The following is a 130,215-nucleotide window of genomic DNA, read 5'->3' as shown; positions in this document are numbered from 1 at the left end:
CAGAAAGCTGGAAGAGAAGTGACTTGCCTGAAGTCACAGGACAAGAAAATGAGGCTGAGTCATACACATGACTTAATCTGCCATTTTAGATGGATGGGAAAGGTGCTTTTAGCAAGACTACTTGCTTTTTCTGCAAGACTTCTGCAGGCTTGTTGGAGGCAGTGTTTGGGAAGCATCCTTTTTAGCACTCCCCAGTGGGTACAGGACTGCATGTGAAGGAGGTGCCAGAGGACTCCAGTGAGCAGGAGGAGTTGCTGACAGCCCCTCAGGGTCACTGCCTGGGTAGGTGAGAGGGTTTCACGTGGCAGAAGGGATAGGAACAGCATCCCAGCCTCTTTCAAACTGCATGTGGAAAACTTCCCATCCTCTGCCTGTGAGAGGTTAAGAGCATTCACAGGTGTCATCAGTGCTGGCCAAGTGGGGAAACCAACCAACAAAACCCGTGGCTCCTAGCCACCATCAGCACACCACAGGAGTGCTCTCAGGGTCCCCATTTGAGATATCAAGTCATTTATCAAAGTACCTAGTCTCATCCTGGGTGCCCAAGGCTTTGTCTTTGTTCCCAGAGGAACTGGCTGGCACTGCTTTTGCAAACTGCATTATTCCGCAAGAGTTATTCCAGACGTGCACTTAGGCAGACAGCCCTTTAAAGATGAATTCCTTCACAAAGCATGCTTTCGTTTCAGAACAGAATGCACACACAGAGAGTGATCCTCCTGGTGCTGCTGCACGGCTCTGCACCGGCTAATGCCTCTGTAAACAACATACCCTTCATCATCCTTCAAGTTCGTAAAATAGTTCTCAGCAGGGTCAGTGAATGCAGAGAAGCTGAAGATCATTGCCCACTCCAAAATGCTACTTTGGGCAATAAATTACATTCTGTACCTTCAAAATTTTCTGTGATCATTAATTCTTCATTTGGCTTCCAGCTGGTGTTGTGCCATCTCCCCATATACCCATATCACATCATACACCAGTCAAGTGATTCAAGGCATCCCCAAGACTGCTCCTTCCCTCTTACAGGTTCTGCTGCTGGCAAGTGCACCTCCAGCTGCAGGCAATGAGATGCACCACTGTGATCTTCCTCTCGCTTGAAACCTTATACCAGTTCAGAAAAGACCCAAGCCAAACCATTGCCATAAAACTACTTTTTTTTATTCCTCACAAATCATTTTAATCCATGGTTGCAGTAGGGAAATCATATGGGGTTTTTTTGGGGTTGCCTGGTTTTAATTCAGATTTATGTGTCTTAAATGGACTAGAGTAAAATATACATGCCTTCTCTGAACTTTCAAATTGGCCATTTGCCTGTTCTGGACCAGGACAGAATAATCTGACATTTGACCTTCCAGAATATAACCAATGAAGATTCCGCCTGGGACATGAGTGTACATTGATGTCTGAATTGTTTTAGAAGAACTGTGCCTATTAGTTTCCACAGGAATGCATGTCACTTACAGTTGGTCCCAGACTAAAACTGTGACACACCTGAAATCTCCCCAGAACTGCGGAATGCTTCTGGGCAAAGATGCATCAGGTTTTTCATATTCTTCAACTCTCCCTTCTCCAGCAGCAATTGTTTATTTGTTTGGTTTCCCTGTGAAGTTAAAAATAGATTTGGGGGAGAAGGGGGGGGGGGGGCATGGAGAGAGAGAGAGAGAAAGAATATGGAGTATTTCCAAGGCATTAACAAGTATTAACATGGTAAAACCTTTCATATCTCTCCTGTGGCAAAGGAATATACAGAGTAAATGTCCAGCACCACTTTGAATGTTAGCTATTATATTCCCAAAATTACCAAAATCCACATATCATGATAGCCTTGGCTTATCTACTCCCTCAGAATTAGCTACTCCCTCCGAATTTAGCTACTCAGAATTTAGCTACTCACACCAGAATTAACAATCACTCCTTCCGAAACAAAATCTGCCAAAAACCTTTCTGCGAGGAAGTGCCAGGCAAACACATTCCACCTCAGTCAGTGGCAGGGGCAGATCATGCTGCTTTAATGCACCTCATGGAATTTATTCTAACTTGCTCCGCACATCACAGCTCACTCCTCTTTCTCCATACCTTCTCTGAAGCTCTTCTGAAAATCCCTGATAGCTGATGGGTTATACCTCTATCAAAAGAAAATGTCAGAACCTAATTCAGGTTATCAGAACTCAGTAGGATGAGTCTACACAATTTTTTTTGTACTTAAGGAATTCTTGCTTATCTTTGTGCTGCTTCTGGTCCAAATCCCTTATTTATCTGCCGTGTCTCTGGTACACTTCCTTGAATGCTGTGTCCATGTTGTGAATAGGCGTGAACTCTGCGTATGTTGGGGTAGATTCTTAAATTTTACATAAAGGAAACAACTTTGCCTATTTTTTCCTTCTCTTTGATCAGAACTAAGATGAACTGCAAAAGCTGTATGCATACAGTAGGTCTCAATAGGACTGACAAAATATCATCGCACCCAAGCTTCATCGTTCAGATTAGAGTAACAAGAGGGCTCTGTTGTTAAAATGGGATTTTAATATAATATATATTATATATAATATAATATATATTATATATAAAATATATAATATTTTAATATTATATATTTAATATAATTATATAATATATTAATTTAATATTATATATATAATATTTTAATTTAATATAATAATAGAAATACTATAATGAGACTGAGTGATGTCTCTGACCTGGTCCTAAGATCCTTAGGCAAAGCCTTGACAAAAATACTCGATACTACACTTTTGCAAATGATCCTGCATTAAAAAGACAGATTTGTTTTTTTTTTTACCTTGTGTTAATCTTTAAGAATATGTTACAGGATTGGAGATTTTCCTTCTGGGTATCAAGATGAACTTGCCAGACCATGATTCAGCATTGCAGCTCTAGAGGAAACTATGGATAAGAGTGCTGTGATCATTGGTATTAAAGAGGTGCCAGGTCACAGGTCTCCATTCACATCCGCAAGTTTGGATGTGAGTGGAGAAGATGCCAAAGATACCTTATTAATACCAAAACACTGACTGCCTAGAGAATTCAGGCACGGGTATTTTTTTCTAATTGAAAAACAAAGAATCTGCAACATTAACTATACAAATGCTTTAAGAGATAGCAGGCCCAGCAACATGAGCTTTACTTTCTTTGTGATCATTTTAATAGTTGATTGTGAAATAATTCTTTAGATATAATAAAGGATGGCATGGTTAAAAAAACCAAACAAACAAAAACCAACCAACCAAACAAGCAAAAAAACCCCACAGACTGCAATAAACAAGGCCACTTTTAAGCTTTGCAAAACCCAAATCCAGTCAGAGGCTTTTTGGAAACACACACCAGCATATCACATGAGGAGACTATAAAAAAGACAAAGGAGATAAGAAAAGTGGTCCTGTTTGAGAATGCACAAGGAATATTTTATTTAAGGTAAAAAAGCAAGCTACTGATAGAGAACAATAGGATGGAAAGGGACATGAGATTAGCTAGTGCAAAGCAGAATCAGCTAAACTGGTGCATGTTTGTTTGCCTGGGGAGGCTGTGGATTGTTTTTTATCAAAGGTTTCTGAGAAAGAACCAGCCAGTTTCAGTGCTCGACTGTCATTGCCATTGCCCTCGTTTTCCACCATTCACTAGATAATGCAATTTTGTTTATAAAAAGAGGCAACATGCATTCAGCTAACTTCTAGTTTTGAAAGGTCAGATAACTGAGACTAATTCTTGCATTCTTGTGCTTTCTACTTCAAAAGATAAAAAATTCCAATTCTAAAAAAAATTGCTTAAACCTAATGGGTTATCTGCTAGTGTGTACAGCTTGCTCTTATCTGCTTATGGCTTTTGGGGCTTATGGCTTTCTGGGGCTAAAACACCGTAACCATATAGCCCTGCAGCACGGTATTGCCATTCGTGGTATTTTGCTGTAAGCTTTGTACCAAATTTGCAAAGCCTCAGGACTCAGACTTGTCAGGCTTACTTAGTTTGAACTTCTCTCAACCCTTCTGTACCTTTTACTTTGTTAGCTGTGACAGCAGTTTCCATGATTGACCAGGTTTATGGCTAACGTGTTTTACTTCAGTTTATCTGTGTGTGGTACAGCCATCATTCTGTATAAATAGCAGTAACAAACAGTTATTCTACATAGAACGAGAGATTTACAACTAGCACAAGGGTACAGTGTGGAGATGTACAGGCTTGGTGCAATAGCAGAGGCCTTGAGAAGTGGGAACACAAGATATGCAGAGGAGTACAGACACGTGAAGGTAACAGGCAAGGCACAGGCTTGGCAATGGAGACCTCATGGCTATAAACAATTCACTGGTGATCAGACAAAGAAATGCTGACCTGCAGCTGAATGAAAAACAGGGGTAACAAAGAGAACAAAACCATAGTATCTAATATATGTAATAGTCACCACATACTGTAAAATCAGATGTAGCGTGGCACTGCAGACCAATAGCAAACATATAAACATGACCCCAAGTGGATCCTAGAGCAAGGGAGGAGAAACCATCAACATGGAGATCGTATTCTCCCACCAGAGGACTCCAAATTCTGACAACTCTCCATGTCACACACGCACATGCCAGAATGAAACCACCAACATTATGACCCACAGGAGCAGTGGAAGGGTGAGTGGAATACAAGGAAAAGGGGTAGAAGCCAAGAAGCGTTTGTGTTACCATTCTACAGAAGTACTCTAACTGCATTATTAATCTTTCTGTAAGATACATCTGGATCAATAATCAATAAGCTCTGAAGATCTCAATTATACCAGCAATACATTCTTGGCTTTAATTATACACAAGCTGCACTTCCTCTGTCCATAAACAAGCTTTTGAGTGTAGCAGCATGCCACTAACTAGTGGCTGACTTACCTTCTTAAATTTATTGGCAGCTGATAAATTAGAATAAACTCAAGGATTGCCTGAGCTAACATACAGACCAGTAGCAAAATGGACAGACATGAATTAAATGCATATCCTGGTTGTAGCTAAAATTCAGTCCTTTGAAAACCTATCACCGAGCACATTTCTAACCTATGCTAACTGATATTAAAAAAAAAAAAAAAGAAAAAAAGAAAAAATCTGGTTTAAAGCAGCTTTTCAATTTTTAATAAAATGATTCTTCCTACTTGGGAGGCTGGTGCTGTGACCTTCCACAATTTATAAATCTCTGCACAAAAATCTCTATTGCAAGAAATGAAGTGCAGTTGGATAAATACATTACTCTGAATCATGAAATATATACTTTGGGAAATACAGGTCTTTTTAAACTGGGAGAGCTTTCTAAATAGCTGTTGCAAATACCAAAATAAATGCTCTTGACTAACTCCACATATATAGATTTTTGTTCTGGAATACATGCACCGTGTTCTACTTTAGCTTTATTAACTTTTCATAAACAGGAATAACAGACTACTGATGAAATAAGACTGCCCCACACATGTGGCAAAGTGGGGGTAGTAACTGCAGTTACATATATCTTTATCCATTTGAATTGACCTCCAAGGTCAGATAAAAGTAAGATAAAGAAAGCAATAATAAAATTTATTTGCTATGAAACAAAAGTCCTCAAAGTCCGTGACGGTAGCACTGCCAAGCTTGTATTTGAATTAAAGCTCAGTCACAGGCCTGGTTAAAGTCCATGGGTGAATTATCTTCATTTCACTAAGCAAACCAGAAGAATTTACTAAATATTCCTCTGATCATGGATGAAATAGGAAGCCATCACCCAAGGGAATGAAGTGCTTCATACAGCCAGACAGGCGCTACATTACTAGGGCTGAGCCGACTCCAGAGCACTGCCAGGCTCCCATGCTCCCTCTAACTAATGCCTCCTATTGCAGCTTTCAGAGGTAGCCAGAGCTTTGGTTTGAGCCAGCAGGGCATTATGTTCTCCCTTTTCTAAGTGGCTTTGCATTTCCTCTTATTTGTATTCACTCCGGTGCTCATCCTAAGAGTAAAAAAGAAAAGATGGGATCAGACAGCTGTGGGATAGGGAAGAGAGACAGAGAAAGACTGTCTCAGCAAAGTGTTAGATCAGTTTTGCCATTTGGTAGACCCTCAACATTTCTGTAGACAAAAAGACTCCTCTAGGACTGAATGCAAATATAGGAGGTAGAATTTGCTGGGCAGCAGCTCTACACGGTGCACGAGACAGGAAAAGAGACAAGCAACAAAGGGATAATTGCTTCAGGAGGAAGCTGAGGCAGAAAATTTAATTTAACCACAATAACTCATCAGAAAGGAAGTTTCAACAAGAAAATTGCTCATGGATGCATTTGTCGTGCCTCAGAACACAGGACTGTGTGTGTATTCTTCACACCAAAGAAATTCTGACTCCTAATACAAACAAGCTGGAAGTACTGCAAATATTTTCTTAACTGTTATGGCCAAAAGAGGCAATGCTTCTCTAATTTACTCACACGCCAGCCCTGAAAACTAATCTGAAAAAGACAAAGATTAAAGCAGCTTTATCCACAGAACATAGGAGAGCAGAGTTTTCAGAGTTGCAGCTAAAAAAGGCATAATTCATGCAACGTTTTTTCTTTTCTGCCCCTCCAATACATTCCAGCTCCCAGAAGCTGGGTGCTTCTGTTGTCAAGTAGGCTGAATAATGACTCTGAGCACACTGCTCTGTTTTGTGCTCAGGACAGCATTTTCTTTGGCATGCTTCAGAAAGAAGAATGTATTTAAAGTGAAGTTAACAGAAATTTCTTAATTCCCAGCTCACAGCGGAATTCACTGGTCACATCAAAGATGGCATTTTACAAGAAAAACATTTTTAAATTCACACTTGGAAGAGGTTCAGCACTGGGATTTGAAACATTTCTTCATTAAAATAAAAAAAAAACCCACTGCAAACTCTAAAGAGCCTCTGCTTGGAAAAAATAATCCTTTTCACAGTTATGAGTTTGGAAAAGTTAAGACTTTCTAGCTCAGGCTCTTGGTTGGTAGTAGCTTTTCTTTTAAACCAGCCATGCTGCAAAATTAAACATGTTCTTCTTTGGGCCAGTTTTCTGTTCTTGGCTTTCCTGCTGCTTCTGCAAGTGAGTTTGTGTGTAAACCACAGAAAAAAAAAACAGTCTTGCTCCATTTCTAGTCCATATGTTTGCCAGGCTAGTGGCCAGAAGAGACCATAAGCAGTTTGTTTTTCAAACTCTGAAACTTGGATAGGCATTGAGTGCATGGTCACAATTATTTTTAGTTCAGAATAATACTTAGAGCTCTCAGGAGTTGCAGTTAGCTTTAAAATACTTTAATTCCTTCATTTTGCAACACATGGGAGAAATTTACAGTAATGGTCCAGCTAATTTGTATTATTTTCAGCCTTGCACCTTTAAACTTCAGAACTTCAGTAGCCTGATTATTCTTGGTTTATCCCTTGTTGCCCTTTCCTTGGATTATTATGGTTTCTTTACCAGCCTTCCTGGAAGCATGTCTATTTCTTAAACATTTATTTTGTCCCTATCTAAAGAAAGCTTTTAATCTCTTCTCCTCATGTTTTTGCTGAATTGGTGATTATAAATGACATGTAGGTGTCTCTGAGACTCAGTGCAGGTGCACAGCTCACACTCCGTTCAATATACCCTAGTACTTCCTACTGCAGTCTTTCTGTTTCATCTGTCCCCATTGTTATTTTCCAACTGGACTATTGAGGCAGCTCTTCCTGCTTTAATGGCCAGGCAAGCCATGACAGAGGAGGTCAGAGTTTCTGAGATCAAATTTCACACGACCTCTGTTCTTAGGGCAATGAGTAGCACACAACAGGAAATCACATGATTGAAATCTTTGGTTTCAAAATAGTTTTCAGTATTGAACTGCATCCATGAGATGTTCCTAACTATCCAGCCACTATTCCCCTCCCTCAGCTATCACAGTGCTAATGTAGCAAAAGCAAACTACAGATAAGAAACTGATGAGAATAACAAGGATCTTTCATCCCAGGCATTTGTAAGAAACAACTGAGTGGCCTTGAAGGAACTCTCTCTAAAACAAAATCATCTGCCAATTAGCTCAGGAGTCTACCTGGGTGGAGGACTCATCTGGGTGTTGCTTCAGGAGGAATTAAAGTATATTTGATAGGGGAAAAAAGGCAGGGAAGGAAATTCTAGACAGAGCTAGAACAAGTATGCAGTAGATGGGTTGTCTCTAGCGCTATATTAATGTTCCTAAAAGCAACTGCTGAAGGAAGCCTGTGGAGAAGCGCACAATGCCACAGATTTCAGAACTGTCGTCATTACGAGACTAAAAATATATCCAAAGCACTATGGTTTGGAGGCTGTACTTGTCAATAGCTTAACACAACATAAGCTTCAACTCTCTTAGATGACCTGCTTCCAGAGAAAGGAGTAAAGTCTTCTCACTCATTCTTCTTGGAAAGACAGAAAGTTTTAATGGGGCACAGGGAAGGGACATTACTGGCTTAGGGACAGAATCCATACAGAAAAACTGACAAAATAGCAACACTAAGACGTGCAACGCAATCCCCTTTCCATGCTCCCTTTACACGAGCAACTGCCCTTAAGAATCTTTCCTGTCTTGCAGGGCGTATGTGGATGCCAACAAGATCAACGCTGTCAGCAGGAGAGAGAAAAATTCACTCAAGCTATCAAATCATCTCCCATCCTTCTCCAAACACCACACCACCTCTCTAGGATGAGGTGCTATTTTTAGTCTTCTTGTTTTAAGCATATGCTAAGACCGCTTCCAAACACTTCCCTTCTTCTCATTTTCAAGCTTTGCTTTTGGGTGTGGAGGTCTGAAATGTTAACTATTAGCAGTCTGGATTCCCATCAGCCAGCACATGTCAGTGAATCCAATACCTAAGAAAGTATTTGTACTAATTAGGCACGCACAAGAGAAGACACACATAAGAAGCTTTGATGGGTTGCAGCTGCCTAGGATTGGCAAATATATACACATATGTGTATATATGTACACATACTCTCCTGCTTCTTGTATGGGCGTCCTGGTTTCAACTGAGATAGGGTTATTTTTCTTCCTAATGGCTGTACTGTGCTGTGTTTTTGCTTTAGTCTGAGAACAATGTTGATTATACACCAATGTTTAGTTGTTGCTAAGTAGTGCTTACCCTGGTCAAGGACTTTTCAAGGACTCTCATGCTCTGCCAGTGAGGAGGTGCACAAGAAGCTGGGAAGGAGTACAGACAGGACAGCTGACCTGAACTAGACAAAGGGGTATTCCATACCATAGAGCATCATGCTCAGGATAGAAACTGGGGGAGTTGTCCAGGAGGGACCTGTCACTGCTAAGGACTGGCCTGTGTATCCATCAGTGGGTGGTGAGCAGTTGTATTGTGCATTACTTGTGTTTTCTGAGCTTTCATTTCTCTGTTTTTGTTGTTCCCTGTTACAATTATTGCTATTGTTGGCATTATTTTTATTATAATTCTATTTTACTTTATTTCAATTACTAAACTGTTCTTATCTCAACCCACAGGTTTTACCTTCTTCCACTTCTCCTCCCCATCCTGCCCTGGAGGGAGAATGAGTGAGCGGCTGCATGGGACTTAGTTCCTGTCTGGGTTTAAACCATGACAATGGGGTGCACATATTATATCATAGCAAAGGCCTTCAGAATGACAAGCCTGTGATGTCTTAGTAAAATAATATTTTACCTTTTCTTCCCCATTCTGTACCTGGAAAAATCACTGTTGTATATTTTACCTGTTTGGACTTGGAAGACTTTACTTTTTTGATGAGGTCGGTACTTGCTACAAGCTTGTCCATGTCTCAGTTCCTTCAAGAAAAATGAAAGGCAGAAAAACTTTAAGCAATGTACAGTGTTGGTAGGATTAAAGCCTTAATTCTCATGTTTTCTTTTTCAAGAGTCTAGCCCATCCACAAATGAGACATAACTCTTTCTAGGGCAAAATACAGCAGCAGCCACTAGTGCCAGCAGCACCACATTGCAGTCGTGGGAAAAGGAAAAAAAAACATCCTTTCCTACAGAAATGGCAGCAGAAATTTTGGGGTCATAGAAGGCAATTATAGGCTTGCAAAATAGCTGTGACTCCAGGGTAATGCCCTTATCTAGCAAAAAGTAACTGAGGGAACTGTTCCATAAACTGCCCAGCCAAGTCAGCTGTCTCCAACAGAAGCAAGTCTGGAAGATTTCTTCCCTAAAGATTTATTGACTTGATAAATTGCTTTAACAAAATTAATAAAGCACAACATACTTGTGTGTTTCAATGTGCAGTTTCAACTCAGTGAAATACGTTTCCCCCTTGCTGATCCACAGTGACAAAGCAGCACTGGTAAGGGGGATTTTTCTAACACTGTAATGGCAGGACACTGGCTGTGGTGAGAGAAATTGATAGGCTGGCAGCATGGCAGTATCACTTCGATGGTATTTAAATACCATACCAATACAAGCCAGCAGGGAGAGGAATTCCAAAGAATAAAAGTGATCTGGAGCCTGGCAGGATTGCTCTAATAGCATTAAAAGAAAAAAATACACCAAACTCTATTTAGCTCAGTCAAGAGAAACAGAAGTTGTTGCTTCCACTTGTTGACAGACATGTTACAGCACAAACTTTCACTACAAAAATATGTAGAAATCAGCAAGAGGCAAGCTGAGTAAATTGTGTGTTATGCTGAGAGAAGTCCTCTGCAGTGTGAGTAAATACAAAAAATAAAATGCTTGATATACCTAATTTCAGATGTAAGGAGAATAACTTGCTCTCCTGCTAGCTTCTCTTCCAGGCTCTAAGGTTTAGTGGAATGGGCAGACCTTATGACTGATCACCAATTTCTTTTCCCCTCTTCAATGTGTGATACAAGAAAAATCACAAAGTGCGTAATGATACAGACATTGCTCTTCAATTTAAGAGAAATATGATTCAATTTACTCCCAAAGCATTTGCAGGGAAATCACAGAATCATAAAATCATAGAACAGTTAGGGTTGGAAAGGACCTTAAGACCATCCAGTTCCAACCCCCTTCCCCCAGAGGGACACCTCACACTGAACCATGTCACTCAAGGCTCTGTCCAACCTGGCCTTGAACACTGCCAGGGATGGAGCATTTACCACTTCCTTGGGCAGCCTGTTCCAGTGCCTCACCACCCTTACAGTAAAGAACTTCTTCCTTATATCCAATCTAAACTTCCCCTGTTTAAGTTTTAACCCATTACCCCTTGTCCTGTCACTACAGTCCCTAATGAAGAGTCCCTCCCCAGCATCCTTGTAGGTACCCTTCAGATACTGGAAGGCTGCTATGACTGACTCTATCAGTGCTGACTTTGAATGTTCTCACTGGTTTCTCCATCAGTTTCACCGTTGCCAACCTCCAATTCAATACAGCCTCTGTGTACATTTACCATTACCATTCCTTCCAACATTTGTACTTTTTTCCATGCTACTTCGCCCAAATATCTTTTTTTTTTCTTACTTTCTTTGCTGTCTGTGCTAAGAACTTTTCCCTTCTTTGCGTGACAAATAACCATCTTTTCCTTTCTCTTAAACTACTAATGAAAAACATATAGAGAAAAAACAATTTCTATTAGACATTTCAAAGTAATTTGCTACTTTGCATCCAAGTACAGTAGTAATGCTCTCGCCTACATCCATCATCCAGGTCATTCATGTCCCAGGATTTCAAACAGGAATTAAAGCAGAGACTCATAATTAAAACAGCAAATGCTTAAGTGCCAGGCACCTGCAGTTCCCAACTACTGCAAAATAAATGCTTATTCTGGAGCATTTTGGAAAGTGTCAGTATTTGTCTCAGTGACTGAATACAAAATTAGGACATTTGTTTTGGAAACCACAATCCCCATTTTTTACTGGCTTGATTATCATTATTTGCAGCCTGTTGGACACTGCTCACCCTTCTCAATTTCGATTACAAGCTTTCCCGTGTTCTACACAAGGCTCAACATACTGACATGATCTCTGACAACAAGTTATCACTACCAGTTGTTTAATCTTGGAACTGAAGCAGCACATTACTTCAGCAGTAAATGAATGAGTGGATTGTGAGAACAGCCTGTCTGCTGACCCGTGAAAACAATTTAGCTTTCTTTCAGACTGGCAAGATTTAAATCTTCAGAGACTCAGATTTTCATCTGCTTTTACTTCCAAAACGAATTGGATTACATAGATGTGTGAGCTGGGAACCAGTTTCTAAATATGACACGCCTTCCTTCCCGGTAACATTAAAAATACTAGATTCTTCCCAATATTTAAGCACTTGGTGGATAAGTCAAAGTTAAGTATCATTCTCCCTGTGACACATTCTTTGCTGCTTCTTTTCTAAATGAAATACGTGGTGTGTCTTGTCTGGAGAGTACAGTATAGATAGTGAGTGCTGCCTGTGGAACAATGACCTGCAATGAGCGAGCATCTCTAAACAGAAAGGGAAGTGTAAAAGGTGCTCGTGTAAGACCAAACTTAGAAAATATGAAGACTGCTGAGGATTTTCTCTCTGAATGGTTAAGGAACATCTCCTTTTCATATCATCTGACAAACTGATCAAAAGAACCAAATGCAAACCGACAAACACGTCAGTACCAAGAACATGATGGAGAGGTCAGCAATGGATACTTTTAATGAAAGCCTTAGGTTCTGTCACACATCCACTAACTGGCCACACATGCTAGTGAACATAGTTTTATCCTACATTCTTGTACAGAGTGCTTACCAGTCTTCTTTGGACTGCTTGTCATCTCAAAGGAATCTGGGGAAGGGAGGCAGAATGAAAAACACAGCTTCCAAGTTTAGAATCCAAGACTTTGAACCAAGTTTATGCAGAAAGAGCACCTTCCATAGGGCTCATTTTACTTGGGCTTTCAATGAAACCCATTTTTTTTTAATTTTCAGGGCTTTCTTTCCCTTGTGAATCAATGAAGGTACTGCTTTATTGCTGCTGAACACACTGACACTATCCAGCTATTTATATATGACAAGTGTTGTGCTATCAAGACCATCTTCCACCTGGCCTTAGTATGTCTCACATTTCCCTTCCTTGCTAATCCAGGGAAATACACAGAATTAAGTCAGGAACCCAAACCAAAAGGAATCCAAAAAACCAAAACTGCTGTAAATACAGAGTACTACACCTGGCCTTTGCACGTCTCATAGGAGTGGGTTATAAATATCCTGGTGTCCCTGAGTAACTTTTACCGCAGGCTAGTTCAGGATATGGTGAACAGTCACCTGCATTCCACGAAAGCCTGACAAGCTACCTCATCTGTGTATGAGCATGCAGCAGATGACCAAGATTGGAGAGGACTTTCTGGGCCATACAGCCCATTCTCATGCGGCTGCAGACACCACATCATCTAAAGCCCATGTTACTTCCAGTTCTGGCCTTTGATAAAAGCCACCCATAGGCATACCTTTTGAGCACAAAGAATCAGTACAGAGTAAGACAGCTATAGCTCAAGGCACCTGGGGGAGAAAAATTACCGCCTGGTTTGGATACAAAACTCCTATTTAGATGAGCAAGGAGTGGGGAGAACTGCTTACATCGTTGTTCTTACAACTCTCCTCACCCTTTGGGGTCAGCAGATTGTTCATCTCGAATTTTTCTGGTTCCAACTGACAATAGTCCCAGTTAGGGTAACTTGTGTTGGTAGCATGCCTAAGTGGAGAGAAAGAAGGGACAGGGAAAGAAAAGGAAGATAAAAGAATACTTGGCACTTTTCTCCCATCTTTATGGTGTGCTATACACACTGAGCTTCACAGTATCTCATGGTGTGGTTCACTTGTTTGTATGAACAAAGCACAGCTTATGTTTATCTAAAGCATGAGATATAATAACCTTAGAAGGGGATTTAGAATGCAGACTCTGCTTGCTCTCCCTTATAAACAATACAGCAGCTTGGGCCAATGTCCTAACATCTTATATCCAGCAGCTGCCAGCTGTGGAGGGTTATAATAGAGTATAAGAAACTGACCCATACTGAGAGATTCTGTCCCTGGTATTCCCTTTCCCTCCATCTGCTAATCAGGAATCTACAGACTGGGGGTTTAATATTTCATCATTTCCTGAAAAGGACATCTTAAGCGATCCACAGAAACAGATGAATGTGAAAGTAAGAAACAAAGAGAAGACAGGCATGGAAGCAAGCAACAAGTAGCCAGGTATCACAGAATACCAGATTGGAACAGACCTCAAGGATCATCTGGTCCAACCTTTCTAGGCAAGCATGACCAGTACTAGATGGCCCAGCACCCTCTCCAGCTGAACCTTAGAAGTGTTCAGTGTTGGGGAATCCACCACTTCCCTGGAGAGATTATTCCAATGGTTGATTATTCTTACTGTGAAAAATTTTCCTCTTGCATCCAGCTGGAATCTCCCTAGGAGTAACCTCTATCCATTACCCCACATCTTTTCTGTGACTCCTTGTAAAAAGGGAGTCTCTATCTTCTTTGTAGCCACCCTTTAAATACCAGAACATGGCAATAAGGTCTCCCCCAAGCCTTCTTTTCCCAAGGGTGAACAACCCCAGCTCTCTCAGCCTTTTCTCATACTGCTTCCTAGTCCTTTGATTGTGGCCTTTCTCTGGACCCTCTTCAGCCTGAGCACATCTTTTTTGCTTAGCGGAGACCAAAACTGAACACAATATTCCAGGTGTGGCCTCGCAAGCAAGGAGTAGAGTGGGATAATAGTGATGCCCTTGTTGATGTAACCCAGCATCCTTCTGTCTTTCTTTGCTGTAGCAGCACACTTTACCCTTATTGAGCTTGCTGTCCACCAGGACCCCCAGGTCCCATTCCACAGAGCTATTCCCCAGCAAAGTAGATCCCAGACAATAGGAACCTTAGGATGCAATAGAGCTTAACACAAACTTTTACTGTTGCATGGGCTACACATATCCTCTGAACACTTGGTCTCCTGGCCACCAAGGACAGCTTCATGGCAAACTCTGTCAGGAAGTGATAGATGCTATCCAGAGCATGTGAGCAGCTGAATTACCTGCATATTTGTTTAAACTCTAAGGTGAACAGTGATTGGAAAACCTCTTCAGAGGCCTGGGAACTTTGGATACAACACCATGGATTCACACACACCTTTTCTGCTTCTTAGAGCAGAGGATACATGTTTTGCACATTAGTACACATAAGAAAGGCCCAAGTAAACAAATGTAAACGTGTAGAATGTATATATGTGAATTTAGGGAAGAAAGGCAGAAACTGAGTTTGAAAGACAAAGGGTAACTCAGTTTGCAGCTGACAGTTTGCATGAGCCACATTTCCTGACAGGCACAATATTACTCTCACCTATCATCCATTCTGAAATTACATTGCAAAGCTGTGTCTTGGACTCATCAGTACTGAAATGTGATCTTGGAAACCAGAAGTGTACACAGGAGGCTTGACTCAGTAGTGAAAAAAATAGGGTTTAAGGAGAGAAAAATGACACCTTCATACTTTTTAGTTGAGAGATCACAGACACACTGCTCTTTTGAATACATTTCAGACAAAGCAATAACTGCAGCTTTGAAGAGACAGTAACTGAGGAAATAAGTGGACAACTTGGCAATAAAAAGAATGGAAACATTTCTCTTTCCCCCTTTCTTTAAAGCAGGTGATGTTAGCAAAAGACAGCAATCAGACTGTCAGTACAGATATTTAGAATTTTAGGGAGACAATAAAAATCTGCAGTGAAAAGTGAAAGGAAATTAAAAACTTGGGAATAAGGAAATTGCTAGGAGAGAGAATGCAGAGATGAATCAGATGAGGGCATATTCAGTAGGTGAAAGATAGAGGGCAGTCGTGAGTGACTAGAAATCCAAACCGTGCTTTATCCTATTATTTTCATTACATTATTAAAAGCTTTACTATCCAGAAGACAAAGGCAGGAACTTCCCTGGCTATAACTTGGTGATACAATGCAGGAATACCACCTGTGACACCCCCTTATCCTAAAAAGTTACAGTACAATCGATGGTTTGGATATTAGGATTCCTGCAAGAATTGATGCCTGCACAACGCTAGAAAAAAATAAATCTCTATTTATAGGATAAGTATTCGTTTCAGATTACTTCTATGGGAATGGGTTTCTCCATCTCGTTTCTCCGTCCTTGTGTTTTCTTCGCCTAGCTACAAGCACTTTAATGAGGGCCTCCTGGTGGTGGAATCCGCGACAGTCAAGCAGGAGGAGAGCGTAACTCTTCGCAAAGCGGTGAAACTGCTGTTCTTTGATCTCTTGAGTTGGCTGTAATGAAAAAAAGAAACACAGTGAGAAAAAAAGTGTCTGCTTTGTCAATAAAATATAGGCGAGGTATTTACTATCTAGCATACTAAAAGAAGGAGCATCATTAATTGTGTATTGTGCCGCTAGAGGAGGTGAAATTAACTGCAGAGCACTAAGGCAACAGGAATTTTCTCACTCCTGAAGAAATTAATTGGGCGTGGAATTAATTTCAATATACAAAAAAAATTTGATTTTACAGGTTTTTAACTCAGGCTTCTTTAGCCCACCAGTCAATGTAGCAACTTTCAAGCGGCAATAATTACAATAAACATTCTCTTTGACATCAGAGTAAGCCTAGAGTAAGTCTATTGAATTCAACAGTCAGTGTGGTTTCCCTATAATTATTGATGTAACAGGGAAAAATAATAATCCTGCACTGTGTCTGGAAAAAAAAACCAAACAAGGCAAGAGAAACACTACTGAGTTAAAAGCAGCTCTGACACAATCTAAGCTATAGATTCTGTATTGCTTGCGAACCAAAAAAGCTGAAGAAGCAGCTCCAAATTAGGCTACCAAAACCAGCCTGGGTCTATTCCAAAATTTCCACATTGTCATGTGCTACAGCCCTATCTTCATCCTGTCATGCTCTCAGCCTTCCACCAGCACTCCCAAAGACTTTGTTATAAAAAGCTACATGGCCTCCTTACACGATGACTGCAATAGGAATGTTCTTCACTGTTTAATAAGGTTTAGCAGATCTTAAGTGATGTTTCTAGTTTATTGCACTGGGAGAGAGAGAGTGTGCTAGGTGTTCACCTCCCCACCAAGTGACAGGAACAGCGAAAACCAGGCCAATCTCTTAAAATCGTATGTCAAACTACCTGCTGGCAGGGGAACAATGCAATATGTTGAGAGGCAAAGCTAGAAACAATGATGCTCTTGTCTCAGTATCTACCTGATTTAAGTGGAGAAATAACGATGAGAAGCTGCTGCTAGAGTAGCCTGGGAGGTTGGGTGCAGCAAGGAAATTCCACAGCTTTTTTTGAGGAAATGGAGTCTGGCAAGAAATGAAATTTAGTAAAACTATGCAAAAGAAGAAAATTCCTGAAGCAAATCACACCAGAAATCAAGCACCGAAATGTCTTCCTCTTGCTCTCACAACTTTGGGGGAAGCTTTCTGAACTCATTCACAAGCCCTACCACCTCTGAAACTATTCACACGCAGCCATGCACAAGCAACCAGGCAGACAGAAGTTAGCATTCACCTCACATGCCAGGGTGGTGGGGACAGGCTGCCTGGCTTTTTCTGAGCCTCTACCTTGGAGAAAGTGGCTGTCAGAGAATCACTGTGAGAGCATGGGAAAAGCAGACAGTTAGTTTTACAAGAATTATAACGCATTACCACAATACTCATCCCACTTGGAGCAAGGAGAACTCAAGCATACAACTATGCCGAAACAGACGGGTTTCTTCTAGAAAGGTGAACATTACAACCCCTGTGTTACTGGTGGAGCACATCCTGACCAGTGCTTCTTAATATCTAGTTCCCCCCCCCAGCAACAAACTCCAAGTTCATAAAAGAATGGGATGTGACTTTGTCTTTGAGCATCTCAGGGAGATGCTTTTCTCATCTGGAGCTCTGCAGGTCCAAGTACTTGTTTGGAAACTCAACATTTTCCAGTGCATTCAACAATGAAAATGCGAGTGTTAAGAGTTCAGTCCCTCACTATCCTGATTGGGCAGTATGGTCTTTGACTTAGCTACAGGCTTTTTCAGTTCAAAATTGTAATTCTGCATTCTCCCAGCTTTTCTTCCAAGGTTCTTGCCCTCACTTCACTTCCAGCCCTTTGCCTTTGCATAGAATCATGGAATCACAAAATGGTTTGGGTTGGAAAGGATCCTAAAGCTCACCCAGTTCCAACCCCCTGCCATGGGCAGGGACACCTTCCACTAGACCAGGTTGCTCCAAGCCCCGTCCAGCCTGGCCTTGAACACTGCCAGGGATGGGGCAGCCACAGCTTCTCCGGGCAACCTGTGCCAGTGCCTCACCACCCTCACAGGGAAGAATTTCTTCCTTATATCTATTCTAAATCTCCCCTCTTTCAGTTCAAAGCCATCCCCTTGTCCTGTCAGTACAGGCACTTGTAAAACATCCCTCTCCAGATTTCCTGTAGGCCCCTTTAGGTGCTGGAATGCAACTATGAGGTCTCCCCGGAGCCTTCTCTTCTCCAAGCTGAACAAGCCCAACTCTCTCTGCCTGTCTCCACAGGAGAGGTGCTCCACTCCTCTGGGCATCTTCCTGGCCTTCTATGGACTCACTCAAGCGAGTCCATGTCCCTCTTGTGTTGGTGGCCCCAGAGCTGGATGCAGTTCTCCAGATGGAGTCTCATGGGAGTAGAGCGGAAGTTCACTTCCCTCAATCTGCTGGCCAAGCTCCTTTTGATGTAGCCCAGCATATGGCTGGCTTTCGGGGCTGCAAACACACACTGCCAGGTCACACTGAGCTTCTTGTCAACCAACACCCACAAGTCCTTCTCCTCAGAGCTGCTCTTACTCCATTTTCTGCCCAGCCTGTATTTTGTGCTTGGGATTGTCCTGACGCAAGTACAGGACCTTGTAATTGGCCTGGTTGAACTCCAAGAGGTTTGTGCTGGCCCAAAAGATGCGCAGACATACACACGGACGTTAAATACTGACAGAAGGCACAACTGCTTCATGAAGCCCTTTATCAGAACTGCAAGTTTTTGTGCTACTTTTAAGGGTGTCGGTTCTCCCCATCTGACCTGTAATCCCTTATGAAAAAGAAAAAACCCACCTAATTTCCAGTGATTAGGTGTCAGAGGGCCACTGTTCTTGTAGCATGCATCCTACAGGAGTAAGATAATGCTTAACTGAACTATCAGAAGATAATGCAGCACCAGATTGTTCTCTTGTCAATAGTCACCAGGCTGGCACTCTGGTATCTTTCCAGTTCTCATTCCAAGTGAGCAGTTCTCTGGCTCACTTCAGGAAGGGTGCCAGTTAAGCACCCTTCTGCGAATGAAAAACTGTTAAGTAATTTTTTTGTGGAGTGAGGGAAATGAAAAAGGTGGCGATTCCCCTTTTTTCCTCCTTTCTTTCCTGACACTTCTCACTCTCCCCCCATCCTTCCCCCCACCCTTTTCTTTATTGTCCCCTTTTAACTAAAGTCAACACATTAATATGTCATTAAAATTAAGCTTCTTAACAGAAGCTTTCCTAACAATGAAGCAAGTCATTTGAGTTCGCTGAATTCTAACAGGGAATGACTCTAAAATTTAGAAAAGAAGCGGTATTTTGCCTCTGCAACATAAAAAAATATTGGTCATTCAGAATCATAGGATCAACCAGGCTGGAAAAGACCTTTAAGATCATCAAGTCCAACAATTACCCCAGCGCTGCCACGTCCACCACTAACTCATGGCACTGAGGGCCCCATCTCCACAGCAGCAACCCGGCGGGTCCGAGGCGGGTCTCGGGGCCCGGAGGGAGGAACCCCCCGCGGCCGCCATTTTCCTCCTCCTGCGCGCCCCGCACCGTGGGGAGGAGCGGCGGAGCGCCCCGCCGTCGCCATGGCAACGTAACGGCCGCAAACCGCTCCCGAGGCACGCGGCAGCAACGGCGGCTGAGCGCGGCGGCGCGGACGCGGGGCGCCGGGAGCACGCGGCGGAGAGGTGCTTTCCCTCTTCCCCCCCCCTCTTCCCTCGGGCGAAGGTCGACGGAACAGCCCGGCCCGGCCCGGCCGGCCCTGCACCGCGAGGCTGACCCTACCACTGCGGGGCGGGAGGGTGCTGGGGTGATGGGGGTGTTCCTCATCTGCGCTCGCTCAGCCCGCTGGTTTCAACAGTGAGATGCCGGGGGGGGGAAACAGAGCGGGACCATCCCCAACGCTCTGCGCCGTCGTCCGTGTCTCCCCCCCCCCCCCCCCCCCCATTTAACCCCCTCGGAGGGCTGGCGCACAGCGTGAGGACCACGGGTGCGGGGTCTGATTGTAGGTGGGCACCAGGCAACGTTGTTGGAAGTGCTGGGAAAGGGGCCACCAGAGGAAACCCCAACACCGCCGTCTCGTCACATCGACGCTCACAGCCTCCGTCTTCAGAGCACTGTTGACGTCCATCCTGCTCGGGGAGCCGCAGTGGGATGCCTCTCTTCGGGAACACCTTCAGCCCAAAGAAGACCCCCCCAAGGAAGTTTGCCTCTCTCTCCAACCTGAATCTGGTGAGTGCCCCCCAGCCACCATAGCCCATACACCACCATAACCCGTACACGAGCTCCTGGCCCTGCCTCTTTCCTGGCACCACTTATGGTCACTGGTGACTGTATGTGAAGGTAGAAATGGAACAGTGTCCCTGTCATGGCAGGGGTTGGAACTGGATGAGTTTTAAGGTCCCTTCCAACCCAAACCATTCTGTGGTTCTATGAATAGAGCAGGGAAAGATCATCGTCATCCTAGTGCAGAACTGTTTCACCTAAAACTTCTCACCAGTGGTCTCTAAGCGCAGGGAGGTGTGTGTGTGTTTGAGTGGGAGAACGTGCAGATGTGCAGTGAGAGGACTGGCTTGGTCCTGTGCTGCGGCAGAACGTGAGCAAAGTAGGATTTCATGCTTCAGCACCATCAGGTTCTGTTGGAATGCCAGCCACTGAGAAATGGGGGGGGGCTTTGGAGTTCCATAAAATACTGAGTGTGGTCTTCTCCCTGCAGCTGGACAGATCGACCCGTGAGATCGAGCTGGGGCTGGAATACAGCATGCCCACCATGAACCTCGCTGGCCAGAGCCTCAAGTTTGAGAATGGCCAGTGGGTGGCAGGTAGAGTGCAGCTCTGCTGGTTCTGATCTGGAGTAGCCATGGCTGGCTGACACCCTGCATTTTGATGCTCAGAGGGCTGGAGCACATCTCCTGTGAGGACAAGCTGAGAGAGCTGGGCTTGTTCAGCCTGGAGAAGAGAAGGCTACAGGGAGATCTTATAACAGCCTTCCAATACCTAAAAGGGGCCTACAAGAAATCTGGAGAGGGGCTTTTTACAAGGGCCTGTAGTGACAGGACAAGGGGGAATGGATTTGAACTGAAAGAGGGTAAATTTAGATTAGACATAAGGAAGAAATTCTTCCCTGTGATGGTGGTGAGGCACCGGCACAGGTTGCCCAGAGGAGCTGTGGCTGCCCCATCCCTGGCAGTGCTCAAGGCAAGGGTGGACGGGGCTTGGAGCAACCTGCTCTAGTGGAAGGTGTCCCTGCCTGTGGCAGGGGTTTGAAACTGGGTGAGCTTTAATGTCCCTTCCAACCCAAACCAGTCTGGGATTCTATGATTTTAATCTGCATTTTAACCTCCTTCCTTCCTTCCAGAATCAGGAAGCTTCACAGGGGATCGCAGAGAAATGCAGCGCTTGCGCAAGCGAAACCAGCAGCTGGAGGAAGAAAACAACCTCCTTCGGCTGAAAGTGGACATTCTACTGGACATGGTGAGTATGCGCCCAGCTGCCGCTGCAGCAGAGGTGCCCAAGCAGAGGGTGCTGGGGTCTGTGCCCCTCTCTTCCGGCTTTTGTCTACTACACAGGACAGCTGTGATGGTGAAGTGAGGGCAGGATCAAAGTCTGGCGTCTGCTGTGAGCACCATGGCTGATATGAGAGGAGCCCCTACAAGTGCCATGGCTCCGTTGTCCCTTCCTGCACAGTGTTACGGCATTTTTCTTGTTACTCTTGCATGTGCCCTAACAGTGAAACAAAGCAATAGCCACCTTCTCTGGTGGTTAAGGTTAAAGCTTCCAGCTGCTGTGACAAGTGGTGTGACATCATTTCTGTGTGCAAACCATGGGGTGAAATAATCTGCAAGCCCTAAATAAACCAAAATTCAACCTTACCCAGCGATAATGCTCAAAATCTGGAGATGCTGTCGGTGAAATGGAATGCCTGTGCTTAGACCACTAAGTGATTTACCCTTTATGTCACTCTGAGCATATGCCTCCTTATCCCATTCCTCTCTTGCGCTCTTCCTGTGTTTTAAAACTGGCAAGCAGCTTCTGTGGCTGGGGTGCTGAGCCGAAGCCCAGGCTGCTCTCCAGATTTCCCCAGCGATGTCAATGAAGTGTGAAATTTCCTTTCACTTCCCTCTTGCCCAAATGGGAGCAAACTCCCTCGCTCAGGTGCTGCCTCGTGGCTGTTAAATCTTGGTGATGTCTCGGGGGAAGGTGGTGCCACGGAATGGGGAAAAGCTTCTGGCTGTAGCACAGGGTGGGGGGCAGAGGAGTAGCTCACCCTTGTCATTGCAGCTCTCTGAGACCACAGCCGAGTCCCACCTGATGGAGAAGGAGCTGGAGGAACTAAAGAGCCACAGCCAGAGGAGGAAGTGAAGAAGAGGATATGGCCATAGGACAGGGGAGCAAAGAGGCCAGCTCTGAAGCTCAGTGCCTCCTCAGCACCTTGGTACTGTGTGTGTAGGTGCTTCATTCATGGGACTTCAAGTAACGAGGTGCCTCTGGTGCTGTGGGTGCCACGTAACGGCTGGGTGGCACCCCCACAAGTCACACCACGATGCTGTCAACTAACAGAGATTTTCTCAGAGCACTTTACCTCACTACGTTTCCTCAAGAAGAACCATCTCCGGGTACCTTAAAAAACACAGGACATCCCCTGACCTCCCCAAAACCTGCCCCTGCAGGGTGCTCACTGTTGAGGCTCTTGCATCGTTTACATAAACACATTGAAACCCACAGTCTGCGGGTGTTTGCTATGAGCTACGAGATGGGGAGAATCGGGGAGGGGGGGAACAGGGGTGGGCTCCTCCCGGCCGCCAGGTGCCGCTGCCTCCCCCGACGGCCGGGCGGCGGGAGAACCGCCCTTCCGCTTCCGCTGTCTCGCCGCCCCCTCCGTCCGTGCCTGGTGGTGATGGCTGCCGCGGCGTCCCTGTCCCCGGAGGAGCTGCTGCCCAAGGGCGGCTCGAGCAGGGCCGAAGAGCTGGAGGACGAGCTGGAGGAGGAGGACGACGACGAGGAGGTAGCGGGGCAGCGGGCGGCGCGACGGGGCGGGCCGGGGCAGCCGTGACCCCGTCGGTCGCGCAGGGCCGGGTCGGGCCTGACGCGGTTGTTGCCGCCCGCAGCTGGACGAGACGCTGGCGGAGCGGCTGTGGGGGCTCACGGAGATGTTCCCCGAGTGCGTCCGCTCGGCGGCAGGAGCCACCTTCGACCTGTCGCTGTCGGTAGCGCAGAAGATGTACAGGTGAGAGAGCGGGTCCTGCGGTGCGGGGAGCGGCGGGGCCAAGGCCGTTGTTTCTAGGCGGCATTGGGCAAAGCCAGGTGGGGGAAAGGGGGCACCTCGGGTCAGAACCAGGGGGTGGCTTTTGTGTGAGGCACAGAAGCGGGAAAGGGAGGCAGAAGGGGGAAAGGGAGGCACAAGTGGGAAGCCTGGGGCCTGTGGGAAGCAGGGAAAGAACCGGTTCTTATTGCTAATGTGCTTTCTCTTCCGCAGATTCTCCAGGGCAGCTCTGTGGATTGGGACCACCTCCTTCATGATTCTGGTTCTTCCTGTCGTGTTTGAAACTGAAAAGCTGCAGATGGAGCAGCAGCAGCAGCTGCAGCAGCGACAGGTGAGGCGGGAGCACCCCAGCCCTCTACCCTGGCCCTGCAGGTTTGGCTCAGGGCATTGCACCTCCTCCCAGGTACCTCCTGTTGAAGGAGCTTAGGGAGCGGTTTGTGATACGGTGTTCATCCCACTGGGTGCCTTGGTTGGATGCTTCCAATGGGATGATCCGGCCGATTCCTAGTAACAAGTTGATGGCAAACTCCAGCAAACACAGCCTAGCTTTCACCAGGCCAAAATAGGCAGTGAGGGCTGCACATGGGCTGAAGGCAGCAACGTCCAGATCCAACCCACTCGCATTCAGTCTGGCTGAGCTTTGCGCTGGGCTCTCATGGCAGGGGAAGAACTGGTGCCACAGCCTCATGCCTGGCTGGGAGGCTGTGGAAGAGAAGGCAGCACACAGACCCTGTCCTGTGTCCTTGCAGCCCCTCAACTGACCCTTTTCCTTCCAGATCCTCCTGGGACCCAACACGGGGCTCTCAGGGGGGATGCCAGGGGCCCTGCCACCATTGTCTGGGAAGATCTAATTTGTGGAAGCTGCGTTGGATTTGTATCATGTGGGAAGACCTTGAGATTATGATCTATTGAACTGTTGAGTTGTTGGGTCAGGGCATTTTTTTGTTTTTCCCTTTTGTTTTTATTTTTGGTTCTCCTTTGGGACATTGACCTGTTCATAAAGAGGGGGAGAAGCCCGTCCCCCTCTGGACCTGCTGACAGCTCCTGGCTGCATCCTCCCCTTGTACAGAAATCGTGAGTTTTTCCTTTCATTAAATCAATGCACCATAACCAGTCAGACTTGAACTGGGGGAATTCAGTTCCTCTTCCAGGCCCCTCATACTCCCATAAAATGACCCCGGGGCTCAGGCTGGGCTTTGGAAGTCAAGCAAAATGAGTCCTGAATCCTTTGCTGGCTGACATGGAGTTGAAGGACACTGGTGGGAGGAGGAGGAAGAGAAATAACTTCCCCAGCAGACAAAGCAAAGGAAGGTGGGGTGCAGGTGGCTGCACCCTATGGAAAACTCTCTCCAGGAAGATGCATCTGCATAAATACTGTCATGGCGGCTTCATATGTGTATGTATGTGAGAACCGAGGGAGCAGCAGGTTCAAGCCGATCACGCTGATCCTCTGTCTCATCAAGTAGAACTTCAGCAATCAGCTGCGTATTTTTTTGTATTGAATATTAAATAAATCCAACCTGAGCAGTGTGGTTTTAATAAACATCCTTTAGGGAGGTTCAGTTCTTCTGGAGCTATGGGAAGGGATGGACGCTTCATTGGCACCTGAAGATGATGGAGCAACAAGTTTTGCGCCGCTTAAGGGAGTTCTCAGAGGGCAGCGATAGGACAACGGTTAATGGGTTTAAACTTAAACAGGGGAAGTTCAGGTTAGATATAAGGAAATTCTTTACTGTGAGGGTGGTGAGGCACTGGAACAGGCTGCATAAAGAAGTGTTAAATGCTCCATCCCTGGCAGTGTTCAAGGTCAGGCTGGACAGAGCCTTGGGTGACATGGTCTAGTGTGAGGGGTCCCTGCCCATGGCAGGGGGGTTGGAACTGGATGATTTTAAGGTCCTTTCCAACTCAAACCATGCTATAATTCTACTCACAGAAAGGTTCGTGTAGAAAGGTAGCAGTTTTGTAACCAAAGAACAAAAAAATTTATTTTGCCTTTACATCCTTTACAGAACAATTCAATTGAACATACAGAAGTGATAGGACATTTATATGGATTTTTTTTCCCATTTTTAATATTTGGTTAAACAAAATACATCTCTGTAAACAAACCCAAGACAAGAGGCTCTAATGAAACCAAACAAGCAAGAAAATAACCCGGGGCTTCCCCAATCCCAGGTGGGCACTGGGCTGCCTCACCCATCCCCTCGGGCCTGCACATCTCCCTCCCCCCCTGTGGGGTGTGTGATCCCTCTTTCCCTTTACCTGAGCAGCTGGATCTAACTGATTCCCCTTCATGGGAAAGGAAGGGACTAAACAAGGAAAGGAAATTAGCCCCAAAGTAGTTGAAAACGTCTTTGCATATTGTGCACTGAGCCATTGGCTCGCAGCTTCCATGCAAATGGGGTTTCTCCAAAGTGCGACTAGCATAGAAAACATTGCTGCCTAGGTTTATTTAGTTTATGTTTTCCCCCCTCTTGAAGAAATGGCTTCAAGTCATGAGCAGAATGCCGCAGGCTGCACATCCTGCCAGTAGGAAAGTGTTTAAAAACCTCTGCCAGCTGGTATTGGTCATTGGAATGTGTTACGAAATAGGACTTCTCATAGAAATGTCGGGTCTTTAAAACGCACGAGAGCTGTTTTGCTCTCAGCTGTGGAGGCTGTGACTGCAGTACACTGCTTCCAGATGTCCCGAACAGTGGCATCCCCTCACTATGTGGCCTCTGTTCTCCATTAGGAAGGTGCAGGTTTTGGTGGTCTCTCAGCTTTGAGCACCTGCTTGTGAGGTTGCAGAGCTCTTGAGAGAAAAAGAACTTAGACAAGGTAGTTACAACCCCTCCTGCAAACTCCAACAAGAGAAATGAGACTTTCCTGCAGGATGGAATGGCTTCCTTGGAGCTGTGTTGTGTCCCAGCATTTGCTGTTAATCCCATGTGTCAAGGAGGGGAGCGAACAACAGCTGAACCAGGAAGCACTGAATGCAACAGAGTCTGTTCCAAATTTGGTTCCTCCTCCTGCTGTGGAAGGCATGACTGAGCTGCAGCTCACCCAGAATGCTGGGAAACAGCCTGCAGGGATTCTTCTTGCTGTCTCCATGCCTGGTCACTATTCCCCGTGGAAAGGAGGGAAGGAAAAAGCTGTTTGTCTGTTAACGGAATGTTTGTTGGCCGACACTGAAGGAGAGGTTGGTTCAACATTGGGTCAGGGTCTCTCATCTGCCCACAGGTTCTGGTGGGCCCTCTGCATCCCCCCCATTATTGGCTAGGAACTATAACAGGGGCACAACCTGGCTGCTATGAAGGCTCACCTCCTCAGGTGAGCTTTTTCTTTAACTTTACCTCTTTCTAGGACATTCTCAGAACATCTCCATGACTGTGGGTTAGACTTCTGCAAAGAGGAAAATAAAAGGGAATCAGTTCCTCTCAAAACCTTTTCAGTTTTCTTCCTCTCTCCAAGCAGCCCCTAAACTACTGGGTGACCATGCAGAAAAGATGTTAAAAAAAAAAGAGTAAAAACAAAACCCAAACCACTCACCATAGCACAAAGAAACCCCAAGCAGACTATGGCATCTCTGCAATCAAAAAAGACGATGCTCCTCAATGACCCTGCACTTGCTGTTTCCATGTCACCTTCGCCAGCAGCCACATGCTGTGGAACAGCTTCTCGCCACAAATGTCAATCCCTGGAGACACTGGGGAAGGATCCTCCAGCTCCCCAAAGAGTTCATTGAAATATGATGCTGTTTTTATTATTGTTTCCTAATTCCTGGCACAAACGACCCCTCGGAAGCAGAGGGTGGTGCCGAGCACCGTACCATTCCTAGTGTTTGAGCATGTCCTGAGAGACCTGTAGGAATTGCAACGGTCTTCATGACAACTTGTTTTGGAGGGAGAGGCTTGCGAAGAGGTGCAGGTGTGTTCAGTCCATGCTCCTCCCCAGCAAGTCCCACCACACATGGCCTCAAACTGTGTGGGGAAAGGGTGTCCAAAGGCTCCCAGAGCCCTGAAGCCCAGTTTTCAGGAACGAGCGCAGTGCCTGCTATAGCAGCTCACCTGCCTTTGCAATTGAAGAGACTGACTTCCAGTTTCCTCCACTCTGCCCTCAGTTCTCCCGCACCCAGCACCCCCAGTGTCCAGTGCCATTGCCCTATTGCACCAAGGAAGGAAGAGAGGATCTTAAAGAAAATTCCAGATGAGAGGAGTCAGGGCACCCATGATCCAGATTTTGAGGATGTCAGGAGTTCAGCAAGGGGAGGAGCTGTAGTGGGAGGATAGAGTCAGTCCAGATCACACATCAGCTCTCCAGGTCTGATGTGCTTCCACCTCCTCTGGCACCACCAGCAGGAGTTCACAGTTCTTGCCTCTCAGCTGGTGTTTCAAAAATTTCCTGTCATCAAGAGAAACAGAAACAAGCACCATTGTATGTAGAATTCATTGCCTTCTATAACAACTCACTGCAACTAACTGCACAAATATGACAAGAAATGGGAAGTAAGCCCCACACAGTTATTTTCTTATTAAAGATAAATATTAAACTTGCCCCCAGAAAATTATCACAGAATCAGACAGATCTTAACTTCAGCAGAGGTTAAGTCTATATAGATGTCACTTCCCAATTTTCTAAGGTGGCAAAAAAAGAATTAAGTTCAGTTTCTTCAGTCTCCAAGATTAAGAATCCCATTGTACTTGAAAATAATGCCAACAAATCTGGAATACTGGTGAGGAACAGAAAAACCCCAACAAAACAATCACTTCAATGTCCTAAGTCATTGCAGCAGCACACCACCTGCTCATTTCACATGGATCTGCAGCCCCTTTCTGCCCAAAAACTTTTTCTAATACCTAACTTGGATTATCTCTAGTAACTATGAAAGTCAAATCAAGGCTCTCTCTGGTATCTTTTAGCCCATGTTTCCAGCATTCTCTAAGAAGAAAGGCCTTATTTATTGCTGAAGAAGAGCACACCCAGGATAAAATCCACCAGCAGCTCTGCCCTGAAGTTTCACAACTGTGTTATTTAACCTCAAAAGTTCACAAAAGGCTGAGCTTCACTTTACCAAGACTTTAGTGGCAAGGTGGGCTCTGCAAATACTGCTCATGTGCAATCCCTACCTCAGAACAAGTCAAGACAGCAAAGCTGCTAGTATGCTTCAGAACAGGAAGGAATGGAAGTTGAAGAGCAACTAAGAGCAGGTAAGACTTTACAGTCAAACCATTCACACCAACCATCTTGTGTTAGGATTGGAGAGGGGAGTCAAGGCAGAAGTGCAGCATAGGCTTATATAGGGAAATAACACCTAACAGCAGTTTTCCCTTGCTGTCAGGGACAAGGCTGCACTTTGAGTCTGGAAAGCCTTTTATTGGAAACATATGCACAGATTGGTACTAAGGAGGCAAAGGGATGCTGATACTCTCATGTTTGAGGAGAGACAGTACCTTTTGTCACAAGTGTCACCCACTAATACCAGACTTGGCTTCTACCTTCATTAAAGGTGATAGAACCAGTCATGCGAGACATGAAGTTGGGTTCTCCCCAGCACACAGATATCACCCTTGCCCAAAGCATTTTCCTAGCTTCACAGGATGGTTAGGGTTGGAAAGGACCTTAAGGTCACCTAGTTTCAACCTCCTGCCACAGGGAGGGACAGCTCACACTGGACCATGTTGCCCAAGACTCTGTCCAGACTGGCCCTGAACTCTGCCAGGGATGGAGCATTTACCACTTCTTTGCACAGCCTGTTCCAGTGCCTCACTACCCTCACAGTAAAGAGGAATATCATGCAAATGGGGTATCAATCTGAATAGAGGCACAAGAACCTTACTGCTCTCAAATCTTTGCTATGGAAGGTCAACTATAAATGCTTCAGTTGCCAGCTGTTTAAAGGCAGACTGCCCACCTCTAACAAGGAAGGTTTTTGAGGAACAGGATACAAAAACACCTACCTGAGCTCACTTTCACCTCCAATCCACTCGGGCACCTTGAGCTTGGAGTCGAGGTTGTAGTAGGTGCCTCCCACCTCACGGACGCAGATCCAGTGCTGTCGCTTAAGGGGGAGCTTCAAGGGGCCCCAGCAAAGACTGGAGGGCAGGTTCATGATGAAGCCCATCACATTAGACAGGGCAATGACGTTTACATCCCTGAAAGAGTGCAGAAAACAGTGCTAAGACTGTATTCTGGTACTTTAACTTAGTATCTTCCTCGTTACTACAAACGGCAGCCACTTCCCAGAGTTACATGACGTCTTGGTACCTGCGCTTGTCCCACCAAACTGCCTCGTAGCCTTTGGTCTGAAGTGCTGCCATGATCACGTTCACATCATAGTTTCCGTTCCCCAGCATGCTCTTCTTGTGGGGCGTCACCATGGTGTTGGGAGACAGCCTGCAAACACAACAGGAGGCTGCTTGCCAAACCTGCGTTCCACAGTCAGAAGGGGCTCCTTGCTGTGTAACCTGAAGCCCATTTTCAGGGGGTTTGTTTAAAACCAAACTATTCCATTCACCCTTATCATGCAACGAAGGGGCTGAGAGGGCTAAACATTCTATTAAGAATAATTTTGACGCACTAAGCTTCCAAAGGTCCTACCTTTGATGTGAAAGAGACCTCCTTCCCTCCCCCGCTCCCTTGAGCTGGTACTTCTGAAGGATGCTTCAATCATTTTTTACCTCAATTCATGGTCAGAGTAAATGCCAGTTTGCAATTTAGGACGATGGCTACTACAGTTTCAGGAGTTCAACAGTCAACACCAGTCTTGAAGACTGAATGAGAGGATAAAATGCAGGGTGGGCTGGCTACAGAAAAGGGGCTGTTCTCCCCCACCACCCCACTGGGAAATTAAAGAAGCACTTGGACACAAAGCTGTGAAGATATTTGGGTTTAGGAGCTTTCTAAAGCATTGCCGTTGCTATATGATAAAAAAATAGATCGGTTGCTGTAGGTAACTAAGCAGATATCCCTGTTTACATATAAATCTTTTCAGTTTTAATCCATAAGCTTGCCTAGACATCATTTGCATTACTACAGCATCTAGAAATCCAGAATCAGAGTCCACCACATTACATGCAAAATTATGACATCCTTTACACAAATCCATATAATGGATGCAAGACAAAACATGGGAGACACATGGCAAAAAGAACCCCAAACAACAAATCAACAGTTAGTGACTTCTACTGGTTTGGGGAAATGACACGAAGGTGAATTATTACACAGGTGGGAGATTGGCTTCAACAGCTGGAAGAGCAAAGCACAGGGAAACTGGGAGCAGAGAACAGCAAGGTCATGCAAAACCAATGCAAAGCTCTGTTGTGGTGAATTGCTCTTTTGATTGGTAAGGACTCCATTAGTTCTGCCAGCACAAGGTTCAGATGTTTCATATTGTCCTAAAAGCCACGTTTTGCCTGCTACTCATGTTAACTCCGTCCCCCAAAACTGCTGATGTTCCTGCACAGTTTTGACTTGCCCTTTAGCAGAGTGCAAGTTCTTCAGGTGTATTTCATCCAGTGAAAACCCTTCAGCATTACTCCCCTGACAATATAAGGCATTTGAAAAGAAGCAGCAAGCAGTGGATTGAGTAGGGGGTTTAAGATCAACCAAGATTAGAGGTTACAGACATGTAGGTTTTTACATCAGCTGAGTTTTCTTGCAGTGGAGCAGAGTACAGCAGAACAGCCTGAAAGTGAGTTAACTACAGAAGGGAGAAACAACATCATGATTGGAAGAGCTACAACATTTCCAGAGAATGGTGGTTTCCAGTCTCCAAAGCTCTACTGTATTTTACCAATCACGGAAGAGACATGACTGCAGATTGTCACAGCTCTTCCAGCATCTCCATAAAGCAAGATCACTTGGCTGCAACAAATTCCTCAAGATCACTGCTTCAACCTATTAATTCTCCTGACTGCAGCGAGCTAGGAAAACCTTCCAATCAACAGACCCCTCTGGGTTGCACGAGCACCCTCTCATGGCCCTGCTTTCCAGAGACAAACTTATTTGAGAGCAGAAAGAATACATTTATCTTTGTTCCTTCCTGTAACTTTCAGAGCCACAGAAATGAGACGAAGAGACCATCAGAGGTGACACTCTCAAAAACTGGTACTTGTAAGCTAAAATTCACTAAGAATTGCCTCAATGTTTCTACTCACATACACCTAAATCGGGTCCACAAATATCAGCTGAAGGATTTTGATTAGACAAGGAATTAAATTGCTTCCCCAAAGATAACATAAGACAAGGAAAACAGATAAAGTTGGACAGAAAGCTGGGTAATCATCCTCCTGAACTCTCCAAGTCAGAAACTGTCATCAGTGTGCTGTCTCAACACAACAGGATCCAAGATTCCTGTCTGCAGTTGTCTTTCCTAATCAGGTCTCAGTACAGTGAAGTGAAAGTGTTTGTATCTCCACACAGTATTTGGAACATGCAGTCTTACTTCCTGCAACAAAAGCCAGAAAAGCATCAAAATGATGTTTCTTGTCTTCAGGGAAAGAAGACAATCAGAGGGGACCTTGGACATAGTTTTGGGGTACACTTGAGAGGGCAACCATCAGGCTACCCTGTCCTTACATGACAGGATGCAGCATAAGGGAAACTAATGATTAATGAATGTGGTTCAACTGCTGTTCAAGGGATGTGGCAACAGCTACAGAAAGCTTAAGCTTATTTGTGACTTCGTTACCTTGTCAACGCTGGGTTTAAAAAAAATAAAATCACCTCACAACGTTTCTGTAGCTTATTAAAAATATTCATCAGTCCTTTCTCGACACACTGAATATGACTAGACACAAGAAAGACATATGGAACAGTGATGTATTAAGGGCAACTGAATCCACTCTTCTTAAAGGCAAGTCAAAGCTAGACACCCAGAGTTACCCAACAGAGATGCAAAGGTAGTGGCAGTTCTCATGCATAGTTTATAGCTCATCCATTTCTGAGAGGAATTGCCATGTATATTTCCATACTACCATGAGGCTGAATCAATCTGTTTATCCTGATCCAAGTATTAGGATGGAAGAATACCAGGTTGGAATCTAAGACAAATTTTCCCTTCTACAGCAAAAGGTCTGACAAGATAAAACACCCCAGCTCTTTCTGAGAGGTCTCATGCCACACACTAGTTCTGTCTCACCAAACCCAATGAAAGCCAACTAATTAGATCATCATGCTCCTTCTACCACATGAACTGCCTTTGTTTGCTTCAGGCCGATAGCAATCCATCTGTGATCGAGATTCTGACAATTACCACTCTGGAACAAAACCACAGCGTGCTTACATGAGACAAAGAGTGCCTTGAGCCTGCCATGAACCAGCTCCACTTCACCAACAAGAAGTTTATTTATAGGGCTATCACAGCACTTCAAGCCGGTATTTGCTGTTGCCTATCACCACATTTCTATTGCCAAAGACAGGCATGTGTTTGATGAGTCCATACATGCAGTTTTCAGGAGAGCAGCAAGAGGCACATAGCTCCCTGCCCATCAGCAGCACAGGGGACTGGCACTGCCTCCTCTAGGAGTACCTGTGCAAATCCTGCTACAAGGCAGCATTTCCTACCTGTCACAAACACAAGATGCTGTCAACTGCTGGTAACAGATATTCAAGCGCAACTTACATGATGCTCACAACATCTGTGGATCGAATATCAGAGAAGATGCCCTTTTCCTATTTCATGCATGAAAAGTCACCACAGTTTCCAAAAGCACACAGAGAAGAATTTCCACAAAACATCAAAACAGCATAAAATAAACACTAAGCAAAACATGAGCTATTGTAGAGGCCATATGAACAACTTAATTTATCCCAGTAAAACTCAAAAAATGCTTTTATTAATTATCTTAAGCTGCTGGGAAACATTTAGCAATGCCACAGAAAATTTGATCTAGCTACTGAAATTAAATCCAGTTTGACAAAGTATGCAGGGTCTCAACCATAATATTCGAAGAACTTCACTTAACCACTTGAATAAGGAGTCATGCATTAGGCAAAGCTCCAACTTCCCCCAAAACCCAGAAGTGCTGCAGTACCAGATCAAAAAAAATTTTATGACGACATATTTGTCATTCCTGCTGCCTTCACTCTCCCCAGGGAATCCCAAATCTGATATTAAGATCATGACAACATATTACATGAGGCAGGGGCAAAAATACGGAAGATGGGTAGAATGTGTTAAGGTGGGCGGGGGAGAAGACAGCAGAAGATGCATGACAACATCTGCAATAAAGCCCTTGGACCCAAATTTGGCAGCCAGAAGAGTTTAAGAATCAAGTAAAAAGAGAGAGAATTTCTGCATGGAGAGAGGGAAAAAAAAAAAAAAGAGGGGGAGGTGTTTAAAAAAGAACCTACATTCAGTTCAAGGCAGTAACATACTTTGAATCCCAGCTTTGCTGTATTTTCCCCCCCAATAAGATCTCAAAATTCCTCTGAGCAACAGAGGACAAGAGGAAGCTAAAACCAGTACAGAGAGTATCCTACCTCTGAAAAATCTCCTGCAGGGTTTCCCTAGTGAAGGCGTTGCTGTCCTGGAAGACGTTGTTGAGAGCATGGAGGGCACACAGCTCCTTACGCTGCTTCTCATGGTAAATATGCAGTGGTGGTGGCTGAGGTGGCTCTGGTGCTTCCGATTTGGTCTTGTCACCTTTCCATGGCACACAACTCATTTTCTCACAGGGCGGGTGGAGAGTAGGTGATGAGAAACGAAGGAGGCTGAAGTTTCTTCCTCCACAGTCACAACAGCAGCCCACTGCCCCTTTCTTTTGTAGGCTAGCACTGCTTCCAGCTCCCAAAACCTCCTCTTGTGCTTCAGTTTATTTAGTAATTGCCTCTGACGGCTGGTTTTAAAAACCACATAGAGATCTACAACATAGTTTTCCTCCCTCCACCCATACCCCATAAAATGTAATACTTCCCTCCCCCCCCCGCCCCCCACTGAAAAAAGAAGTCAAAAGATATTAATCCCCTTAGTCTCAAGGTACCAGATGGAATTTATCACATCGCTCCTTTTCTTCCATCTCCTTTAGTCTACAGTGCCACTAAAAAAGGTACCCAGAGTAGGTAACAAAGAGAGGCCCACCCCTAAAGTGGCAAAGTGAAGAAGATGAAGCCAGCTTCTGGTGCTGCCTATGGGAGCACACGGTTGTTAAGGACTTATCAGCTGCATTCCTCTATGACTAAATCCAGGCAAGAAGATGCCAACAGCTCGGGAAAGGAAACCGTTTCTTGCTAGGCCACAAAATAAAACAACACCTAGGTCCAGGCTCCGGGGAAGGCAATTCCTCACAAGTCACCCTGCACTCTGACAAAGGGAGGTCTCCGTTAGCAATGAGAAAAGACAGCACAAAGCCCGTGGGGAGCGAGGAGAGGGCAGGTAGCGGGCAGGTAGCAGGCAGGACCAGCCCCGAGGCCTGCCTCGCACCTTCCCACCCCACACTCACACCACCACAACAACCACCACCACCACCACACCACAGCAACCACCATAACCACCACAACAAAAACAACTACCACCCCACCCCCGCGGGCGGCAGCCGCTCCCCACAGCCCAGGCCCAGCCCCACAGCCCCCGCCTAACGCTCCCTTCCTCCCCCCTCCACAGCCTTAGCCGCCTTCCTGCCCCTCAGGGCTCGCTGGCGGCCCGAGCCTCCTGCCCTTCCCCCTCAGGAAGCACCCGAGGGCAGCCGCCGTGGCCCTGGCCCCGCCACCTTACCAGCTCCTCAGCCCCCCGACCGCCCCACACCGACAGCCGTTAACGCATGCGTGCGGGCCGCCGCTCGCTCCGCTCTTACACACACCCCCCGTGACCCCCTTCCCCCGCCCCCTGACGTTAACGGGCGGCCCGAGAGGAAAGGAGCAGGGTGGGCTTGGCTTTCCTGCGGAGCAGAGAACCGGTGTCTGCTCCGCGGGTCGTCCGGGAGCCGCGGAGAGCGGCAGGGTTAGCTGTCCGGGCGGGGAATGCCCCGTCGCGCAGCTCGTTCCCGGCCCCCGTGGCTGCTTTAACCTCAGGCGGGTTAATTTCCCTCCTGAGCTCCACTTCCCCTCTCGGCCGCGGGGTTAACGATAGCGCGGAGACTCACGCGGCGATAAATCAGCCGAGGCGGCTGGAGCGGTTTTACCCCCTGATGAATAAACATCAGTCCTTCCTGCCGAGCTGGAGCCGGAGGGGGGGAAGCGGGCGGGTGGCCCGGTGGAGGCACAAGACACGCCGGTTCCCCGCCGGCCTGCACGCAAAGCCCCTCATCGGCGGGCCTTCTCCCCGGTTGTCCCCTCACGGCCTGAACACAGAGCCTGAGGCTGCGGGGGGGCCTTTACCGACCCCACAACCGGCCGAAGCCCCGACTGCTCGGCGACACCCGTCACCTCAGCGAAGCGCTCGCTGGTTGAGAGGGATTCCCGGCGAGCTCCCTCCTCTCTCCATTGGCTGGCACAGCTGTCTGTCGAAGCTTCCTTCTTTTTCATTGGTTTCTCGTCAGAAAAAGCCCACCCACCAGGGCCGGTCTTTCCCATGTTTCTTAGTCCCACCCAGTTGCTCAAGTCTTCTTATCTGATTGGCCCTTAGTGTTCTCTGTCACACGGGCCAGCTCTCCTATTGGCTAGAACAGCCCGGACACGTCGAGCGGTCTCTGTTGTGCGTGTGTATATATAGAAAACAAGCCGAGCTGGCAGTGGCTCTCCCATTGGCTTCGCGCGCTTCGTAGGGGTGTGGCCCTCCCTCATGAATAACCATTACCTCGCTCACCGTCGTCGTGGCTACAGGCTAATGACCCAGCTCCTCCTCCGCTGATTGGCTAGCACCGCCTCGGCGGGCCTGGGGCGGGGCGGGCGCACCTCCCAGGGTGGAGAGGCGGGGCAGGAGGGCAGGGATAGGGAAGATGGCGGCGGCGGAGCGGAATCGATCCCCGGTGGGGGGCTCCCCGGTGCCGGCCTGTATGTTCGCCCCGGAGCCTGGCTCCCCGGGTGGAGGGCCTCTTGTAGCAGCGGCCGCCTGTCCCCTCCGCGCTGCCTTCGACGCCGAGGACGGTGAGGCACTCAACGGCGAACCCGAGATCGACCTCACCAGTAAGGTAGGCCCGGCGACCGCCATCTCCCCGCCGGGCCCCTCGCTGCCCTCGTCCTGGCGCCCCCCTTTCCTGTGGGACTGCTCCCCCGGGGCGGCCCGGCAGCCGAGGCCAGCCCCTCTCCTCGCTACCCTTCACCTCAGGAGAGCGAGGGGCAGGGGACTCGTCTACCCCTGCAGGAGGTGGGATATCGTGCCGTGGCCCCGTGGGTCTCAACATCACCCGGCCGGGTGGCAGAGCCTGCCGGGCCGTGTGAAGGCGGCCGGTAGAAGTGCTGTAAACTTGGGTTAGGGCCGAGAGCGAGCCGTGCCCTGGCTGGGAAAGGAGGGAGCCAGCAGGCTTGTCAGCCCTGTTCCTTCCTTCCCCTCTCTGGGGAGGTGCCTACGGCGGGTGTTGCGTCCTCTTAGCGAGCGCAGGGGTTGAAGCTGACGGCTGCCTTAGCGTCTAACGTTTTACCTCTGCGCTGGTTCTCTGTAGTTATCTCTGCTGCCAGTCGTACTAGTTCCTGGGGCTTTCTTTACAATCGTAGAAGCAGGTCAGAGTTTGTAACTCGTTGAGCATGAGGGCTCAGAGACAAGGGTGCCTTGCTCTTTCATACCGGGTTAAGTCAGCACAAAAAGAATTGTTCTTGAGCAGCTTTTTCCTAGGAATTGAATGGTGAAACTGTGTGGTGGTCTTATTTCTGTCAGAATCTGTTCTCATTTCCATCTTGCATTTTTGTAATACATGTATGCCAGGGCCTGCCACAGACTACATCTTCCACCCTATCTTCTAATTCCACCACCCCCCCCCCCCCCAATTGGCTGGTTTCTTTAACTGTTAGCTGCTGCTGCCAAGGGTTTGTATCGTGGTACCGTCTCCCACTCCAGAGTGTCCTGAAAACTTGTTTTGGTCTGCTTGTAACTATGTGATCCAGAAGTCAGCGTAGCTGGTGTATTCTCCTGGTTTTCTGACATCCTTCCTCTTCATGCTTCCATTTGGAGTTGTTCCAAAGTCCTGGATTTTCTTGCCCCCATGGAAAAATGGAGAAAGAGAAATTGTGATGTGTGGGTGTGCAAAAGCTTTTGTTTGAGGGAATGACTGGATATTTTACAATGTGGTGCTGTATTAAAACAAGTGTTATGAAAATGTCTGAAAAGATAGTCAAGAACAGAAATCAAGGCTGCAGTATCTATTGAGCCACCTGTTTATGCCTTAATGAGCTGGACAAGATTTTGATACAGGATGCCAATATTGATCTGTGCTTTGTCTTGGATGTGGCTGATGTGGAAGAGGGCACAGGAGGACGCCGAGGGCTGTGTCACTGATTCTTGACAGCCAGGAACCTGACCAAAACTCTTGACGAAGAGAGAGGAATGTGTTTCTCCCACAGTCTCCATTTGTGTTGTCAGCCTGTCTCCCATTCCTAGAAATCTGCAGGCACTATGAAAGCGATAGGTAAGCATGTTTTTGACCTTTATTAAAGTTACTTTTCCATATAACAATGTGCAGCTGCTGTCTTTTCCTTAGACCTTTCATTCACCCCTCTCTTGGATGAGAGCTAAAAGTATGGGCTCTGTCCTACCTCTCCATGTTAGTCTCCTGCTATGTGTTCAAAATGGCAATCCCATATGGTGAGAATGCAGAAGCTAATGTGCCCCTCCCTTCTGATCCCCCATCTTTCCTGTCTTCCCAGTTGAATTGTTGCCCTTCAATTCCTGCTTAAACTGGCGATTCCCACTGCAATCTGTTTGTTTGCTAGTTGCTACCTCTGTCCTGTCTGACCCACCCCCTAGCTGTGTTGCATATGTTTCTCATTGTTCTCCCGCAGGGTGTTCATTGTAGGGTGGGCTTTGTTTAGAGAGAAGCACCTTGGGATTCAGTTATCAAGTGCATCTTGTCAGCTGGTCAAGCAAACACTTTGATTCATCAGCACAAATTCATTATCGTGTTGATCTTAGTGGGTGTTTATTTTCCCTCCACTACTAACACACTGCAGTAGTAATCATCTTTCAGGATAAAACCATATCACACAAGGCTATTAGTGAAGAGATGATGGTTATATTAGATCTACATTGACAACAGAACGTTATTAGCACTCGAACTATATATGTCCACAGAAACGGAAAGCGAAATATATTACAGAAGGTGCCTTTTCCCTGACTTCCAAATGGCTAGTGGTTGCCTTCCAGCCATGGAAAGCATCAGTCCAATAAAGAGCAGCACTACATACCACATAGTATTTCATTTTCCCTTAATCTTTATCGTTTTCACACCTCATGGATATGGAATGCTTCTTTTGTAAGGACTTCCTGCAGTAGTGCTGATGTACCCTGAGCTCAATCTCGCTGGTTTCTTGAAAATGCATCTTTCAACTTGACCCCTGGAGTAAGCTCAGAAGCTGTAGCTGTTACCTATCTCTAGCATATGTTAATCCCAAAGCTGATCAGAGGAAAGGTGAGAAAAGCCACCTCTCCCCAGAGCTTGGGAAGGGACTTTAGAGATGCCATCTCAAACTTGAGAGATATATTTCCTTCTGCTGTCATAAGAATAAAACAATAACTGGTTGTTACTTTCTTTGCCCTATAGGAAATCTGAGGTTTCTAGACCCCACATGGCTCCCACTGTTAACTGCTCAATGCCTCGCAAAGTGGAAAGAACAGAAATGGAAATTTTTGACTTTGTGAAAACCTCTGAAAACCACAGCTATGTAGTGCAAACGTGGAGGGGATTGCTCAAAGCTAAAAAGCAGAGAGGCCAAGATGGAGGGCCTCTCTTTGACCAAAGAGATGGCAAAGAACAGGCTCCCTGTGTCCAAGAAGCTAGCTGAAGAGATCTTCAAACCAGAGAGTAAAGTCTTGCAGTGACCTAGGAAATGGCAGAACTGGCTGTGGGTGCAGAAGCCATTAGAAACACTGAACAACACTGGAAGGTGTGATCAATGAAAGCTGCTATTGGTTCCACACATCCTTCTCTTGACACCCCACTACACTGCATCATCTGTAAGCTTCATCGGTCCTAGGGTAGACTTTGGAGGCTGTCTACCAGTGGAACACCCTTCAACAGCACCTTGTCTGGCAGTGAAAGCAGCAGAGTAGGGGGAATGGTGTTTTGAGCTGATGTGTGTGGGTACCATACTGTTTGAGCCTTGGGCCCTCCTACCTGGCGCCATGAAGAAAGGTGACAGAGAGCTGCTTGTCTGAAATATCCACTCACACTTTAGACAGCACCCTGCCCAGGCACACTGCTGAAGCATTTGAACTTTTAGGAAAATAAAGTTGGTGATGAGACCTGAAGAAACTGAAGTTAGTGTGGCTCTATACTGGTGGCCCGTTATTTTGTTGATCTTTATGACAGCCTGTTTAATAGATCTTCTTAAGTCCCAGTCTGTGCTGGTGCACTAGCCTAATCAGTGAGCCTGTCTGCTGTGCTTCCAGGAATTCCTGAAAGTGCTCGCTGGGCAAAACAAGCTCTACATATCAACACACAGCCTTCCATTTCTGTCCTGATCAAGCCTTTGAACAGTTGCTGGTTTCCATCTAAATATATTTACATCCAGTGATCTCCTTTAAGAAGAAGATGAACCCAAAAGAGCAAATAATAAAGGCAAAACTCAGTTGTTTGCGGCATGAAGTGAAAAGATTATGTGGCCTTCCACATTGGAGTGCTTTGCTACCCTTTGCAGACCATGCCAAGCAGTTAAAAGACTTAGGGCATGTGTCTCAGAGGCACGTGAAGGTCTCTGTTGTAGCTGCCTGGCCCTTGCAGACACATGCATCACATGTGAGACCCTTAACATTTGAGGAGAGTGTTGCTTTGTCTGCCTTAAAGCTTCCAACCATGCTTAATGGCTTGCTGTCTGTGCTTCAGTTTTCCAGATGCATGCATTGCTCTAGTTTTGAAAGCTGCTTAAGTGTTATTTGTGGGGTTTGGGTTCCCTTACACTCTAAATTCCTAATAAAGGTCTTCAGCAACTATGTAGGTAGTAGGGGCAGTTCTTCCTTGAATACACATTGTTTAGCTGTGCTAGCAAGTCACTCTGTGTTAGTAGAGAATGTTGGGCAGGCTTGATGATGTAATCATTATGAACTGCTTCAAAGTATATGTTTTAGGCAAATCTAGCACAGATTTTAGACTTGCCTTCATGTGTAGTAAAGGAAAGTACATTGTTCTGAGCATGGTTTCAGACCATGTATGTAAGAACAGCTAGTGGAAATACAGATTTCATTCAGTGTTGTAGCATGGCACAAGTGCACCTCCCCATAGGGCTCTTGGTAGGTGGTAGACTTTACAGCTTGTACCAAAAGTGCCTTTTTTTTTTAGCAGAAATGCATATTTGAATTGCAACAGCTAGAGAGCCACTGTACCAGGATGCTCAGCCACCAACAGTTTATAGGTAGTCAGGGAGCAGGTGGCCAACTGGCCCTGAGTGGGTAATAGAGGTCTCCTTGGTCTGCCACTGCCGTTCCACCACTGTGGCCGCTCTCTGCAACTGTCCTCAGCTGTTCTAAGAAAAATCCTGAAGCGCTGTTGTCTTGTCCTCATTTTCCACTTTGTTCCTGTCTACTTTTTCCTCCTCTTGCTGCCTCTGTAGGGGAGATCAAAGGAAGTTGTGGTTGTTGCAATAACTGCAGTCAAAGCTTGGTGGTAACACAGCTGCTGGCTTGCTGCTGTTGGTAACACAGCTGCAGCTCTCCACTGGTGAAATGCCCAAAAATGCTCATACAAAGTGCTTTGTTACATCTGCCTCTCAGCACTGTAGCATGAAGTACTTGGAGTTTTGTTAGGAGTTTGAAAATAATGCTTATTTGTGTTCTCTCCTTCCCCTCTGCCCCCTCAGAAAAGTATGGGGGGATCAAGTATGTGAAAGACTCGTGAGATGCTCTAGGTTTTGGTGCCTAGGTGTGCTCTGCAGCAAGGTCTGGCTGATTTCCTCTGGCTGTCCTGTCATGCTCTGGGGGAGCAGCAGCACTGTCTGTAGTGGATTCTGGAATACCCAGCTAAGGAATTTGTTTGGAGGAAATATCTCCTCCCCTTTGTTTTCCTTGCATGGATACATGTATTACACAGAAGAAGGATGTTCACTTAAATGTGGCTTCTAAACACTGGTTACTTCAAAAAGAGGTGCTTGGTATTCTTACGTGCTTTGAAGTATATCTTGCAACATAAATGAATTCTGAGCTCAGACAAATAACCTTGTGCAGTGTCACAAGGAAATAGCTGTCAGTGAAGCTGGTTTAATAAAAACAACTGAAAGCAAACCACCAAAAAGCGGTCCTTGAGAAAGAGCTCTTCTCTTTCAATAAAGTACATGGATTGATGGTCCTTATAACTGAAGCTGGTTTTGAAATTGTTTGCTTGACATCTGAAAATGGATATTTAATCTTCTTTCCAGCTGGTGATGGTGAGTCCAACTTCAGAGCAATATGACAGTTTGCTCCGGCAGATGTCAGAGAGAATTGATGAGGGATGTGGGGAGACCATCTATGTCATCGGTCAAGGATCAGGTGAGTGTATCTTCCTCAGGAAAACAACAAAACCCATCGCAATTACAAGAAAAGCCTACTTCATCTAACTGGACTGCTGCTTGGAACTTGGAAACCTCCACAAAGTACAGGAGAACATGTGGGACAGATTATTTTATTCCTGTCAGCAACTGTCTTATGTAGTGGAGCTAAACATATTTTTTATATAAAATCATGCAAGTGCTTTTTTTTGGAAATAAGGCATAAGTTGTCTGGGCGCTCCAGGAAAAGATGAAGGATCTGAAATTACAGTAACAGTTTTAGTAGAGGCGTCCTCAGTGCCTGATAGAGGTCTTGTTCTGTCTGGTTTTATTCACTTCTCCATTTTAAATAACAATATTTTTAACCCATAGGAATGTGTTTGAGATACTTTGGATAACCAGAATGTATGCTACTGACTTACTTTGTTAATGTATGTCTGTACTATGGAAAGAAAGATTTCACTTTTCTCAGCATGAAGCCTTTATTGTCACATTAACTTGAGTGTGACCGCGTCATTTGTCTTTTCGAATTTTAGCAGTTAGCACACATTGCCTTTTGGTCTTCTCCACAATCTAAATATTTACATCTGATGATGGTATTGAACATGGCCTTGCTAGAAATTGAAATTTGTTTCTCTGAATGCAAAAAGCTTGTCTATGGCTATCATAAGGCTAAAGGCACATTTCAGATAGCTTGGATATCTGCTGGACATCAAGTTGTTATGATCAGAAATTTTACTAGTTATGAAGTTTGAGGAAGAGTACAAAACCTGGACATCACTGCCAGGGTTGGCTGAGATAATGGAGGGAGAGAGCTGTGTTACTTCAGAACTGTGTGCTTTTGGTGATTTCTTGATGTCTTGTGAAAAAGCCAATGTAGAAGAGAAGCCTAGAAAAGGCCAGTGGTCATACAGCCAGTATCACAGGCATAATGTTCTTGTCTCCAAGTGAGTTTCCCTCATTCTTGGTGTTTGGGATAACCACGTTTGCAGCAGAGATCTAGCTAGTCAGGCTAGTAACAGCTTTCTCTTTTAGGATACTTTGTGAGGGTGTTAACTGGTGGTTGTTGCACTGATGTACTTAGAAGTAGTTATTTTTTTACCTTAAAATATGAGCTAAAACGTCTAACTTCATTTTGGGTTGCTTTGTAGTCAAGGAAGATGGGGATCTTTTCTGTAAATTGGAAACAATAGCCAACAGAAAACAAATCTTGGTATCCCTGCCACTGTCACTCCTCATTCACTTTGAGTGTCTATGATTTTGATAATCATGTGTACCCAACTCAGATGACTGAGAAGCAAGTGAAGACTGCCAGGAAGCTCACTGCTTCATCAGTAGTGCCTCTTCCATTTATCCCTTGGCTCTTACCCTCTCTTTCCATTTATACCTTGGCTCTTGCTCTCTTCTGTCCTCTGCTCATTCCCCTTCTACAACCCAAGACCCCAGCCATGGTGCTTTTTGTTGTCTCCACCATCTCAACAGCTTCTCAGCCACCTCATGAGCTAGGTTAGAAAACACCCAGCAACTTTACTTGTTGGAGAGCTGTGCAGTAGTTAAAATGCTGATTAGTTCATGCAAACTGCAGTTACTGCTCATCAGCTGATGAGTCAGCCATGCATATGAATGCGCATACAGCAATAGCTTTGGTCATCCAGGTGCAGTGTAGCTTTCCACCTTTGTTGAAGGTTTTTTTACCTCGGAGGAGATCGTGGTCTGAAATCCATACAGCTTGTCAACACCTGGGTTAGGAGAGGAGCCAAGAGCTATGGTGGCCTTGAAATGGTCTCGATAGTTGCCGCAGGCTTGTTCTCACTGTCAATTCTTTGCCTGGGTGAGCTGTTCAGAGGCAGCAGTGCCTCTGTGCTTTTCTCTGTCAGCAATTCTTTCAAATGCCAGGGCGAAGGCAATGAGACATGCCAAAAAACATTGTTTTAACTGGAGAATGTAGGATTCTAAAGAAATTGCTGTGCAGGGAAGGCTTGCAGAAAATATGTATTTGGGATGTGGTTTCATAAAATAAACTGATTGTTTAAATTGGTCCTACATTCACTGGTTAATTGTGATGATATTTCCTTTTAATGCTTTTCCCTCGATTACAATGTGAGATGTTTTATCTGACTGAAGGAAATGGCATGCAAAGTATCTTCAGCATGTGATTGCAAACAAACTACCTTCAGCATGTGAAGTAAGGGAATCAGACAGAAATGGTTCTTTCTTGCCAATCCCTAAGTATTTGCTTGTAGAAATTGTGTAGAAAACTCATCTAGATGAAAGATGCTGCTTTTCTAGTATTTCTAAAGAGTTAGCATGAAGACAGTCCTTAGTTATTTGGGGCAAAGGATGCTTATTCTTTTTACATGGCTGACATTTCCAGTCCACATATAAATCCCAGTCAGTGCGAAAGTCCCAGGCAGAATGACATAGCTGCTGGCCATTGCAAGGTAATGCTCGCTGATTGTTCTTTGTCTCCCCAACATCACACTAGATGGGACTGAATATGGTCTGAGCGAGGCAGACATGGAAGCATCCTATGCCACGTTGAAGAGCATGGCAGAGCAGATCGAGGCAGACGTGATCCTCCTGCGGGAGCACCAGGAGGCCGGGGGAAAGGTGCGCGACTACCTGGTTCGGAAACGTGTGGGTGACAACGACTTCCTGGAGGTCAGGTGAGGAACCGGGTGGAGACAGGGTTAGTCAGCAGCCTGGCTGCATTTCTACCCTGTGAGCAGTGTGTGATGCTGAGCCAGCAACGCTGATTTGAGTCTGGGTGTTGTAGCTACCCAAGGGAATTGAGCTTGACCACTCCTTGCTAATGAAATTGCCATTTTGTTGTTGTTGCTGTCAGTTTTGTGAACAAACTGTTTGTGAAAGTTTGCCTGTGTTTAGCTAAGGGCTGTTGCTGTCTGAGTGACGGCTTCACAGTTTGGGGATCTTTTGTGTCCTGGAATCCCAGTAGGGAGTCACGTGTGTCTGTATGTATGTATCTATATGCACACTGCCGGAACACAGTGCTTTTGACTAAGGGTTCAGTTCTATTCCAAGACTATGATGATCCAAGTCACCTTTTAATGAACATATAATAGCTTGTGTAACATGACTTGAGATGGTTGGAATGGATTTCCAACATTTACCAACAGCCATAATAACCACCTTTATCAGAGACAAGGAAGGAGATTGTTGTAGGAGAGGCTTTTCCCCACAAATGTTTCATTGTTGTTTGTGCTTTTCCTTTCCTGGGAACAGCAATTTAAATTTTTGTATTTTTGTGCTCTCCCTAGCACCTGGTGCTATTGCAATGTGAAGAGTATGAGAAAGGCAGAGATACTCCAGACCAAGTGGGGATTTAGTCTTTCTTTCAATTTGCCACAGTGGGTATGCTGGATAGAAGAGACTAGGAATTGGAAGAGATACGCTGTATGGCATCAAGCAATGTCTAACTGTGTTCTGGACACTAGTGATTTGTTTCCACAGTCTTTCACATCCCACTCCTCAGAATCTGGGATCTCCACTGTTAGCTAACAACTGTGAAAGAATCTCTGCTTGTGAAGGTGTAACATTTTTGACTCTGTGTTTGAAGTTTAGGGAGACCAAACTCATTATTTACGTGAGCAGTGATGTTTGGGGTTGGTTTTATTTTGATTGTTTGTTTCTTCACGAATTATATTTTACCAGGTTCCTTTTTGCTTTCCCCTCCAGGGTAGCAGTGGTTGGCAATGTGGATGCAGGAAAAAGCACATTGCTAGGTGTCTTGACACATGGTGAACTAGACAATGGCCGAGGCTTTGCTCGGCAAAAACTGTTCCGCCATAAGCATGAGATTGAGTCAGGACGCACCAGCAGTGTGGGCAATGACATTCTGGGCTTCGACAGTGAGGGCAACGTGGTGAACAAGCCTGACAGCCATGGTGGCAGCTTGGAATGGACAAAGATCTGTGAGAAATCCACCAAGGTCATTACTTTCATTGACCTGGCTGGTCATGAAAAGTACCTGAAAACCACCGTCTTTGGCATGACTGGCCATTTACCTGACTTCTGCATGCTTATGGTAGGTAGCAAAAAGAATGTATTGTACCAGCAGGAGTGGGGCTGTTCACAGCTTTGACAGCCTCAATTTCTAATGTACTGCAAAGTCCCTGTGGGGTTGTGGAGGGAGGCAGCATCTCACAGAAGTGGAGAGCAGAAGCCACTGTGGGTATCTCACCAGGACTCTGAGGCAAGTGCCCCAGGACTGTCAGTCCCAGGCAGACATATGATTCTTGAAAACTGAAAGATTTCTAATTTCCAGAAAACCTTGTTAAAACTGAGGAGAAATTAGCCAGTGTCCAGCAGCACTTGAAATTAGATTGGTCTGCTCATACAGTCACAATGACACATCTACAACCTAATCACAGCCTACTGCATGTCTGACACAAGGCTTTCTCTGTAACCCAGCTTACAGGAAGAGGAACATTTACATCCCTGTGTCTTGTATCCCTGGTGTAGGTTGGCAGTAATGCTGGGATTGTTGGAATGACCAAGGAGCACTTGGGCCTGGCACTTGCACTTAATGTTCCCGTCTTTGTTGTAGTGACCAAGATTGACATGTGCCCTGCCAACATCCTGCAAGGTGAGTCCTACACGCTCTCTCCAGGGCTGTTTCTTACCTCTGAATGTTCTGTTGTCCTCTGCATGGGTTGCGGAATTACTGCTGGAGGAAAGCCGCTTTATCTGTTTTGACTGCACCTTAAACACTTCCCAGAGATCTGTCCTTTTCCATGGCCCATTTTGCAGGCATTTCACTCCTAGTCACTGTCTCAAAATTAACCAAGTTGGGGGACTCAGCTGGGCAACATGAAAATGTTTCTACATGGTTTTTCTCAATTGAGCTCTAAGGGGAGAAGCATACAATTAGGGTTGTGGCTTTGCTTTCTTTCTGGGTATTTAAGTCTGCAGGGAATGTCTGGAACTTCTCTTGAAAGCTGCTTTCCTTCTTGCCCACCATTTGAATGTGATCTTAAGCTGTGGTCAAACTTGTTTACCAGCAGCCGTTAACTGAAGGGGCAGCTGCTCGTTACATCCTGCTCACCTGGGTACTTCTCAGATAAGCTGACATAACTACAGCAGCTCCTTCCTCTGTCTGAACAACCAACCAGCACTTAATACATGGTTCAAAGCAGCCACATATATGGGCTATGTTAGCAGGACTGGACTGGACTAGACAAATGGGGAAGGCAGTGAGCAGCAGGGGCTAGTGACTGTTTTGCTCGGCAGCAGTTAAAGCAGCACCTCTAATCCCAGCAGTGTCCCTTTAACCTACGCTTTTTTCAGGTTGTGGCCAACTCTCACCTTTAAAATTCTCTTAGTTTGTTTCCCACAGCTCCAGGAACATGCTGTGGTTAATTGCAGCGATGGTGGGGGTGGTTTTTTTTATAATCAGTCCTAAGAATCAGGAAAGTGAATGCTCCTGGTACTGTCTGTGGTTAGTTCATTATCTGTGGTTAGTTCATTATTGTAAAAATCCCAACTGTGTTTCAGGTAAACAGATGCATGTCATCAGAAGGTAATCTGAATGTCTCTATAACATATGTTTGGCAAATAAATATAAGGCCTAACCATAAGATAATAACTGGGAAAGGAGAACATTTGGCTCAGGGTGAGAAGAGCTGCTTTTGGGAGAAGCCACTCCCATGTCATGTTCTGTTTAAATTAAATAGACACAAGATTTGACTCAAATGTATCTGTGAAGAGCAGATGGCATGATTAGATGTGTGTGTTTCTGTATCCAAAACATTACTTTCCCATAGGCAATTATTTGTTCACAAAAACCGTCTAATTGGATGTCAATTGTAGAATATAAATGATCTGCTCTTTTAAGCCCTTACTCGCCTTTTTTTCCCCCCTCATCTGTTGTAAGGCACTTTGCAGGAGGCTGATGCCAGTGCATCAGGTTAATGCCCCTGCTGGCTGATAAGTGTGAGGCTTAGAAAATATATTTAAAAGAGGCAAAAGATCAAAGTTGGGAGCCCTGAGATTTTTCCCAAAATATTTATTTCTGGATCTGATCCACCTACATTGTCCCAGTCTGTGACGGTGATCTTTGCCCCTTTCATGCTTCTCTAACCTTCTAGGGCAGGTTGATTGTTAGAGAAAGTGTGCCAAGTTTTGTTTGGTCAACATTGATTTCTGATTCACATGTTCTCAAATATTTCAATTCCTGAGTGCTGCTGGGTTTCATTGATTTCAATATGAAAAACCCTTTCTAGGAAGAGGAAATATCTTTTAACTGCTTAAAGATATTTAATAGACAGCCATAAAAAGTCTGCTTCACAGCATTGCACTTGTAGATGCAAACGTGTATGCCTGTTCATGTATGGTGTTGCTTGGCAGCAGGCTAGCAGGCACGAAATGGAAGATGGAATGGCTCCTAAGTCCCACCTGGGCTGTAGCAAACTCATAGTCTCACACACCTTTAGTCATCTTCTCCTGTCTATTTGTGGCAAAAACACCAGTCTCCCTTTGGGGAGAGACCCCACAATAGAAATCTGCAAAGACAGGAGGTGCTTCCCTAACAATATTCATTTCACCCTTTAAGAAACCCTGAAGCTGTTACAGCGACTGCTGAAGTCCCCAGGGTGCAGGAAGATTCCCGTGCTGGTTCAGAGCAAGGATGATGTCATTGTAACAGCCTCCAACTTCAGCTCAGAGAGGTAATGGAAGTAGAGGAGAGTTGTTTCTCTTTTGATCCTATTTGGAGACTGGGTGAGAAGATTCAGAAAGACAGTCTCATTGTTCAGATGTGTGAAGGTTGCATCTGCCATGTGGTGTGTTGATACCATAAGAATGTGTTGATTTTGAGGTTGACCTGCTTGTGTTCCCCTCTCTGAGACAAGTGAGAAGCTGCTTCTGGGCAGTCTGCAGAAGATGGCAGGTTATTCGGCTTCCTTCAGTCTTGGAACCTTACACCTTTTCCTGAATGTCATTAGAAGGCAGAGGCAATGTTACAGGTTTACAAAAGTGGGGTGTTGTGCCTCTGACTGCTTGCCAGGCTCTCCCTTTCTAGCACTGTGTATTGAGTCTCAAGATTTTGGATGTCTCCTACATGTGGAATCCCAGGCAGGGAGGTGAGCTAACTCTGTTTTCATCAATTTTCCTTCACAGGATGTGCCCCATTTTCCAGATTTCTAATGTCACCGGGGAGAACCTAGATTTGCTGAAGATGTTTCTTAATCTCTTGTCTCCACGGACTAGTTACAGGGAAGAAGAGCCAGCAGAATTCCAGATAGATGATACTTACTCTGTCCCGGTAAGGGTCCTGCTATTTGGAAGAATTTTCTGCCTGTTCTAGGTTGAAGAAGGTATCTTCCCTAGAGAGGGGAGTTCTAGAGCTCTTCTGCTAGCATGGTCAAGTAACCCCATTTACTGTTTTTCCTTTTTTTGGTGTAGGGTGTAGGAACAGTGGTGTCTGGGACAACACTGAGAGGCCTCATCAAGCTAAATGACACCCTGCTGCTGGGGCCAGATCCCCTTGGCAACTTCCTACCTATTGCTGTCAAGTCTATCCACCGCAAGAGAATGCCTGTCAAAGAAGTGCGGGGAGGTCAGACTGCCTCCTTTGCTTTGAAAAAGGTGAGATGTTTGGTTCTAAACCCTCAGAGTGCTCTTGGACTTGCTGCAGTAAGACTGCTTCTGCAAACCTCAGCTGCCTCATTTCGCAACTGAATGAAATCCCTAAGAACTTTTCTGGGTCCCACATCCCGATTGTTCCACCTTACAGCTGCCAGGTGGTAGCAGTGGGACCCAAGGTAATCAGGGTTAGTGTTGGAGATGAGATGTCTAACAAAGTGGGGGCATTGGAAGAAAAGTTTCCCTTTGTGCTAGAACTGCATTAGTGTCCTGAACAGTGTATTTGCACTATTCCTCTCAGCTTGTAGGACCAACTGTATGATTTGGGGTTTAACAATTAACAGCATTTGATGTGATTCTTCTTGCAGAAGGTTTCTGTCAATAAATGCTGCACTGATTTTAAGGGGGTATAATTTAGGCTATACCAAACTTCATGTGTTCAGACTTATCGTGTTGTGTTAACAGACATCACACTTTCAGAGAGATCGTTTGCTTGGATAATACACAAGCAGGCTGTGTGTTTTGCTTTTAAAGGATTAGTGAGTTAAAACTTCTGTGTCAGTGTCAAGCATTCCCAGCACTGTAAAGCTTCCTTAGAAAATTCAGCTGAACTTGATTTTTGCAGCCTTTGCATAGCATCATTACACAGTGCTAAACAGTTCTTGCTTTGCCTTTTGGTGAGCATGAGTTGGTGAGCATCTGTGAAATCCCTTAGGATCCTTCTGGATGCAGTCAGCCAGAGAAGCAAATTTCTTCCCTGGAGAATCAGCCAAGTTTTTATGTGTCTCTGCTTTTCAGATCAAGCGTTCTTCCATCCGGAAAGGCATGGTAATGGTGTCACCCCGCCTGAATCCACAAGCATCGTGGGAGTTTGAAGCAGAGATTCTGGTGCTCCATCATCCCACCACCATCAGCCCACGGTATCAAGCCATGGGTACGTGTCTCAGTGTTGTCTCACCTTTGTTTCCCAGTGGTAACAGTTTGTATCAGTTCTAGCCTGAGGTGATTTTGCTCCTGCAGGTCTGTGAACCTGAATATACGCCATAGTTCGTGTTTTTACCTTTGCCAGCAATGTGTTAGAGAGAGGGGAGGGATCTGACAGAGAATGGGGGAGGCTGTAAGTAAAAAGGAGATGTGTGACTCCAAGTGTACTTAGAGCCTGCCTGAGACAGATCTCCACGCTGCAAAGATTGTTCAGCTTCAAATGCCGATGGAAGGACTCATTTTGAGTCCTTTAGTTCCAGCTGCTTGGTGTGTAGGATTCTGTTGAGGGTTTTTCAGGCAAGTCTCTATTTGGAGGCGACTGTTCTAGCTTATGTGTGTTTTCTTTTTGAGGACTGAACAAAGGCAGCTGTGTGACCCCTATAGTTTTTGCTACACAGTAGATTTTTACGTTCCAGACTCATCCTGTTAGCTGTAGGGTAGCAAGAGCTGCCTTAAATGTGTCTTTGGAGTTTATTCCCCTGATGGCGCTGGCTGCTGAAAGCTTTTCTGTGTTCCATTCACAGTGCATTGTGGCAGCATCCGTCAGACAGCCACGATTCTCAGCATGGACAAGGACTGCCTGAGGACAGGGGACAAAGCCACGGTGCACTTCCGCTTCATCAAAACCCCAGAATACCTACACATAGACCAGCGGCTGGTCTTCCGTGAAGGCCGCACCAAAGCTGTGGGTACCATCACTAAGGTAAAGCCTGAAGAGTTGGGGTTTTTTTTTTTGAGTTAGCTACTTTTGGCACTGAGAAGCCAGCAGGATAATCTGGATAGCTCTGGAATATGAGGGAAGAGGCCGTCCTTCAATCGCAAACATCAGCCCATGGGTTACACATGAGCAGTGTGCTTTGTTATATGGTCGGTCTTGAGCTGATGTGAATGAAGGAATGTGAAGGTGAGAGGTGAGCCAGATGCCTCTGGTTCTTAAGGCTCAGTCTCTTTCTGACAGTAGCTGGTCCCTTTGTGGTAGCTCATTCTCTTCCTGGTAGCTGGTCCCTTTGAGTCATGTTGTGGAGGGTTGAGTGTCACCTCAGCTGAGTGGTCCTTTCCATTCTGTAAGGGTACTTGAGGGCAGTTCAGAGACCTAGTTTTCTTTGAATAGCTGCTGCTGCATTCTTCTCCTGATGGCTATTGGGACGAGTTCTCTTGGGCTTTTTTGTTAAAAAGCAGCGTTGAACCTTACCAGATTGGCTCAGGTATTTTAATGCTGATCTTGGCCTCTCCCTTTGCAATTTGCAGTTACTCCAGACCACCAATAACTCCCCAATGAACTCCAAGCCACAGCAGATCAAGATGCAGTCAACCAAGAAGGGAGCCGTTACGAAACGAGAGGATGGTGTTCCTCCAGCTGGGACAGCGTCTGGGGGCCCACCAGCTGGGGACGAGGCCCCCTCAACAGCTGCAGCGCCAATGACACCTCCTGCCCTGCAGCCATTGGTGAGGAAAATGCCCTGTTTGTCCTAGCTGTTTACATCCTGGTTTCTTCTATTGGAGGAAGGGTACTCTAAAGCACAGGCATTGTCCCCTCACCTTGGGTCTCAATGTGCCACAGAAACAGAGAAATATAAGTAGTCTCAGAGCAGAAAGCAAAATCCTGATGGCTGGATGACTGCTCATGGCTGACCTTTCAGCAGGTAGCAGCTTAGGTTGGACCTCAATTCAGGGTGTACTTCAGGAAGTGTCTACTTTAACCTCCTGCTCTAAGAAGGATTAGCTGTGAGGTCAGACCAGGGTTGCTCAGAGTTTTATCCAGTCATGTCTTGAAAATTTCCAAGAAGGAAGACTGCACAGCTTCCCTTGGCAGCCTGTTTTACTACTTGACTGTGCTCACAATGAAAAAGCATGTCCATACACCCAGTAGCTGAACTAGTGGAGCATCTAACAGCCAGTCACAGAATACATTTCTGCTTTCTGAATGAGAGGTAGAGCATCCCTACACTAGGGAAATTATGAGCTAAGTACTACTGTTAGGCACAGGTCACTTGCATTGTCAAGGAGGGAGGATGAAGACATCTGTGAAGGAAAGACATATCTCTTTCTAAAGAAATTCGTCTAGGTTGTTTTGTTGGTTAGTACTTCTCAGCTCAGCTTGTCCAAGAAGGATACCTGGCCTTTCTGGTCTAAAAGGAACTCAGTTCTAACTGCAGGCTTTGGGAGCTATTTATCAGCTTTATTACTGGTAGAAGAAAGGTCTTTTCCTTTTAGTATGCTTTTCTAGTAAGTGAAAAGTTCAGGAACTGACTCTGAGATTTGATCAGTGTTACCCCCCTTAATTTTAGCTATCTTAGTTGCCATTGCTCAAATCAAGCCCTCTTGAGGCAGGCTGGCTGCTGAAAGAGGGCCCTCTGGCAGGGGTTCTGTCATTTGCCTGTGGCTTCTTACTGATCCCCCATCTTCTTCTTGTCCTGATGTAGCATCTCTGTGGTTGTAAATAGTGCTCCCAGCTTGCTGTTTCCCCCCTCCCCCTGAGAGTCTGTGTTGCTTTTGTTCTTGCTTACCTCTGCCTCTCTCTCTTTGCTGCTTCCCCTCAGCCTGCACTGGATGAAGAGCCCCACATCCGTGAGGGCAATAAGGTATTTGGCTGCTTTAAAAAGAGAACGGTGGGTTTGCTGGCCTGAGGCTGGGAACAGACTCAGGTTAAAAAGACAAAGGGGGGCAGGGTCTCTCCTTCCATCCTGCATAAAGCCAAGGGAGCCTGAGGCCTTGATTTCCCAGGTGCTGAGCCCCATGGTACCTGATGACTGTCATGGGAGTGAAGCATTCAGAAAATTAGGAAATCAGGTCCTCTCCAGCTGGTAGGACTGAATTTCACAGGGTATCTGTCTCTCCTCCTTTCTTCATGGTGTGTCTGCCTGCCTTATCTCCTTCCTGCAGTGGTAGGAAGCTGGTCATTCACAACTGCCCTGCTGCTTGTCCGGATGTGTGTGTAATCCATCTGGATTCCGATTCAGAGGTTGCTGTGCATTAAAGTGCATCTTCTTGTTTTTCAGTCTAAAGTTGGAGGAGGAGGACGGCGACGTGGAGGTCAGCGCCATAAAGTGAAGTCTCAGGGAGCCTGTGTGACTCCTGCCAGTGGCTGCTGAAATTTCTTACTCCTCCCTCTGAGGAATTCCTCCCCTTCCCTTCATCTGTTATCCAAAAGATCGAGAGCAGCTTAAACCAAAACCCATCCAGCTGATTGGCTGCAGAAGAATCGTCCCTCCTCTCTGAAGGAAGCGATGGAGAGGAGAATAATTTATAAGCTAATGAAGGTGATGAGACACACAGAACTGAGTAACTGACACCTTCTTCCTCTCCCTATTGACACATTTTTGTACATCATGGGCTTAGTTTTTATTCTTAGTTTTTATTATATTTTGTGTGCATGAAGATGAGAGGAGAGTCTGGATAGAACTGTGAAGAGCCAGTTAGCTGCCTCCCTCCTCCCTCACCCCATTCTGTCCACAGGACTTGCTGCTCTCCTCCTCTTTGCTGTCTCAAATGCAGGGGTTATCAGACGCTGGAAATTCCAGACTTGCAAAGGTTAGAACACATCGCTTAGGATGGCTCCACAGGGCATTGTTTCCTCACCACTGAGGCCCCATACCAAATTTCTGGATTCTGTTTCCAAGTGGGTTTAATATAATGTTGTAGTGACTGAAGTTTGAAGGAGATGGTAAGAAAAAGTTACTTTGGAGATCTGACAGGGAAACAAATTGGAAAGCAGTTTTTGATGTTGAGGAATCCCATACTGAAAAACCTTCTGAAATACATTAATAGCACTTAAGATTTTATTTAGAGACAGAATTAAATGGGCAGGCATTTGCCCATCCTGTTCCCCTTCCCATCATGCTGCTTTTTCCTCATTGTTTGCTCAGTGCACATTGGATTAAATCAAAGCTGCCTCTCAAGGCTGCAGCAGCTCAGTTGACAGTATTAAGAATATATTGGAGGAACATGTGTTCTGTCTCTAGAGCCTGAGAAAGCCACCTCACTTCGATGGACAGAGATCACAGGTGGTTACACACCTTTAGAACAGAGACACCAGGCAAATGTGACCTCCCCTTGGTTTTTTTACTCCAGTATTTCCTAAATCTTTTCTGGAACTCAGTGGCCAAACTTTGCCATGACAGCAGTAGGATTTGTCTTCTCCCCTCTTGGTCGAAGAGGGCAATAATGGCTTGCTACCGAACTTAACAGAAGTGCTTTCAGGTTTGGAAGTACATGGTAATTTTTCTTTCTTTTTTTTTTTAAAGAAAAGATTGTAAGGTGTTTTCCTTTTTTTATGACAAATTCTGGCTTTCCTAGGAAGGCCCTGCAAGGACGGTCTTTGAATTAACTTAATTGTTACGATGTTCATTAACCCTGGGTTGTGCACGTGATCAGTTCCCTGCTGATCTCTCTTCTAACCCTGCCTCTTGGCTCCTGCAAGGACAGAAGTTCTCTGCCAGCTTGTGGTGAGCTGTTGAAGTGTGGGAGCATTTTGAGGGAGGAGGTGGCATCCTCAGCAAATCGGTGCTCTCCCCAGCTGATGCGGTCAGCCTCGGTTTCTTTGAGGGCTTCCTCCTCCAGTGAAGGATTCTGTTCTAATTAGAGGGTGACTGTAAGGTGTCTGCTCCTCCTTAGCGGGTTGTTCCTGTTTCTCACTCTGTGACACCTGCGTGGAGTTCATTCCAGTTCACCTTGTGATTGGGGTAGGCTTTCAAGCTGACTGAGCAACAGCAGGCCTCCCGATGCCAGCACCAGCACTCCAAGAGCATTAAGTGGCATGGGAGAGGTGAGGAACGTGGTTTAGGAGACGAGGGTACTTTGCCTTAGGGACTGCAGTGGCTTGAGCATGGTGGAAGGGGTGGTCAGTCAGTCCTTTCCAAGCTATGTGCCTAAATACCAGCACTCTCCTAGTGAGGGAGGAACTATAGGCAGCTACAACACTCAACAGCACCCGCATTGTGAGAGGGTGTGAAGTGTTGCCAAGCAGGGCACGAGGGCCTGGTTGGGTTGTCTTCTGGCCCTGTAGCAGCATCAAACTGCATCTGATTTCACTGCCCTCTGCGTCTGAGTGGAGCAGGGAACGCAGGGCGGTTTTCTCTTTCTTCATTCCTTGTGCTCCGAATGAAGGAGACTGCCGAGACTGGAAGAGGATTTACTTCAGTTTGTGCAAAGGAGGTGGTGTGATCTCTCTTTTGTGACCAGCATTTAAAGATCACTCAGGCTGGTGTGATCTATAAAATAAATTTTAAAGAAGTTTGTTCCAAGTTAAAGTATGTCTTGTTGCAGTTTGTCCTTCTGGAAAACCAGCGCTTGCTGCTGCAATGCCGAAAGCCAGACCAAGAGGGTTTGCCTGGCACCAGGCTCTCTTGCTGGCTCCATTTGTAGAGAAGGCAGGGGAGGGCATGCCATACCACACCACAGGAAAGTGTTGCTGAGGGACATGTACATGTGTGTGTGAAGAGGTGCTATAGCAAATCACTTGAGGCCAGCTCCATCGGAGACACTTTGCCAGAGGATGCAGTTACAGCACAGCACTTCCATTGCCTGTGTAAGCTTGTGCTCCATGTGGCCTCGCTAGGACTTGCACCTCGCCTGTTTGTGTAAATACAACAGGAGTCTCCAGGGCTTGCAATGGGCCTTTTACTGCCACCTCAGTTGATCTCAGAGGTTCATGAAGGCTGTTCCTGCCCTGCACAGCTCTTTCAAAGGTAAGTGTTGGACTGGGAGCTGGTGGTGGATGGAGGAAAGGCCCATGCATCCCTTCTGTTCCTCGAGAGGGCTGGTCCAGGGCCAGGAGAGAACAACACCCTTCCCTAGGGTGGCCAGTGAAAAACTGCATGGGCACACATCAACACAAGCCTGCCTCCAGCCCATCTTGGTTAAGCAGATACTGGTGTGGCTCTCCTCAAGCTCAAGGCAGTCCAGTTTCCCTTTCTGCAACCAGTTTTCTTTATACTCAGGTTAACTTCCTCATGGTGAGAACAATTAAGTACTTCCTTTCTACTTGCTCTTTAGCTGCCTGCTGAGTAATTTACACCCCATGTTTAAGGAAAGGAGAGCAACCTGCAGCTACCCTTAACTTGGGAGATAGGTCAGGCTTTGTCCTTGCCTTCCCTGCTGCCTCAGTCTCATTTACCACTCCTCAGGGCACAGCCTGGCTCTGCTCCTACGGAAGGATGGAATGAGCATGCAACCATGGACCACCACAGACTACTTACTGGAAGTTACTAATGACTTGAATTCCTTAGGATTTTAAGTCTTGTTTTTATCATTACTCCATGCAGTTTTTGCATCCGAGTCTGTTTGATAACAACATGAAAAAACTTCTTTCCCTAGAGTTAGTATGTCAGGCTAGAAAATAAGGATTTGCCATAAGAATACATAGAAAAGCTACAGGAGTAGCTTGTGCATCATTCCCACCAGCAAATTCACCTACATCACACCCAAAACACAGCAGTTTTTGATATAATTTATTTGTCTTGGTTTGTTTTTTTTCTTGCATAGGCATAAATTACAATCTGTTGATTAAAAAATAAAATGAACAAAACAGTGCAGCATTTGCAACAGGCTACAGTATCAAATACAAACTCATCTCCTGTGCAGGGAAAACTGAGGAGGGAGAACAGAGGATAGAAACAGAGTAAAATAAGGGAAATCTGCTCTGACAGCTGTTTCCCATTTCTCCTGCCTCACCAGGCTCATCTCCAGCAGCACGAGGATGAAATACCTCTGGGCAGAGATGCACGTGCTGAAGCAGCAGTTTGATGTGCCTTCTTTCCCTCTGCAGCTCAGGAAGGTGTTGCAGCAATGGAGAGCAGCTGCCTGAGTGCTCTGACTGCAGCCTGGCACCCATGAGCAGAGCTTGGGTGCTTGACAAACCGTGTGTAGTCTCACCATGCCTTCCTGGGACTCCTCATGCAGTTGGCATGAGGAGACCTCCAAAACCAGCACTAACCCCTGCATAAACCCCAAGGTGACCTCTCACTGATGGCTCCAGGGGTTTTTAACCTCAGAATAGCACACTTTTATCTCCAAAGGACAGGGCAGGCTTGCCCTGTAAAGCCAAATGCGCCCTACCCCACAGCCAGTGGTTAACAGCAGAGACCCAGCTCCAGTTCCATTCTTGGGGAAAGAGGTTCCCTGTTTGCCACCTCTCACCACCATGCCCGATTTACCAGAGAAGCAAGAAGACCCTGTCCATCCTGGCAGCCCAACCCAGGGGGCAGGGAGCTAGAAGGGAAGTAAGATAAAGGGGTTTTCCAGCCTTGTGGTTATGGCATTTGCTCCAGCAGCCAAAGAACCCCTGTGGAAGGGGGAGAGCTTCATCTCTGCTCTCTATCACTCAAATACAGGGGCTGCTCTGCCCAACCCAGGCCAGGCAGGCCTAGGCATTTATAAAAGCACAACGCCATGTGCGCAGGGCACTCATGGACATGACTCCCAGGCAAGCAGGCAGCTGCAGACAAGTTTAAAATAACTCTGGCTGTAGCTGCCAAGAATTAAGACTATGCTCAATATAGGAGAGAATTTATCCTTGCTGGATCTGGCTGCGGATCTCCTTTCCCCCAGCAAAAGGGCCTCCCAGTGCTGCAGAGAGCTCCATGGGGTCACTTTAAGCTGTTGGAGATGGGGCTGCATGCTTCAGGCTCACATTCCTAGCTCGGAGCAAAAAGACCCCTCCAGAAGGGATGTGCTAACATCATCCTCATCCCCTCCATGTGGCATGGAGTGGGTCAGAACTCAGCCCCTCTGCCCAGCGTACACTGGAGCATGCTGAAGGGAGACACTTCTTCAGCCCATTCCCCTCCTCTTTATCCCTCACCCTACAGTGCTTCAAGCAGAAAAGACCATATGAGAATCAATTCATTATGCACCCCTAACTGCTGGTGGTGCCAGGGGGAGGATGATGCCAGCATCAGATAGGGCCAAAATACTAAACATGAGCCCTTTAGCTTTTATTTCAACAAAATATATGACAAATGTGGAGGCTTTAAGTGCCATCCAAGAACGTAAGCCAAACTAGGGGTGATGCAGGCAGCCAGGAAGCAGAGTGGCCAGATGGCCCTGGCACTCCTCAGCTCAGGGAAGGCCCTCATGCAACCTTCCTGCAGTCCCCTGCCACAGGGGAGGACTTCCTGCTGTCCCCTGTCCCCTATCACAACCCTATGGATAGAGGCAGGATTTACATGCCCACTGCAGGCAGAACTCCCCCTTCTGTTCCAGCATGGTCAGGGAACCGAGCCACGCTGGTCAGGAGGAGGCAGCAGGGAAAGGGAGCCCTTCCAAGAGAAAGATCACCCTGTGCCAGCCATCTGCCACTGGGGACCAGGAGGTGACAGAGGCAGCCCTGAGCACCGCAGGTGGGGGAGGCCCCATTGCTCCCCAAGGTGCAGGAGCATAGGAGCATGCTGGCACCTGCAAGCCCTGGGGATTGCCCCATCTCCCACCCATGATGAGAGTGGGGCAGAGCTCCAGCTCACTGCAGACAGTCACCTGTACACAGATGCAGCCATGGACAAGAGGCCACAGCCACACATTGCAGTCTCGGAGGATGTCTCCGGAGCAAGGAGGGCAGGATCTCCAGCACCCTGCCTGGCAGCAGTCCACGGAGGACCTTGGCTCCCAGGTTCAGCTACCAAGCCACAAGCAACTCAAGGCCTGTATTTTAAATAGCTCTGCTCATCTTATTCTAGCTTATCCTACTGTGTGTGCACTATTCCCATACTAAACAAAGCTCTAGCCCTCTTTGCATCTAAGCCACTTGCCCAAGGGGCACCATGTAACATTCTCTGGTTAAGTAGAAACCACATGGAAAAGGTTTTTTAACTTTGTTACTACAAAAAATAAAACCCCTAACACCCCACCTGGAAAATACCTCCTCCCCCCTCAAAAAAACAGAACAAACCCAAAAGGAAAGCAGGTAACAGGAGTCTTCAATAGCATTATCAAGCTTAACACTGGGGAGCAGCCAGCCAGGGAGGCCAACGGCATTGCCAATACCCAGCCGCTGGCAAGCAGGAGGGCTTGAGCAGAGAGAGAGCAGCACCAGGGCAGGCTCTGCCACCACCACATGCCAAATTCCTCTCCTCCTGCCACCCCGAACCATTAGTTTATGTTAGTACTTCACTAATACTGTCTTATTTCCCCTCTGCCAGCCCAGCATCAGAGACGGGGAGATCTCTACCAAAGCCAACACTAAGGCAGGAGAAACGACCCTGTGAGGAGGGGAGAGAGTCCGTGGCTATGACTGCTGGCTCCTACCCACTCCGCCGGCACCGAGCCAGTCACCACGGTCCCATACACCGTATCGCACCCAAGCCTGAGTGAAGCACATGGCAAAATTCCATGCCCCTTTTCCAAGCCCTGGCAACACTAGGCACACTGTTGGAAAGGAGCAGGCAGTGGGGATGAAGAGCTGTGCAGACCTGATAAAAAAGGAGCTTAAAAAAGTTAAAGTGTCCGATACACATTTAAAACAAGCCAGGCTGCACCAGGACCCACGTGGGATGTTCTTGCTTTGCCACCCCAGTCCTTGGAAGAGTGAAAGCCTCACCCCTTAAACCTCAGCTTTCGTGGGAAGCAGCTGCTGGCACATCCCAGGGTTTGTATGTGCGAAGCGGTGACCCAGGCGAACCCCTCCTGCTGTCAGCCCGGCAGTATCCTCATCCCACGCTGGGGTCAGTGCGCCGGCTCCCCGTGCACACGGAAGCGGTAGATGCAGGTGTATTCGAGGTGACCCCAATTGCTCAGCACCCGCAGCTCCACCAGCTGGTACAGGCCAATGGTGTCATCCTTGGGGAGAGGGGGAAGGAAAAACCTGAGCCCTTGAGAGCTCTCTGGGGCTCAAAGAGCCCAGGGGTCCCGTTGTCTTCTTGGGGTCAGGTGCTCCGAGAGCAAAGCACTTACCTCGAAGTAAAATGTTTGGATGGGACTGCCATTGTGGTCGTACTTGAACTGCCCAAGGAGAAGGCCCTCCTCCTCTCCCTCCTCCTTTAAAGCCTACGGAGGGGCAGGGAGGCAGAAAGGGAGAACGGGTGGTGATCAGAGAGGGAAACCAGAGGTGCACCCAGGAAAAAAGAGGGAGATGGAGGCACAAGCACACTTGGTCTCCATTCCTGCTCTTCCAGGCCAAAACAGACAAATGGGGACAGGGGCCAGTGGGGAAGGATGAGGAGGAAGAGACCAAGAGTTATACCTGCTCAATTCCCTCTTCCAGTGCTTCCAAAACCCCCTCCTGAAGCCTGGTGCTCTCCCTCTCCCCCTTACTACTGCTTCTTCCCCCTCTTGAATGTAAGACCAACCACACCAGATCACCCCACAGCCAGGTATAGGGCTCACTAGCCCTCTCCTCCTGCACCCTCTCTCATGGCACCCTCCCACTGTGTCCCCTTGCTCCTCCCTCAGGTCACTCACATAGACAGCAAAGTCCTTGGGGGCACTGGGGATGGTCCCCTTGGGCGAGAGAGCTTTTGGGATGTGCTCCAGTGTCACGGCCGTGGGGCGGATGATGCTGGAGAGACGGATGACGGCAAAGCCCTGGGACCCACGAAATGCCCAGCAGTTCCCAGGGTTGACATCTGGCTATAAGCACAAGAGCAATACACCAGCAATGTTATCACCATCAGTGCCATTTTCTCCCTGACATCAGCCAAGAGAAACAGCCCAGCCGGCCCTTCCCTTCTCACCCTGAGGGTGCCCACCTGCAAGATAACACGGGGGGACTGCGAGTGGTACCACAAGGGGATGCCAAACAAGCTCAGCAGCGCCGTCCGTGTCTCATAGGTCTCTGAGCAGCGGGTGTTGATGACACTGGCCCCTGACATAGAGAGGGGACAGCACCAGGTAAGCTGCACACCAGCAGGTATGTGGTCCCCTCCCCAAGATGGCTGGCTCACCCCACACTTACCTGCCGACTCCAGGGCATAGTCGACCATCCCCACACGGTCCTCGCTGTAGCGCTTCAGGGCCTGGTCCACGATGAGATGCACTTGCTGTGGGAGAGCAGAGAGTGAAAGGTGCCAGGGTGGGCATCCTGCCTCCCACCCACCTCTGCCCCATGGGGACAGAGAGGGCGCAAGGACCTTCCTGCAAGCAGCCGGGGGATGAATCACTGTGGCAGGAATGAGAGGACACGCGTTTGGCTGGGAAGCCTTGTTAGAGGCTGCTAAAAATAGCCCAGAGAGGAGCTGTGCATGAAGGGGCAGTGCCCAGGCACACTGGGCTTGTCTGTCCCTGTCCCAGAAGAAGAGGTAGGCCTAGGAGAGGAGGAGTGTCCCCCAGCAGGTACCAGACACAACCTGACAGCCCATGCAGTCCTCCTCAGTGTCATCAGCTGGCCCCTCCTGCAGCATCCTGCAGGATTGATGGGAGCTCCCCCCATCTGTAAAAGGAGGAGCTGGCCAGACCATCACTCTGGAGCCAAAACCCAGCCCCAGGAGCTGGGACCTTGCAGCACCACTGTGGGTCTAAACTTTGTGTGTGCACAAAGCTCTGCAGGGACTGCAAATCCCAGCTTTTGATCCCTCCCCTTCACTACCTCCATAGGGAATTGCCAACAACAATTTCCAAAGCAAGCAGGCTCATTTTTTCCTTCGGTGTCATTTGGCTGAAATGCTTTGCCCCAAGTGACTCAGCGGTGCTGCTGAAGATAGGGATAAACAAGATGCTCAAACCTTGATGGCATCTGCCCTGCCTTTTGGGTGAAGGATATGCGAGCAGAAGCCTGGATTTTAAGACAGAGAGAGCCCTACAGGCATGCAGATATTGCCAGTGACCCCTTCCAGAGCAGAGTGCAGATACACCTCAGTGGAAGCGAGCAGCAGAGAAGGGATGGAGGACTTTCAGAGATGCATAAGTTTCAAGGATGGAGGAGTCTCAGGGATGCTCTTGCCAGGTGGGATGTGAGCCCATGGTTGATGTTCCAGATATAAGGGCAGTCCCCATGGCTCTGCCATTTACTAGGCACATGTGCTACCCCCCTTCACACACACAATGGGACACAGCCCCTGATGCCACACCTGCAGTCTCCAACACTCACCTCCTCCGTGACCCCCGTGGTCCCCCCTTGCTGCAGGGCCACTCCGATCCGAGCATCCCGTGCTGACAGCCTCCTGTCCTCCACGACTTTGGCCAAGATTTTATGCTCCAGGGCCTGGAGCTCCGCTTGCAAGTCTTCCTGCTGGAGAACAAGCCCAGCAGTGCCATCCCGGTGGGACTGTGACAGGAACTGACGGACCCACGCTGGGAACTGAGCTTCCACCTGAAACAGGGCACAGAGCTCAGACCCACGGCAGGCACCCTTGTGCCCCCCTCTGCCAAACATAGTGGGACCAGGGACTCACGTCAGCCCGCGCTGCCTTCAGCTGCTCCAGCATCCCCTCCATGTGCTTCCCCATCACCTCCTGGTCCGACTTGAGGCTCGCCAGCTCCCTCCTCAGCGCTGCCACCTCCTGCTCCAGCTCGTCCACCTCCCGCTGGAAGCTCCCTCGCAGGCTCTCCTGTGCTGAGCTGTGCCGAGAGAAAGGGGCAACACAACCTGACACCGGCAGCAGTCCAAGCTCCCCTCTGCAAACAGGGGGAGCAGGTTCATCTCCCCCATGGCCTGTGCCCATCTCCAGCCCCAATTGGGTTTAATTCCTGTAGCAATGACCTCTTCTATTGCATCCTGTGGGAAAGCATCCCCAGCTCACTCCTCAGTTGAAGGGCCATGCTCCCCACAGGGATGCAAAACAACGGCCACAAACATTATTTGCTGCAATGACCCTTTGAGCCCGCTGGCAGCCCGGGCACTTCCTTGCCAACACACCCACATGTCCATCCCTCATTCCACACGAGATTGTGTCTCTCAACCTCTCCTTTGCCCCAAGCAAACCAGACTTGTAAACCCCTCCTATGCCTCCCGGGGAGTATTTCACCCTGCTACCTGCCTGCCCCTAACAGAGCAGCAGCTCTGCTTGGACAGCAGCATTACCTCTGCCATTCCGAGTTCAGCTGCAGCAAGCGTGTCTCCATCTCCTGCCAGGAGAAGGGGAAGGGGTGAGACCTCTGATGCCAGTAGCAGGGATGTCCTGCCTGGGTACCACCACATGCTCATTCGCTTACCCGAGAGGCTTGTGCCACCTTCCCTAGGTGTACATCTAGATCCCTCCGCACCTCAGCTCGGAGAGCATCCAGCTCACCCTGCAGGGTGAGGAACAGGGGGGGAACATCAGAGCCCGGCCTCACATGCCCCCAACCTTCCCGCATGCCCCCCAAACCTCACCTGGAGGTGGCTGCTCACGTCAGTGCGGAGACGATCCTTCAGCCCTGCATCCCGGCGGCTCAACAGCCCTTCCAGCAGTGCCAGGACATCCCCTGAAGGTGGCTCCCCTTCTGCTGCCACAGCTGCTGCTCCCTGCCGCAGCTTCCACCGTAACATCTCAGCCTCCAGCACCTCGAAGTGCTTCTCCAGGGCCTGGAAGCGAGCCAGGAGCCGGTGGTGCCCCTGCAGCAGCAAAACCAGGGTGTGATGCAGCCCCTCAGGGGGCTGCCTGCTCCACAGGGACCCCTGTGACAGGGGACCCAGGACACCCAGTCCCTGAAGTCAATGGCATCTTATTCATCTGCTGCTTCCCAGGAGAGGGCAGATGTTCCCCCTAGTCCATCCCTGGGACACCCAAGAGCAAGATGGCCACAAGCTGGGGGAACCATTTCCACCAGCACGGCAGGGCTCTTTCAGCCATGACCACACTGTCCCAGCTCTGGGCAGGCTCCCACGCCACCTGGGTCACTGCCATGCCTTTGCCAAGGCTTACCTGGTCCAGCGTGGTCAGGTCCCCTGTCTCAGGCACATCAGAGGAGGAAAGCTTTCCTGCTCCCCACCATGGGAAGGCTGGGAGGCTGTGTGTGGACAGCCCATAGGGGTAGAAGTACCAAGCTCCTAGGCATGCAGGGGGATGAGATGGTTAAAATGACAGGGGACAGGGTGGATGTGCAGAAGCTCAGCCATCAACAGATGCACCAGGGTACCAGGAGCACTGAGCTCAGGACCATCCTATGCCCCAGTGATATGCTCTGCACTGCCCCTGATCTCAGGGCAGTCAAGTGAACCAGGCCAACTCACCGTAGGCAGCAGCAGCGAGGAGCAGGAGGAGCAGCAGCAGAAGCAGAGACCTCTTCAGCCACGGGTAGCGCCTGGAGCACAGAGAAGAAAGAGGTGCCTGTAGGACTGCAGCCACCTTCTCCCACCACATTTCTCTGCATGGGGGCGAGAGGGAAAGCAAAGCCTACCCAGGCTTTGGCACAAGACATCCACCCCACATGTTGTTTGGTCTATGGGGCACCCCTTCCCTGGGGTCCTCTGGGTTTTCCCCATATCTCCCCCATCCTGGTGTCCCACCACCACGCTCACCTGGAGAAGGGGACACTGTCTGGGTATGGAGCCATGCCGGTGAGGCGGTGCCAGGCAGCTGCCAGCCCCGAGAACAGCCACCCCAGGAACCGAACTGCAGGGAGACAAACCAAGCCTCAGCCAGCATCCTGGCAAAAATGTGCCCTCAGTCCCCCAGGATGCTCCGCAGGGAGGTAAACCCCCTCCACCCAATAACGGAACTGCACATGCGGAGCGGAGACTCCAGCAGGGAGGAAAAGGTGCTGCTGCAAACACCTCTCCACTCACGTGGTGCAGTGAACACCAGCCAGAGAAAGGAGCCCACCCGGGAGGCTGCAGATCTCAGCCCCGACCCAGGGCTACTCTGGCCTGAGTAGAAGTGACCTGGGAAGGAAGAAACAAGGCAGTAAGTCACTAAACAGCGCCTGCACCCCTGTCTTTCACCCAGGGTGAAGGCTTTACACAGGGGGTGGCATGCAGGTGGGGCTGACAGCGTCCTGAGCACAGGCAGGTGCTGGGCTGGGCTGGTCCCCTTGGGGACATTTCCCCCAGCATCCCTGGCACCGCAGAGAGGCCGGAGCATCCCTACCGGCATAGTCATCTTCCGAGGAGTACCCAGACGAAGAGGCATAGGTGTCGTACATCTTGCTCTCCAGCAGCCCATTGATCTTGCTGGACTCTGCGTCCCCAGTGCCTCTTCTCCTCCTGGTAGAGAACTCACCACCTTCCCCCAAAACACAGAGTCCTCCTCAGAAACCACCCACGATCCCCATCCCCAAAGGGGGCAGCCAGCCTGGTGGGGCTGCCCCAACACCCCGCTGGTGCACAAAGGACATCCCCAGCTACCGCGGGAGGGAGAAACATAAGGGAGAGCTCACCCCAATATGCACTGCTGTCTAGGGCATCGTCCAGCACGGAGGTGCCCAGGGCAGCGAGGCCCCGGCTGCCCCCCAGGTAGGACTCGCTCACCAGGGACTCACTGTAGTAGGAGGTTTGGGTGCTGGGGGCAGGAGAGAGGCGCTTGGTGCTGCTCGATTTCCTCCTGACCGTCCTGCCGTGGGCGAGAACGGTCTCATCAGCCATGCACGGATACGGGAGGGGGATGTCACAGTGCACCCACGGGGCAGAAACGGGGACTTCACCCCACGCCCTTGGCCGGCATCGCTTCCCTCTGCCCTGCACCGGATGGGGGCAGGTTTTGGAGGGTGCAACCGCCGCTTTGCGAGAGGCGCTGCCGCTCATCCGCGGGCACCGCTTCCGCTCGCACCGCTGCGGTTTTCCGGCCCGGTACCGGCAGCACACCTCCCTCCCGCCATCGGGCTGCAGGCAGCACCAAACCCCCCCAGCCGCCCACTGCAGCGGGGCCGGGGGAAATGCAGAGGTGCCGCGATTGGGAGCAGCCGAAGGGCACAGCCAGTCCCAGGCAGCCAGCGGCCATGCCGGAACGCAGCGAGCTCGCCGTCATGCTCCCTTCTGCAAGCTGCCAGGGAAGGTGCCCGGTCTATGCTGTGGGATGGAGGGCCCTGACCGCGTTTGGGAGATGGGACCCCCCGTACCCCTCTAACCTGCCAGTACCCTCCTTGAAGGGGAGTTCCTGCCCTCCCAACAGGGAGCTGCTGCTGCTGCTGGTCGTGGCATCGTCATCCCCGGGGTAATAGCGGGTGGTGATGAGGCGCTGGCTGCGGCGGGACATGGCGGCGGCTCGGGACGGGGGGGTTCACGGTTCACCTGGGGAGGGGAGGGGAGACAAGGAAGCATCAGCAGGAAGGGACGCACCGGGAGGAAGGAGCCCACTCGCGGGGGGTGCCCGGGGCGGTGCTGTGGGTGCTGAAAGCCAGCCGAGGGCCACCTGCTGCCGCGGGCCGCCACTGCCGGGGCCGGGATGGAGCCGCCCGCCCGCCCGCCCGCTCCACCGCCACCGCGGCCGCCTTACAAGGTTACAGAGGAATATACATACATATTTAATATATATATAAAAAATATATAAAGATATACATTTATATATATATTTATATATATACACACACAAACTCCCTTCCCTTCTCCACCCCTCCCACGGGCCACCCAAGCGGGCACCCCCAGACCTTCTGCATCACCCTCATCCCATCTCGGCCCCGGCGCATGTCCCCTCACCCGGTGTCCTCGCACCCGGTGTCCCCGCAGCCCAAGACCGCACTCCCCGCTGCTACCGCTCCGCTCCCTTTTGCTTTGTCAGTCGAAAGCAGCCCAGAGCCCCTCCCCCGCCCCGGTTCTCCGCCCTACCCCATTGTTCCCCCCCCCCCCGCCGCCGCCCCGCCCCTATCCAATGCGCGCGCGCCCGCCGCCGCCGACCACCCCCCCCCCCCGCCCCTCCTCGATAGAGCCCTTATTGTTACCGCCGTTGTTATCGTTATCGCTGTTGTTGTCGCAATCGCTGTATTAGCATAGCTTTATTGTTGTGATGGGAATGGCTTTAACCTGACAGGGGCGATATATAGGTTAGATATAAGGAAGAAATTTTTCCCTGTGAGGGTGGTGAGGCCCTGGCACAGGTTGCCCAGAGAAGCTGTGGCTGCCCCATCCCTGGCAGTGTTCAAGGCCAGGTTGGACGGGGCTTGGAGCAACCTGGTCTAGTGGAAGGTGTCCCTGCCCGTGGCAGGGGGTTGGAACCAGATGAGCTTTAAGGTCCCTTCCAACCCAAACCAGTCTTAGATTCTGTGCTTATCATTTGGGGGGTGATGAGGAAGGCCTATCCCTACCCCCTGGCTGCCCACAGGTCACCAAACACCTTAGACCTGGGGGACTTCCAGCCCACACCCACTATGCCCACCGAGGGCTGCAGGCAACCCTTGCTACCAGGCAAGGGCAAGCCCTTGAGTACAAACCATGGGTGATGGCGACCCAAAATGGGGGCTCCTACTTGCTCCCCAGCCCTGTTTGGGTTTTGCTGGGGCAGACTGTTTGCCAGCCCCGGTGAGGTGGCAAACACCCAGCAACCCCACACACCACCCCGACGGCACAGCCAAACCCATCCCTACGGCACAGGCAGCCCCACTCAACACCCCTGTGCCCACGCCGCCTCGACCGGGTGGGCAGGTTCTGCTGCTCCCCAGCCCCATGGCTTCAGACACCCCGTTACCATCTCTCTCCCCCATGGGCAGCGGGGCGGGAGCCAAACCCGGCTGCTCCCGTGGGACCTTGAGCGCGGAGCGGCACAGCCGGGACCTTGTGCCAACGCGCCGGGCTGAGACAGCAGCCGCCTCCTACGCTCCGCGTTCTAAATCCGACAGCTCCCTGTGGGAGCTCGGCGAGGGCGGGAGCCGGCTGCCTGTGGCTGGACACGGTTGGGGGGGGGCCACAGCGTGGGAACGGCCCCGTTGGCTTCCGGTAAGGCGGCAAAAGGGCGTTTATAGAAAGGGTTAAAAATGTGAAACCGGCCCTGTTGTGAAACAGCCCTGAAACCTCACAACCTTTTCCTCCTGGTGCACAGGCTGGGGACCTGCTGCCAGTGTCGGGGGGGGGCGGGGGGCAGGGGGTGCAGACTGCAACAAACCCCAATTCACAGTCCCCGGCCCCGTTGTGTAACACAGACAGACCTTCTTTGTCTCCCTTTTCTTTCCCTTTTTTTCTCCCTTTCAAGCCCATTTTTTGTTGCAGCCTAAATCTCCGCCTGGCTTTTCCAAGGCAGTCTGCCTCCTGCTGCACCAGCCACCCTTTCCCACCCTTTCCTGCGGTTTTCCATCACTGCACGGGTGACCAGCCAGGCCAGAGGACATCTCCCTGTTGGCACCTTTACCTGGGGACACTGGTGGTGGCTGTGAGCGATGGCACCTGCCCCAGCTGACGTAACCCTGCTGTGGATTAACCCCCGCGGGAAGCTCAGGGGATAAGCTGGGTGCCGAGCCGCGAGGCACTAAATAGGGTGCATGGCCCCAGGTCAATCCGTCCCCTCCTGAGAGCCAGTTTCAACTGGGGAGGGAGCTGGTAGCAGTTCCTGGAGGATTTGAGGGAATGCGGGGGGGGGGGGGGGGGGGGAGAGGAATGGGGCTTTTCTCCCCCTTGTTGCACCCCCAGTGCTGCAGCAAAGGTGGTGATGCTGGAGGTGTGGGTTTTTTTGAATGGGTATGGGAAGAACGGCACAGAGGTAAGCAGTGAGTGGCTGGGTGCTCATGCCTCAGTGGAGAGCCTTAGATTACGTTCTGGGGCTCACCAGGGCATCGCTGTGCTGGAAGGGGTCGTGGGGGAGGCAGAAGGAGCTTGCCAACTGCTTGAACTTGGCAGCTTTTTCTGGGAAAAGGCAGGAAAGAAAGACAGAAAATATTCCAACCTTTTCCTAAAAGGCTTTGGAGGGCTGAGGAGACATGTCCAGGCAAGCAAGGACAGGCCAGGGCTGGGAAAGCAGCCCTGGTCGGGGAGATCTCAGCTCATCTTCTCCGCTAAGCCAACCTTTTATTTAAATACCCTCCCTGTCCCAGCTATCCCTACACCCCCTTTCCCTGTGCATCACACTGCCGGCTCCAGCTCTGCCAAAAGCCAGGGCTATGCACACTGCTCTCCATATCACCCTCACCAAAACACCCCAACCCTGTGGGGTATGACCCCCCCGTCACACCTGTGACCCCACATCATCCACCAGCACCTTCTCCGGGTGGGCTGCCCTGGCCAGGCAGTGTCCTACTGCTGCCAGCACCTTCCCCAGGCGCCGGTCCAGTGCGTGCAAGTGGGGCTCGGCCAGGACGGGGGCCAGGGGGTCGGTGGCCATCGCCTCCCGCAGCAGGTCGCTCAGGCGGTAGGACGGGGTGGCCAGCAGCTGCAGCCGCAGGTAGGTCGATTTCTTGATGCTGTCGAAGATGAGGAGGGAGAAGGGTCTCAATCCAGGGAATCCCTTCCCGACAGCAGCTCTGGGGCGCACTGTGGGAGTCCCTTACCTGCAGCATTGCCGGAGCGGGGCCAGGATGGACAGTTCGTCACGGGAGTGAGTGCCAAAGCTGAAGGAAATCCCATCAGTGGGCATCAGGGCAGCATCGTCCCACAACTCAGAGCCCAGTGTGGGGAGCATTTTGGCACAACCCACTGTTTCCCACCACCCCTTTGCTAGGCTTGCTTCCCCCTCCCCGGCTTTACCCACGGCCGTTGTCCAGGTGGAGTAGGAAAGTGTCATTCCCAAATTTCTCGAAGGTCTCGTAGTGGTGCCGATCCATATTGCCTGCAGTGGGGCAAAAAATGGGCCAGAGGGTGGTGGGCCGGAATGTGGGAGCAGGGATATGCACCCCTCCTGGTGTGAGACCAAAACGCAGAGGCTGGGCAAAAAGGCTGGGGGCACCTCTAAGGGGCCTGTCTGGTGGTGGTCATGGCCATGGAGTGGGGGGACCCAAGCAAAGCCCCACCCCCTTCTCATCCCAGCAGCCCCATGGAGGGAGCCAGAGATGAGAAGATGGGAAGCTCTCCAAGTCAGATGATGTTGGGGGACAGCATGGGGAGGAAGGACCATCCCTAGGAACAGGATAGGCAGTGCAAGCCCTGGGGAGCATCACCGCATCCCAGCTCCCCAGGGGCCGCACATGGGAGCTTGCTCGGAGGTGCTTCCTGTGCCCAGGGTGTTCAGCTTGTCCTTCGGTTTCTGCCTGGCATGTGTCCTAATGGCACAGCCTTTGCTCCCGGTTTGGGTAAGAGCCCAGCTCTCTGCAGCCTGAGCAATGGGTTGGCCAGCAAACCTCACAGGGCATGGTACTGTGGGACATGAAGCTCTTTGGGCCTCCCAGATCTCAGCGCCAGCACGGCAGGGCTCACCCATAAGGAAATCAAGAACCGTCATGTCGATGAGGTCGAGGAGGCGATGGCCCCTGTCATAGGGTGGTGTCTCCCGCACCTGAGCACAGTAGTTGGGGTTCAGCTCCCACCTGTGGGCAGAGGCCGAGTGTGGGACAGGGCTATGACAGCAGTCATGGGGCAGCCCCCTCCTGTCCCACTGTTCTGCTGCTCCCTTCTTCACTATGAGGGTGGTGAGGCCCTAGCACAGGTTGCCCAGAGAAGCTGTGGCTGCCCCATCCCTGGCAGTGCTCAAGGCCAGGTTGGATGTGGCTTGGTGCAACCTGCTCTAGTGGAAGGTGTCCTTGCCCATGGCAGGGGGTTGGAACTGAATGAGCTTTAAGGTTCCTTCCAACCCAAACCATTCTGTGGTTCTATGATTCCATGTCCCCATCCCTCCCTGTGACCCAGCTCACTCAGCTTTCTTGCTCTTGTGGTAGGAGCGGCGCCAGGGGCTGCGCCAGGAGCGGCGCTTGGCCAGGGTCTTGTCGGGCAGCAGGGTGGCCATGGAGCCCTCCAGCCGGTCCGGCTTGCCACAGAGGGCATGCTCGGTGGAGCAGTAGTAGGAGCACTCCCCGTAGAAGCAGATGTTGCCCGCTGGCCAAGGGGACAAAGCAAAAGTTGACAAAGAGCAGGAAGGCAGTGAGCCTGCTACCCCCATGTATGGTGGTCCAGCCGACAGCCAGGTGAGGATGCTCCATGCACCACGGGCATGTGCCACCAGCAAAGGAATGGCAGGGAAGGCCTTGAGGAGCACTACCCCATGGCAGGGGAACCAGCAGGAACTGCAGCAGTCCCCAAAGGGACTGTTTGCCCCAGTGCACAGGAGCCTGGGCAGGAGCAGCTGGCTCCAGGTTTGCTCCGTGAGGAGCAGGAGAGGAGGGACAGTATAAAAACTCACCCGGAGAGATGAAGAAAGTCTTGGCCAGTTTCTTGTCCGTGGTAATGTCACGAATCTCCTTCGTTATATTGACCAGACGGCCAGAAACTGGGGGGATTCGCCGGAAATCCAGGATCCTGAAACACAGAACTTGGGACCATTCCTTGCTGATCCCCAGCTGGTTTCACAGTGAGTTATTAAACCCATCATCCCTCGCACAGGGAGGAAGAGGTGGAATGAAGGAGCAGTTTCTGTGCTGCTTTGCTGTCATGGGAGAGCAGAGTTGGATGCAAAGCTTGCACTCACCTGTCCAGGTGGAAGGCTGCAATCTCTGCATTGTGCCGCTCAAAGTCCGAGAAGTAGAAGAAGTCGATGGGGGTCTCCTGGTCCCGGGTTTGCCTGGGAGGAGAAGGGAGGGTGGGGGTGACAGCCATTGGGCAGGCTCTCCCCAAGCATGGCCTTGGCTCCAAACCAGCCATCACCCTGTGTCCCTGGTGCCACTGGAGACACAGCCAGACCCAGTCTCCTCCAGTTGCTCCCTGCGGGGTGGTGCAGCCCCAAACCCCCCATGCACCCCCTGCTCGCAATCTAAGAGCTGGGAAGCCCTCAAGGACTGGAGGGTCCGGGGTGGTCCTCATGGACCATCTTCTCCTTTCCACCACTGGAGGTCACTACCCCATCACAAGCTGCGCGCAGGCTGCCGCAAGCAGCAGCAGGGAAGGCGAGGGGCAGGGGACCATCCCGCTCGCCTCAATTTCGGGGGATGGGGGGTGGTGGGGGGGTGGGGTCTGAAGCGAGGCGAAACACGAAACGTTTCTCCCTTTCTCCCTCCGTTCTCTCCTCCGGCCGCTCCTCACCACCTAATGGGACCGTGCAGGGGGGGTATGGGGTTGTCCCTGGCTCTACTCACTTCATGGGCTTGAAGAGGGCCTGCCCATAATTTGGGAACGTCATGATGAGCTTGAGCTGGGTCCCACCAGACTTCTGGACTGAAAGGGAGCACACAGGGATGAGGGAGGAGGGCAGCAGGCAGTGGGCAGGGGTGTGGGCAGGGGTGCAGGCAGGGAAGTGGTACCCGAGCTGACAATCCTCTGTGTAGCCAAGTCCTGGAGGAGGGTGGGCATCAGGGGGTCCCGGCGGGGGTACAGCTCATAGCGGTTGATGCCAACATGGAATTTGAGCCAGGCAGGGTAGGTGTCGTAGGCCGTCTTCCCTGTCGGGAGGAGCGTCTCGGCTTTACTGCTGCTGACCCTGCAGCCCGACAGCCACCACCACCCCAACAACAACAACAGCATTTAGTTGGGATGGGACAGATTCCCCCATCCCCAGGCCCTTCCTGGGAGCCGGTGCATGGAGGGTGAGGCAGGGGGAAGGCCCTGGATGTTGGTGAAACACCTCACCCTATGTGCCCTCCATGGGGCTCCTGGGCAGATCCCACTCAATGTGGGTGGCCAAGATGTGCTGGGATGGCTGGAGGGGCTTGGTGTCTTCCCTCACATCCCCTGCAGAAAGCCCCTGGGCTAATCCTGCTCCTCTCATCTGTGCCTTTATTTCCCTGCTGCGGCGGCTCATCTAGTAGTTTTTCCCCAAGTGACTAGCTGCCGGGCATGCAACCAGCAACACCCCTATGTGCTTACTGGGGACACACGTGCATCCATAAAACAGGGGTTGAGGAGCAGGGGCTTCCCAGCCATCGCCAGCACTGACCTCAACTCCCACCCTCAGTGTCTAGTTCCCCTTGGGTGGGTTTATTGCACACCCTGGTTTCCCTATCTCTGTGCCTCCAGCAAAGCTGCAGTTTCCTGGCATTCAAGGAGGGCTCCTGGGGGTATCTGCCCCTGCTCTACACCAGCACTGCAATGGGACAGTCTGACCAAGGGCATCTATAACCCAAATCCATGTCTCTCTCTCTAGGAAAATGCAGACTGTGCCCAAATTCTGTAAAACCAGACCCATCTCCTATGGTTATCCATAGGAGAGGTGGCCCTCAGAGACAAGGCAAATACCCATCTGTGGAAATCAGCTCTTAAACCAGCCTATGTTCTCTCCCAGTTTTAGCAGCCACTACGACTGGAAAGTGTGCTTTCTGTAAGGAAGCTGCTATGTGTTATCAACACTAAAGCTTTTAATATCTTCCCTCCTAATTAGAGGTTAGTAGTCCAGTGATAAAAATAGGCAGTCGGCAGCGGTGAGTCACCATACGCCTGAGCCTAAAGGGGTCAGGCGATGCCCTGTGGAATACAGGACAGGAACAGTCTCACGGTTGGAGGTAACCTACATTGCAGGCTTTGCATCTCCAGCGTGCTGGGAGAGGGGATAAAACTGGTTAGAAATCTGAACTGGGGAGTTCCTCATATGTAAAGAGAGAGAGCAAAGGCCAGTCTGCACTGGGGAAGGAAAGGAGATGAGGAGATCACCTGAAAGATACCTTACATAATACTATGAATAATTCAAGAGCCTCCTTTGGCTTTGCTGTGTGCTAAAGGCTTCTGGGTAGCAACCCAGAAACTCAGGGCTGAGACAAGACTTGAGGCATGAGAAGAGTACACTCAGCAGTCAGGGCCCCTCTGGGGTTAAAATGCTGGTCTATGCAGAGAAACGGTGTGTTTGGTCCCTGACACTTGTCCCCTCAACCCCACCTATCCCCCCAAAGCAAGCCAGGGCTGAGCTCACTCCTCACCATTCATCACTCCCGCTGCTGCGCAGGCTGAACTTCTCCATGGGGTTGACGACAAACAGCTTGTCTTTCTCTGTCACCGCCGGGACCGGGATGTTGTAAAGAGGATGCTCGAAGAGCGCCTCCAGCTTTGATCTCTCGGTCTGCCCTGTATTCCCCTCTCCATGCTGGCGCTGTCGCCCCAGCTCTCCAGCCCTTCCCTGCAGCTGGGAGCTCTTCTCCAAGGAGCTGTTGCTGCCGCTAAAATCCTGAAGGATTCTCAGGCTCAGCTTTTTGGGGCCGGCCAGCACAGGGCTGCCTGATGGGACACCCAAGGTTTTCAGTGCTTTCATGTCACAGCCACAGCGCCCGCAGGCTGCAGGGAGAGCCAAATCCATCACCAAGTGCACCAGGAGGGCCAGGAACAGGAGAAAGAGGAGGCTGACTTTACATTTCCTTTGAAAAAGTGTTTGCAGCCGGCGTCGCATCTTTCCTCACCTGAGATGCTCAGCAAGGTCTGGGCACCCACCTGGGGCTAAGAGAACTGTTGTGGCTGCAGCCTCTGTGCAAAAACAGGAGCAAGGTGTCCTGAATTTAAAGCAGCACAGCAGAAGACCCACCAGTGCAATAGAAGAGTCTCAGGAATGATCTGTCACCACGGCACCTCATAGGGTGACAATGCTGGGATGGCAGTGGGATGGGGCGGGAGGTTGAGAGGGGTTTATCAATGCTGATAAGGGGCAAGCTGGCACCACCACGGTCAGTGTGAACAGGGCAAGTTCCAAATCAATAGCCACCAAGCTGGCTCGGGGACAGCAATGGCTGCAGGTAACCCCCGCACCATCCCATCCCTCCATGCTGTCACCCACACTGGGCTGCAGAACCTTCCTTTGTATACAGGGCGTCAAAGTGGTTCTGCCTCTCTGCAGCATCCACCCTGCCCAACACTACACAGCCCCATTCCACATGTTCATCATATCCGCACACTTGTAATCCAGGGGAGTTTTGCTCTTGCTGCTCAGACAGAGCAACTTTATCACGCTTAAATATCTAAGTGATTAAAACCATTTGATCTCAGCCCCCTTTCAAAACCACTCAGATTAGGTAAAATGAAGAGGATGTGAGCATCAGCATCGCCAGGAGGGGAAAAGCTGGGCTTGGCAATGTAAGGAAGAGCTGCCAGGCAGGCAAGGTTCGTGGGCAGGGATGCTCGCAGGGCCTCTGAAGCAGGTAGGGGAGATGGGCAGGCAGGAGTGGGGATGCTGCTTGCTCTCTCAGGCATCGGCACAGAAGGGCAGCAGGACCCATTGAGCACTGGGGAGGACTGGAAGCTTGTGGAGGGGGAAGGCAGCCCATTTTTATCAGGAATTCACTTTTCCAGTGACATCCAGGGACACAGAGCTGGTCTGCATGGGCAAAAAGTGCTGGTGACTTGTAGGGGGGGAGCTTTGGATTTATGAAGGGACAGAGAAGCATGGGAATACCCGCAACAAGCCCGGGGAATTAGAAATCTGGAGCGATGTATTTCCTCTTTCTGATTTCCCAGATGATGCAGAGGGCAGGTGAAATCTCATGCACCAAGTGGTCCTTCATTGCTGCGTGATGTACCAGCAGCCAGCTTGGACATCCTCGCTCCAACCCAGTGAGGGTATGGTGAGCAGCGGGCAGGAGGCTGTACACGGGAGGAGCTTTTCCAGTGCCATCCCTGCACTACCGTTTCTCTCACACTGCCCTCTCTGCACCATCCCATGCGGGCTCCATCCATGCCAGGCTCATTCCCCTCCCAGGCGGTGTGGAGGGAACACGGTGTTCCCAGTGTTCTTGGCTCTCCATGTCCCACAGCGTGACAGTTGCCTGGAAACCATCTGTGGCTGACACCATCAGCCGCCCCAGATTCAGCCAGCTCCGTGTTCCCCTCCCGAGCCTTGCACTGACAAGATGGCCGATGGGAGCCGGAGCAATCCGGGAGGAGGAGAGTTTTCCTGCCTGGCTGGTGAGCTCGAAGCCCTGCAGAAGGAGCTGCGAAGGGGAGCAGATGGCTTCCCCCTCCAGCCAGGGAGGGGAACATGGTGTCTTCCTCCAGAAGGTTTGCTGGATCCAGCCCGGACATAGGGTTTGGAAAGAAGGCACCTAGGAGGGGCTGTAGCTGGAACATGGGATCGTTAGGTCATTGCCTAGCAGAGAAAAAACACCAACAAAAACCATGTGCTAATACCTCGCATCAAAGGGGCTGGGCTCAGCTCCCAGAGCAGGGCCATGGATTTCTTTATTCCATAGCCAGCCCTGGGAGACTGATGGAAGAGGGAGACACACACACCCCTTTCCAGTGCCCCAGACCAGCTCCAAACTGAGACCTCCCTCCCACATTCTGGAGCCAGAAGAGGACAGAGACCCTATGGGCCAAAGCCATCCTACTGACCAGGAGTCCCATCCCTGGGCTAGGGAAGTTTGCAATCCTACCCCTCACCTTGCTTTAGCATCCCATTAGAAAGTGGAAGCAGGGGGGTAGGTGGGGGAACTTGTCACCCTTAGTGCTTCAATGCTGGCATTAAATATTAACCACAGGATTTTTCAGAGAGTCAGACACGAGCCTGCAGCAACAGAGAAGAGCTGGAAAGCTTCAAAGCCTGCCCCCATTGCCTGACAGCGTGTGGACGTACCTCGTTGCCATGACATCATGACAGAGAACTGGTTGAATTCGCACCTCTTTCTTCCCATCTTCCCCTCCCCGCCATCTCTCCTTCCATCTTCCCAGCACCTTCCCTGCTTCTCAGCAGGTTCAAGCCACCCCTGGGGTGGAGGAAGAGCTGTATATCCAGGGACATTTCCACCACTGGCACCGAGTCAGGACACCCCAGCAGCTGATAATGATGTTTCCCATCTCCCCTCAGTGGGGAAGGATGAAGTCATGAAGCACAGCCCCCTGAGCCGCTATCGCAGCTTTCCAGGATGGGCAGATAGAAAGGGTCATTTCGGCTGGCACTGATGCATCACAGTGCGTTTTTCATCTCATTTTCTACATCTGACTCAGCCTGATGCTTTGATGGGTAAGAGCAGCAACACACAGGGGGCAGGAAATGAGAGGAAGATGAGAACATAATAGCAAGGCACCTGTTGCCAACTTCCCAACTTTCTGCTGAAAATTTGTAAGGTAAAATTCTTCAGCAAAAGAGGCTGCAGCTCTATAGTCAAAAGCAGGTAGGTCCTAGAGGCTCCAAAACATCAGTGGCAGGGGTGTCTCTTGCGGGAAAACTCAGGAGACAATCTCTGATCCATGAACCAGCTTTGAGAAACCTGGTCTGGTGAAAGGTGTCCCTACCCATGGCAGGGGTTTTGGAACTGGATAAGCTTTAGGGTCTCTTCCAACCCAAACCATTCTATGCGTCTAGGATACAGACATGCCCAAAAGTGTGCCAGCTCCACAGCCAAATGAATGCAAAAGTCTGTTAATACACAGGGGCAAGCACAGCATGGCTCAACTTGCAGCAGGCAGGAAAATCAATCTGTCTTATTGAACACTTGCCTCAGAGCAGGGGCCTTGACACAGAGCTGTTTTGGGAAGCTGAGGTTCATGCTTTTGTGTACAGGGCATGCAAACCAGATAAGATGGGTTGGCTGCTTCATGGTAACATCTTGTGGGAAAGCTGTTACCCTTGGAAACAAAATAGCCTGCTGCTCTCCTGTGAGCCACCTTGCACTTACCTTGGGAGAGTGACAGGGATGGAGTCACCTGTAGAATTCACACCTAGCTCACCTCAATCTGGTTGCACACTCATGCTTGGAGAAGGCTGGGGAGCAGTCAACGTTTGTTTACCATTGATGCAGGTCATGGAGACATTAGCTTTGGTCAGCTGGTGGCTAAAGAGATAACAAACTGGCAGCAAGGCCAAAAGATTGTGTGCTGAGGTAAGCAGCTCCCTGTGGTCACCTGCAGGTCACCATGACCCTGCAGAGATGCTCATGACCAGAGTGTCTGCATTTGCACACAGCAGTTAATTATTCATTAGTGTGAAGGAGGCATGATTAAAGAGACTGTGGCATGGCTGAAAGTATCACCATGCTCCAATGCAAGGCATTGCAAAGATGCTGGCTTTACCTTTCCCTCAGAACCTAGAAGAGGTAGAAAGCTGTGGAAGAGAAAATAATCTTTTCCATGTGCCAGCTGCAGAAAGTGCCAGGCAACAGTGCTATCTTCATGTAAAGGCAGACAGCTGGAGCAAGGCAGTCACCACACCAAGAGACAGCTCAAGGGATTTGGACTCTTCTATACTGCACAGCCATCCTGCCACTGTGGTCCACCACATGTGGCTGGTGTCATGGTACCAGTTACGTGCCCCCCCCACCTTGCAATTCCCTTCCACCTGATCCATAGGGAATTATGTGAGGAGATGTTGGGCCCAGCCAGCACAGATGGTCTAAATTTGAAATAATTTCTAGGTGTCTTCAAATTACTCTGATTCCTGGCTTATAGAAGAGCTCCTGACATGACAAAATGGAGGAAGGACATCTCTAGCATCACACTGAAGTTCAGAACAGGAGCAAAAGGGATTTCAAGAGCCTCCACCAGTCTGATCCACTGAAGGCACTAATGCAGAAAAATCCTTTGGAATTGAACTATGGATTCAAGCGTGGCCTCTCATAAAACACAAAGTGCCAGCGGTACTGCTGGTGACATTCTGGGAGGAAAACTCAGAAAATCAAGGAAGCCACAAACACAAAGGTCAGAGCAGAGGCCCACTGACTGGGCAGAGGACACCAGCATACTGCCTTGCTCCTACTGCTTAGACAGCTGACTGGACTTTGGCCAGCAGCACTGTGAGCGTGGCAGCCCTCCTCATCATCACTGCTTGCATTGGTGAAAGGTACCCAATAGGGAGGATGAGATGGTACCTAAGAGTCACCCAGGAAACATACAGGATGGAGTCCGTCCTCTGCCTGAGCTACACCATTGCTTGCTTGCTTACTTCCACGTTTCCTGAACTACTTTTCCTCCTCATCCTCCACTTTGGGATTTTCATTTTAGAACAGACACAAAAAGGATATTTTCCTAAATTTTTATTGTAAAAACACAGTTCCCCAGATTTATATAAATAAGCCATGTACGTAACATACACTGACGTTCACTCCATCCTCCAGCACTGACAGCTTTAAAAAATGAACAGGCTAAAAGAACGCAAGTCCAAAAAGACGCGAGGCTTCTGATGCGATATCTCACATGGAGCCTCCTTCTTCCCTCAGCCTCCAAACAAGATGCTGAAAGTACACAGCACTTGCAACACCCCCAAAAACTGACAGGGAGGCATTTGAGCCTTATGAATAGTTCTCACCCACTCCCCAGGCGTTGTCAGCCGCCTGTGTTTTCATGCTATCTCAGTAAGCAGTGGGTGAGAAAGGAGGGGGCAGTTTGCATAGCAACCTCCTACACCCAGACAGCTCAGCTGTTGTACCCTCCCAAAAGAAGTGGGGAAGGGCAAGCCAGGTCTGCTTCCCTGTGGCTCACACCTCCACAGGCAGCCTTGGCACTGCCATTCTGTACTTCACATCTTAGAAGCACGGAAGATGGTATTCGGAGAGAGGAGAGACAGGTGCTGGTCAGAGCTATACCATACGGTACTGGGGAAGGCAGAGAAGGGAGGACACGACATGGAACAAGTGGGAGGGAAAAAAAACCCTTAGGGCTAGATAGCACCCTTCCTCTTTCACTTCCCCCTCCTAGCACTGCTGTACAGCTTTGCAGCATGTCGTGAGATTACCTATTTCTCACCTCCTTCCAGCTTCGGCTCAGGCACCAAGGAAAGAGCTACAGACAGATGAGAAATCCCATGAGCAAGGAAGGACAGCTTTGCAAGTTTATACACACACACACACACACGCACAGCAACTATATGTATCCTATGGAACTGTCACGTCAGTATGGAAAGAAATAATCTTGACATTTAACTATTAAAAATAAAGCCCCACCTCCAGATTGTACAAAACCTGTCAAGAAAAGGAAGAAATCTCTTGTATGCAGCGAGTCTGGGACCCAGACAGATGTCAGGAGCACTTCCAGACGCACACAGCCAGGCTGCCACCAAAGAACATGTACAGCAGATTCTTCACCTCGTGAGTGATCTCAAAGCCAAAACCTTCCCCAATCACCACATGCCAGGAGGACCCAAATTTCTTGTCCATTGTCTCTTTGATCATCTTGGCAGCACTCTGGAGAATGGTAAAGAGAGCATAGGGTGAGACAGAGCAAACTGTGAGATTTTATGCAAACATCCCCCTAGTTGTCTTCTCCTTTCAATAGACTACTCAAGCCATGGGCAACAGGTACAGCCACTGTCCTGCAGGAACTGGGAGCTCCCCATAGCTATGCCCGAGGGTAAACCAGGTCTCTGTGTTTACAGCAGCCTCTCACACAGCAGCGAGGAGAAATTAAAGAACTGCATCTAGCAATCATTTCCCTCATTCACACAGTCGAAGGCAAGAGTTCTGGCTTAGACACTGACAGAGTTACATGGGGTGCAGTAAGCATGAGAGGAGATTCAGGTCACTAAGCTGCGGCTATTTTTATAGGAGACCATTTTTTTCTTCCTCCAGCTAATAACCAAAACACTGAAATTAGGCTGACTTTTAAAAGGCTTTTGCTTCTCCCAGATCACAACCTGTTTGATCTAAAAAAAGGAGAAGATGATTTTGCAGTGACATGAGGTGTCTCAGGCATGATGGGACACAAGGAATATCTGGCTTCATAGCTTTGTCTTCTTGCTCCAACATAAAACTGCTCCAGCAACAAGCAGTCTGTGCCATGCCCACGGAGCAAGATATGCCCTCCTTTATCATTGGTTATCAAAGTTAAGGGCAACCTTTCCAAAAGCCATAACTTCTGCATCACCCCATATTTATATGGTCTCAGTAATTTCCTTCAGGAGGCTAAAAGCCAAGAGAAGACTTAACAGTCTGTAACTAAAGGTTCAAAGACTTTCGTGTACTCATCCCTAAAACAGGAATCTCCACACAGTTCAGAACCAAGCCCTGGGACACAGGGCATTTTATGACCAGAGTGGGATCATGTTACAGGAAAGACAGGATCAGGAAAAGGGTATGGTTTGGCAGGCAGCAATGCTACCGATCTCTGCTTCCTGCAGGAAAACAAAGTGCTATTGTGGACCTTGCTGACAAAGGGAACTGAATCTAAGATCTAGACAAGATCTTTGCCTTCCTCTACTATTGCTCAGTGCAGAAAGGAGTAATAGGATGTCAGGATGTGACTCCACTCTGCCCTGCACCCTCAGCCCTGCTTCTGCAGGTTCCCTGAGCCACAGCAGCCATTTTGGGATGTGGCTAGTACCTCGTTGTTGGTGGCATATTTCTCACATGCTGTGACACACAGCTCCATGGCCTCTACACGCATCTCCTCCGGCATGTCTGTGTGCTGGGAAGAGAAAACCAACAAAAGGAACTAAGCAGAAAAATAACAGCTAGACACAAGACAACAGTCAGTAGCCCTCACTTTTGTACAGAGTATAGCGGGGGCATAGACTGCTGGGCATGGGCAAGAGGCAGCTAGTCCTGCGACCTTTAATGCCTGCTTCAAGGTGGGGGGGGGGCATCACCAGCAACACAGGCTTGTCTGTACACCAAGCATTTCCACTGTTTCAGAGAACAGTAAATATGAAAATGCCTTATTGCATTACAAGTGATCCATTTGTTCCTTTGTCCCAGCCAATGCAGAATTCTTCTCTAACATTAAGACTAGCACTAAGTAAGCACAGCTTAAAGGAGAAAGTAAATACATTTGTGAGCTTTACTGTTACAAGGTGAAGGGAAAGCCTTCCCCCTAATTCAGCTCCAACCACAGTCCTTAATTATTGCTAAGTTACACAGCCTTTTCTTTCTCTTCTGCTGTCTGCCTGGCTAGTGAGAAATTTTACTCCAGCTCCTCTAGTGAAAAAAAAAAAAAAGCAAGCTGCATCCAGAACACAGAAGAGGGCTCCAAAGGCAGCATGTTCAGTCTATCAAATGGATCACTTTGCCCCAGGCTTCCCCTGTCTGAGGGCAGGGAACAATGGCTAATGAATTTCCTTAACAGCCGTCAAGGATAGGGAGAAAGCAGCAGTGATGACCAAGATCCCACCACAGGACCATCAGCACATACGTTCTCACAGCAGCTACTCACTGGGAGAAATTCTAGTTTGGAAGGTTGGTAGAAGGAAGATAGAATTTCATATCTGTAACACTAGTAAATGCATAATCCATCCCTCTTCTTACCCTAATCAGTGGAAACGTGTGCAGTCTCTTATATTCAGCCTCCTCCTTTTTCCCCTCCCCGGTGTCTGCCATGGTCCTTCCACAGTGACCCCAGGAAGGGGTGGAGGGGCTGCCTGGAGCTCAGCAAGGTGCTGCAGCACAGACAGCAGACAGGAACGTGGCTCTGTGAGCACAGGCAGAGCAGCTTCAGCAGGAGGGGAATCTTCTCGGCCCAGAGGATGCTGCTTGAACAAAAACAAACACAGAAAAGAGTAAGAAAGCTCTGAATTAAAATGGAAGGCCAATAAACTCTTACAAGGATATTTTTAAACCCATCTTGGTTACTTGCTGTTGCTTACTACCATCTTCACCCCCCACGCGCTTAAGAGTGTTATCTTACAGACCATTAATGCAAACAAATTGAAAAATCATATCATTTTCCATAAACAAGGCTCCAAGAGCACAGCGTTTCCCAGAAGCACCAGTTGAACTGGAGGGAAGAGCCGAGTCAGGGTACAGCTTCTGACAAGGGACGGGAGAACAATACATCAGCCTATTGATTAATTCCAAAAAGATTTTCCCAGGACACTATTATCTGTGAGGGTTTCAGCCTGTGCATGACAACTGAAGGATAAGAGCATTTCAGGAACAGGATTATTGTACATGTCTGGACAGAAATAACAGGAACATCTTGGTCTGGTTTCAGCACTCACTCCTCACATCCCCAAGCATTTGTCAGCTCCGGAGGACCAGATGGGAAAGCTTGACCATGCCTCTGGGTCCAATTAACCGACCTGCCTCTACCTGGGCAATGCACTGACACAGCACTTTCTGACTGGCAGATTCTGAACACTTCACTGTCATCCTGCCCATGGCAGGGGGGCTTGGACCTAGATGATCATAAGGTCCTTTTCAACCCTAACCATTCTGTGATTCTATTATCTTCCCTCTGGTTCTCTCAAAGCACTTTCCTACTCAGAAAAAACAAGGGTGACCCGGTATCAAAACCAAAACAAACATAGTGTCAAGCCACTACACAGACCAAGCATTTATGCCGAGCATGTAGAGATGCTGGCTAAAGCACCAACTCTTAACAGACTACCAGCTCACATGGGGGACTATAAGACCTATAGACATCCCCACCACAACCTCCACAGGACAGAACAGCCGCCTGGCTGGCACCTGCCTTTCTCAGCAAGGAAGACACCGCGCGCCACTTCAATACCCAGCTTCTCCCTAGGACGACCCCGGGGCCACAGACCGAGGAGGGCCGGGGGCTGCCCCATTGGCCGGCGGCGGTTTCCACGGGGAGAAGCCACTTAAAAGAAAGGACAGGGAGGCAGGCCGTGGGTCGGGAAAGCTACACCACAGCCCCAGCAGCTCCCGGAGCCACCGGACACCGAGGGCGCACGTCAAGGAAGAGCACCCAGAGTGGCATCACCAAAGGGTGGACACACGGTCTGAGAGGGCCGCACACCCGAAGCGGCCCCCTCACGTCGGCCCGCCGACATCAGCCCCACAGGAAGAAAGGAAAGAGGGGCTCGTCAGGCGGCCCTCAGCAGACCACGGGGAAGGGAACGAGCGGACTCCGGGCGCGGCCTCACCTGCGCGGCCAGCGCCACCACCCCAGCGCCGGTTGCTAAGGAAGAGTCGTGCTTGTCGTAGCAACCGGCTCAGGAAGTCCCACCCACCTCGCCGCCCATTGGATGCGAGCTCACCGCCTGCGCATCTGATTGGTGGGGTGCAGTGTCGGGTACCGCGCGGGGCTTTGGGCGGTGTCGGCGGGGTTGGCTGCGGGGTGCCTGTCGTTAACCGGGTCTTCTCGCCGTCTCGGCCCGGCGCCCTCCCCTGGCCTGCGGCTGGAATAGGGGCTTCCAAGAGGTTCCCGGCATTCCCGCCTTTTCCAGGGTTTCTGGCTGGGTTTCGGCTGGGCTGCTACCAGGGATGCGCTCTGAGCAGCACCCGCGGCCGAACTGCTTGGTGGCTTGATCGTTTCCTAAGTTAAACCCCTTTTGGGGCATAGTTATGCTTTTTGTTCTAAACAAGGGTAAATATTGGAGCAGTTTGGGGCAGTTCAGTGGCTTTTAATGTTTTCATTGTATGGGAGAGGCAGCCGCTGTGAGTATGGGTCCTGAGTTTGCTCAGTAAGACAGCTCAGTTTGCTAAATAAGACAGTTATGGTAATCCCCATCCCCACTAACCTCATCACCGCTTTCCCGCCCTCCACAGCCTTTATGTGTGCAGGGTCTGCTTGCTTTGAGGTTTTCCTTGACCTCGGCTCTCTAGGGAACCTGTGCTGTCTCTGCACCCTGCTAGCTGAACACTGACTGCCTCTAAACCAGGGCTTAAGCAGTTTCCTGGGGTCTAGGATTGTATTTGTTTGAAATGCATACAGGTGGAGAAGCAGCAAGCTCCAGCGTAACACTGAGGGGAAAGGTTTCTGCTGTGCAAAGCCCTAGCTGCTGGGCATGATGCTTGAGTCTCTAATGGGGTCCATCCTTGTCTTGTGGGGTGGCTTGTGGCTTGATCATACAATCACAGAGTGGTTTGGGTTGGGAGGGACCTTAAAACTCAACCAGTTTCAACCCCCTGCCATGGGGTCTGATGTTTCTTGCAGTCTTCTGGCTGGTGTATGTTTGAAACGTCCTCGGTGCTGGCTGGCTGCAGAAAGAATAAGCGCTTCCTAGCTGTGTGAGAAGGAAAAGACTGGGGGAGGAACTGTCTGGGCACACTCCTGCCCCTGCCAGCTCATGAAGAACTCCTCTTCCCTCACCTCCACTGCCCTACAACCATAGGGAAGACATCTTGTCTCTTTTGCTAGAGTAGCAGTGGATCAGGCATCCTGGTTGTTTGCCTGACAAAGCAAGTGGTGGAGGCAGCAAGGCTGCCTTTGGGCTTGGAAAGACAACACTGCAGTGATCGTTCATCTTCCCCTTTGCCTTTGCCGCTGGTGGTGACAGAAATAAAGCACTGCCTCCTGTCCCCCCTGTTCTCTTACCGCTCCTACCTCCTGCACCAATTCCTTCTCCTTTTCAGCAAGCATCGACCTCTTGCAATGAGGCAGGCGCAGAGTTGAAATTATTAAGAGACGGATAAAAGCTGGGAGATCTTTTTTTTTTCAGAGGAGATAATTAGGAATAGAATCTCTGTGAGGGAGAAGATCTTTCCATCATCGTTACTTTATCTCCAGGCAGCTACTCTAATCTCTCCAGGGACACAGCGCTTTCAAGCATCGTATTCTTGCTGTGGCTTTTTTCATGCTTTAATCCCTGTGTAGTTCACCCACTTTTGCTCCTAAGCAGCGAGTCAGTGTGAGCCGGTGTGTGTATATGTCCATGTGTGTGGGGAGGGGGAGCTTGCATGTGTATGTGATTCTGGGTTCAATTAAATGTGCTTTGGTTTTGATCAATGTGTCCCCAGGGAGTGCTTCCCTTGGGAAATGCTGGGACTGGTTGTAAGGATTATTCATCAGCAGCTCCTAGGTGAAAAGCTGAGGGAAAATGGCCAAACCCAACACTGCAGAGGGCTGAAGGCCAGGAACACTGTGTCTTTCGTGATGGTGGTGAGGGATACAGCAGGACTGCAAGGTAGAGATGCCTCCTGAGGAAGGAGAGCATCCCGCTGGCCTGTCTCCATCTGCTATGGCTTACCAAGAGCTGAGCAGTTCATTTCTGGACCCCCAAGTGCAGGGTTTCTGCAGTCTGCTTCTCTAAAACCTTGCAAGCCAGTCAAAGCCCTGTTGGACCAACACAGGCACATATGCTGGTCCCTTAGGTGCTAGTGGAAAAGGCAGATACATGGCTAGCTTCATGTCACTCTGTCTTTAGTTTCCACACAAAGACACCAAGTGCTCATCTATAGGTGAAGGTGAGTCCAGAGCAAGTGTCTGATTTGTCCCTCTGCATCTGTAAGGAGCTGTAATTGATGCTCTGCTTTGTCTGGTCCTTTTTATTCACCACTTATCACAGATGGAGACTCCTTCAGCCCTTTGCTTCAGCAGCCCCAGTGAAATGCTTTAAAACAGAGAAGTGCTGTTTGCTGCCTGACATTAGACTGCATTGTACTCCTCAGCTGAGAAACAGAAACGTAACCACCAACTGCAAAATATATGTATATGTAACACATACTGTCTCACACTTTCTCTTACCCATCCCCATTGTTGACAGCAGGAGGAGACCACATGTCAGACTGACTGTTCATCAGGCAGAGGGCTTCTTCTGCCCAGGTTTTGGAACCTTCCCATCACCCTGTGGGCACAGGCCTTGCTGTGCCCCATCTCCTCTCTGTGATAATGCAGAGGGGTAGGGATCACTCTCCTGCCTGTCACCCACAGTCCAGGTGCTGAGCACTGCTCTGCACCACCTTGGGTATAACCAGAGGTCCCTGGTGAGGTGTTGGGACACACCGAGGTCCCCCTTGCAGCTGCCCCGGGGTGGGTAGGATGTTGCAGCTCTCCGGAGGCAGGAGGAGCACTCAGGAGGCCCCATGGAGATGCTGAAGCCCCATTTCACAGGGATCAGAGCCCCACCATGTTGCATTGAGCTGAGGGAAGGCAAATGCGGATGCTGATGTGCAGGAATGGATGGAAACAAAAAGCAGCCCAGCCGTCTACTCTGGAGAGAGCAACCTCCTTTGGGACAGCCAGATCCTTTGGTCTGCTGGGAAAGCAGTGCCCCACACATGATTCCATAGCTGCTACCTCTAGTAACAGCTGCTACCTCTAGTAAGGCCTTCTGCCGCAGCACTAGCAGCCGTGTGGGGGCCGTTGCTGTGCCAGATGCTCTGGAAGCACGGCGCGTTCCTCGTGCAAGCACCACACGAGTCTTAATGAGCTTTCCTGGCTCCGGGAGGGAGTGGAGGAGGCTCCCACCAGGATGGAGAGGCATAAGGAGGCAATAAAGGCACCACCCCCCCCCTTGCTAGGTCAGTGCGGGTAATGGGGACCTTGGAATTGTCACCTCCTGGGGACAAAGCATGGGATGGCTTGACCTCGTTTGAGGGAACCTGCCACAGGCAGCCACAACCTGCAAGGCCAGAGCAGAGGCTGCACATGTTAGAGAGCACAGGAGCTCCCAAAAGCCCACCCCAAGGCAGGGATCCCAGTGCTGCCCATGTTCCTGGGCAGGCAGAGCCTGCACGGCTGATGGTGCCCTCTGGAGAGCTGGGCAGGGGCTGGAGGGGTTCAGGAATTGCGTTTCCTTTTTCAAACCTGATAATTAACAGCCACCAGGCCTGAAGGTTTCCTGTTGCTGTGTTAGACCTGGTCTTCTTTGCTGCAGCACAAAGCCCTTTCGGGGCTGGGGGGTTGAGTCTGGTTAAACTCTTGGCCTCCAGAAAGCCCTGCAGCAGCAAGTCATGCAGATTAGGAAGTAAAAGTGCAGTCCCTTTCCTCTCCTTGAAGCGTGTTAGCAGCCCCTTGGTGGGCAGATAGAGGAGACCATGCAGGTGGTATCTATTGCATCCGCCTATCTGCCCCACCAGCTCCTCCTGGGCCAGCCCTCACTGAGCCACCACAGCCTGACAGTGCCCTTGTCTCTGCTCTGCCCATCTTTTGGGTTTCCTCTATCTCTTTGCCCCCCATCTTAGGTATCCAGACACAATACAGTGTCCCAGATGAGTGCATCATCCCCAACCACAAGATCTTCTCCATGCCATTGTTAAAAGTTTCCTTCATTTCCCCCCACCACAGGTACAGGCTGCTGCTTTATTGTGTCACCACACAAGATAATGTTGTTTTCTAACCGCTGCCCTTAGAGAGACACAGGGCTTCTCCTGAGTGCTCCTGGTTAATTTAGAAGCAAGCAATATGTGGAAGTCATTGTAATTACTCCTTCCAGCCAGCAACACCATTAAGTTGTTGTTTCTTCCACCTTTTAAGCCCTGTCGCAGGCTTGCAGCTCTTGCAAGGCTTGGCTTACCAAAAATAAATGGTCCCGTCTTGCTCTCTTCTTCCCCAGATGGGTGAGGAGCAGCCTCTGCTTCCTGCAGAGAAGGATGGAAATCAAATATTTATTCCTACTCTTAATATTCTGCTCCCAGCCAGTTTCTAATCTTTCCATAATGCCTTTGGTTCCTGATGAGCCTTATACGGAGGCATTTGCTGTAAGCTCTTAAAATGCCTGGATAAATTAGATCAACTTTTCCTGTGTGTCCCCCGGTCTGCTCAACTGGCTGTGAACCTCTAGGGGGGCAAGAGTTCACCCTACAGAAGCTGTGACACTGGGCTTACTCCCTTCCCAGAAGTAACAGATCCACATGTCCTGGGAATGCTGCTGGGGCTGGGATCACTCCAGCACCTTCTGGCGGGGAGGCGGAGGGCAGCACCCAAGTCCCTGCCCGAGCGTCTCCTGGCATCGCCTTTGTTTCTGCTTTTCTGATGGAGGCTTGCACAGATCTCGGCATGGGCTGGGTTTCCGGGTGCCGGAGCAGATGGGGTTTATGCCAGTAGCTTACAGGAGTGGACAGGCTGTTTCCATCCTTGTTCATCCTCCCACATGTCTCCTGCCTTGGCTGGCAGCCCCAGCAGTCCCCTTACAGGGCTCCTGCAGTTTTCATAGGAGAATCTTCTGGACCAGTCCCCCTTCCCCATTTCGCCTCCTCTGAAGTTTGTGACCCAAGCAATGGTTCTGGGAGTTTCCATCTCTAAAAAATGCTGTCCTTCTAATTATGTTCCTGTTACTTTTGTGCATGAGAGAAGGGGTCGCCTACTTGAACCCCCTTCTGTTAGTGATGGGGTTGAGCTTCCAGCTCAGCAAAGCCCTTGAGTGTGTGCTTCAGCTGGAGTGTGTACTCAGAGTTATCTTTTTCCTTCCAAAAAACTCTCAAATTCGAGATGTGCTGAAGGGCTGAAGGCAACAGCTCCAGGCTTTGTTTTAGTGCATTAAATACCCTCCAGAAGGAGAAGTGGGAGATGGGGTGATGGTTTTGTCTCAGCGATGGCAGAGCTTTGGGGAAAACAGTGTCCTCTGGCACTGTGTTCCCTAAATATTAGTGAGGTTGTGCCTTTGAAGGAGGGACAGGACCCCCTGAGGGGCAAAAGAATAGTGCAGACGTGGGCGCAGGTTACTCTAGGATAGGTGGCTTCAAGAGCTGTGCCTAGCTAGGTCAGGAACTCATTACTAGTGCCTGATTAGGTTTATACCTGTCACAAGTTCCTTGCCATCCCAGACTGACCTGTAGATGGTTTTTGCTCTCCTGTTGTTGGGATGGGGGTTCCTCCTCAGTGGAAAGGTGCTTCCCCCACCTCCCCAGCAACAGCCTGTACCCGTGCTGCTCCACAACAGGGTAGGTGAGAGCTGCCCAATGACACCCCCACCCTGGGCAGCAACACCCAGACCCTTGTGATGGTATCTCTGTAATGGCAGCCACACAGCTGCTGGTCTGGCTGTCTCCCTTGAGGGATGCCACCCTAAGCACCCCAGGGGAGGACGCCTCGGCTTGGGCCACTCGGTCCCCCCCGTCCCCACAGTGACCTCGTATCCCTCAGGAGGCTCCAACAGAAAACATCACGTTTATTGTTCACGATCAGCTTTACAAAAAAACATCCCAACACTGCCGCGCATCAGGGGCCCGTCACAAGCGTGCATGAGAAAGCGCACAAGCAGGTGAGGAAGAGGGGGCAGCCCAGTGAAGATCACAGTGTTTCCCACTTGGCACGAGGGCTGTGCCCCATCCCCACCATGTGCCCCCCCCGGCAGGCTGAGTCACCCCACTGGTGGTGGGGATGCTATGGGAGGCGATGCTGGGTGGGTGGGCTGTCCCCTCTCCCTGCTTCACCTCTGCTGGGCACAGGGGAGGCCGTCACCAAAAGCACAAATGGGGCTTGGGGTAATGGGAAGCACTGGAAGCTGGGCAAAGCACTGAGCAACCATGAGACCCCCGAAGTAACCCTCCCACCCTCCCCAGACACTCACACGCACTCACACATCTACACGTTGGTCACCGCACAGCATGGAAACAGCATATTCTCAGGCACTCCACAGGGAAAATACCAGCCTGCCCCATCACCCTCCCAGTCCAAGGCTGGTGGCAGCCCTGTCCCTGGTGAGGAGCAGCTCAAAGCAGGGGACCAAGAAGGCAAGGGCAGCAACACAGTCCAGTGCCCAAAAGGGCGGGAGACAGACAGCAGGGTTCCCCCAGCCACCACCATCCTCCATCTCCTTTTCTTCTTGCTTCTGCTCCCTTCAACGGCAGTTGCTGCACTCCTTCCCCCTTGGCCAGGGCTGGGGAAGATGCTTTGCCCCTTTCCCCCATTCCCTTGGTGGCCAGCTGATCTCCCATCTTGAGGGGGTTGGCCATTCTGCTTCTTCCTGCCTCTAAAGCCTGATGCCCCTCAGACAACCCTGCCTGAACAGGCAGCAGAGGCAGGAGTACTCCTCGTGTACTGGGGGTTGCGTTGCCCTACCGATCCCCCACCATCCTCCCTCGTTCTCCCCAGGGCCACACTTGACAAACCAGGGCAGCAGGAGAAGAGGGATGGGGCCGGAGGGGAAGATCCTCGCAGCCAAGCCTTTGGGCTCATTCAGAGTACAGGCTCACAGTAACGAGAGAGTGCGGCACTATAAATAAATAAGGAAAGGGGATGTGCTCGGCAGGGTGGCCTCACACTTGGCACCCCGCCGAGGCCAGACTATACTCTGGGTGGATGGAAGTCTCCTTCCTACTCCCTTCTGGGGGTGCTGACAAGGCGGGGACCCTCACCATACCAGCGATACCTGTGGGTATGGCAAGGTCCTCCCAAAACAGAAGCGGGGCAAGGTGAGACCCAGAGGCAGGCATGCTAGGAGGGGGGAAAAGCCACACCATCAGTGTGGGGTCAAGAGGGAGGCCGCCAGGAGCCCCTCTCCCTCCCAGGATGCCAGCACAGGGGGCTCGGTGGTCTGGGAGGGGAGAAAGGGGCTCCCTGCATTGGGGCTGCCACAGGGCTCCTTGGCACTGGGGAGGGGGTGAGGGACTGCTCATGCCTTCCTCCCTTCCTCGCAGGCAGCAAAGCTGCCCTTGCTGGCACCCCCGAAGACCTCCACTGCCTGGTCATCCCACTGGATCACGTTGCCCTGGAGGCGGGAGGTGCAGTTGGCCAAGGCCAGGATCTCCGCCGGTGCCAGCATGTGGTCCCACACGCTGAACTGCGCCAGCTCCCCCACGAAGGCCTGCGTGGCATCGAAGCGTCCTCCCAGCGTGTCCTGGGAAAGAGCAGGAGAGGTGGTGGGACAGGAGAAGGGAAACGCATCCAGTGGGCAGACAGTGCAAGGGGGAGAGGGAGAAGTTTCGGGAGCAACAGAGTGAGATGCCCAATGGCAATGAGGGAAGCGGATGGATGCATGAAGGAGATAGAAGACAAGGTGAGGAGCAAATGGAGGACAGAGGGAAGAGAGAAGAGAAGACAGTGTGCTCCTGCAGGCAGCGCAGAGGTCAGCTGAGCAGGCAGGAGAGCTCCTTGCCCAAGCTGCCAACGTGGCATCCTCAGTGCTCCTGCCCATAGCAACCCCTGCCCCCTCCCCATTTGGGGGCTGCCCCCTGGCCAGCTTCACACCAAAGCAAGGTGAACCAGCAGATCTCGGTGTTGGGGTGGCACATACCTGCTCCTGGCCCAGGATGATGACGCCCTGAGGCTTGATGGCATGCCAGGAGGCCAGGTTCTCACCGGCACCCCGTTGCTCACCGTCCTGGTATGCTGACCACTTGCCGTCCCGGGTGGTCCACGCCACACAGACGTGGTGCCAGGCCTTGTCCTTCAGGCTCAGGGGCAGCTGGGCAACCTTTGAGAGAAGAGCAGGAGCCCAGTGCTCGGTGGGACTGCCGGGGGACCCTGGTGTCCTTGCAGAGCAGGTGGTAAACCCCATGGTGATAGCACCCCAAATTCTACAGACACCCCAAAGTACTGCTTCTCCCTCTCAGAACACACCCCAGTGAGCCATCCTCCTCATTGTTCTGCCTCCCCCTCCATTCCAGGCCCCTTCCTCCCAGCTCCCCCACACCAGTATCCCCAGGAGCATCATTTCCCAGAGGGGGTGAAGTAGGGGAAATGAGGGCAGGGGCTTTCCTCCCACCCCTCCTGTGGCTGGGCTGACCTTGTCATTGATGAGCAGCTCCAGGGGGTTGCTGCCCCACTCCAGCAGCACAATCTCATTGGGCTGGCTTGGGACTGAGTAAGAGAAAGGGGTACCGAGCCCCCCCAGGGCTTTGGACTTCAGCCACATGCAGATGGTGAAGGCATAGAGCTCTGGCAGGCTCTTCTTCATGCGGGCATACATGTAGTTGTTCTGCACAGGGATGGTCACCTTGAAGGCATCGGGAGGGCTGTAGCCCTGTGGTCCTGTGTTTCAAGGATGGGGAGGAGGGAGAGAGGAGGGTCAGCAGAACTCGTCGCTGGGATTAGGGTGGCCCCATCCTGGGGCTGTTCTGGAGATGCACATTGGGGTAGGGACCTCCCTGCACTACCTGCATCCCTGCCGGGCAGGACTCACCGTGCTCCAGCTCCGTCACCCTGTTCTGGAGGGAGCTCAGCTCCTTCTCGATGTCGTGCTGGTGCTGGTTGCGGTCGGTGTTGGCGGCCTGGCGCTCCTTCTGCAGGGTCAGGATCTTGGAGAGGAGCTGCTCCTCCAACTGCTCCATCTTGGTGTGGAGGGCATCGCGGGCGAGCGCTGGGACAGTGGGTGCTGAGCCATTGGTGCGGGCTGGCAGCTCCTGCTGCACTTGGCAGCCACCACGACCAGGAGGAAAGGAGGGAGAGAAAACTCAAAATGGTGTCACTGTAAGGGGTTAAATAAGGATGTGCCCAGCCTGCACCACTGCAGGGAGCACTGGGACCACAACCCCACTTCTATACCAGGGTCTTCTCCAGCTGATGTTGCACCTCCCCTCCCAGGGCCCCCATTTAAGTTAATTACTGCAAAATGAAGTTTGGCTGCTCTTAATGACTTTCTGCCAGGCTTTAATGACTTCAGAGCCAGAGTAAGGATGGGCTACATGGGCGCTTGGGTCATCCCTTGGCTCTGCTGCTGCAGGCAGCCTCCCATGAGGAGGAAACAATGCAGGAAAGAGCTCAGACCTCCCCTTCTGCTGCTCGTGAGGCTGCTTCACCAAGGCCAGTGTGTCAATCTCACATAACAGGACTGTAATCCTTTTATCCCAGCTCAGCCGTGCCATGTCAGGCAGGTAGCTCTCTGCAAGCCAGCTGCTCCCAGGCCATCGGGATGTCTCAGAGAAGTGGAGCCAGTGGCCAGGCTATCATGTCTCTGGTCCTCAAGATATGACCTGGGGACATCAAGAGCATCTTGTCCCCAAGTTAAAACCCAGACCAAATCTCTTCCCTTGGCTGATCCAAACCGCTTCCTCTGGCAAAGATGCTCCCAGCTGCTGCTGCACCTGCAAAGATCCCAGATCCCACCCCACCAGGAGACCCCATCCCAGCTGGAAGAAAACCAGGCTGGAAGGGAGAAGATGGCCCTTTGCCATGACTCTGGGGCTTCTCTATAAATAGGAACCCTCTCCCTTCCCCATGTCCTCTGGGTGTTAGTTGCTTTGCCATGGGCTTCGAAAGATGGTGACCATCTTGTCCATGCTGTCAGGTCTCTCCTTAAGTGTTGGAGTGGTTACTGCAACCACGCCAGCACCAAGAGGGGTCTGAATAGCTGCTTCAGCAGGGCTGGTGGGACATGGGGTGATGCCATCTCTGCTGATCTGGACAGACCCATATGGCCCCAGAGCTGGCCTGGAGGAGGTCAACAACTCATCAGTGGTTGTGGCTTCCAGCTTTTTCTTCCCTATATCCTTCTTTACCAGGATGGACAAGATTTGGTGATCATGCACAGAAAGATGAATGGGGGGATGCCTGCCAATGTCACCCCCAGTCTTTGCTATCCATCATGAACAGCAGAGGGGAGTGGAAGGGAGAGGAAAGCCTGGTTTGGCTGGGCAACCTTGGAGGATGGAAGCAGCAGGAAGAAGGTAGCAGGGAGAGAGGAAGTGAGGAGATGGTGTTGATGTGAGCACAAATAGCCACACGCCAGGTAACGATACACAAAGAAGAAGGAGGCTGCGATGCCCTGGGGCTGGAAGAGCCCCCAGCCAGGGCAATCCTACAGGTTTTGTGAGGAAAACCAACGTGGAAAACCAAAACCCAGCAAGAAGAGAGAGGTTGCGCAGGGGACATCGGCCAGCCCTGACCAAATGCTAGTCCTCATGCCAGCTTGCTCTGGCAGCACTGGGGATGTTCTTGCAAATGGGAGGGAAAAACACCCAGCAAAGGGTTTCCTACTTTCAGTCTCTGTAAGACAGGGAGGGATTAGCTGACAGGGAAGGGGCTTTAGCCTTTTTTTTTTTGGGGGGGGGGGGGAGATAGTGGGACACAGGTGTTCTTGGATACCCACTGTTGCAGCGGGCTGAAAGGCAGGGGAGAGATGTCGGGAGGGATGGAAGGGTGAGTGGAAAGGTTAATTCTCTTCCTCCCAACAGGGATAATTCCCACCCAGAGCTGCCTGTGCTCATAACCAAGCAGAGCCGGTGGTGTTGGTAGGGATGAGGTTCGCCTTTGCCTCTATGTTCCCATCCCGCAGGCTCCAACAGCATCTCTCATCCCTTCGGGCCGCCTGGCTGCAGCGGGGGCTGGCACGCTCCCGTCTGCCACACGCTTTGATTGCTCGAGCTGCGGGTTTGGAGCCTACGTCTCTGCTTTCCTGCACGGCTCCATCTGTTAATGACGAAAAAAGAAAAGGCTGGGAGCTTTTGTCGTGCTAGCTAGCCCCCAATAGCCTGCCCTACATTATTCAGTAATGACGGAGAGCTTTTTTCACCCTCCCTTCCTCCTTCTTTTCTCCCCGCTGCTATTTTCTTCCCTCTATAACTTTTCTCCCTATGGCTTTTTCGGTTCTCTGCCTTTGGAGCATCTCGTCCTGATGCTCCCCTCCATGCACACACATGCTGTCTTTCCCCTTTTATTCAATTCTATCCCCCTTTCTGAGTTTTTGTCTCCCCATCCCTCTTCTCCAACTGTTCCCGGCCTCTCCAGACTGGCAGCCAGGGCACCAACAACCACACACAAGTGGTTGGCTAAACCATTGCTGACCTCATGTTCCTTTTGGCAGAGGATACAGCTGGTATCCTCATCTGGCAGAGTTTGGGAGCCACCCCATCATCCCAACAGATGCCATCCTCATCCCTTCAGACAGGAGACCAGATCTCCCCACAGCCGGGATGTGCTGGGTGACTGTCCTGGTGCTGGGCTGGGCTGCATCCCCTACCCATCCTCCACATCTCCGAGCTGCTGCTAGAGCATCCTTCTCCCAGATCAAATCGTTTGCAGCATTACTAACGCTCGATGTGCAGCTATTATCTCGCAGTGACCTTTGTGGAGGGGAATGGGGGGAAGCGCCTTCTCCCCGGCTGTTCGGCAGGCGCCCGGCTCCCATCTGCCGCGGCACAGGCAGCAGGGGAGTGGGCAGCGGGTGCGGGGGACGGTTTTTGGCCACTGGAGATGGCAAAAGAGATTGAAAGATGCCAGGTAATATTAATCACATTAAATGTCAGCGGCTGGCGGGGGGGTGGGAAGGAGGAGTTGGGGGCAGGGGGCTCTCTCGCTCGGGCTGTAGCCCTCGGTCAGCAAATGCGCATTGATTTATGTAAGGAGATCAGAACCTCATTTACTAATGCAGTGGCAAATCTGGGACCCGCAGCTCCCCCTCGGCCATGGCATGCAAGATCCCACCTTAGCCTCCAGGACAAGGCAGGACCCCAGGATGATGCCTGCGGGATGATGTCCCAGCCCATCCCAGGAAGCAGGATGCTGAGCTGGGCATGCACACGTAGCAGCCCTGGTCCCTTCCCCAGGCTCACAAATCCTCCCCGCCTGCTCGCAGGTCCTCCATGGCTGCTGCTGCAGGATAGCACACTTGCTGCACAGGGAGTTTTCAGACCCTGGCACCTGTTTGGACCCTTTCAGACCCAGGCAGGAGCTTGAGGGTCATAAAACTCCATGAGGGACCGCCCACAGTAGGGAATGAGCAGGGATGCATTGGCCTTTTCCTCCTTCTCCTCATAAGAGTAGAACTCACCGCTGATCCCATCCTCTTCAAGTCTCATTCAGGACTCTGAGTTTGGGGTTCCCCATCCTTGCTCTGCCAGAGATGGACATACCGAGCTCACCAGCCACAACAGCACAGCCACACATCAGCTGAGGAGCAAACAGGCTGTTTCAGTTCTGCCAGGGCCAGGCTTCCTACAAACACCACCAGGCTGTCCAGCTGCCACTCCGCTCCCTTACAAGTAATAGGATGACAGGGAGGAAAGGGGCATCTGGACCCCTGCACAGCCCAGGCAGGCAAGGCAGTTCCCTCTCCACTCCAAAACTGCTCTGTTTCCATTGGCAACAGTAATTAAAAGCATGGAAAAGGATCATCTGGGGCCACCGCTCTCTGTGCCAAGATGCACCTGAGTGAATACGAGCACGTGCAGAGAGCAGCGGGGGATCCCTTAAAACCAGGAGGAAAAAGCCCAGCCAGGCTCTTGCACACAAGGAAAAGAGGAGTGATGCCTCGGGAAGGGTTAGGAGGAGGTGAGGGAAGATGTCCCCATGTGAACGCTGCACCAGCACTCGGCTGTCCTCACTGAAGTGGCAGGGGGCAACAAGAAAGCCCGTGAGGGCTCTCCCTGCATCTGTCCTGGGAAGCCCTGCTACTGTGCCACCAAAATTAAGAATCAGATGACTTAATAGGTTTTTCAGCACATCAATAAATCTTGTTATGCCTTATGGCCATGGCCGGGAGTGCCTGGATTAGACCAGCGATCTAATCCAGATCTAATCCAGATCCAGGCCACTCCCTGCTACCCCAGCTCCAGAGCCTCCAGGAGTAATCCCTGCTGGCAAACCTACTGCGAGATGCCCAGGGATGCAGCATTCCCAGGGGTTCCATGGCATTTTGTGTCATCCCTCTCCTGAGACTAAGCCACCCCAGGCTTCAACAGCGTTTACTCTTCTCCCCTCCCGCTGGCTCTCACAGAGCCTCCAGCATACTGGCAGCCACCCTGGGACCATCCCCATCCAGGTCACCTTATGGGGTGATCACCATTGCCCTTTAGGGGAGCTGCTGGGGGTACCCCACATGCCACAGAATACCTCAGGAAGGCTCCTGGTGCTGACAGATGGAGCCATGCAGGATGGAGAGGCGCAGGTACCCCACTACCAAGTTTTAGGTGTGGGGAGGGACAAAGGCAAGCCAGGGTGGGAGGCCACAAGCAACCATCCCTGCACAGCTGAGGTGTGACCCCAGGGCTCAGCTGTCACCAGGCCAGCCTGAGCAGCTCCAGTGTCACAGCAGGATGGAGCCGGGACAAAGTCCCTCCCAACAGTGACACGCTGCCCTATTTCCTGAGCTGGCAGGCCTGGCCGAGCCACAGGGCACTGCATATCCCTGCAGAGCACCCTGGGGATCCTCGGGTCCTCAGCACTGTGGAAGGGATGTTTTCAGCAGCATGCTGCTTGGCTTCCTCATCAGTGAGGGCGTGTGAGCCTTGACCCAGCATCGCTTCATGCTCCCTGGGTGCATGAGAGAGTCTGCTCCAGCCCTTGTGAGCTTCACCCTCCATCACCCCAAACTTCCCACCATCACCAGAAACCCCAGGAGAGGCACCAGGGCAGCTGGTATGTGTGTGCAGGGACTTGTTTTCCCCCCTTTTATTTCTGAATTAGCATGCCTGCTGTCTGCACATGCATTTCTTAACCTGGGTCTTTGTGGGAATCTGTTTGTTTGGGGCTGCGGGGTTCTTTTGGGTGGTTCTGTCTCTCCCCTTGGCTACTTGGCATTATGATAAGCCAGGCTGCATGTCCCCATCTCCCCACACGTGCCTGGCATGCCCCTGTGTTTGTCTTCATGCATGTGTGAGCATTACCCACAGGTGCCTCCTTCAGTCTCCAGCTCTTTTCTCTCATGTGTGCATGTGTTTACTTGCCTTTCGCTGTCTTTCTATCCTCATTCATACCCCCATCCATTGCAACACCTTCTCTCCCAGTCTCATTTCTCAGCCTGTAACCTCAGCGGGTCTGAATTTTCCACCCATGCCCCACTGCTACTGTGCCCTGTGAAGGGGAGCAGAAGGGCAAAGAGGGACCCCATGGGGTGCTGCCTGACCCAACACCCCCCCCCCAGCTCTGCGCTCCAGGGAAGTGTGGAGAGGGCAAGAGGGAGACAAATGGGCAGACAAGGAGGTTGATGACTTGCAGGAAGCCCCTCACAAGTGGCTCCAGTTCCTGGCAGACCTCAGGGGCCAACACAGCCCTCAGAAAAGATGGGATATTTGGAGTGAGCCCCCCTCAGGGAAACCAGACAAGCCCCCCCAGCAGCTCTCCCATGCCCAAACTACTGCCCTTGGCCATATCCTGCACAGTCTGCCAAGGTCCATGTGGCTGCTGAGCCCACATTAGCCCAAAGAAGCTGACACACTGTGATGGGCCCCATCACCTTTGATGCTGCTGGGTCAGGGATGAGCCTGCTGGACACATACTGCTACAGAATAGGGACCGGGCGTGCACCCCAGGTGCCAACAGCCCGACAATGTGCTCCGGCTGCCCCTTTCTCTCTGCAGCTCCTATGAGCCATGTGAGGAAGGGGTGCCAGGCTCACAGTGCATGGCATCGCCCTTTACTTGGGAGAAGTCCCATTCATAACTGCTATGGCATCAGATGGGATTTACCTTTCTGCTAAAGAACAAGATCTGTTCCCAAGTTAACAACCTGCTCCAGTAGAGGCCTCGGCAGGTGTTACAGGGCCAGAGAGGTGCCCTACGTGGGTGCAGCCTAGGGGGGAAGTGGGGCAGCCCTAGGACCACCCTGCATGGAGGGTAGAGAGTGAGGCTGAGGGCGAGGGGTTGGACAGAGACCTTGGGTGTGAGTGGAGCAAGGACCACCTTCCTGAAGCCCCAGGAGGGGGACAAGCTGGTTTGGGAGGCGCGTGGCTGCAGGCGTGGGGAACAGCCTGTGTGGGAGCATCCCCCCAGGAGCATCTCCCCACTCCCGACCCACGGGAGCATCTTCCCCCTGGCGCATCCCCCCGAGACCACCCCTCGCACCTCTATCCGGTCGATGCGGTCCTGGAGGGCTCGGACGGCCTCCTCCAGCTCCCGTACGGCGGGCGGCTCAGCGGGGGGGTGGCCCATGGTGCCAGGACGCGGGGCGGCGCGGAGCCCGGCGGCGGGGGGAACGGCGGCGGCGCCGGCGGGGGGGGCTCGCAGGCCGCCCTCGCAGCGGCTGAGCTTCCCGGTGAGCTCCCGGATGGTCTCCTGGTCCATGCGGATCCGCTCCTTCTGCTCCAGCGCCGTGCGGCGCAGCTGGGCCGCCGCGCTCCGCAGCGCCAGCAGCTCCTCGGGGCCGGGGCCGGTGGCGGGGCCCGTGGCCGGGCACTCGGCGCTCAGCGGCGTGCAGACGAAGCGGCTGAAGAGCGGCGGCGGCGGCGGCCCCCCGGGTAGGCGCGGCCCGGCGCTGGCCAGAGCCTCGGCGGGGCCGTGCAGCGCTCCCAGCCCCTTGTCAGCAGCGGGCAGGAGAGCGGCGGCGGCCGAGTCATTGTCGGCGGCGGCGGCGGCTGCGGGAGCGGCGGTGCCGGCCGGGTGGACGCTGGCGATGATGCAGATGATGGCCCCCAGGAAAGCCAGCATGCCCGCCGCCAGCAGCACCGCCAGAAACTTCAGGGTGGCAGCGGCGTGGGGGGCCCAAGCCCGCGGACAGCGAGAAAACGAAGCGGGCGGGGATGGATGGAGGGAGGGACGAGCGGACAAACAGCCCGAGAGAGCCGGTGGGGACGGACGGTACCGGCAGCAATAACATCAGCGCCGGGGCCCCGCCGCGCTGCTCTTATATCTGCCGGGCGGCACAGCCCGCCCCGCCCCGCCCCGCCTCCCCCCCGGTCCCCCTCGGCCATGCGGTCCCGGGCGGTCTTGTCCCGATTTAGGGACCCCCTATCCCGAGCATCCATCCCCGGAGTGCAGGTGCGAGATGCACGGTCAGCGGGAGAGGAGCGGGCTAGGGGCGGCCGGGAGGAGCGGGTGCAGATGGGGGCCACGCAGGGGGCACCCGGGGACGGGGACAGTCGAGGCTGGGGCTCGCTGAAATGAGCCCGGCGGGAGCATCCAGGGAGGGGATGCACCTCCAGGACAGCCCAAGGGAGGGTTTTCCCCTGTGAGATGCTTGGGCTGGAAGGGCCCCTTGTCACACTGAGGGTCAACACCTCAGTTAGGTGTTCCCCAGGAGGGTCTTTCAGGCTGCTGTCGGGCCTTTCCTTCCTTGTGTTCCTCCTACAAATTAAGCCAGCAACCTGCCAGCTCTTGGGAATGCCTCCTCCGGGAGGTCAGTGGGACAGCCGTCTTGGTTCTTCCACTCCACACACAACTGTTCCGTGGAGAAGCAGCAAGATGCCTCACCCGCTGCCCTGCGCACCCTGCCATCCATTCAGGAAATAGCCACCTACACTTCATCTTCCCCTACCATCGCTCTATCCTAAACCACTCATAAAGAAGACACTTCATACACCCACTTTCTCCTTGCTCTGACAGCATGCTCACGCGTCCAACACAAGCTGTGTCGTCTCGTCTTCCCTTCCCTGGGCATGCCAGGGCCTCGGCCATACAGCCCAGCCAAGCAAAGAGGAGCAGTGGAGGGAAAGCAAACAAAATCAATTTTAAACTGTGCTCAGTAATGGCAGGAAGTCCTTCCTAGCCAGCAGGGAAGCAGCAGCATATGTGTTTAAAACAGCTCTAGAGCTGGCTATGAAACACTGGTAAGGATTCCATCTTCACCCCACAGGCATGTTTGAATGGATAGCAAGGGAGCTACAGCTACAAAGGCTCCTCAGATTTGGCTTCATGTGAGCAGACAGAGGCATGCTGCCAGTGGGGCACAGTCACCCTCTCTTCGTGCAAGTGCATTGCACCCCAGCCTCCCAAAATCCTCAACCTGGAGCCAGCAAGAGGCCTGGCCAGATCAAGGTGCTGGGAGGCTGTGGGGAGGAGGAGAGGATGGAAGGAAGTCATATGGGATGGAGGAGGGAAAGATGAATAGGTTTAAGGAAGAGGGGAAATCTTGAGGAAGGAAAGTGGAGTTGAGCAAGCTGGTGGATGTGGAGAAAGCCCAGCAATGGGCGCCTATCCCTGGCAGCCAGTGCTCAGTGTATGTGAGTGCTTGGTGCACTGGGATGAGTTCACTGGTGGTGCAGGTTCAAAAATGGTATAGATGAGGCCCTCAGTGATGCAGGTTAGTGGTGGACTTGACAGTCCTGGGGTAAAGGTTGGACTCAGTGATCTTCAAGGTCAGAGGCCAGTGTTCTCCCTTCATGTCCCTTCCTGGTGTTGGGGGATTGCACCCCTGTGTCACCCCGCCTGCAATGTGCCTGTTCCTGTCAGCAGTCAGGCAGAAGAGGCTCAAAATGAACCCATGTGGGCGCTGGACCAGCCCACCCGACCCCACAGCACGCAGGTCAGGGAGAGAGGGATGTCCTTTACCTGCAATTCTGCCAAAAAATGCCGTACAGCTCTACAAGGCTTTTCAGGCCCCCGGCTGGCGGAAGCTGGCAGCTTTGCACTGGCTCAGCCATCCAGATTCTCCTGCCAAAGGAGGCTGCAGGGTCATGGTGGACAGGTTCATCCCTCCGGCTGATGCTGCTGTGGCAGTGAGTGGGATGGGTGACCCCTCCACACCAGCTCCAGCCCACTTGCCCATGCTGAGGTAGAAGAGTTGGGTGCTGCACAACAGGGCAGGGCTCACAACTCCTGGGATCCCAACATCTCCATCTCCCTCTCCCTCAGCAGGGATCACAACTTCTTCCTGGAGACAAAGAGGTGGCAAAAATAGATTTTCACAGGGGATGATGACTCAGACTGGTCAGCAGCCAGAGCTGCCTCCCTGTCCTGCAAATAACCATCCAAAGATGCTCGGTGGACAGCTGGTGATTCTGAAACTCTGCCCTCCTGTATGCAATGGGATGATGGGAGGTAATAGGTGATAGGGGGAATTTGGGGAACCTGGTGTTTTGATCATGATTTGGCAACAGAAGCTGGTTTTAACAAGAGCTCACAGATTCATCCCAGAGAGATGAGGAGGGAGCAAGTAAGGAATTTTCTTCCAACTAATTAACAGCCAAATGGCATCTTGGGCTGGCAGCTATCTCTAAGGGGGGGCTGCAGCCAGGGCAAGGCAGGCCAAGGGACTGTCCTGCTGCAGCCCCCGGGTGAGGACGACATTTGGGATGGCTGCTGGCATGAAGGACAGCTCTCCTCTAAGCCAGGTGGACATGCCGCCTCATGTCCAACCTCCCCTGTAGGAGCAGGGCAGCCCCTTGCCAACCAGGGGGAAACCCTGGCTCATTCCTGCTGCTCATGCCAGCAGAGTGGTGGGGCTGAGGAAAGCGGAGAGACTTTCCCAGGGGAGGGTAATCTGGAGCCTCTGGGGTGGGGGTTTACCCAGCTCTGGGGTGCACCCAGGGCCACCCTAAAAAGGGAAAAGAACTCCACTGCAGCTGCCACCCCATGGACCCAAATCCACCTTCTCCTCAAACAGGAGACTCCAGCCCATTTCATCTGGGGATCTGCAGATTCCCCATAGCGTAGAAATGCAGGCTGCTTTCATTTCAAGTCTCTCAGCCCTGCAGACGCAGCTTCCATCACTAGGCACTGCTTCCACCAGCACTCTTGTGCAGGAGCTTGTTGGATGTCTGGTCATGGCTGGTATCTGCCTCCAGCTCCAGGAACGTTTTGAGGCTTCATTTGCTGTACTTGGATCCAGTCAAAAGCCCACTTGCCATTGAGCAAAACCGGGGTGCAGGAGCAAGCAAGAGAGTGCTTCGGCATGTAGTGGAGGCAAGGTGAACCTCACGGCACAACACGAGTAGCACAACACCGTGGCTGTGCTCAGCTTTGGTGGGCAGTGCAGCACTCCCAGCCGGCTGAGGCATGTCACCACGGGAGAGGGCTCTCCTATGGCTTTTTGAGCCTCCGACACCAGAGAAGCATCTCCAGGCACCTGCAGCTTTGGCTGACAGAGCAGAAACTCTCCAGCAGGAGTCCCTGCAGCCCAATCTCTCCTCTGGGTGAGACCCAGATCACAATGCAGAAGGGCAGCCCTGAGGGTGATCTGGTCAGAGCCAGCTCAACGGAGAGACCCCACGGCTGTGCCTAGGCACTATCCTTTCCCAGCTCCCAGAGTACCTCTTCAGCCCAAACCCTTCCGCTTTCCCTTTCAGATCTCACACCAACAGCCCTTCCCCACCACAAATCTTGCTGTAACCTTTTTATGCAGTTTCTATGGACTGGAGACTAACAGAGCAAATCTGGGGCTTTAATTACACACATTAATATTTCTTAGGTTAGTACACCATAAAGTGCACTTAGGCAGATGTTTTGGAGTTGGGAATAGCCTAAAGCATTTTTCAGCCACGAAGTGCTAGGTTGTGCTCAGATGCAATTTCATTTTTACAAGAAAAGGATGCAGGAGACACATGGGAAAGCACTTTGGAGGAGCATGTTCAGGTTCTGCTTGCTACAGTTTTGCCTTGTCAAAGAGCTCCTTCTTCCCTCAGCATTACAGGAATTTCCCTCATGCTTTGTCAGACCTTCTCTGTGTGCAATAAAGTCTGAAATCCCAAATCAGAACAAGACCCACTGTGCTTGAGAATCACAAAATAAACCAGGTTGGAAAAGACCTTTAAGATCATCAAGTCCAACCATTCCCCAGCAGTGCCAAGGCCACCAGTAGACTGTATCACTGAGGGCATCTATACAGTTCTTGAACACTTCCAGTGCTGGTGATTCCATCACTGCCCTGGGCAGCCTGTTCCAAAGCCCAAAGCCCGAGCACCCTTTGGGGAAGGAATTTTTCCTACTACCCAGTCTAAATCTTTGCTTGTGCAGCTTGAGGCTGTTACCTCTTGTCCCACTGCTTGTTACTTGGGAGAAGACACCAACACCCACCTCACTCCATCCTCCTTTCAGGCAGTTGTAGAGATCAGTAGGGTCCCCCTGAGCCTTCTCCAGACTAAACGCCCCCAGGTCCCTCAGCCGTTCCCCATCACACTTGTGCTCCAGACCCTTCACAGCTCCATTGCCCTTCTCTGTACCTGCTCCAACACCTCAATGTCTCTCTTGTAGTGAGAGGCCCAATACTGAACACAGGATTCGAGGTTCAGCCTCACCAGTGCCCAGCACAGGGGGATGATTACTGGCCTGGCCCTGCTGCCACACTATTGCTGGTACAGGCCAGGATGCTGTTGGCCTTCTTGGCAGCCTGGGCACAAGCTGCTCATGTTCAGCTCCATCAGTCAGCACCTCCAGGTCCTTTTCCATGAGCAGCTTTCCAGCCACTCTTCCCCAAGCCTGGAGCACTGCATGGGGTTGCTGTGATTCAAGTGCAGGGCATGCCTCTTGGCCTTATTGAACCTCATACACAGATGGCCTTGGCCCATCAACCGACCCTGTCCAGATACCTCTGCAGAGCCTTCCTACCCTTCAGCAGATTGACACTCCCACCTTACTTGAGTGCACCCTCAGTAAATTTGCAGATGACACCAATCCCCTCATCCAGATCACTAATGAAGATTAATGATCTTCACTGGCCCTAACACCGAGCCCTGAGAGACACCACCAGTGACCGATCTCCAACTAGATGTGAAACCACTCAAGAAGGTATTAAGCATTTCAGTATCTCAGCTACCAGCTCCACAGGCCACTTCTTACAACCAGAGCAGGCCACGGCCCTACAAAGGAAACGAGGACTGTAGGGTTTGGAATGTAACAATTTATTGGGGGTTAATTTTTTTTTGTTTTTAATTTTTATCTCCCCATTTCTGGCATTGATACAATATTCAAGAGCAGCAGATAGAACAAAATGTACAAGAATACAAGAGTAATTAGCACAATCCCCACCCCCAAACCTGGAGCAAACCATTTTCTTGTGGGAAGCACCAGGGGAAGGGGTGATCCGATCACCCCTCCAGTGGCTTTGCCTCCCACCCATCCGCTCTAGACAGAGTTTAGCCAGCTGGGAACTGGATTAAAAACAACAAAGAACAAAACCAGAAACCTGAACAAACACTATATTTAAAATGAAAATTTCAAGAAAAAAATAGATATACAATTCATCCGTGCACAATCCTTAAATGCATTTTTTAAAAATAAAAAAAAATTACAAGATACATATTTAGGTTTATTTTAAATTAAAAAAAATTTACCACCTTCACTCTGTATGCCAAAGTGAGGGGAAAGAGAGACAAATGGGTTGAACCAGAACCATATGCACTCTAGGAGTTAGGTCTGACCTTCTCTAAGAGAAAGGGGTAAGGCTCTGATGCTACCAAAACTCAAGCGCAGGCAGAACCTGAAGCACCCAAGTACCACAGAGCTCAGTGGGGTAACTCACCTGCTTCAAGTTCAGAATTTGCAGAAACCTGCAGGATTTAAGCCTAAGCTTGGCACTGGGGAAGGTGAAAGGAAGGAACAGACTAGGCAGACCCCTCTCCTCCACCACCAGTGGACAACTTTCTATGCAAAAAGAAAACGGGGGAACAAAAACATAATCCCAAAATAGAGAGTCCTCTATTCTTAAGGAGCACACAAGGCTTACCAGCAGGGAGAGGAGAGGGGAGAACAGCACACTAAGTTGATTAGCTTAGGGGAGGCGCAGGCACGACAACTTTTTCTAGGGGAAAAAAGTCATCTTAAAGAGTATTATTTTTTTTTGCAGTTGCTCTGTTTGAGAACTTGACCTAAGATGATGTCCCCCTTTGCAGCTAGGGGGCTGGAAGCAGCAGCATCCCTCCAGAACAGCTAAAGAGCACCTACCTGCTACTCTGCCAAGGGAAACCCTCAGCACCCCAGAAAGCAGGGTGCAGCCAGGGGGCTACTCAGGACCACACAAGAACCCCGCCAGCCCAACAAGGCCCCAAAGCCCCACAAAGTGCTTTGATGCACCCAGCCATGCTCCTGCAGTTTAGTGCAGCTCAAAGTGCTCAGCTGAACAAGAAAGGAAGTCAAGGACCAGAGCCCTGCAATGGGAATTAGCACTTCAGCTGCTTAGCCCAACCATGCCCCTTCCCTCGTGCCAGATATGTTTTCTGAGCTGCTGCTGAAGCTGGCATCACTCTGACTGCATCCAGCAGCTCTTCCATCACCTTACTTATTTCCTATGCTGCAGCATGGTGCTTTCTGTCCATTTCCCTGCTCCACCCAGCCTGGGAGCGCAGGGGGCATCCCCACTCTTGCACACCCAGCACAGCCCCCTGCCAGCACGCTTAGGTGGGTGCTTGGAGGAAGAGGGCTCAAAGCACAGCACTAACATGAGGCAGGGGGATTCTCACCACAAGAGCTGTGCTTCTGGACAGTCCTGGAGACATTTTGTTTCCTACCACAGAGAAGCTGGAAGAGAAAGAAGAGCTGCCAGAGGCAGCCCAACACCATGGGGAGAGCAAAGTAATTACACCTCCCTTCACTCCCAGACAGAGAAATTTAAAGGGAGAAAGAACGCAGGGCCCTGTGACATCCTTACAAACAAGGTGCAACACAAGGCACCTCAGAGGCACCACACACCACATGTGAAGCTGTTGGTGCCAACACTGCTGACCCCACACAGACGGTGCAAACCCCACCATCCTAACACAGGGCAGCATCAAAAGGGGAGAGAAGTAGGGGATGGAAGGGCAAAGGTGAGGACAAAGATAGACTTCAACATCTCCTCCCATCTACACCCCCAAAAGGAAACCATACACATTGCACTCTGGGGAGGGACCTAGAAAATACAAGAAAGAAAAGAAAATAAAGCCACCTTTTTTGCTCAACCCCAAAGCATCAATGAAGTGAAGATACTTCTGGAGTTACCTGGGGAAGGAAGCACAGACAGGGAAAAGGGGATTTCTGAAGCAATACTCGGCACTGCTCCAGTTCCATGCCAATGCCATGGGAGTCGGGCTGCCAGCACCCTCAGTAGGATGGTCCCCTCCAGCCCTTTGCACCAGGGAGATGGAGGCACAGGGCAGTGACACAGCTGGCAGAAAGGCCACGGCAAACAAAGGAACGGAACCCAGGAGGCACCAAATCCCCACCCCCAAATTAACCTTCTTCAGAGCAGAGATTGGGAAGGCTGCACACAGGGTGGTGGGTGAGATGGGGAGGGAAGAGGGCAGGGTTTCTTTTATATTTCTATATTTCTATATAAAAAGTAAATAAGATCCCAGCTCTCGCACGATTATGAGCGATTGAAAAATGCAGCAAAAGCAAGCGACATTGGAGTAAAAAGATGCACCAGGCAAGGAGGAGAAGGTCTTTGAAAGTGGGGAAGGAGGCAAGAAGGGAAATAAGCACTTAGCCAGACACACACTCCAGGTTTGTTACACCTCCCTGGGAAGAAGGACCTGATCCTGAGCAGCCCCACTAATGCCACAACCTGTGGTAGGCATAAGCATGGGGTCTCGGGACACCATCCTTCAGCATGACAACCTCTTTCTGCCAGGAGGTCCCTAGGAAAGCAATCTCCAAACACTGGGAGCTGCCAAAACCTCTTCTACAAAGAGGGTCTGGGAAAGGGAGTGAAATCCCTAGGAAGACTCAGTTCAGAGACAGCTCCTACCTGATAAAAAGCAGGATTGTAGGGGTTCTTTTTTTTTTTTTTGGCGTTTTTTCTTTATATCATAAAATTACCCTGGGAACTTCAGTAACCGGAGATGGAGAGAAAAAGCTCCCTCTCTCTTTTGAAAACAGAAATCAAGTAGCGGCTCACCACAGCTGGGTCTGCTCACCACACTATTTCTCTGTTTTCCATCCCAAAAGGAGTTTGCACCTCATTAGCTTCACACTTCGCCGGTCCTGCTCTGCTCAACGAGGAGAAAAAGAAAGCATTAGACAGGAGACTGCTGCTCCAAGCTGAAAGCTGTGGGAAGCACTGACAGAGCTCAACAGGCAGAGAGAGGAAGTTCCCAAGCGCAGCCCAGGCTGTGGGAAGCATCGAGATACCCTCAGCTTTGCAGTGGCAGGTGAATGGGTACCAGAGAATTCCAGACAAGAAAAGCTGTACTAGCATCCCCTGCCTGCTATGCTCTGTTCAGACACCAACATCTGGTAGCTTCCCTCCTCCCCAGAGTCATTCCCATGCACAAGATGAACATCCAGCAGAGATACCATGAATGGGGAAGCTCTGAATGAATGTGCAGGCAACTCTTCCCTGCCACTCTGCAGGAAGCCAGAGCAGAAGACAACAGCCCTTACTCAAACACAGTCCTGTCACGGTGTTCCTCTCCTCCTCTCAAAGCCTCCAGCAGTAGCTGGCCTCAAGAAGAGGCTCCAGAAGCACCTTCTGAGCACACAAGGCAGCTCTCTCATCTACCACTGAAGATCTGAACATTCTCAGAGATGGGATGCTGGACTACATACAGATGGGACTCGGTTCTCTGTCCTGATGTGATGAATCCTATATAGAAAAATGCCACTCCCCACCCAATGCTGGAAGAAGCCAAGAGACCCTATGAAGGGGAGGCACATCTGGTTCCCAGGAGATAAGCCCGCCATGGTTAATTTTGCCTGGATATGGGGGAGGGAAAAGAGAAGAGACAGTGGCTTGGCAGGAAAGGTACATGACAACCCCAAATCTTAGCAGCTTGCTGTGCATGCAAAGTTAAGTCAACTGTTTCCTGTTGGTGGCCTGATCCACGTTCTGGCAGAACGCAACCAGCCATTTCTGAGGGCCGCCCGGCTGGAAAACCACTTGGAGACTACTTTAGCTCACAGGAGAGGTATGGGAGGGAAGGGAACTCACTCCAACACTTGGGAGGCAAGGACGGGAAGGGTTTGTAGACAGGGTTCCTCCAACATGCAACTTGCCTTTTCAGCTCAGAGATTGCTGCTTAGTCCCAGAATGTCTTTCCCTCCAGCTCAAGCAAGCCAAACACCATCCCAGACACACATGCTTCGATACTACAAAATACTCTTTTCTCTAAGGACCATCTCTATTACCACTACAGTTTGTGCAATCACTGCATTTATTAATCATTTTTAAACTCTCTCTCGCTCTCTCCCTGTAGAAATTTTTTTTAAACTTTTTTTTTTTATGCAAAACTAATCATTTCACTTTTTCCACTCCATCATAAAATCTCCTCTAAAAACACGACAACAAGAGAACAAACATGGCACAGACACAGAGAATATTTCCCTGTTGTTTTTTTTCCTAGGGGTTATGGGGAAGGGAAGGGGATACTTTCAGATAAACTCCTCCCTCAATGAAATGCCCTTTTGAAAAGGCATGGATAGAACTTCCCCATCTCCGTTAAGGAGCAAGGGCAAAAATTCAGAAGGAGTGCAACCCATGTGAATACGAAGGTAGGTTAGTCAGCCTCAAGTGGCTCATCCACGTGAGGGGACTTGAGGCTGCTGTGTGTTCAAGTTAGCAAACTTCTAACTCAAACCCAGCATGGGATCCTCCTTTTGGATCCAGAGGTTCAGGGTTTGGTCCCCACCTGGTGACTCACCCAGGGAGATATTTGTCACACAAAAAATTGAGCCGTATCTGCAAGCCGGATCATACTCCTTTCTTCCTTCACAAAGAGGATCTACTGCACAGGTTCCTCTGCTACAAGTCCCCTCATCTCCTTACCACAGGAAGAGGGTCCTCACGGGGTATTCCTACAATGACCCACTATTTTGCTCTTCACAGACAGTCCCTTTGCTTATCACTCTGAAGAAAGGCAAAACCCCTTCGATTAAGCAATTCCTGTCCCCTGCCCCCAAAGAACACCATACAAGAGACACTGGGGAAAAGAATCCTGCCAAGCAAACACATCTTGGCCAAAACACATCAAGAGTTTCCTATTAAAGTTCCCTTTTATCTCCCACTTAAATGCTTTTTTTTTTTCCAGAACCTCAATACCACAAAACAAAGCACATCACATACACACCAAACAGCAACTCAACAACCTAAAGTGACTGGCCAGTTTGCATCCACCCCACAAAGCTCCTCTTATCTCACAGCCACAGAAGAGTTCTAGTTGAGAAGGGAAGGGGGGAAAAAGAGAAGAATCTCCTTGCTAGTTCCCTAGCTTTATTTTCCTAGCTTTTCCCATGCCTACAAACTGCTCATCTTTGAGGCTGCAGTCAAATGGATAGGCTATGCTAAAATAAGGGATCCCTGGGTGTGCCAGGCACAGGAAAGATGCAAAAAACCCCAAATCAAGACACGAAAAATACAGGCAGGTATTAATACAGACACACACACAAGTCCAACAAGTTATAGGAAGCCTTAGGCTTGATGAATGGATTGGGGAAGTCTTTCTCCCTGCCCCTAGCTTCAACTGTGAATGCAACTGCATCCCAAGAGTCCACTGAGCTCTTTAACCAAGGAAAGAAAAAGAAAGAGGTGTGCAAAGGGTGGTGCTAACAGCACCTGGAATCCCCCTCGGACTGTCTGCGCAGACACCCAACTGCAAGTGGCACAAATTCACCCTGCCCCATGGCTTTGAATGCCACTGGCCGCAAGGCAGGAGGAGCCTGTGGGGAGAGCAGCATTACACCAACCCAGGCACTGGAGGCAGGGAAAAGACAAGCTCTGGGCACAGAAGCCCTATATTAAGGTCAGAAGCTGGTCTGTCCCTCTACCACGCCATCACTGCCTCTTGGGCAAACATGTATTACTTCTCTCCCACAGACTGCCTCCCTTCTATCCTCAGACCACTGGAACCACAAAATCACTACTCCACACAAGAGCACTCCTCAGAGCCAGCAGCCCACAAGCATCCTTGTATAGAAGCACCAGAGGGGCTAATTCCACTCGTGTTCACCCACCCAGGGCAGATCCTTAAGTAGGTGAGCCCTAGCATGGGGAAGTTTTTCCACCCTTTTCACCTCTGCAGCAAGTTACGTAGAAGTGACACCCCTTTGCCCCTTCCCAAATACCAGGGACAGGGCTGAGAGGGTGAGGCTCTCCCACCGACGGATCAGCACCTCTTTCCCTTGCACCTACAGGCTGAGTCCTGTGCAAATAGGGGGAGAAGGGAGAGCAAGGAAACGGTATCTTGCCATGAAGTTTAGGACCCACACAGAAACAGAACAAGTCAGAAAGGGGAGGCAAAGAGAGAGCTTATTCTGGATGTGAACAAAGGTGGTCAGGGGGAGAGTAAGCTATGATCTTACTCACTCCTACTTGCTGGGGCAAAGAGAAGGAATTTCTAGATCAGTTCACAGCTCCTGGGGAAGAGATCAAGCGCACATGCATACAATGTGAGTTATTTCTTATTAGCACCTTTGGTTGACAGTTGTAAGGGCTGTTTCAGATACTTGGAAACAGAGGGGAACCCTCTTCCAGGCCATCCACCACAGGGAAGGGAGAGCACAGGAGACGAAAGGAAGCAGGAAAAGCAAGCAATCTGCCTTAGCATCCATCCCTCCCTCCTTCTGAAGGAGCTGGGGGGAAGCTTATGTGCAAGGAGGGAGACCAGTCTCTCCCAGCTGGGGCAGCATCATACTGTTGGTGTATCTTCCCCCAGACTGAAGGTTGGATGCCCGGCCCACTCCCACCACAGAAAGGCTAGGGAAGGACATTTCATGCTCTTTCCCTCAAGCAAGTGCAAGTAATGAACACCAGCAGGAAGATCTGGGCCAGAATCAGACTCTCCTTTCCTTCCCTTTCCCCTGCAAAGCTGAGCAAGTTGGAAGATAAAGAGGGACCAGGGCATCTGAAAGTGCCCATACAACTGCCAAGGTAGCACCAATAGTCAAAGGAAAGGGGAAGCCGATATGGGGTGTACGCTGCATTGGGCACCCCCACCATCCCAGCTTCGTCTCAAGCACCTTCCAGGAATGATGCTTCACCTGCCCCTCTTCCCCTCACTCTGGGGGCATCTGGGTCAGGAACTACCATGAGGATAGCAGAGGAGAGGGCAGATGCAGACCAAGAGGGGGAAAGATGGCAGGATCGGTGTCATGGCAAGGGGATACACAGGAATGGAAGAGACTGCATGCACATTATGGGAGAAGGCTTGGGGGGCATGGGCAAAGGCTCCAATCCTCTTATATCCTCCCCTCAAGGGTCTGGAGCTCCTCTTCAGTTTTTGTCAGTGATGGAAGGGGAAGGAGGAGGTAGAGCACCTTCCCCACCACACCCACAGGCACACAGACACATGCTCACCCATCCCTCATCCCCAAAGGCTCCACCGCCCATTGGACAACACCACATTCAAGGACAAACAACCACTCCCCAGCCCCACCATGACCCTCCCTGCTTCCTCCCAGCAGCAGTGACACCCAGGAACAGTGGGTGCCCCCAACTCCTCACCACTGACACGCTCCAGCCTCCAGGCAAGAGGGAGTGGGCAGGGGGAGAGGGGGAGGAAGGGTGGCAGTGAGGGCAGAGGGACAGCCAAGGGGAGAAGGAGAGAACTGAGGACAGCCATTTGCACCACAACTTCTCGCAGTAGAGCTCCCCCCACACAACTGGAGTGGGGGGACCTGGCTGCTCACTTGCTGCCTCCTCCACCACCACCCGCCGCCACCTTCTCAAAATCCTCTGCGTTGCAGAACTCCTTGATGGTGACAGTGAGGAGGTTGCTGGTGACATCCGTGACCACCACGTTAGAGCAAGGGGACATCTCAGGACGCCAGTCGCCGGTTTCCTGCTCTGGGTCGGAAGAAGAGAGGGATAAAGAGGGCGTCTGCCCCCCACCACAGCCTCCTGGGGGAGAACGCTTGCTGGTGGCAGCTGACTCAGGTGGGATCGAGAGGTCAAGGACCTCTGACTCACGCCAGTCGGGAATGGCTGGGCTGAGGGTCTCGGGAAGCAGCTTTGGAGGGGAATCATCTGGGTCAGAGGAGGAGTGGGGGGCTGGTGACGGGCAGCCGGAGGAGCTGGAGCTGGGGGCATCATAGGGAGTGGAACCCATAATGAGCCCACAGGAGGCCGCCTGGGAACTTTCAGCCTCCCCTTTGCCCTCCAGAGAGGGGGCAGGTGCAGTGGACGGTTTATTGTAGAGTGAAAAGGAGCCGAACTTCATGTGGCGGATCTGGGTGCGAAGAACGCTCTCGCTGAACTTTTTGCTCTTGCCAATGACGCGGTTTCGGGAGGGGATCTTGGGCCGAGCCAGGCCCCCGGCACCGTTGGCTGGTTTCCCACCTTTGTCAATGACTTTGAGGTTGAGGATGATGCGGCTGCGCTTGGGCTCGCGAGGTTTCACCTTGCGGTTGATGATGCGGACGGTCTCCGAGAAGGGTGAGACAGGAGGACGTATGCCAGCCCCCCCCGCCATGCTCCCGCTGTTCTGGGGGTCCGGACGGGGCAGAGGACGCCGGGACATGCGGTGGCATCGCCGGATGTCTTTCTTGAGCCGGTGCACCGCAGCACTGGAGTGGAGCTTGGGAGAGGAGGTGCTAGAACCAGGCTTGACAGAAAAGTGTACATCCCCAATGTGGAGGGCCTCTGCTTGGGCCCGAGCCTGCGGTGGTGGGGAGAGAGAAAACAAAACAGGGTCAGAGAGGCAGCCTAGGAGCAGCCAAGTCTCAAATCAGGCATTTCTCACCTCAGCAATGCCGTGGCACATTTATACCCACATTAATGACAAAACCACATACACACCTCTGGACTATTGATGGCTACGGAACAGTCCCCCTACAAGCAGGAAGTACTGTCTGTATCCTTTCTGAGTAGCTAATTTCTCCCTAGGCTGTGCCCCTGTTGACATGTGTTTTCCACAAAAGGAAAATGCCACCCTCCAGCCGTGTTTCAGGGTTACAGTTAATGGTTTCCAAGGTCCTCCTCAGTCATCATCAGGCAACATGCACAACCCTCCACTGTCAGCCAAATAACTAAGTGTCCTCCTAAGCATTGGGACTGTTAGTGTTGGGTTAGCATCCAAAAAATCACATACTAGTCCCAAGACAGGGGACGGTACCAAGTCCTCTACAAAATAAGGAGAAGAGGAAGAGGAACGCATCCAGTTTGCTCTTCCCCTTCCACAACCAGACTCATTTACTCTACAAAGCATGGCAGACAGGGGCCTTGAGGAGCACAGATGGAGGCAGGTGAGGGTGGTTTGACAGAGCTATCTTAGCTAAACACAAGAAAAGCAGAGATCCAAAGCTTAACTTCAACTAGAGACCACAAGCAGGCGTTTATCCTCACTCTGCTGTGGAAGCGAGGTATAGACAGTATTTAAAACAAAGCAGCTAGAATTCAAGTCAAGTTTAACTGCATCTCCAAAGAGGCTGCCTTGTCCTTTTGACCACCACACTCACTTGAAACCTACTAATAAAACAGAGCAGGAACAGCACCCGTTCAACTGCTCAGTGCCTGTCTTTCCCAAAAGCCAGGGCAGGGGAACAAGACTTTTAAGCAATTCTCGTGCTTGGAGATAGTGCCAAAACCTGCCCTGATTCACGCACCAGATGGGAACGTTTTCTGGCAGCAGAAACAACAGTTTCATTGGTAAGCTGAGGCAGTATGACCTGAAGACCCTGTGGGCATGGAAACCCAGAGCATGTTCTTACATCACACCTTGTCAGAGCACAGTTGCTCAGCCTCCCACCTGCACCTCGCTCCTTGCCCAAACCATCCCCTTCCTTAATTCCTGCCTGCGACCACTGTAAGCCCCCTCCAATCGCCCATGCAGCGAGCAGCTTCCCCCACCTCGTGGGCACGACAAGAACTGCAATGCTATAGACAACAGCTGCTTTTCTTCCCCAACTTTTCCATCCCGTTGCCCCCTAGCAAACGCCAAGATCGGGATGGCTTCTTGCCAGCTAAGAGCTTAAGCACTCCAACACCATCTCCTTTGTCACCCTGCAGCCTGTGCCTCAAACCAGAGAAACGCCTGGGGAAAAAAATGTGTGTGTAAAGGCAGGGATCTAACACATCTAAGCGAGGGGCCCAGGCCAGCTCTTGCACAATAAGCTCAAAGCCCTAGACACCCCCACAGCTTTGCTGCCACCCAGTGCCCCTCTTCTTCCACCGAAATCCCCATGGGAACCACAGAAGATCCTGAGCAAGCAGAAAACAAAAGTGAAGAAATTTTGTTCCCCCCCTGGCTAATGCTGGACGATCATGCCCTTCAGTACTATTTGTATCCTGTCTTTAAAAGGACTGCAAAGATGAGGCTTGCTTCCCCAGCTGTACGTGAAAATGCAGACTGAAGGCTCATTTGAACCAGGTGCTATAGACTTTTTATTAGCTGACTGACAAAGAAACAGGGATGAATAACACAATGCCAAGGCAGGCACAGATGCTCTCCGTATTAACCCTAGGCTGTACAGGGTGCTGTTTCACCTAGCTAGAGGGAAGTGTCCCCAGGGCAGACAAACCTCAGCATGCCCTGCTGTAGCAGGAAGCATCCCAGTTTTCAGCTAGTTTCTCTTTGCTCAACCTTGTACATTATTCCATGCCCAAAACTTCTCAGAAAATGAATAGACACAGTTCTTGTCCCAGATGTCCTACATGCTGGAGCACAGCAGCAGCACGAGACAAACTCCCTGCACCACATTATCAACTACCCCATCCCAGTGTTCCACAATTTAGAGACCCCAGAGATCCCATGAGGAGATGACAGGAACAGAGAGATACACATCTAGGGCTCTGCTTGCTCTTCTCTTCACAGGTCCCTCTGAAGCAGATGGCAGACACCAGGCTAAGCTACAGTTTGCTTTCTGACATTACATACCAGCACAGCCTGGATTAACAACTTCATTCCTCCTTTCCACTCCTTGCCCATCACAGTCCTAGCACTGCTGCTCTTGTGCTTTGGGCTTCTTGCCAGTTTACCACTGCTCAGCTGAGAGGAAGCGCGACATTACGTCCCAGTCCAAAATGCAAGACAGAGGAGTCAGGCAGAGGGTACTGAAGGACAGATACAGTAGTAAAAAAATCCCTGATCCACAGCCTCAGCAGGTAGACACAGGCATCTTTCAGGGCCCTTCCTGCCACCAACACCACATATCTTGATGAATTCCCTTCCCCAAAATCACACATTGGAGTGAGGAGTTCTGCCCTCTCTGTGCCACTTTGCTCTGAGTCTATTTGCTGCCTTGCCCACAGCACTGCCTTCCATCACCCATGTGAGAAAGGAGGCAGCCTCCCCCAAGCCAGGGGGAAGCAGTAACAAACACCCACAGTTGCCTTATACACCTCAAAATTCCTCAGCACAGCTTCCCATCAACCACGTTAAATGAAAAGGGATAATGCTGGGATGGTCACTGCCCAGCCACTTCTATAGTCCTGCTGATTTTTCCTTCCCCAGCCTGTGCGCATTTATCAGCTCCTGTCCTGTTTTGACAGGGAGACCCGTCTTGGGTGTTGTGCTTACACAGCAGCTAGCACAGAGCCCTGCTAAGGCTTTTCCAGTGTGCCAGAACCACTAGGTCTCCCTTACTTGCTATGTGTCTGTGTTTCCAGTTACTTCCTCAAGCTGAAGCCATTTCTAACTCCTATTTCAGCTCTCTGCATTTATTAAATTCCAGTTTCAGTAGTCTCCAGGTAGACTATGTGCAGCATCAACCTCTTTAGCCAGATTACTGAGAGAGGGTAAGCTGGCACTCAACAGTTCTCCCCTGGAGCAACACTGCTATCCCCCAGTGACCAGCTTTAGGGCAAGCTCCAAAGAACAATATGCAAATATTCAGCTTACCTTGAGCTTGTTTTTCCAGGTAAGGTTTCAAGAAAAATAGTATCAGTTCCTTTATCTAAAACCAGCCCCCAGAGCCTTCTCACTTGTGAAGCTCAGTATTCCTACCACAGGATCAGGTTTATTCAGGCATCAACTATATAAGCTCAGGTCTCTTCCCTGACGAAGACAGCACATTTTCTGGGCTCTCCTTCTCCCACTTTCAACTTCACATTAAATAACTTGCTACCTCTGGTTTGGAAGAGACTCAGCGTTCAGTTTTATCTGTTGGAAATGCACTTTTCCCTGCTACAGATCCATTATTTTGTCACACTCATGAGACATATGTGCATAAGGTCTTTGAAAAACAAACCCATTTAATCCTTTCAGCTGTTTCACTACAGTTTGCTATTTAACTCAGAAGTTTTCCAAATGGAAACTAGCTCTCTGTGGTTTGCAGCTTTCACCTGCAGGATTTGCTCACTGCTGGAGAAGTACTCAGCATGTATACAAAGTAATTCACTCTCTGCCTTACAGCTCAGCCTACATCAGGATGCAGCTTTTGGAGGCTTGCTGCAGTGCTCCATTATAAGAGCATGCCAATTTCTAGGACTGCTGCCCTTCCCCCTCTTCCCTTTTGGGATACATATCACCTTTATTTAGCCTGTACAGCTCTCCCTCATTGCCCCTGGGAACCGGTATATCTCCCCCGTTCCATACTATTTCTGAATAAGTGTCCCTTGAGGCACAGCAAGCATATTTGTTCATTCATTCCCTTAACGCACTGAGGCACACGAGCACGTACATGGACACGTGCTTAGAAAAGCCTCTGCTACCTGAGTTGTATCAAAATCTCTGCAGTTTGGAAGGAGAAATAAACAAGACAAAAAAAAAAATCCTTGTAAGGCAATGGATTTCTAGTTAATTATTTCAAAATCAAGCCATTTCCAGTAGTGCTGCTGCACCACGGTAGCACGACTCTCTCATAAATTACTGGTTCTGCTTTGTCCTTTATTCTCTACCTACATTCCCACAGTCCTTGCTCCAAACAGCATTCGCAAAAGCTCTTCTTTCCCCTTTTTGGCTGCCATTCGTCCTTTTTATCACCCCCTTTCTTCTGCAGTCTTCCAAGTGAGAAGGCAACAGCAAGCCAGTTCATAGCATGGTTCTCCCAAGCAACACTGCCATAAACTAAGTTTCCCTACTGGATGGGGAACAAAATACTACAAAGGGGAATGGTCTGTTTTCAAACCACTTGGGGATAATTTACGAACAGGGAGGAGATCAAAAGAAACCCAACTCCAACTTTAGAGTTCAAGGAAGGGCAAAGTGACAGAACACCATGCTGCTTGGCCCCTTCTTCCCCCCCTCCCATTAGGGCTCTGCTTTACTCGCCCTTACTTCTCCCTGCCCATTAACCTTCTCCAGTCTTTTCACCTTAGTATTTACAGCCATTCCAAGCAGGGGTCTTTGCTAGCCACCCATTGAGCTTGCAGCGGTCTGTCTCTTAACAGCGCTTGCTAGACTTTATTAGATTAGTTGGCAACTTCTGCATTCCACACAGCAGAGTGCCGAGGGAAAAGCAACATAAAAAGAGCAAACTGAGCAGAGGAAAGAGAGGAAAAGCACTAAAGCATGTGCTGTGACTCTTCCTAACCTCACACCAGCTTCCACTCTGACCTGCAGCTGAAGAGCCTGTCCTCAAGGATAACTTCAGCTGGACACCTAAGTAGTAAGGTAAGAGCCTTAAGCCAGAGCTGCCCATTTCAGACCAAGGACTCAGCTTCCCATACACTCAGCACAATGCTTATGACATACGAACAACCTCCCAAGAATTACAACCTCCTGCCAAGCTTGATCTCAGCTGTGGGAAAGTTTGCCCCAGTATGAAGAGGATAAAGACCCATTTCCTACCCAAAACTTTGGAGGGGTCACTTTCAACAATGGCCATCTTGATAGCGATGTTACAAAGCCTGGGCTGTAATCTCCCTTTGCAGTCTGATGGAAAGGGCAAATGTTAGACAGCTCTCAGCAACAGGAGCCTGGCTTACAAAGGCAGCAGGTGGCCAAAGATGCAGCCTTTCAAAGCTTCTCCAAAGGCATGGGCACTAACCTGCTGGAATGCTTTCTGAAAATTCCCCTGGGTGCCTATCCACAGCTTTTGAGAACTAATCCTAGGATAAACCTAGCCCCAGCTGCAAACTAAATCACCCTCACACAGCTCACAACAAGCCAGTTGTGAGCCAGCCTAGCCTCACAACTGCAAACTATCCTGAGTGATACACCCTCACAGGACAGAGTGGTGTATCAGAGCACTTATTTCAATGCCTTACTAGTGGCTCGGAAGCCCAAGTTTAAGCACTGATACACCTGAAAAATCCTAGCAAGCCACTGAGTCGAGGGCGAACTAGTCTACCAAGTTTGTCCTAGGTCAGACTCCTGCTTAAACATCATTGCACCCAGGCCTAATCTGTTAACAGATCAAAAAGAATATTGTTCTAACTGCCAACTCCAAAGACTCCCTCTGGGATGCAAGAATCAGATTTCTTCCCCTGCTTCTGAAATGCTCACTGGCACGAGAATCTGCAGTTAGAATAACCAAAAGCATCATTAGCAATGTGCAAGGCAGAATCAAACCCCACTCCTCTCTCAGCAGCACTGGTGCTGCAGGGTAGCAGAGGTCAAACGTGCATCTTCGGCACCTCAGAAGAGCTGACAGGGAGATGCACACGATGCAAACTATCCTGGTGGTCTCTGTCCTGTTTCTGGCCCTACCTGTGTTGCCAATGGCCTGCCTGAACAGAGCTCAGACAAGTTCAGATAGGGCTGGTTAGCCTGAGATAGAATTACTTCTTGCTGGCTGGCCTGGGGTGTTATTTTTAGGGTAGGACACAAAGTCACAGAAAATCAGCAAGTCAGAGAGCACAAATGGGTTCACCAGCTCCATTTCCCAGAGCTGCCCTGCCAGCTTTTCCCACAATGTGGCACCAGCCTTCAGGAGAGCTCATCTCACTTGCTGTCGCGATCCATCTTCTATAAAGTACGGAGCCAGCACTGCAAACCTACAGGTTTTCAGCTGTGTTTGAGAAGCGGGTAGAAGGAAGATGTGCCACAGAAACGTGTCAGGGGTGTGATTCAAAGGATGCTGTTGAATCATTCGTGTTCCAAGTTTAGTTGTTTTTTTTTTTTTAAAGGGCAAGAGGAGAAGAGGAGGAACGAGTGGGTTTTATTTTTGAGTTTGGAGGTTGGTTTGGGGTTTTTAAATGACTGAAAAATTGGGACTGGATTTTGCCGCATCATATTGAGAAACAAAAGAAACTGATTACACACAGTAAAGTTAAAAGCACAGCATAAACACTTCTCTATCACTCTGAACCATGTCAAGTGTTACAAATACCAGTATTTTTTAATTCAAGCAGAGAACCATTTTAAGCTGGTGGTTCCCCTTTAAGCATTCCTCTGCATTGTTGGAAACCTAAACACAAGGGTTTCATTTAATGCATGACTGCCAGAAAGCGAAAACCAAACTAGTCTAGTTTCTCTGAATAAAGCATAAGAGGTAGCATGTATCAGTCACGTTTGTAGCTCTCAGTCTGCAGATACAGAAAACTGTTACCAGAAAAAGAGGCGATGAGGGAGAAGGACAGTTCCATCAGAAGGACTCTCAGGATAATCAGAGTCCCCTGGGGCATCAGGGGAATATGCCTGCTCCTGCATTTCTTCTGTGTGCTTCATTATGTCCTCTTAAAGCAGATAAGAGGTGACACCCTACCCCTTTCTGCTCTTTCTGGTGCTCATACAGTTAAAGTGCTTCACTGACTTGAGTAAAGCTCCTATCACTGCCAGGCAAAGAAAGTATTAACCTGTTTCTCAGATGGGGAAACATACACAACGGCTAAATGACTTGCCCAAAGCCATAGGATGACTTAGTGATAGTGATGCCTTACCACAGGGTCCACCCTAGCTGTTCCAGGGCTTTACACCAGATCAAAACCAAGACAGCTATGAACTCGCTCATCTGTCTTAATCATACAAAGGTGTGTTGTTTCTACATTCATTTGAAATCTGATATTGACACAGTTGGAGACGAAAGGTGAAGAGGAGAGCAAAGCAAGGAGTTTGTAAGCTAATAAATTCACAGAGCTCTCACAGCAGTCATGCAGCTACCGCATTTCTTAATTAAAATAAGTAAAAAAATTGGGGGGGGGGGCGGGTGGCAGCTGCACTAAGGACCACCTTCCTCGTTCCTCACTGTCAGCAAGCAGAGATGCTACGACAGCTTCTTACAGAGATGCTGGGTCTATCAGATGGGAACTGGAAACTTCAGCCACTATCCTATGCACTCCTCCCCCCACAACACCCACCCCACCCCCCCAGAAAAAAGGCAAAACAAGCCTGTAGTTTACAGATCAAAACATGAACCGTTCATGAAACTCCCACAGAGCACCTACATCCTGAAACATAACCAGAGGAGCACAAGTGGCAGCAGGATTCCCGCCACAGCTGCCCAATTGCTCAGCATGCTGCTAAGTTGCAGGGAATGAGCTGGCTGGAAGAAGCTGCTGAAGGAAGAGGGAACAAGGCTGGCTAGCTCTCCACTGCGGCAGCAGAAGGCCGTAAAGAGAGAAAGGATATTGGAAAAAGAGATCGCAGCCTCACTGTACACATCCACATGTGCCGACTCTCCTTCTGGGGCACTCATCGCACGCACACACGCTCTCCCCTCCACCCGCTTTCCCATCACGTAGCCCCCACATCCCCCAAGCCAAGCAGCGGGCACAAGTCACTCGAAAGTCCAGCCCTTCCAAGGGCACACACTAGCGAGGTTTGAGAAGCATTTAGCTAGGCCTAAGTTACTTAAATAAGAGTTACCTTCAGCAGAAAAGTTTTAGGCTTAGGTCCTCTCTTCTTAGGCCCGTACAGCTCACGCTCTCGTTCCCTTGAGGGAGTCAAATTTGTCAAGAAGTTAAAACTTTTCTCAAAAGGAGAAACAGTATACAAGTTAAAAAAGAAAAAAAAAATAAAGAAAAAAGGGTAAAAAAAAAAAAAGGAAAAAGAGGAGGCTGAACAGCCTCTCCCACTCCCACCCAAACCAAAGCTGCTGCAGCCCCCAGCTGGGGTGGGGGAATGAGCACTCACTTCTGTTCGAAGGCAGCGATGAGCCGGGAATCCAGGATGTTCTCCTCGGGCTCCCAGGTGCTGTACCTGCCGGGCCACGGGCGACAGGGCAGGGACACACACAAGCGAAGGGGTTAGTGCACCAACCTCCACACAGAGCCCCCCCACCATCCCCATCCCATCCCATCCCGCTTCATCCCTCCCCGAGCCGGCCCCGCCGCCCCGGGGTCGGCCCCCACAGGGCGGCGCGGGCGGGAGGCCCCCCCCCTCGGGATGCACTCACTTGATGGCCCATCCTTTCCATTTCACCAGGTACTCGATGCGCCCCTGCAACGCACACAGAGAGAGAAGATGAGGGAAGGGGGTGTGCGGTTGGGGGAAGTGGGGGGGTGTGCGTGTGTGTGTGGGGTGAGGCGGGGGCTCGGCAGGCGGGCGAGCGGCGCGGCCGAGGCCCTACAGCGAGGAGCAGGGGATGCCCCGCAGCCGCTCCCCTCATACCCCGAGGCCGGTGAGCCCCTCACCTTTCGGATGCGCCGCTTGATGATGGACTCGGCGGCGAAGACGCGCTCCCCCACTGCAGACAGCTCCATCTTGCTCCTCTCAGCGGCGGCGGCGCCCACAGCCCATAATAATCCCGCCTGCCCGCCCGCGCCGCCCCGCCCCCTGCCTGCCGCCCCGCCCCCCTCGTGCCGCCGCCGGCTCGCGCACGCCCGCGCGCCCCCTCCCGCCGCGGCCGCGCGTGACCCTCCCCCCTCCCGCTCCGCGGGGCGGTTGCTAAGGGAAGGGGGTCGCGCGCGGGCGCCGGCCGTTAAAGGGGCCGTGCGACGGGCGATGTGAGGGAGGGGGCTTCGCCATTTCCCCTCTGTGAGGGGGGTACCCGTTATCCCAGCCCCGGCGGGCCGCGGGGAGGGAAGCCCAGCCCTCCCGGGCAGACCCTCGGCATGGCGGCTGTGGTGCCTCAGCCCCTTCCCGCCTAAACACGTCCTTTTTTTTTCCACTTAAAATAATGGCGGCTGCTTCCTCCTCCACAGGCAGATTCACCGTCACCCACCCTAAAGTGCCTACCAGGGCAACAACTAGCAGTAAATGCACCTAGATCCCTTTTGGTTTTCCCTTTTGGCTGGCGCTTGTGTGTGTTCTCATTTCGGAGCCAGTATAAAGTCCTGCAAGGTAAACGGGCCAAGCATGCAACATAAACCTTAAAGAATATATAGAAAAATGTTAAGTCACTTAGAGGAATTCCCTGCCCCAAGTGTCACTGCAAAACCCTGTTTAATTTGCAGAAACAAACCTCAGTCTAAACTCATTCTCTGTGATTCAAAATGGAAGCTCTTGGTCTTGTAACTGTCTTCACATGGAGCTTGTGGTCCTCTGGCTACCTGGAAGTACCAGCCGCCACATCCATATCCTCTGGTTATGTTCCCGTGCTTTAGTTCCATTTTTGGGGTGAGGAGGGTGTATTTCAGAATGGTACCCTCTGGAGAAAGGGGGAGCTGTGGTGAGGGCAATTTGCTATTGCTGTTCTTCCTCAGGCTTTGTTAGCCCTTTCTCCATCCACCTCCCCTTTCCCTTTCCACCTCTGGCTCCGAAATACCACCCAGAAGGACAGTATTCTGGAAAATATCCAGTATTTATCAGTAGGAGCAGGGATGGGTATCCCAAGATCAAGGCAGTGAGGAGAACAAGGGTTTTCCTCACTGCTTGTGATTCTGGCAAGTTCTGTCATAGTGGTTTGTTCTTCTTCATCTTGGCAGTTGAAATGTTGCAGCCACCACCAGCTCTCTGACCAGAGAAGAGTGACTCAAGAGGAGACATGCTCCCCACTGCCCCGTCCTCCTTTGAAGGCTGACAGAGACAACAGACAGACAGTCACACAGACTCTGGCTCAGGAGATGAGAACAATTCAGAGAAGAAGGTGTTCCTGTGGTCAGGGACTGAACCACAGTGTACTGCACTGATAATTCTGCTTTTAGGTCATACCACTGGCTTTGAGAACAGGCTGCAAGAGGTCCTTTTCTTAGGTATTTATCATCACAGACCAACTGAGAACAAAAGCCCAGACAGATCACTTGGGACTCTCACCTGGAACAGGACAAATACTTCTGAACTGCCCCATTTGTCCAGACACCACTTTTTAAAATGATCTCAATTCTCTATAGGCTTGAAGGCGACTTCAAAAGAACGATCACACCCATTGCGTTTTGCTTTTCACTTTTTTTAACTGCATTTAACTTTGCACATTAAGTGTTCATTAGCACCATCCACAGTTAAATTAGCATATTTGTTAGTGTTCACTCTGTTTGAACAACTGCTTTTGCACTTGTAGCTGAGCGTCAAATAATTGAGCTCCCAACTGCCAATACCAGCCACCCTAAAAAGCAGGCAGTCCTAAATAAAGCGGGCAGAAACCCTCACACAGCTCTGCAAACACACATGCTGTGACTGACAGATAGCCTTGTCCCCAGGCAGAGGAACAAGTACTACACCTCACCTCAGGGCAGGAGCATGAGGCACCCTGGATCCAGGGACCAGAAGGGGCAGCGGCGTTTTGGAGAGTTCCATGTGCTTTCTCCTTTCATCAGCAGGACCTTCTTTTCCAGCCACAGCCACTGCTCCAATTGCTCTGAGCAGTCATTGTACAGGCATTATCCAGCCCTGGACTCTTTCATCTAACTTTCACTTTGACAAAACTAAATAGCAGCAGAATATCCAGCTGTTCAGAGCGTTGTTGAGATTTTCCTTTGTTTCATTCACATTTCCAGTAAAACAAAAATACCCACATCAACTTGGGAAGGTGACTCTCCTGGAACATCTATTGTTTACTACAGACACTGAAATAAAGTATTTTTGGGGCACCTTGCTGCCTGCACGACCCTGGTGCCGTAGGACACCCTGCAGCACTTGTTGCTAACACCGAGAAGCAATGAGCTTTGGGGGAAAACAGGACCATCCCCACCTAGCAAGCGGTGTAGGAGCACAGGGGAAGAGCAACAGGTGCAACAGCATTTTCATTTATGTTTTACATGGCACTGGATAATGGGAAACTCACCTGCTCAAAGCGAAGAACTGCCTTCAGGCTTGTTTTTTTTGCAGACCTGGCAGGAGTATCAGTGCTTCTCTCTGTTAGAACAACTCCAAGGCTGATGAGCCGACTCCGTTGCTGTTTGCTCCAGGGAGGTGCTGTCGGGAGTGGCAGGCTGCTGTAAAAAAGCTGTTACTCCCGTGCCTACAGCCAGAGCTGGTGTAGCTGCTCACACCTCAGCCCCTCAAGCAAACACTGCGTCTGTGTCTAAGTAAACACTTGGAGAAACCTGGTCTAGTGTGAGGCATCTCTGCCCATGGCAGGAAGATTGGAGCAAGATGATCTTTCAGGTCCCTTCCAACCCAAACCATTCTGTGATTTTATGGTCAATCCGTGTCAAAATGTGAGATTTTCCAGCTGAAAACTCTGAAACATGCAAGAGCAAAGACAGAGCTGCCCATGTACCTCTCCGTTCAGCAGGTATGGGTGGCTCAGCATAGTCCAAGAAGCGGCTGAACAGCCGTCCCTCCAGCTGGTAACTTTTTGACGTAGCAGAGAGAGGAGAAGGCCCGTGGGGTAGTTCATGCAGTGCCGACGCTGCTGGGGTATGGCAGTATCTCCAGGCCCTATCTACAGATTCCCAAGCTGCCCCAGCTCCCAGTGGATCAGGATCATTACACAACGATTACACAACGATTACACAAGTCTCTGTGGTTTCCTTCATCCTTGCATCAAAAACAGTTGCTTTGCAAGCAAAATACTGGGAAGAGAAGGACCAAGAGCAGGGGAGATGAGTGGCACTGAGCAGGCAGGAGGTGACTGCCAGCTTCCTGACAGTGCTTGCCATTGCAGGGGCTGCACATTCTGTTCCACACCGTGCTCCTTGGGGAGCACTGAGGGGCTCAGACCATTCTGTTTCTCCTGTCAGGTGCTGCCTTACCATAGCAGGGGCCTGGGACACATCCTGCGGCACATCCTGGTGCCCTTGTTTCGAGGAATCCTGTAGGGGAGAGCTGTGCAAGGCAAGCCGGCTGTCCTGTATGCATTAGCAGCACAGCATAGCAACAGATTATTAAAGACAAAAAGAAGTACTATCCAGATTAACCTTTAATCCAACAAACACATGCAAGCTGTTACGAGTTTCTGGTGCCAGCCAGCCTCTGCAGCATTGGCAGAGGTAGGAAGAAACAATTTCCAGAGTAGGCTTTCCCGTAACTCTGCACTGCAGCTCCTTACAACTTCACCTGACTCACTCACTGGTGCCAGAAACTAAGTGGCTGGCTGGAGTCCTGCTCTGATGCCATCACTCCAATGCCTGGCTGAGGGTAAGCTTGCCAGGGGTGCTTTGGTAGCACTGGCAAGACCTAGCTATGCTGCCACATGCGACTCAGGAAACGTACCCCACCCCCCGCCATTTGTGTGACTTGTGCTTTGTGACTGACATCATAGCTGCGTTGGGATTCTTAGCTCCACGTTATAGCTACCAGAGACGTCTCAGACAGCCCCATTTGCCTGCTGAAGTGCCTCCATTAACAGCCAGCCTCAAGCCCCACTGAGGACGGAGAGGCACACGCCTTGAGGGAACAAGTGAGAAACCAAAGTGGACACCTAAGATTCTTTCCAAGGAGTATCAGTATCTGTGGAGTATCAGAACTTCTAGGATTCAGGCCCCTCACCTGCAGTGAATCAGGGGCCCACACTTCACCCAGGAGCTGTGGTGCTCTGGGGGAGCTTCTTGAAGCCCTGCAGGAGGAGAGCCGCTTCCCTGCTGGCAACCAATGTGGCAACCCAGTCATCATCTCTGATTTTCTCTGTTCCTGCAGGAGATGCAGGATACAGGGCACACCATCGCTCTGCTAACAGCAGAGCTGTCCTGGCACCATAGCTTTGTGTGAGGACATCAACAACTCCCTAAGCCCAGAGGAGCAGCCACCCTCCCTCCCATCAGCATGCTCCTCTTCAAGTTCTCATCCATCAGGGACCACCCATCCCAGGTCACCTCTGCAGAGCTCCGACTTACCCCGTGGATTAAAAATTAGTCAGATCCTGACCTCCTCGAATCAAAGTACTGAGTAATGTCAGAAATGGCCTTTTGCAGGCTCCAGACTTCATCCGTCCTTCACTGGTCTTTCCTACACACGCACATATATTTTCCATTCTTTTTCCAGCCACACTGCATGTTTATACCAACAGAAGCAACTGGCGGAAAATAATTCAGCTATGGAATTAAAGCAAGAGGAAGTAAATGACCACACAGACCATTAGGTAAATGTCAGTTCTCATATTTAATATTTTCATAATTTTGTTTGCAACATTTACCACATAAATCATCTAAATAAATAGATGCTGTACAGTCTCTTATCCATATCAGTACAAAAATAAAACCACGCTTTGTGTCAAATTATACTTGAGCCTGCCCTCCCTTTGCTATTACAATCTCCTTTTACAGCACATATTCGCTCAGAAAAGGCATTATACTCTGATTGGTTTGCTTGGAATTGGTTTACTCCCTATTCCCCCCCCCCTCCCCAAATACATTCAATTAGTCTGTACAAAAGCTAGAAGCTCATTCTGTGCAAAAGGAAGCTTTCCGTGTGCAAAGACTCAGATACTCTAGCGTGTAACAACAGCAACAACTGAAGGGACAAGAACAAAAATAACCAAGGACCCTCCCCTCTATCCAACCCAAGCCCCCATCTACTCCTCCTTCTCCCAGCTGAAAGGGAGCGTACCAAATTGGATGAGTCAGTGTGCAGAAGGGTCCCAATGCTGTGCATATGCTGAGGGGAAAGGTTGGTGCTGAAACCCAGGGGGATGGCTGGGGTTCCCGCAGCTGCAGAGCTGGCTAGGTGAGGAAAAACAGATTATCTCATCTTAGCCTGCTCAAAAGGTTCTCAAGATACACAGAACAAAAAGCTTCATCTAAATGATTTCACTTCTTTTGTTGCCGTTATGCTGGGGATAAGGTGAGGAAATGGCCTCTAGAAAAATCCAGCAGCTACTGAAGACAGCTCCTGCTTCACCCACCCTTCCTCGCCCCATTCCACAACAAAGCTAATAAGGTGCAATTTTTCAGACAGTAAACTCTATAAAGATGTCTCCAGAGCTGGCATAAATGGTCGTAGTTCCAGACTAGGACCACTCAAACTGAAACTCAACTTCATTTTTCCCTTTCTTCAGACAAAGGAGGCCATGAGAGAAGAAGCCAACCTGGACCCCAAAGGTGAACTTGGTCACTCTCCCCAACTGGGAAGCCTGCCTTTCCTTGGTGCAGTGGAGCATGCTCCCCCTTCAGCCATGGGAGGGAGGCAAAGGTCTGGGTGGCAGCTCTGGGAGAATGATAAGGAGCAGCCAGCGGCCTGAAGCAGATACATCTTTTGCTTTTCAAATGCCCCTTTTAGGCAGACAATGAGGAGTACTTAGCACTCCTAGTGCTTTGCATTTCCAAAGTGCTTCAAAACATACTTCAGATTTAAAAGCAACAAGAAAAAAAATTAAAAAAGCTGCTTAATATTTGACAGGTTTGCAAAAAGCTTCTTTGGGCTGACACTACAATTTCTGGTTAAAAAATAATAATAAAGCCTTTCCACTTCCTCCTCCTCCAAAATCCCCCTCCCAGTGCCCCAGTAACGAGATAAACTGTGGTAGAGGTTCTGACCTGTCTTGGGAGCTTTCCTGTTCCAAATCTGACCTGTACTCTCAGGCAAGAGCCCCTGGTGTCTTTGCAGAACAAATGAAAACAACCTCAGGACCAAAGCTTGTACCCCATCCCAGCTCGGTGGCAACCCATCTCCTCCTGCCAGCCATTATGTGTTCTGCTTCTCCCTCCAGCTCCCAGTCAGCTGGGGATCATCACCCAACCTGCTCCCTGCTAAGCCACTGCACTTTAAGAAATTAAGGGTGCAAGGGAAAGAGAGATGGAAGAGAAAAAGGGGTCACCACTCCAGGAAGCGCCTGTTACAGTAGAGGATCTGAAGGGTCTGACCATGTGGTTCTACACCCAGAAGGTTCACCTTTCTCTGCGAGGAGAGTAAGCTCAGCAGGCAGAGGACAACATGGTCTCTTGATCAAAAGCTATTGTCTCAAAACAAGTTTACCACACCCCTGGGAAAACTGTTTTACAAGCATGGCAAAAACAACGTGTTCCCTTTACCTGTACGTGACAATGCTGTACATTCCCTGTGTGAGCTGTTAACAGGCAGATATACACATCTCCCTTGCTTTCCCAGATGGTGAAAGATGGATATATAAATGCAGCACTGACCACCTCCTCTCTACAGGACTAACTCAGAACTCCAAGAGGCATCCACCCACTGATGCAAGGGGTCAGCTTCACTATAAGGTCTTTGTACTTTTAACATGGCTTCTCTCTCATGCCAGTCCACCCACAGGCCGGTCCTCAACCACCCATCAAAAGCAACTCTGAGGCAGCTCCTTTCTTGCCTCCCTTCCTTGACAAGCAGCTGCCCCTACTGTCTTCCTAGAAAGGCCCACTACTCTCTTTTTCCGAGGTTGCAGGTAAGCAGGGGGGAACAGAAGATGGGTAGATACCTATTAGCTTTTGAAAAGGAGGGTTTTGCACTTCCCCTACTTCAGAAAGCACAAACTTAAAGCTTGAGAGAAGAGGAAGGGGTGGGGAGGTGGTGGCAGATTTAGCTTTGCTCAAATACATGGATGTGGCTGACGGTGCTCACTGCTGTCGTCCACACCCCAGCCTCTGTTGTGGCCAAGGGTCTTTGTGTGAGCTATCCTGCCTATTTTCTGTCCTGTGCGAGGCTTCCTATCTCTGTTCCAGTGAAACCATCAAACAGCACTGGCATGCAGCAGGAAACAGTACCGGGGCAAGGGCCCCCTGTGAGGTGAACAAACAATTTTATACATTCAGTCACAAAACACCAGAAGAACAATTCTGGACACTTTCACAACACTAACAACAAAAAAAGCGCCATTCATTTATCAATAAGCTTCTTTCTGTTTGAGGGTCTGACATAAGTAAGGGTCAATTCACTAACAAATTTGAGCTTATTTTGGCAAATG

General features: G+C 50.2%; 9 protein-coding genes and 1 long non-coding RNA gene across 17 annotated transcripts; 3 read left to right on the top strand and 7 right to left on the bottom strand.

Moving 5' to 3' along the window:
* Nucleotides 1–14,377: 14,377 nt before the first annotated feature.
* LOC133268037 (uncharacterized) lies at nt 14,378–19,814 on the bottom strand. 2 transcript variants are annotated; one of them, XR_009742937.1, is made up of 3 exons: nt 19,530–19,814; nt 17,119–17,220; nt 14,378–16,184 (listed from the first exon to the last, which is right to left on the bottom strand). It is a non-coding gene; the product is annotated as an uncharacterized LOC133268037 (long non-coding RNA). The 2 variants fall into 2 exon arrangements; XR_009742938.1 differs by having other exon boundaries at nt 14,379–16,184; nt 19,600–19,809.
* A 294-nt stretch (nt 19,815–20,108) lies between these two features.
* CBY1 (chibby 1, beta catenin antagonist) lies at nt 20,109–22,889 on the top strand. The gene is made up of 4 exons (XM_061450592.1): nt 20,109–20,399; nt 20,884–20,989; nt 21,526–21,641; nt 22,449–22,889. Exons 1-4 carry the CDS (start codon nt 20,322–20,324, stop codon nt 22,527–22,529), a joined length of 381 nt encoding a protein of 126 aa, XP_061306576.1. The 5' UTR covers nt 20,109–20,321; the 3' UTR covers nt 22,530–22,889.
* A 125-nt stretch (nt 22,890–23,014) lies between these two features.
* On the top strand, nt 23,015–24,954 carry TOMM22 (translocase of outer mitochondrial membrane 22). Its single transcript, XM_061450872.1, has 4 exons — nt 23,015–23,172; nt 23,276–23,394; nt 23,644–23,761; nt 24,207–24,954. Exons 1-4 carry the CDS (start codon nt 23,065–23,067, stop codon nt 24,279–24,281), a joined length of 420 nt encoding a protein of 139 aa, XP_061306856.1. The 5' UTR covers nt 23,015–23,064; the 3' UTR covers nt 24,282–24,954.
* A 2,199-nt stretch (nt 24,955–27,153) lies between these two features.
* On the bottom strand, nt 27,154–35,825 carry JOSD1 (Josephin domain containing 1). Of its 2 annotated transcripts, none has more exons than XM_061450870.1 (5): nt 35,728–35,825; nt 33,895–34,714; nt 29,677–29,805; nt 29,370–29,564; nt 27,154–27,813 (listed from the first exon to the last, which is right to left on the bottom strand). In XM_061450870.1, the coding sequence occupies exons 2-5, from the start codon at nt 34,077–34,079 to the stop codon at nt 27,714–27,716; spliced, it is 609 nt and encodes a 202-aa protein (XP_061306854.1). In that variant the 5' UTR covers nt 34,080–34,714; nt 35,728–35,825; the 3' UTR covers nt 27,154–27,713. The 2 variants fall into 2 exon arrangements, with proteins under 2 accessions (XP_061306854.1, XP_061306853.1); XM_061450869.1 differs by having other exon boundaries at nt 35,493–35,813.
* A 270-nt stretch (nt 35,826–36,095) lies between these two features.
* GTPBP1 (GTP binding protein 1) lies at nt 36,096–53,895 on the top strand. 4 transcript variants are annotated; one of them, XM_061450831.1, is made up of 15 exons: nt 36,389–36,479; nt 37,746–37,910; nt 39,042–39,475; nt 41,848–41,959; nt 44,444–44,624; nt 45,655–46,003; nt 46,441–46,564; nt 48,530–48,644; nt 49,096–49,240; nt 49,381–49,563; nt 50,359–50,494; nt 51,069–51,247; nt 51,793–51,990; nt 53,085–53,126; nt 53,544–53,895. In XM_061450831.1, the coding sequence occupies exons 4-15, from the start codon at nt 41,854–41,856 to the stop codon at nt 53,634–53,636; spliced, it is 1,851 nt and encodes a 616-aa protein (XP_061306815.1). In that variant the 5' UTR covers nt 36,389–36,479; nt 37,746–37,910; nt 39,042–39,475; nt 41,848–41,853; the 3' UTR covers nt 53,637–53,895. The 4 variants fall into 4 exon arrangements, with proteins under 4 accessions (XP_061306813.1, XP_061306814.1, XP_061306815.1 ...); XM_061450832.1 differs by lacking the exon at nt 39,042–39,475; XM_061450829.1 differs by lacking the exons at nt 37,746–37,910; nt 39,042–39,475 and having other exon boundaries at nt 36,096–36,479.
* A 5,542-nt stretch (nt 53,896–59,437) lies between these two features.
* SUN2 (Sad1 and UNC84 domain containing 2) lies at nt 59,438–66,797 on the bottom strand. Of its 2 annotated transcripts, none has more exons than XM_061450828.1 (17): nt 66,457–66,795; nt 65,770–65,942; nt 65,481–65,615; nt 65,180–65,275; nt 64,913–65,006; nt 64,625–64,695; nt 64,317–64,441; nt 63,785–64,006; nt 63,625–63,702; nt 63,494–63,537; nt 62,865–63,030; nt 62,561–62,782; nt 61,430–61,514; nt 61,224–61,339; nt 60,937–61,104; nt 60,430–60,522; nt 59,438–60,315 (listed from the first exon to the last, which is right to left on the bottom strand). In XM_061450828.1, exons 1-17 carry the CDS (start codon nt 66,582–66,584, stop codon nt 60,202–60,204), a joined length of 2,130 nt encoding a protein of 709 aa, XP_061306812.1. In that variant the 5' UTR covers nt 66,585–66,795; the 3' UTR covers nt 59,438–60,201. The 2 variants fall into 2 exon arrangements, 1 of the variants encoding a protein (XP_061306812.1); XR_009742935.1 differs by having other exon boundaries at nt 60,270–60,315; nt 60,430–60,638; nt 66,457–66,797.
* Nucleotides 66,798–69,448: 2,651 nt separating this feature from the next.
* Nucleotides 69,449–74,702, bottom strand: LOC133267999 (extracellular serine/threonine protein kinase FAM20C-like). Its single transcript, XM_061450810.1, is given in 10 exon segments — nt 69,449–69,711; nt 69,799–69,858; nt 69,995–70,076; nt 70,661–70,770; nt 71,095–71,275; nt 71,580–71,695; nt 71,865–71,957; nt 72,469–72,653; nt 72,656–72,809; nt 74,239–74,702. Coding segments are annotated over 10 exon segments (1,680 nt in total). The 3' UTR covers nt 69,449–69,476.
* Nucleotides 74,703–79,252: 4,550 nt separating this feature from the next.
* DNAL4 (dynein axonemal light chain 4) lies at nt 79,253–84,140 on the bottom strand. Its single transcript, XM_061450811.1, has 4 exons — nt 84,054–84,140; nt 82,471–82,691; nt 81,551–81,634; nt 79,253–80,415 (listed from the first exon to the last, which is right to left on the bottom strand). The coding sequence occupies exons 2-4, from the start codon at nt 82,540–82,542 to the stop codon at nt 80,251–80,253; spliced, it is 321 nt and encodes a 106-aa protein (XP_061306795.1). The 5' UTR covers nt 82,543–82,691; nt 84,054–84,140; the 3' UTR covers nt 79,253–80,250.
* Nucleotides 84,141–89,940: 5,800 nt separating this feature from the next.
* NPTXR (neuronal pentraxin receptor) lies at nt 89,941–100,317 on the bottom strand. Its single transcript, XM_061450838.1, has 5 exons — nt 99,511–100,317; nt 92,916–93,138; nt 92,520–92,764; nt 92,028–92,207; nt 89,941–91,631 (listed from the first exon to the last, which is right to left on the bottom strand). Exons 1-5 carry the CDS (start codon nt 100,090–100,092, stop codon nt 91,407–91,409), a joined length of 1,455 nt encoding a protein of 484 aa, XP_061306822.1. The 5' UTR covers nt 100,093–100,317; the 3' UTR covers nt 89,941–91,406.
* Nucleotides 100,318–110,002: 9,685 nt separating this feature from the next.
* On the bottom strand, nt 110,003–122,820 carry CBX6 (chromobox 6). 2 transcript variants are annotated; one of them, XM_061450854.1, is made up of 5 exons: nt 122,678–122,820; nt 122,440–122,483; nt 122,178–122,243; nt 121,911–121,977; nt 110,003–113,828 (listed from the first exon to the last, which is right to left on the bottom strand). In XM_061450854.1, the coding sequence occupies exons 1-5, from the start codon at nt 122,744–122,746 to the stop codon at nt 112,911–112,913; spliced, it is 1,164 nt and encodes a 387-aa protein (XP_061306838.1). In that variant the 5' UTR covers nt 122,747–122,820; the 3' UTR covers nt 110,003–112,910. The 2 variants fall into 2 exon arrangements, with proteins under 2 accessions (XP_061306838.1, XP_061306837.1); XM_061450853.1 differs by having other exon boundaries at nt 110,003–113,882; nt 122,678–122,819.
* Nucleotides 122,821–130,215: the final 7,395 nt, after the last annotated feature.

This window comes from Pezoporus flaviventris, unplaced genomic scaffold (genome assembly GCF_033815535.1).
Source record: "Pezoporus flaviventris isolate CSIRO_AGI_PZ_B2104156 unplaced genomic scaffold, CSIRO_AGI_Pfla_v1 ptg000011l, whole genome shotgun sequence".
NCBI classification, from domain to species: domain Eukaryota; kingdom Metazoa; phylum Chordata; class Aves; order Psittaciformes; family Psittacidae; genus Pezoporus; species Pezoporus flaviventris.
This window is presented reverse-complemented; position numbering and strand designations above follow the sequence as displayed.

What these genes read in the sequence shown, in the direction of transcription:
- GTPBP1 (XM_061450829.1), top strand. Translation starts at nt 36,288, where the DNA reads ATGGCGGCGGCGGAGCGGAATCGATCCCCGGTGGGGGGCTCCCCGGTG. An exon ending in CCTCCTTTGCTTTGAAAAAG is followed by an intron (nt 49,564 to 50,358) that starts GTGAGATGTTTG and finishes TCTGCTTTTCAG; the next exon opens with ATCAAGCGTTCTTCCATCCG. An exon ending in ACATCCGTGAGGGCAATAAG is followed by an intron (nt 53,127 to 53,543) that starts GTATTTGGCTGC and finishes CTTGTTTTTCAG; the next exon opens with TCTAAAGTTGGAGGAGGAGG.
- JOSD1 (XM_061450870.1), bottom strand. Translation starts at nt 34,079, where the DNA reads ATGAGTTGTGTGCCATGGAAAGGTGACAAGACCAAATCGGAAGCACCA. An exon ending in GTTTGGTGGGACAAGCGCAG is followed by an intron (nt 29,565 to 29,676) that starts GTACCAAGACGT and finishes GCACTCTTTCAG; the next exon opens with GGATGTAAACGTCATTGCCC. An exon ending in GGAGGTGAAAGTGAGCTCAG is followed by an intron (nt 27,814 to 29,369) that starts GTAGGTGTTTTT and finishes TCTTGATGACAG; the next exon opens with GAAATTTTTGAAACACCAGC.
- SUN2 (XM_061450828.1), bottom strand. Translation starts at nt 66,584, where the DNA reads ATGTCCCGCCGCAGCCAGCGCCTCATCACCACCCGCTATTACCCCGGG. An exon ending in CCACGGGGGTCACGGAGGAG is followed by an intron (nt 61,515 to 62,560) that starts GTGAGTGTTGGA and finishes GCTCTCCCACAG; the next exon opens with CAAGTGCATCTCATCGTGGA. An exon ending in TCCAAACATTTTACTTCGAG is followed by an intron (nt 60,316 to 60,429) that starts GTAAGTGCTTTG and finishes CCTCTCCCCAAG; the next exon opens with GATGACACCATTGGCCTGTA.
- TOMM22 (XM_061450872.1), top strand. Translation starts at nt 23,065, where the DNA reads ATGGCTGCCGCGGCGTCCCTGTCCCCGGAGGAGCTGCTGCCCAAGGGC. An exon ending in AGGAGGACGACGACGAGGAG is followed by an intron (nt 23,173 to 23,275) that starts GTAGCGGGGCAG and finishes TGCCGCCCGCAG; the next exon opens with CTGGACGAGACGCTGGCGGA. An exon ending in AGCAGCTGCAGCAGCGACAG is followed by an intron (nt 23,762 to 24,206) that starts GTGAGGCGGGAG and finishes TTTTCCTTCCAG; the next exon opens with ATCCTCCTGGGACCCAACAC.
- DNAL4 (XM_061450811.1), bottom strand. Translation starts at nt 82,542, where the DNA reads ATGGCAGACACCGGGGAGGGGAAAAAGGAGGAGGCTGAATATAAGAGA. An exon ending in ACACGTTTCCACTGATTAGG is followed by an intron (nt 81,635 to 82,470) that starts GTAAGAAGAGGG and finishes TTCTCTTCCCAG; the next exon opens with CACACAGACATGCCGGAGGA. An exon ending in AATATGCCACCAACAACGAG is followed by an intron (nt 80,416 to 81,550) that starts GTACTAGCCACA and finishes ACCATTCTCCAG; the next exon opens with AGTGCTGCCAAGATGATCAA.
- CBX6 (XM_061450853.1), bottom strand. Translation starts at nt 122,746, where the DNA reads ATGGAGCTGTCTGCAGTGGGGGAGCGCGTCTTCGCCGCCGAGTCCATC. An exon ending in ATCGCTGCCTTCGAACAGAA is followed by an intron (nt 121,978 to 122,177) that starts GTGAGTGCTCAT and finishes GACTCCCTCAAG; the next exon opens with GGAACGAGAGCGTGAGCTGT. An exon ending in CTAAAACTTTTCTGCTGAAG is followed by an intron (nt 113,883 to 121,910) that starts GTAACTCTTATT and finishes CCACCACCGCAG; the next exon opens with GCTCGGGCCCAAGCAGAGGC.
- NPTXR (XM_061450838.1), bottom strand. Translation starts at nt 100,092, where the DNA reads ATGCTGGCTTTCCTGGGGGCCATCATCTGCATCATCGCCAGCGTCCAC. An exon ending in AGCTGCTCATCAATGACAAG is followed by an intron (nt 92,208 to 92,519) that starts GTCAGCCCAGCC and finishes CTTCTCTCAAAG; the next exon opens with GTTGCCCAGCTGCCCCTGAG. An exon ending in TCATCCTGGGCCAGGAGCAG is followed by an intron (nt 91,632 to 92,027) that starts GTATGTGCCACC and finishes GCTCTTTCCCAG; the next exon opens with GACACGCTGGGAGGACGCTT.
- CBY1 (XM_061450592.1), top strand. Translation starts at nt 20,322, where the DNA reads ATGCCTCTCTTCGGGAACACCTTCAGCCCAAAGAAGACCCCCCCAAGG. An exon ending in CTCTCTCCAACCTGAATCTG is followed by an intron (nt 20,400 to 20,883) that starts GTGAGTGCCCCC and finishes TTCTCCCTGCAG; the next exon opens with CTGGACAGATCGACCCGTGA. An exon ending in GAATGGCCAGTGGGTGGCAG is followed by an intron (nt 20,990 to 21,525) that starts GTAGAGTGCAGC and finishes CCTTCCTTCCAG; the next exon opens with AATCAGGAAGCTTCACAGGG.